The 144,179-nt window shown below is 39.7% G+C and overlaps 1 protein-coding gene and 1 long non-coding RNA gene across 8 annotated transcripts; both read right to left on the bottom strand.

Moving 5' to 3' along the window:
- Nucleotides 1-51,212: 51,212 nt before the first annotated feature.
- Nucleotides 51,213-62,494, bottom strand: LOC103137694 (uncharacterized). The gene is made up of 4 exons (XR_476183.2): nucleotides 62,297-62,494; nucleotides 51,993-52,101; nucleotides 51,708-51,883; nucleotides 51,213-51,494 (listed from the first exon to the last, which is right to left on the bottom strand). It is a non-coding gene; the product is annotated as an uncharacterized LOC103137694 (long non-coding RNA).
- A 2,505-nt stretch (nucleotides 62,495-64,999) lies between these two features.
- Nucleotides 65,000-142,361, bottom strand: septin9b (septin 9b). 7 transcript variants are annotated; one of them, XM_007551542.2, is made up of 11 exons: nucleotides 142,151-142,361; nucleotides 108,654-109,334; nucleotides 82,907-83,092; nucleotides 76,534-76,665; nucleotides 76,269-76,350; nucleotides 74,824-74,961; nucleotides 71,146-71,263; nucleotides 70,843-70,938; nucleotides 70,621-70,717; nucleotides 67,811-67,862; nucleotides 65,000-66,768 (listed from the first exon to the last, which is right to left on the bottom strand). In XM_007551542.2, the coding sequence occupies exons 1-11, from the start codon at nucleotides 142,170-142,172 to the stop codon at nucleotides 66,552-66,554; spliced, it is 1,821 nt and encodes a 606-aa protein (XP_007551604.1). In that variant the 5' UTR covers nucleotides 142,173-142,361; the 3' UTR covers nucleotides 65,000-66,551. The 7 variants fall into 7 exon arrangements, with proteins under 7 accessions (XP_007551604.1, XP_007551601.1, XP_007551603.1 ...); XM_007551539.2 differs by lacking the exon at nucleotides 142,151-142,361 and adding an exon at nucleotides 130,809-130,979; XM_007551541.2 differs by lacking the exon at nucleotides 142,151-142,361 and adding an exon at nucleotides 126,930-127,020.
- Nucleotides 142,362-144,179: the final 1,818 nt, after the last annotated feature.

Below are 144,179 nucleotides of genomic sequence, written 5' to 3'. Positions count from 1 at the left end.
TGTAAGAACCAGTATTGAACTGTAATAACTCTATTTATGACTTGGTACATGAAAGAAACACGTCCAAACACAGAAGTACTGAACAAGCAGTCCTCTACTGCCTGAAAGGAAAAGAAAAGAAAAAGAGTTCACCTAGCTAAAGACAACAATACCTCCATCAATCCCCACCTCCAGTAAAAAGACTCACTTCCTGCTGAGAGCCTGGCTGATTCTCATGACTTCTTTATTGAAACTGATAGTGCTGCGAGTTTAACAGGCAACAGTTCGAGATGGTGCTTGAACAGCTATGAGATTTTTTTTTTATCTAATTGTCTTTGTGGATTTTATTGTTGATCAGTAGCAGTAATAGCCTGATACTTTACATCAAGACAAGCCCTTTTAAACTGCTGCAAGTCTATTAAATTGGCTGTTACTTTCTTTTTTTCGATGGACCTCTTATACCTGAGAGTAAGCTTCATCATTTAGTCAGATGAAAAGATCAATCTCTGATTATTTGCAAGCTCTTGCTGTCATTTTTCCAGCTTCACTGTGAGACTGTACAGATATAAACTGTAAAGAGAAAAATGAACTCTTGCAACTCCATGTGCAGCACCCTGATTAAAATTAACCTTTGCAGTTATTACAGTTGATGCTAATTGGACCCGCAGCCAGTTAACACCCACGGCTTCTTTGTTAGAAAACTACTTGGTGACTAAACAGTCTCCCATTGCACTGAAAAGACAATTAACAATAGGTGTTAGGTGTTTTTTTTTTTTTTTAAACTACAAAAATGGCTGAATGTCACAGTAAGACCGTTAGGCGGCTGGTGCTGGACTGGGACATTTTCTTGCACAAACACTTTCAGAAAGCCCCGTCCGTTGGGTTTTATTCACCAGTTTTTGTCTAAGTGAAAATATTAAACAAAAAGCATTAATTAGGAAACTTTAACTGCATTTTAAACAGAGCTCAGGGAAACACTCGTGCTCGTTTCCTGCAGTTACCTTGACATTGAGATGTAATTAATAAGGTATTTTAGAAAAAAATGAAGGGGACATATTTAAAAATCAATGCAGAATTAATAGATGAGATTAAAGGTGTAATAATGTTTTAAGACTCATATAAAGAGATGGTTCTTTGAAAATGGAGAGTGACTTCAGTTTTCGGCTCCATCAAGGCTGATTTATTGGCTGGCCAATTCACCGATGCGCTTGTCATCCAAAAATATTTTCTACTTGTGGTATTTTTTCAAGATCTATCTCATCCAATTCAAATGAAATACTCTGAAGTTTGTGGAGCTAATGTGCCAAAATGAATACACATGACACTGCTTACATGTACAGCTGGTGTGCGTGTGTGTTTTGCTCGTGATTTGGTCACACCATCACACAAAGACGTTTAAAAAGATCAAAATATGTCATGATAGAAGAAAATGCCAAGAGGCCAAGAGACATAGACAGAGACTTCTTGTAACAAGTGAGAAAAGAAAAATAGGATGAAGCTTTTTTGGGGGTACTTTGTTCAGCTTGGAAAGAAATTGGATAAATCAGCAGGTGTCTCTCTGTGAAAACAGCCAAAGATGAATGTGAAGGTTGGCAGAGTCGCTTATTTGCCTCAGACCTGTAATCATTCCAACAGAAAGAAAAACACACAGAAATAAAATAAGAAACATTTTCTAAAATTGAAAAACCGGTGCATGTGTATTCGGCCGGTGGACTCTCAGAAAACCACACAAGACCCGTTAAAAAACAGAGACATACCCAGACACGGCCTCATTTCACTGCCCTGCGACACAAAATGGGATTTTTGTGTTTGAGCAGAGGGGGGTCCGGCGGCTGCACAGAAACACATCAAGGGGTGAGGGCTTCAAAATCGCTGGTGCCAGATTGGATGTCAGCTGCAGCATAAGTGACTATCTATCATCGGTGCAGTTCATGTGAAGAGTGCTCTTTATAGACAGCACAAACAGCCCAGAAAATCCTCCTAAATTCAGCCAACTCTGGCCCCCTGCAGGGAGGGTTTGCACACATGCTTCTGCATTCATCCACATTGCACAGACACACAGGATTCACATGGATGGTTTCAAACATTGATGCATAAGTAGTGGATCATTTCAAAAGATATGCACATCTGTATATTCACACAAAACCAGAGGTGTTGTTGGGTCTCTTTTAAGAACAAAGCTTCACACTAGTTTTTATTTATTTATTTATTTTTATTTTTATTTTTTTTTGTTTTTGTATATAAATGTGGCGCATAGCTGGCATCCATAGGACTATGGAGAACAGTCAAAGCAATTTGCCTTTAGCTATTGCTCACTTGGGTTGTGCATCAGGGCAATGATCTAAAGCACATGCACTAGCCCACATCTGAATGATGCAAAAAAGGAGAAAGATTTGGAGTAGTCAAGATGCTATGAGTTAACCTTAAATAAACTGTTTATGCGCAAAAAGCCTGGATTGAATTAAAGCAATTCCTCAAAGATGAGCGGGCCAATTAAATGATGTAAAAAAACGCATTGTTGGTTACCGTGAACACCAGATTACAGTTGTGGACAAAGTGAATTGCTGTTTCGCACAGGGCAAAGTTGCTATGGAAACCCGTTTCCCAGTAACAAATTAAATTTTCATTTAAACACTGCTCTTTATATTTATTTTGGTTATTTTTGTCTGAGGTTAAAATGTTTATAGTCTGAAACATTGAGGATGTTAATAAAAAAACAGGGGGGGGGGGAACAGAAGGAATTTGTAATGGGACATGTTTTATGACACTGTAAATATATTTTAAATTGTAAGGCGTGTCTAATCGGTGGATCTTGACGACTTCCTTAAAAGAACCAAAGAAAGAAAGAGAAGCAGAATCAATACATCCTCTCTAATTACATTTACGGTTTCTTCACTAAATCATGACAATAGTTCACTCCTAGATATTTATGTCCCTGTGTGGATGATCTTTACATGAACACCATGGAGTGTGTTTGTGTGCACTCTGCTGCAGAAGCAAAGGCAGACACTAATCTGTGCTTTGACTTATCTGCACTTCCTGGACCATTAAGCTCATGTAAAGGGATAATAAGAACAGGTGGATGAGATATGATGATAACAAGAGTTAAATATCAGGACCAGCTCTTAGCCTTAACGCCAGCTGTCCCTCAGAAACACAAACCCCAGGCACCACCAGTGAGATAACTATGAAAACCCAGAGCTTTTGTATTAATAACATTCCACTAAATTGTCTCAAATCTTTGAATTTGCTGTGGGATTTGTTGTTTTATGAGGCATTTGAATTGCGTGACTGCAAGTCTTCCCTTTTTGCCTCTGGTAATGAATAGTGTTATTTACTGATGTGCCTTAAATGCTCCTTTTTTGTTGCAAAGAAGCTAAACTCAGTGGGATCAGACTGAGATTGGACTGAGAATGTCTGATCAGGACTGTTAAAGTCTAGTCAATGATTCTTCATTTGATTTAAGTTTGAATTTTGACTGAGCTTTAAAGTGTTTGCACTGAATTTTATATATAAATCAATCAATCAAGATTATTTATATGGCACATTTCAGCAGCAAGGCAGTTCAAAGTGCTTTACATCATAAAAACACAAAAATACACTTATAGTCAGTTTATGAGTATCAGAGTAAAATTATCTGAACAGAAATGCATAATTTTTATTTTTTTGCATTAATTTAACATGTAATAAATCATGTATCCTTATTCTTTCCACAACAGGAAAAGCAAAGATGCTGCTTAGAGATGATCACCACAACCTCTAAAGTTCTCCTAGCAACAAGCAATCTCAAAATCATCTCTGTGTGAGATTTCCCTCCTTGCCAGGTGCTGAAGCAGCATGGCAGCTGTAATCTGCATGCCACCTGATCTGACCAATGAAAGGCCGTCTGGATAATCATTTCATTTAACTTAGCAACCAAGCGCACCCAGTGAGCCTTTGACTGGCAGGCAGTAAAAAAGGGAAATAAAAAAAGACAAGAATATGTCCCTGGGATATCATAAGATCAAATGCTGAAGAAATAGCTAACAAGGCACATTTTCAGGTCTTTTCTTTTATTATTTTTTTAATGACCTGCTCACTCAGCATGAGCGAGCCTTCTGCTTACTATTGATCTTACACTATTTAATACAAAGCCACAGATTCATAAACGATAACCAAACACCAACAGATTTAAATTTACATGAGGGTTAATTTTTTTTTGTCTTGTCCTATTAGACATGAACTAGACTTTATGCTCAAATACATAAAGCAGTGAAAAGTATTTTGCATTCTCAATATCCATCAAAAATAACCGGAGTAAATGCAAAAAGCAGTAATTAACCCCTAAACCTAATAACTTCATGTGTTAACCTCTGAAACAACTGTGATCAAATGTAACTAAGAATATATTTTTTATATTTTTGTGAAATAATTTTGGCCCACTGTTTGGAGAAGTCAGTCCAAGTTTTTTTCATTAACAGAGGAACTTGCTGGGAATCATTGGATCACTATCATGCTGCGCGTTCCTGATATTAAAGTAGTAAAGTGATGGTGAAACTTTTCCTTTCAGGTCTTTCTGGAAGAGATCAGATTTTGTAATTCCATTAATTCCTGCAAAACAACCACTGATGACAACGCTACCGTCTCGATTAAATGATTAAAAAGTTCTTTTTCCAAAATTGTACCGTCATAGTTTTGCTCCAGATGTAACATGAGTCTCACCTTCCAATTTTGTCTCATCAATCTAAAGAATGTTTTCTCCATACTTTTGGGGATAGTCAATATATGTTTTTTTGTAAATTCAAAATTAGCTTTTGACTTATTTGTTTGTTTAGAGGTAGGACACTACCTCTGGTCCTCAATCACCTTGTCTTCTTTCTTATTCTTGAATTGTGAAAAGGCTCGTAGCATCTTAGTTGCTGTTCTGGTTTTTTCATACCTCCTGTAGGAGTCATTGATGCACTTTTGGGGCAACTTTTGTAGGCAAGCTACTCCTGGCACGGTTCACAGTTTTTCCAAGTTTTACTTCAAGGATATGTGGACAACTCTCAATGTTTGTATTGGCACCGCTGGCCTCCATTGAACAGTACCTGGACAGGGGAAAGGGCAGAGAGAGAAGGGGAAGTCATGCAACAAATGACCTGTGAACAGAAATCGAAACAGGAAAATCTGTGTTAAGGACTGCAGCCTCTGCATGGTGCACCATCTAGACCACTGTGTCATGTGGCACTCCCTCCATCTCTCAGAGTGTTTTTCCCAAAGCCTTAGAAAACGCTTTATAACTGTTTACAGACTGAAAGAGGCCAGTGACATTCTCATCTGTTCTTGAAATTCTGCTTTTTGACATCTTTAAGCTCCCATCCTGCTGGAAGCAAGGATTTCTTGATCTAAGCACAACTTTCCAAAATAAAAAACAAAAAAAATAAAAACGTGGCTCATCACAATCAATATGGTTGTCTGATATTAAAATTACTTTGATGAGATGAAACATTTAAATTTGACAAAAATGCAAAAACAGAACAAATCTGTAAAATCAGTAAAAGCATTAAAGTTAAAGACAAGAAATCCTTCCCAACCAGCTTCGAACCACTTTGAGCGATAAAATGAAACGCTGAGAAGACAGAGCGCCCTGCCTCGGCATCGCTGCATCCCTGAGTTGAGGTTGCATTTCAAAGACAAGCCGGCCTACTGAAGTGTGGCTTCAAAAGAAGCAGAAGGATGACTGCATGTTGTTTGAAAGGGGCTTAAGACATATGGTGCACACATACACAGACACGCAGGCAGGCTCCTTTACAGTAGGATCCAGCTGAGGACCCCTGGCTACAAAGGAAGCCTGATGGAGCTGAGCAGACAAACAGAGGGGCTAAGAGAGGCGACTGAACCCAACACATGACAAAGGAGCTAAGCTTCAAGCATCTCCTAGAATAAAAGAGATAAAGGTTAATGGAACGATAGGGTAGGGTGAGGAGGAAGGAAGGAAGCCAAACTTCCTGTTTAGCATTTGGTACACCTTGATGAAGTTATTTGCAAAGTAATTGTAGAAAATGAAACGAAGCAGAAAAGGTAAGGTGGAGCCAAAAAAAAACAGAGGGCCTCTCTTAACAACGTCTGTCACCTTTTGCCCCTCCTGGATCCTCTCATCTCCATAATAAGCTGACCCCCCATGTTTCAGCCTCATTAGGAAGGCAGACAGCTGGGCGATGCGGACACACTTTTGTCACCTCTCTGCTCCCACCAGAGACCTCGGTGACACAAAGACAAAAGACAGACGAACGGAAAAGCGGTCGTCAAGGAAGAGATGGAGGACGCGGAAGGCTGGACCCCAGGTTTGATCAGCATGGGGGAGAGTAAAAAGAAAACGAGTTTGACCTGTTTCTAAGAGGTAACACAGAGAGTACAAACTAAAAGGGAAGTCGAGTGGGACTGTAAATAGTCATACCTGGAACATTGTGTCACCAGAGTGGCACACCCTGAGGTTACAACAAGAAGCTAACACTGTGGTTAAATCTGTTAGAGTGCATCACCACTGCATACTTGGTTGAAAACATAAAGATAACCTATGAGAACGCCACGACTGTCAAAACATTACTTGCTAATTATGCTAAGGTTGGTACCCGCTTCAAAGGATACTATAAACATTTGGTTCCTCTGCTAAAGGACAGTTTGAGTTTTCAATAAGACAAGACTGTGTCTGTAACACTTAAACTTCAGGAAGCTTAGAGGTGAGCTGACAGTTAGTTCTCAAAAACCAATTTCACTTCATTTAATTGAGCGGTCTAAAAGTGTACAAACACTCTGGACTATGCGGTTTAAATGTGTTGCAGAGTTGGTGCATCTTTTCTACTTTTTCTATTAACAGTTTTATATCCCATAGAGCTGCTCATATGACAGAAACACGTCAAATAAAGAATGATGACAAGCCTCAGCTGTATCTGTTGACTGGCAGGCGGCCTGGTTGCATGGAACATTTACAGCTTGTTGGAGACCCCCCCCTCCCCTCGCCCTCCGCTCCCTGGGGGACGCCTTGTTTTATTAAATGCTGCGTCTGCCATTGATTACTCCGGCGTTCCTACGCCAGACTCATGCCTTACCAGGTCCAGATGTCAAAGGTCGAACCGTTGGTGCCAAGGTCGGTGACCTCATCCTGCTCTTTCACCATCAAATTTTGATCAGTCACTTCATAGCTGACAGACTGGTGGGTTAAATCAATACTATGTCTCGCCTGCATGAAAATTTGGATTAAATCTTGTTATTCTTAAACAGTGTTTCAGACAGGAATAAATAAATGAATTGTTCTATGTGAAAGGACCATAAAAATATGACCTATTTTTCCTCTTTTCCTGCAGCCCTGCATCATCCCTCATATTCTTCTGTTTAGTCTGATTCTCTTTTCATTGCTAATTTCTGTGCTCATGCTCTCTGTGCATCTGCCAGTTGAACACAAAAACACACTTAAGAACACAAAATAGGATCTTTTTTTTTTAGCAATTTTCCAATTGCAATTGGAGTAGTTTTTAAGAGAAGAAGAGATGGCTAAATTATCATTCTGTTGGTTATGATGTCCGTTTAATCTCCGGTACAACCCCCCATGCAACCATTCATTCATAAATGCTGTGCTTTTGAAAAAAATTTACATTTTATAGCAGTGTCTTATACAAACATATAAAATCTATCAATTTAAGATTTTTATATGCCTGGACACCTTCAAAAATCATCATCTTAAATAGCAGAGAAGCAACAATAAAATGTTTATTCCACAACTCAGGTCTTCAGTTTATTAAGCTACATTTCCACATCTTGCTCACCACAGGGGTTTCAAAGGACTCAGTATTGAGAACCATTTGACAGACAGAACATTACCTTCCTGGGCCCAATCATCAAAAGATTGCTCTCTTTATCCTGGTATAACCCTGAACTGAACCTATGATTCTCTTCAGCATTTCCCTTTGACTCATAAATAGCAACTAAACTAATGAGCTAATAAGTCCAAATGAATACAACAACATAAAAATATCTTTAACTCTACTTGACACCCTCTCTAATAACAATTATAACTGTCTATCTTACTACTTTAAACATTAATACTCAAAGTAGAAAGTGTCATTGTGCCAACTTGGTGTTACCTATGACCTGGTGAGAATGGAGGCAGGTTGGCCTGGGGATAATTGGTGCGCTAATCCAGTCTTGAGGGCATCATATTCCATCCGTAAAAAGGGGGAAGCATATTTTAATATGTCTTTGAAGACATATTGAAAAATCATTTTTGTGAAAAGGTTTGGAGACTGCTGTCTCTATCCAGCGGTCCAAGCAAAGCCATACCGTACTCACGCAATTGCATACCAGGCTATTGTTTCACAAAGGTGTAGGAAGAAATAATATCATAGGAACAAACTGCAAAGTTGTCGCCTTATGATGCATTTATGACTTGTAGCAACACTGACACAATGTTTTGAGGATATGTCAAAAAATGCTGCACGTCATGGGTACTTCTCATGTGCATCACTGTTACACAACAGATGAAAATGTGACCCTGAGGCCCGATTACTTACTATTAACATCCATTTATCTCATATTGCACTATGCAGCCTCCACTGGTGAGTGGATTTACTCACCAGTGAATCCACTGGTGAGTAAATCCACCAGTGGATTTACTCACCAGTAAATCCACTGGTGATTTACTGGTAAACTGTACAGTTTACCTATACAGGTAAACTGTACATACAGGTAAGCCTGTACAGTTTACCTGTAAACTGTACAGGTAAACAGAGTGTACAGTTTACCTGTACACTCTGATAAAACTGGCTGACCCCTACATACACAAAGCATTAAAATTTTACCACCTGAAGCAGCAGAATAAAAGATAAGTGACACTACAGCGAAAGTAATGTACCCTGTCCCGATGCAGTTGAATACTATGAATTCCACACCATTGATACCAATACAGATGCACTATTCAGAGAGCGCATCAAAAGTGACACTTCAAAGACGGAACTCGGTACTCTACAAAATCCTTTCCCTTCCCTCCAATTTAGACCCAGGTATCTTTATTTAATTTCTTATCAAATCAGCTTCCATGGCAAGAGAGGAAACAGTAAGACAACAGCTTCAGGTATGGTGAGGTGCTCTGCCATCGCTACGCTGAGGCCAGTCTCAGTTCAGACTGACGTCTTTTACGCGTCCGTGATGGCTAAAAGCGCTACCAGTGACGGTTAAAGGCGCTACTAGTGACGGTAGCGCCTTTAACCAGTGATATTCCTGAATATCACTTCATTGTTTGGTGAAGTTTCCCTTCAAGGAACCGTTTAAGACTTCAGACAGAAGCATATGCTTAATAGACGAATGACAAAATGTGCAAATGAAAAAAAATAAAAAAAAGGAAAGACAACATCAAGGCTCCCCCTCTCTGAGCCCGTCCCTTCCAGTGTGCTGCTTGCTTTAATCTGGCCTACCTTGAGCCTTGAGCTCATACTTTATTTTGATGAATTGAAGGGGAAGCGCCACTAATAAATCAGGCTCCGTAATGAAGAAAAGCTCTGAATGGGATATTAAGATTTATATCAGAGATTACAGCTCTACACTGACATGTACACAATTGCCTCCTCTTCTTTCTGTCTCTCTTTTACTCGTCCTATCCCGCTGTCTCTAACGCTCTCTCTGTCTAAAGCTCAAGTCAAATTGTCCTCGCTTCCTTTATAGCGACGACAGGATGATTTCTTACCAGAGCACCGGAGAGGAGAAGCAAGGGAAGAAAATATGAGAGGGTGAAGGGAGTTGTAGAGCAAGAAGTGGAGAGAAGAAGTGGGGGGTTCTCTGCTGTAGTCTTTGCGATATTGGCTCGGTGGTCAAGTGTGAATGCAGCACACAGAGCTTCATTATGGGAGCGCAATGGCTATCTGTGTGACAGGAAGAAGGATGGTGGGAGTGAGCGCGTCGGAGAGAGCGTAGACGTGTGTGATCTACATTTGCAGCGAGATGCAAGATTGAATTTGTGTGCCTATGTTTCTTGGAAAATGCCTGTGCATATGTGCGTGTATGTACGAGTGTGTGTGTGTGTGTGTGTGTGTGTGAACGTGCAGACAAATGTGTGCCTCCCTCAGATCTGCAGTGTGAGCACACACACTCACAGTGACTTATTTACTCCAGAGGCGAGGCTATAACCCCAGGTACAGAGCCCTGCACAGAATAATTGCTTTTTTTTTCATCCCCCTGCATCATGCTGCCTCTTTGTTCCTAACCGCTCACACACAAGAAGCAAAATCTATTTGTGAGTGAAAACGTGTCCGCATGCATATGAAGAAGTAAGATTGGGTCTGTCTGAGTGGGAGTTTGCGCTTATGATGGATATGAGCCTCAGAATGCGCTTGTACACCCTAGTATTTCCGTATTCAATTGCCAACCCAGCAAGACTTTGATTTGAATATATGTTTGTGTTGTCTTTGGTGTGAATGTAGCTTTATATGAAGTCTAGATTAGAGAGAGAAAACTGAAAGCATTGAGAAAATGTTTTTATCTCTGACAGAACTGTAAAAAGCAGTTTTCAAAATGAAATTTTTATTTATTGAGAGGAATGTTATGATATCTGCGTTAAAAAAGTAATTTCCCCCTAAATCTATAAACTGGCTGAGCCATTCTTGCCTGCATCAACTTTAGCGATAAGTAACAGAGTCTTTTACATCTTTGCGGGTGAATTTTGACTCTTCTTCGCAGGATTGTTTGAATTCAGCCACATTGGACCCAAAACCTTCATTTTGATTTTCTGAGCCACTCAGAAGTGAATTTGCTGTTGTGGTTTGGACCATTTTACCTGCTTCATAACCCGATTTTGCTGCTATTTAAGATCACAAAGTGATGGGCGGACATTCCTCTGCAGGATTTTGTTTTTTTCCCCAGAGAGCAGATTTCTTACCAGTCAATTGGTTTTTCACATTTTTACACTGTGCCCAGGTGGTTTGGACAACTTTTAACCAGTCATTAATGAAATATAGTTATATAGTTTGCTACGAAAATATCATGAAACACTTATATGTGACAAAAAGGCTCTGTGGGGGAAAATATCCTCATAGCAATGCATTTCCTTCAAAATGACTCCTTCATGCAATGTGCATAGAAATGGAAGAAGAAAAAAAACCAAACGTAAACATGCAATTTAAATGTGCAAATCTGCAACAACTGCGAGTAATTATCATTCAAGCATTTGAGGATAATTTTATTCAGTTTTCAGAACAAACTGCTCTAATTTCTGGTCTATTAGACTGCTGAGTAATGCTTTTAACTCACTTTCCATAATTAAACCCAGTGTACGATTGAGCGGGCGGGTTACTTGTGTTATGTAATGATTGCAATTAAGGGTCACGCACAAAGCTGGGGCTGCTTTCGGGAGCCACTGCGCGAGACGCTGGCAATTAATTGAAAATGCAAATACACAAGCTGATGAATGAGAATTGTGCCGGGTCTGCTGTGCGTGAAGAGACTGTCTGCCTCACTGCTCGAGGCTCGGGGTGGGGGAAGGCGGGCGGGAGGAAGGGAGATGCCCCTTCCACTCCTTCAGAGGGGAAATCAAACAAATTGGATGTGATGCATTGCTGTGCCTCTGCTGAGAGTGTGTTGTTTTGCAGAGATGGATGCGGCAGACTGCAGGCCAAGTAAAAACAAAATGCTTTTAGACAACAATAGGACTACGGAAGCAATGTTCTCTGCACTGAAGGTGTAGTTGTTCTGTATAATCTGTAAAAGAAATTACTTATTTCTTTATTATTTTTCTTCTAAACTAGCCGATGACTGCCAATGGAAAACAGGAAATCATCATCAGAAGAAATTAAGAGTCTGTGCTGGAAACATGCCAGCACATTGTTTTTATTATTTACATCCATAAATAATTTTTATCGTCGGACAAAATTAAAACATAAATCGTGCGGATCTCTGCAGACATTGCACATGCATGTGACACATGTTCGCATGAGCATGGTTGTTAAAGTATGGCTATACGTTCCAAAAGCACTCGGTTGTTGCGATCCGTCCCAAAAGATACTCAAGCCTCTTTGGACGCCTGTTGCAATCCCATGCAGTGTATTAACCGCGTTATAGTCTTCCATACATCTCAGTTATAAGTCTCTTTGGGTAACAGCTTCTGCTAAATCAATGTAATGTAATAAACCGACACACAGAGAAGTTGCAACTGTGTCCCTGCAGCTTCATACACGCTGTGTGAATAAACAGCTGAGCCCTCTCTCACTGAGAGGACGCTATCGGTACTGAAAAATAAAGCAGAGGAGAAGCAAACTGAGCATAGCTGAATTGTGCTGCACTAACCCTGTTGCACAAAAGCAAAAAAAAATATGGGTGAAATTAAACATCCTGCTTTGTGAATTGTTTCCCATGTTTTTTTGGTGCAAGAAAAACTTTTTTATTATTATTATTTTTTGTTAGACTAAGATAAAGTACTGCAGAGTTGCCATGGAAAATAGTATGTGGTTTAGAAAAGTTTACAAATATTAATCTAGAAAATCTGGCATGCATTTATTTTCAGGCTTCTTTACATCAATGCCTCTAAATGAAGCTCAGTTCAACCAATTACTTTTTTTGTTTTAGTTTTGGTTTAAATCTGATTGACATGCTGCGAAGTGACAAAAAAACAAAAACAAAACAAAACATGAAGAACACCAGGCACCTTTTTCCTTTCATTTCATAGCTACAAACTACTTTGTGCTGGTCTATCACATAGAGTAACTGCTGCTTTGTTTCTGCAGAAACGTGTCTGCGCCAGGGTGTAAACTCAGCTGTGCCAAGATCCGACGAGAGAAACTTCCTACACACGACCGTCTTCTCCACAGCGTAGCCCTTTACAGCATTGCTGGACTTGGCACAGACTGCCACACCACCTGGCTGATGCCAGCAGCTATGTATAGTTCTGCCTTGGCAGGGTCTCACCGCACTGTGACATGGCCGCATCAGGAGGGCGCCCCTGGCTTCATGAAGAGAAGACACTGTGCAGGAGGGGCGGGCCCGTTTCAGTGCGATGAAACACACACACGCACAAATGCACATACGGAGCTTGTCTTTGTGTGCCAATGGTGACAGATGGGGGATGAAGCTGTCAGACCCTTACTCGGTGGTGCTGTAGGCCCTTGTCGGCTGGCTGCTGCTTGTTAATGTGTTAATTAGACTACATGCTTGCCCTGTTTGGTAATCACAGTCAGTCTGGGCCAAGCTACTCATCAGGGGCCACTGAGTGCAAGACAGGGGAAGAGTGCTGACATATGGCCAAGGTGGTGTGTGATGCATGACCTCGTGAAAAGAGTGCAGACTGTTACAGAAACTGAGCAGATACATCGTAACGAGAAGGGAAACAGTGTTGAAACACCTTGAAGGAACCTTTTGGCATGTTCATCGTTTCAGCTGCAAATTATGCATCTAAATGTTTTTGGTAACCGATTAAAAATGTCAACCTTTCATAGATTATTCAACAGCCTTGTCTGGGGGATGCGGGGGAGATGTTACCCACATTTTCATTTAGATCTGATGAACGCTGGATCGTCTGGAGCCAAAAATGATGGACGAGCCAAGACCGCTCTTCAATTTCCCCAAGCCATATTTAGCCCACTATTGCAGTGATTTAACTGTGACTCTGCTGGCTGTTGATATTCCTTCTGCAGAAAGTTTTTCATGTTCAGATGACACAAACATTGAACTATTTGACCACAGTGACAAGAAGTGTGTTTGGAAGGGGAAAGAGGAAGCTTTTAAACCTTAAAACACTGTATAATCTTTCAAGCATGGCAGTGGCAGAATCATGCTGTGGGGCTATTTCTCCACTGTGGTACTCAGGCATTGCACAAAGACAGCTGGGTCGCTATGACATATATAAAGACAGGATTGAATTATTTAAAGTTAAAATCATTACACTCTCACTGCTTATTAGGCTTGTTGGCAAGACATGGAAACTGCAAACCGGAAACAATAAAGAAATCAAAGAAAAACAATTTAAGTAGCTCAGCACAAATAATCTAATTATTGCTTTCTTCAAGCTATACACAAAATGACACTTTTAATAAAATTGTTTAACCTCTTAATGACAAGCGAGCTGCAAACATGATAGCCAAAGACGGGCCTCTGGTAGGACTCAGGAGAAATCTTAGTCCTCTCAAATCGGAATGGCATCTAATTAACATTAGCTTCTTGTCTAAGATGGTTTTATTTTTTATTATTTGTAGTCTGCTTCTGTTGATTTTGTTTGACATAAAGACTTATTTGTTTTACAAATGGAGTCCTTGGCTGGTTGCATCATTTGTACTAATTAGACTTGCTCTTGTGAAAAGATCTATTGAGGGGTTTAAAAAAATTTTTAAGCTTCATGTGTGGAGTCATAACAAAGGATTAACAAACACAGAAATTACATTCCCGTGGATGGACCTAATAAGTACAAAGCGTCGTGTCTCAGGCTGCGGAATGAGGGCCACAGGTAGAGATAATGTGCAATTAAAAAGTGTGAGGTGTGCAGAAGCAGGAGTGGATATCAGATAAGGAGAGGAGGAATGATGCTGGCGACCGTTCGTCTTTGCCGTTATCTCCCACCTCGGCTCCAGCTCTTACCTGCAGGAAGCAGCAGCTTCCTGCCTGGATGAGAGCCTGGCAGAGCCAATTAAAAGTGGTTTGTTTTATAGACGTGGGCTAATTGACTCGGCTGGATTGCTCGATCGCCCGGTTCGTGCCTTCCATATTTCCTTCTTTATATCTTGACACTGCAGCTGCCTGACCCACCTTGTTTACTGTATTGCTGCGTAAAGTGAGGAGGGACTTCGCTCCTACGTCTAATTAGACCCCTCTCCATCACTCTCCGTCTGCCTTCTTCACATCTATATCCTTGCCCTAGAGGTCTGGTTTTGCCTATTTCCTCTGTCTCTGTGACCCTCTTCTCATTATCTGTCCCTCTCTACTCTTCCTCTACTCACTTCTCCATCTTATCCCTCCTTCTTTCTCTGCTCGCCACTATACCTCCTGCCCTGTCCTTCCCAGTGAGTTAATTAGGCTCATCTCTGGCACCCTTTTGCCAAAGCCTGTGCCCACAGGGCCAGCCGCACGACTCTGCTCCTGATTGGGGAGGAGGGTCTATTTTTAGAAGACAACAGAAAGAACTGAGGAAGAGTGGAGGACAGGGATGGCTGAAGGTCATCTGGTGCCTTCAGTTGGAGCATATCTCAATGAGTGGAAACGAAAGAGGGACAGAAAAGAACATAAATCATGAAGCACCAATTATTTTGAGAGCCATAATCGAATATAATTGTGCCGTTTCTTTCGAATGGCAATATGTTTACTTTGCCTCTTATGTTGTAGCATGTCCCACCGTGTTTCTCAGAAAACTGAATTTTGTAATGAGATGAAGCTTTTTAGAGCGCTGAATGCAGACTGCAGCTGCACACACTCCACAGCTCATTCTCAGAAAACCTTCCATCATGAAGGTGCACAGGGTTTTCTGATACGGTTTGTGCCGTTGCACTGTTGTGTATTTGCTTAGGTTTTTTTCAGTGCTGAGGGAAGCCATGCTGCTTTAGGTCAATAACGTTCCAGCTGCATCTTCATATGAATCTGAAGATTTGTTTTCCTGTATAACTGGAAATGTGGGGCCACAACCTGAATGACCTGAATGCGGCAAGACCTTTTAGGCAACAATAAAGAACACAGAAACCATTATATTATATTAAGGAATAATCTGCCTCTCATGAAAAGAAACTAAACAATTTTTTTTAACTAAACTACATTTTTATTGGATAAAGATGAGGATGATGTTGAAATCTAACTTTTCATAGTTGAGAAGAATGCAACATGTTGAAAGTGGAAAATATTCTTCTCAAAGACTTTTCGAATTGGATTTCCAAAAAGCAAAATGACAAAATTTTAGTACAATGACTCATTTGACTGTGAGCTATGAGAGGAATTAGCAAGACACAATGACAGCACACAGAATTAAATGTCATCCACATTGACCAATCAGTGTTAGGTTTGTGGTTTGTCTGCATATATAGCCGCATTGAAATATGCTACAAGCTAACTATGTCCTTATTCGCAGTGAAATAAGTCCTGAAATAAGGTCTTCTTAAAAAAAAAATAAAAATGATCAAAGCACCGGCACAAAAAATACACGCAAAATAACAAAAAGACAAACAGACAGTGGGACGTAGAGGAGGCAGTGTGAGTGTAACCACCAGAAGTTTTTTTCACCCTCCGTTTATAATAAACAAAGCAATCAGGAACCGTCAGACACACAATTATGAAGTAATTACATCAAATCAGGGATTTTCTCCGTTTTTTTCATTTCTTTTTCATGTCTTACATAGGTACTACCACATGTACCAACAGACAACATGAACCCCCTCCTCCACCATGCAACTGTTATCCAAAGCCCCCCACACACCTCCCCCACCCTCCCTCCCTAAACACATACTCACATTCATCTCCACGCTACACGAGACTAAATAAATGCACAAGTATGCAAAATGCACGCAGATTTATGCGAAAGGTTATTCATGCGACTGCGCGCTCTCTCTGTCACACAGAGTCATCCCCTGCCCTCCCAGAGCTTGTCTTAATTAGCAGCCGAGTCGTCTCATGGCAACACACTCGTCAATCTCCCTCTATGCAGATATGCACTAATTAACTGATCTAAATGGGAGTGTGCAGCGAAGTGACAAGGGGTGCAGATTCTGTTGCCTTTCGTAAAAACCCCCCTAACCTCCGCCTGATTTGGCTGCAGATATATTCTTCACTCATTCCCCGACTACTTCTTGTTCATCCTACTGCACATCCTCTAGAGTATTTGATTACACTTATCAACGTGGGCAGAATCATCCTGCTGTAAACGGGTAAAGCACTGCGCCCCTGAGCCCAAACGGTGTGCTGGAAGGGGCACTGATGCTCTTTTCACAACATGATCATCAACATGAGCAGCCCCACAGGGAGGAGTCTCTCTAAATACGTGAATCAGAGCAACTCTGGAGGAGTCATGAAATATGGAGGGAAAGAAAATGTTGCACGGGAAGCTACTTAAGGTTCACAGGTGTAACTTCGGTAGCATCCTGGCTATGAAAGTGTAATTTGATGAGTCATGGGTACATCTCAGAGTCAAATTATGCCAGCAGCTATATATTGTGAGTTAATGCAAAAAAAATGAAATTTTATTTCCATAAATTGAAATGTAAGAAGCTCTCTCTAAATAGTTATTTAGAGAGAGCTGCAGGAGAATCCCTTCTGGTTTGGTGGAGTATTTATAATCTGTGTAGCTTCCCACTAACCTCTTTCCTTAAGCTAATTTTGACAAAGTGGATTGATTTAAAGAAGATAATCCCTCGATTGGATTGGATTGGATTACAGTTAAAATGTAAAAGACGTTTAACACAAAATACTTTCTTTATGGAAGAGAACTTATTTCTGTGTGGTTTGTCTGCACATATAGCCACATTGAAATATGCTACAAGCTAACTAAGTCCTTATTCACAGTGAAATAAGTGAAATAAGTCCAAATAACTTTAAACTAAAAACATCAGCCATCAGCCAGAAGGTTTAAAGTTCAGAAATAAATGGGTCTTTTAAAAAAAATAATACTAATAAAAAACAACTCTCTCAAAAGAAAACAAATGTAAACTTCTTAATTTAAAGATAGTTTGAAAAAAACATCTACAACATATTTGTTCTCCTTATTCTAGCTTATAGCAGATAGATATTTACTGTCTGATTGCCAAAAAAAAAAAATCTGGCTTAAACTGCATTTCTCTCATAATGTGAACCTGGAATTGATAACATGTCTCTCTCCGTACTTTGAGCCTAACTTTATAATCTGAACTGTCCTGTCTTAAGCATTAGCTTTAATAGTAAATCATAAATCTGTGCCCATCTCAGGTGATGCAGTCTTTGAGGAATTGTGAAGGGTCTGTGGTTGGAGAACAATCACAGTTCCTGGGACTTGTAGGTTCCCTGAAGGCATCTCTTGTGCTGCTCATTTACAGCTAGGAAGGATAAATTACATTGCAGACATCAAGAAAAAGGACTGATGGCTCCCCATTCACGCCACATTAATATTTCAACACTTTTTTGCTGTATTTTATTTTCTTGTGACAGGGAATTGACTGCAACCTCTGCCCTCCCTACCATCTATCCCAAATACAAAAGAGATGATCTCAGGTGGAGTTTCAGGGGATATTTTGGAGGAAGCACAAACTAAGTTTGAATAAAAATCTTAAAGGCTGATCTTATGAATCAGAACCTGATTCAAGAACTAATTAGGAGATAGTGTTGATATATATAGGATACTAATTAGGCATCTCATTGCATCACCTAAATTAGTCGTCAATGTTCTCTTGGAGTAATTTTGATTGGCCATTCCTGGGAATGTTTTCCATGTTTTCTTCACTTACTGGAGATCCAAAGCCTTAGAAACTGGTTTTGAGACTTTCCAGATGGATAGTCAACACCTCTGTTTGTCAGAGTTCTTAAGTAGGGTTAGGTCGTGATGTGTTTTTTTTAATTTTGCAACGTACTTCATGTTGTCAGGCAATTTCTACTTAAATGGTTTGTTGTTTCTGCCGCTCAGCAGCACTTAAAATGACAATGTGACATGAATTTAAAACTATTATTGAGGTCAAGATTTCGTGAACAGAGTTTAAAGCCCCTGCTGTTCAGTTTTCTGTTGCACTTTTCATCCTTTTTTATTGCATATTTGACGTCCATCTGACTTTCTGAAGCAAAAAATCTAAACCTGTGATGAAATGAAAACATCTAACAATCTGTAAAAATGAAAAACAAAACATTCTTTTTAAGATAAATAAACTGCATTAATTTTTTTTACATTAATGTCAACCTGTTCTCTTGCCACTTAACAGGAAAACAAGGAATCAATCAGGAGAACATTTGATATGTAATTTTATTTTAAGTAAAAGAAATTACCTTCCGCTAAAACAAGACTAAAAATGAGCACTACATTTAGCTAATGATAAAGTTTTATTTTTAACCTCTATCACCAGGATCAGGTGTGGGCTGTACGGATTTATAAAATTAATGTTTATTTCTGGGAAAGATTATGAGTTTTTAAAACGACAATAGAAAACAAATACAGCATTTATGCTGGCTGCTTAGTATTGTCTTGTCATTTACTCTTAAATTGCTCATTTTGATGACGTTTCTGACAGGAAAGCTTGTTTCTTAGAATGTTTTAAAGACACTGACAAATAAATTAGAGCTTAGAAGTTATAGGAAATAAGATTAGGGAATGGAATCAGCCATGACAGTAAATAACTGGGAGCCCAAGCCTGAACGATAATGTTCAGCCATTTATCTCACAGATATCCAATATTATTGGAACAGCCACACGCACGCACGCACGCACGCACACACACACACACACACACACACACACACACACACACACAGCACACAGCTAAGGTTTTAAGCTGCCTCCCTCCCCCTTGAAATGCCCTGGCTCTCCAAAATGGCCTGCAGAGCCCAGTTTCTCAGCATGTAGCTAATACTGGTTTTATCTCCGAGTTATATTGGCCTCTCTGCTCGCACCGCTGCCTCCATGCTGGGATGTTCTGAGCCACAGGATGGAGATGGCAACAAGGGGGTGAAGGGAGGGCGAGGTGGGTGGTGCTGGAGCATCAGCTTGGTGGAATTGATTTTCCTTTGTGACCTAAGAGTTGTGGCAAAAGCACACACACAAAACTGCTTTTACGCTTCAGAAAACAAAACTGACGTAAGCCAGCAATTTGTTTTCTACAGACTTTTTCTAACTGTAGCCATAACAACCTGACCCTTTTCATATCTTAAAAATAAATCTCATCCTCACAGCAACATTAAACCCATTGTTCAGCCTTAAAATTAATAATACCGATAATGAAATCGTGTCTTTTCCATTTTAGATTGTATGCTATGAGTAAAGGAATTGCTCATGCGGTCGTAGAACTTGTTTTTGGTACAAATAAGAAGGGAGGCAAACGTCCTCAGGTGCACAGGTCAGACAAGACAATCACTATTGTCACTGGTATTGTCTTAACATTGCATCATTCAAAATGTATTCCTATCTATGCATAGAATAGATACACAGAAAAGGCAGGTAGATAGAAAAAGTGGATTTCAAAAGTATTCATAAGCATTTTTACTTTTTTTTTTTCATTAAAACCACAATAGCAACATATTTTATTGAATGTTTGTTGGATATTTTATCTTTTTTTTTTCTGAAATATATTCATTTGCATTTTAAAGATATGTGAAGTTGGTGAGGCACACAGTCTCTCAAGCCCTGTCCGATTTCATCTGTTATCCTGTCATTTTTATTTTATTTGAACTTTCAGATCCATAATGCACCGTACCATGTCAAGTAGTATTGGCATTTAATTTAAAATTTTAATACCAATAGACTAACATTATAACTCCACGATCACCCACCTCTCCAGGTTTTTACCAAAGCAAAGCCTCTCTTGCTTTCAGCAGGATGCAGATTTTGGAACGTACCACGGCCCGGTAAAACGCCCCACTGCTCCACATCAGCCAAGCGCTTCTAATGGCTCCATCCTGTTCACACAATGAACTGAAATTGAATGTTGTGCACCACACCAGATCTAATAGGTAACACTCGAGCATTCCAGTGAAACAGGGGCCATATCCCCTGATGCCTATCTGTGCTGCGTTAATGAAGATTTATGGTGCAGGTACAGTGATGACATTTTCATGGGCAGTAGACACCTTCCATCTGCCCCGAGGTATCGGCTCGTACCACGGCTGTCTGCTCTGCGATGTGGAAAGTCAATAATTTCGGACACAGCAAGAAACAGGTGATAGAATATCTGATAGTTGTCATATGGAAACACTGCAAGCTGTGACATGACAATTTCATCATATTACTTTTAGATGTGAAACAATTGTATTATATTTACTGGTTTATGGGGGGGCAGAAAAAATCTGATAATTGTTAAGGCATTTGGGTTTGTTTAAAAGCTTATCAGAAACTCCATGGAGTGAAACAAAACATTCCTACTGTCAATAGTCTAACAGCAAAAATATTACCAGATAAAGAATGAAAATAAATTATTTTAGGCTTTAGGGGAACAGTCACAGAGGCTCACAATTAATATGATCCTTATTATGGCACTTCGACAAAAAGAAACAGTCTAAATGATATTTGCATCTGTCTCCAACCAAATATTCTTCATGTTACCTCAATTATTTCAACAATTTGGTCGATACGAAGTGCATCACTTGACTGAACCATTAGGATCTGGAATATTTTGACAAGATTCTCTTACCAGAAAAAAATAATGACAAACAGGAAGGACACTTTAATTTGAAATAAAAGTGTCACCAAAAATGAATGAAGAGAATCCTAAGTGTATCATATTTATATGTTTAAAAATGGAAAATGTCTGGCTTGGAGAAGGACTTAGGCACATAATTCTGCAATCATATGTTGTGACTTAATTACTTATTTATGTTCTCCATTTCATCTCATGATGCAACTATGACCATGCATGTAGCCAAATGACAGTAGAAGTATGTGTTCAGCCTAATACATGCCTTGATGTGTTTTGAGTAGTTTGTCAACTTTCATTCAGATCTGCAATATTTTCCAGCCATCTTTGAGCTATTTACTTTCTTTAATTTTCCTTTTTTTCTGCACCTCCACCAACACTTCCCCTGGTCTTATTTCTGTGGCTTCCCCAATATCTTTGCCCGAATGCGGTGATACCTGAGAGGACTCGCTTTGGCGTTGAATGACGGATGTAGCTGAGTGTGTCGCCATGGCGCTTCTTGATAGGTAATGCTAAGGAAAAGGTGACTAAAGCTGGCAACCTACCAATGAGCACAGGGAGCAAAATTAGATCCTGGAGTTGGCGGGGTGTGTGTTGCTGTGAGTGCGTGCTTACGCAGAACAATGTTGTCCAATTTAGTAAACACACGGGCTCAAACAAAACCTTACAGGCATGCATGCACGTAAGCATGTGCACACACTTTCTTTTATGCAGAATTAAATCTCAGCGCTTCCAGAGGTGGTTCAGTTGAATTATTTATGGCTGCCCGTCTCTGAGCGGGGCCGTAATAAAGTTACGGCCAAGACTAATTTGCAGTTTGATGAGGTGGGCTTTTAGCGGCAGATATTAGACCAACATTAAGTACATATTGTTTTTAGAGATTCGATTACCTTTTTATTGTTATTTTTATTAATGTGTCGAGTGTGTGTGTGTTGGCTGAGAGCACACACTCTGTCACTGTTTGCAGCTCAAAAGGCTCGACAAAGAAGAAAGATGAAACTGAAAGAGCGAACGTGAATGGGAACCGTTGGAAATGTACAGCATGTAATCTCGTGTTTAAAATTCAGAAAAAGTGGCAGCTCAACACTTTTTATGGATACCTAGGGGCAGTCCGCTCCTTAATATGTTAGACTTAGTCATGAATTAGGTCTGAATTGGACATGAGCCACATAGCAGCACAAAAAACACATACACACGAGAACATGCACACACATTATACACAGGACCTCCATGAAAGTAGGAAAGTTTAAGAGATGATGTTGGCACTCTCTGGCAGTGGATTAAGGCTAATGGGAAGATGGTGTTGAAAAAGCCCAATTTAGAATCTGTGATTTACCCTGGCTAAACAAAATTCAAGTCTGCATATTTTCCTAGGCTCATCACTCTGTCAGGCAAGAAACAACACCCTGTAAATCCGAGGCATAAAATGACAATGTGTTGCTGGGCTGTGAAAAAGGAAGTTTCATGAGCTATTAGAGGATTAGAGCCTGTAAAAATGTGATAGTTATTAAAACATAAAAAGAAAAGTGGGGTTTTACTGCACCTCGTGGATGCCATTACATCTCTTATTCCTTAGCAAAAGCAAGCTTGCATCGTATTTACCCTCCTCCGGACGTATGATAATCCGCTGATTAATGACGCACAGCACATTTAATGCTTAATATGTAGAACGGGAGCTGACAAGCCAAACAATTAGATCAATTACTGGGTGACAACTATGTTGTGCTGGGTTAATTACTGGAGTCCTTGATCGTGGAGGGCTGGCGATTCAGGGTCACTGGAACAAGTTCAAATGTAAATGAGCTTACTGACAGTGCAGGAGCCAGCATTAACATGTCTTATGCTAACAGGTGGCTGTGTACAGATATAATTGCTTGTGGAGCTCAACAAAACTGTGCTTTTTGTCCCCTGACAGGTGATTTAATTATATGCAATTCTCTAATACGTTATCTAACTATTAAAATAAGTCGCTACCTAAATTTAACAAAGCCGATAGCATTGAGACTAATCACAGCACGGCCAATTATCTTTCAGCTGGCAATAAGTTATTAAACCCCAGCAGATGCAATGAGCAGCTTCTTGTTTTTTTTCAAACAAACACATGGAAAGAAGCATCCTGTACCCGTGGAAAAAAAAAAGTTAGCTTGTTCAAGAAGGGTCATATAATTGTTATCAAGCAGAGAAAATATCTGAGCAGTTTGCAGAAACTACTAAAATCGGCTTGAAAACCATCTAATAAAAACTGGAAGGAAAGTGGGGAACCATCGAACTCAAGGGATTGGGACTGAGCACAAATGTAGCCTTCAGAAAACCAGTAATGAGGCTAACCAGAAAAAAAGGTTACAGTTTGCAAACGAGCATAAAGATTGGACTCTGGAGCGATGCAANGCACCTTTTTCCTTTCATTTCATAGCTACAAACTACTTTGTGCTGGTCTATCACATAGAGTAACTGCTGCTTTGTTTCTGCAGAAACGTGTCTGCGCCAGGGTGTAAACTCAGCTGTGCCAAGATCCGACGAGAGAAACTTCCTACACACGACCGTCTTCTCCACAGCGTAGCCCTTTACAGCATTGCTGGACTTGGCACAGACGGCCCCACCACCTGGCTGATGCCAGCAGCTATGTATAGTTCTGCCTTGGCAGGGTCTCACCGCACTGTGACATGGCCGCATCAGGAGGGCGCCCCTGGCTTCATGAAGAGAAGACACTGTGCAGGAGGGGCGGGCCCGTTTCAGTGCGATGAAACACACACACGCACAAATGCACATACGGAGCTTGTCTTTGTGTGCCAATGGTGACAGATGGGGGATGAAGCTGTCAGACCCTTACTCGGTGGTGCTGTAGGCCCTTGTCGGCTGGCTGCTGCTTGTTAATGTGTTAATTAGACTACATGCTTGCCCTGTTTGGTAATCACAGTCAGTCTGGGCCAAGCTACTCATCAGGGGCCACTGAGTGCAAGACAGGGGAAGAGTGCTGACATATGGCCAAGGTGGTGTGTGATGCATGACCTCGTGAAAAGAGTGCAGACTGTTACAGAAACTGAGCAGATACATCGTAACGAGAAGGGAAACAGTGTTGAAACACCTTGAAGGAACCTTTTGGCATGTTCATCGTTTCAGCTGCAAATTATGCATCTAAATGTTTTTGGTAACCGATTAAAAATGTCAACCTTTCATAGATTATTCAACAGCCTTGTCTGGGGGATGCGGGGGAGATGTTACCCACATTTTCATTTAGATCTGATGAACGCTGGATCGTCTGGAGCCAAAAATGATGGACGAGCCAAGACCGCTCTTCAATTTCCCCAAGCCATATTTAGCCCACTATTGCAGTGATTTAACTGTGACTCTGCTGGCTGTTGATATTCCTTCTGCAGAAAGTTTTTCATGTTCAGATGACACAAACATTGAACTATTTGACCACAGTGACAAGAAGTGTGTTTGGAAGGGGAAAGAGGAAGCTTTTAAACCTTAAAACACTGTATAATCTTTCAAGCATGGCAGTGGCAGAATCATGCTGTGGGGCTATTTCTCCACTGTGGTACTCAGGCATTGCACAAAGACAGCTGGGTCGCTATGAAATATATAAAGACAGGATTGAATTATTTAAAGTTAAAATCATTACACTCTCACTGCTTATTAGGCTTGTTGGCAAGACATGGAAACTGCAAACCAGAAACAATAAAGAAATCAAAGAAAAACAATTTAAGTAGCTCAGCACAAATAATCTAATTATTGCTTTCTTCAAGCTATACACAAAATGACACTTTTAATAAAATTGTTTAACCTCTTAATGACAAGCGAGCTGCAAACATGATAGCCAAAGACGGGCCTCTGGTAGGACTCAGGAGAAATCTTAGTCCTCTCAAATCGGAATGGCATCTAATTAACATTAGCTTCTTGTCTAAGATGGTTTTATTTTTTATTATTTGTAGTCTGCTTTTGTTGATTTTGTTTGACATAAAGACTTATTTGTTTTACAAATGGAGTCCTTGGCTGGTTGCATCATTTGTACTAATTAGACTTGCTCTTGTGAAAAGATCTATTGAGGGGTTTAAAAAAATTTTTAAGCTTCATGTGTGGAGTCATAACAAAGGATTAACAAACACAGAAATTACATTCCCGTGGATGGACCTAATAAGTACAAAGCGTCGTGTCTGTGTTTGAGGCTGCGGAATGAGTGCCACAGGTAGAGATAATGTGCAATTAAAAAGTGTGAGGTGTGCAGAAGCAGGAGTGGATATCAGATAAGGAGAGGAGGAATGATGCTGGCGACCGTTCGTCTTTGCCGTTATCTCCCACCTCGGCTCCAGCTCTTACCTGCAGGAAGCAGCAGCTTCCTGCCTGGATGAGAGCCTGGCAGAGCCAATTAAAAGTGGTTTGTTTTATAGACGTGGGCTAATTGACTCGGCTGGATTGCTCGATCGCCCGGTTCGTGCCTTCCATATTTCCTTCTTTATATCTTGACACTGCAGCTGCCTGACCCACCTTGTTTACTGTATTGCTGCGTAAAGTGAGGAGGGACTTCGCTCCTACGTCTAATTAGACCCCTCTCCATCACTCTCCGTCTGCCTTCTTCACATCTATATCCTTGCCCTAGAGGTCTGGTTTTGCCTATTTCCTCTGTCTCTGTGACCCTCTTCTCATTATCTGTCCCTCTCTACTCTTCCTCTACTCACTTCTCCATCTTATCCCTCCTTCTTTCTCTGCTCGCCACTATACCTCCTGCCCTGTCCTTCCCAGTGAGTTAATTAGGCTCATCTCTGGCACCCTTTTGCCAAAGCCTGTGCCCACAGGGCCAGCCGCACGACTCTGCTCCTGATTGGGGAGGAGGGTCTATTTTTAGAAGACAACAGAAAGAACTGAGGAAGAGTGGAGGACAGGGATGGCTGAAGGTCATCTGGTGCCTTCAGTTGGAGCATATCTCAATGAGTGGAAACGAAAGAGGGACAGAAAAGAACATAAATCATGAAGCACCAATTATTTTGAGAGCCATAATCGAATATAATTGTGCCGTTTCTTTCGAATGGCAATATGTTTACTTTGCCTCTTATGTTGTAGCATGTCCCACCGTGTTTCTCAGAAAACTGAATTTTGTAATGAGATGAAGCTTTTTAGAGCGCTGAATGCAGACTGCAGCTGCACACACTCCACAGCTCATTCTCAGAAAACCTTCCATCATGAAGGTGCACAGGGTTTTCTGATACGGTTTGTGCCGTTGCACTGTTGTGTATTTGCTTAGGTTTTTTTCAGTGCTGAGGGAAGCCATGCTGCTTTAGGTCAATAACGTTCCAGCTGCATCTTCATATGAATCTGAAGATTTGTTTTCCTGTATAACTGGAAATGTGGGGCCACAACCTGAATGACCTGAATGCGGCAAGACCTTTTAGGCAACAATAAAGAACACAGAAACCATTATATTATATTAAGGAATAATCTGCCTCTCATGAAAAGAAACTAAACAATTTTTTTTAACTAAACTACATTTTTATTGGATAAAGATGAGGATGATGTTGAAATCTAACTTTTCATAGTTGAGAAGAATGCAACATGTTGAAAGTGGAAAATATTCTTCTCAAAGACTTTTCGAATTGGATTTCCAAAAAGCAAAATGACAAAATTTTAGTACAATGACTCATTTGACTGTGAGCTATGAGAGGAATTAGCAAGACACAATGACAGCACACAGAATTAAATGTCATCCACATTGACCAATCAGTGTTAGGTTTGTGGTTTGTCTGCATATATAGCCGCATTGAAATATGCTACAAGCTAACTATGTCCTTATTCGCAGTGAAATAAGTCCTGAAATAAGGTCTTCTTAAAAAAAAAATAAAAATGATCAAAGCACCGGCACAAAAAATACACGCAAAATAACAAAAAGACAAACAGACAGTGGGACGTAGAGGAGGCAGTGTGAGTGTAACCACCAGAAGTTTTTTTCACCCTCCGTTTATAATAAACAAAGCAATCAGGAACCGTCAGACACACAATTATGAAGTAATTACATCAAATCAGGGATTTTCTCCGTTTTTTTCATTTCTTTTTCATGTCTTACATAGGTACTACCACATGTACCAACAGACAACATGAACCCCCTCCTCCACCATGCAACTGTTATCCAAAGCCCCCCACACACCTCCCCCACCCTCCCTCCCTAAACACATACTCACATTCATCTCCACGCTACACGAGACTAAATAAATGCACAAGTATGCAAAATGCACGCAGATTTATGCGAAAGGTTATTCATGCGACTGCGCGCTCTCTCTGTCACACAGAGTCATCCCCTGCCCTCCCAGAGCTTGTCTTAATTAGCAGCCGAGTCGTCTCATGGCAACACACTCGTCAATCTCCCTCTATGCAGATATGCACTAATTAACTGATCTAAATGGGAGTGTGCAGCGAAGTGACAAGGGGTGCAGATTCTGTTGCCTTTCGTAAAAACCCCCCTAACCTCCGCCTGATTTGGCTCCAGATATATTCTTCACTCATTCCCTGACTACTTCTTGTTCATCCTACTGCACATCCTCTAGAGTATTTGATTACACTTATCAACGTGGGCAGAATCATCCTGCTGTAAACGGGTAAAGCACTGCGCCCCTGAGCCCAAACGGTGTGCTGGAAGGGGCACTGATGCTCTTTTCACAACATGATCATCAACATGAGCAGCCCCACAGGGAGGAGTCTCTCTAAATACGTGAATCAGAGCAACTCTGGAGGAGTCATGAAATATGGAGGGAAAGAAAATGTTGCACGGGAAGCTACTTAAGGTTCACAGGTGTAACTTCGGTAGCATCCTGGCTATGAAAGTGTAATTTGATGAGTCATGGGTACATCTCAGAGTCAAATTATGCCAGCAGCTATATATTGTGAGTTAATGCAAAAAAAATGAAATTTTATTTCCATAAATTGAAATGTAAGAAGCTCTCTCTAAATAGTTATTTAGAGAGAGCTGCAGGAGAATCCCTTCTGGTTTGGTGGAGTATTTATAATCTGTGTAGCTTCCCACTAACCTCTTTCCTTAAGCTAATTTTGACAAAGTGGATTGATTTAAAGAAGATAATCCCTCGATTGGATTGGATTGGATTACAGTTAAAATGTAAAAGACGTTTAACACAAAATACTTTCTTTATGGAAGAGAACTTATTTCTGTGTGGTTTGTCTGCACATATAGCCACATTGAAATATGCTACAAGCTAACTAAGTCCTTATTCACAGTGAAATAAGTGAAATAAGTCCAAATAACTTTAAACTAAAAACATCAGCCATCAGCCAGAAGGTTTAAAGTTCAGAAATAAATGGGTCTTTTAAAAAAAATAATACTAATAAAAAACAACTCTCTCAAAAGAAAACAAATGTAAACTTCTTAATTTAAAGATAGTTTGAAAAAAACATCTACAACATATTTGTTCTCCTTATTCTAGCTTATAGCAGATAGATATTTACTGTCTGATTGCCAAAAAAAAAAAATCTGGCTTAAACTGCATTTCTCTCATAATGTGAACCTGGAATTGATAACATGTCTCTCTCCGTACTTTGAGCCTAACTTTATAATCTGAACTGTCCTGTCTTAAGCATTAGCTTTAATAGTAAATCATAAATCTGTGCCCATCTCAGGTGATGCAGTCTTTGAGGAATTGTGAAGGGTCTGTGGTTGGAGAACAATCACAGTTCCTGGGACTTGTAGGTTCCCTGAAGGCATCTCTTGTGCTGCTCATTTACAGCTAGGAAGGATAAATTACATTGCAGACATCAAGAAAAAGGACTGATGGCTCCCCATTCACGCCACATTAATATTTCAACACTTTTTTGCTGTATTTTATTTTCTTGTGACAGGGAATTGACTGCAACCTCTGCCCTCCCTACCATCTATCCCAAATACAAAAGAGATGATCTCAGGTGGAGTTTCAGGGGATATTTTGGAGGAAGCACAAACTAAGTTTGAATAAAAATCTTAAAGGCTGATCTTATGAATCAGAACCTGATTCAAGAACTAATTAGGAGATAGTGTTGATATATATAGGATACTAATTAGGCATCTCATTGCATCACCTAAATTAGTCGTCAATGTTCTCTTGGAGTAATTTTGATTGGCCATTCCTGGGAATGTTTTCCATGTTTTCTTCACTTACTGGAGATCCAAAGCCTTAGAAACTGGTTTTGAGACTTTCCAGATGGATAGTCAACACCTCTGTTTGTCAGAGTTCTTAAGTAGGGTTAGGTCGTGATGTGTTTTTTTTAATTTTGCAACGTACTTCATGTTGTCAGGCAATTTCTACTTAAATGGTTTGTTGTTTCTGCCGCTCAGCAGCACTTAAAATGACAATGTGACATGAATTTAAAACTATTATTGAGGTCAAGATTTCGTGAACAGAGTTTAAAGCCCCTGCTGTTCAGTTTTCTGTTGCACTTTTCATCCTTTTTTATTGCATATTTGACGTCCATCTGACTTTCTGAAGCAAAAAATCTAAACCTGTGATGAAATGAAAACATCTAACAATCTGTAAAAATGAAAAACAAAACATTCTTTTTAAGATAAATAAACTGCATTAATTTTTTTTACATTAATGTCAACCTGTTCTCTTGCCACTTAACAGGAAAACAAGGAATCAATCAGGAGAACATTTGATATGTAATTTTATTTTAAGTAAAAGAAATTACCTTCCGCTAAAACAAGACTAAAAATGAGCACTACATTTAGCTAATGATAAAGTTTTATTTTTAACCTCTATCACCAGGATCAGGTGTGGGCTGTACGGATTTATAAAATTAATGTTTATTTCTGGGAAAGATTATGAGTTTTTAAAACGACAATAGAAAACAAATACAGCATTTATGCTGGCTGCTTAGTATTGTCTTGTCATTTACTCTTAAATTGCTCATTTTGATGACGTTTCTGACAGGAAAGCTTGTTTCTTAGAATGTTTTAAAGACACTGACAAATAAATTAGAGCTTAGAAGTTATAGGAAATAAGATTAGGGAATGGAATCAGCCATGACAGTAAATAACTGGGAGCCCAAGCCTGAACGATAATGTTCAGCCATTTATCTCACAGATATCCAATATTATTGGAACAGCCACACGCACGCACGCACGCACGCACACACACACACACACACACACACACACACACACACACACAGCACACAGCTAAGGTTTTAAGCTGCCTCCCTCCCCCTTGAAATGCCCTGGCTCTCCAAAATGGCCTGCAGAGCCCAGTTTCTCAGCATGTAGCTAATACTGGTTTTATCTCCGAGTTATATTGGCCTCTCTGCTCGCACCGCTGCCTCCATGCTGGGATGTTCTGAGCCACAGGATGGAGATGGCAACAAGGGGGTGAAGGGAGGGCGAGGTGGGTGGTGCTGGAGCATCAGCTTGGTGGAATTGATTTTCCTTTGTGACCTAAGAGTTGTGGCAAAAGCACACACACAAAACTGCTTTTACGCTTCAGAAAACAAAACTGACGTAAGCCAGCAATTTGTTTTCTACAGACTTTTTCTAACTGTAGCCATAACAACCTGACCCTTTTCATATCTTAAAAATAAATCTCATCCTCACAGCAACATTAAACCCATTGTTCAGCCTTAAAATTAATAATACCGATAATGAAATCGTGTCTTTTCCATTTTAGATTGTATGCTATGAGTAAAGGAATTGCTCATGCGGTCGTAGAACTTGTTTTTGGTACAAATAAGAAGGGAGGCAAACGTCCTCAGGTGCACAGGTCAGACAAGACAATCACTATTGTCACTGGTATTGTCTTAACATTGCATCATTCAAAATGTATTCCTATCTATGCATAGAATAGATACACAGAAAAGGCAGGTAGATAGAAAAAGTGGATTTCAAAAGTATTCATAAGCATTTTTACTTTTTTTTTTTCATTAAAACCACAATAGCAACATATTTTATTGAATGTTTGTTGGATATTTTATCTTTTTTTTTTCTGAAATATATTCATTTGCATTTTAAAGATATGTGAAGTTGGTGAGGCACACAGTCTCTCAAGCCCTGTCCGATTTCATCTGTTATCCTGTCATTTTTATTTTATTTGAACTTTCAGATCCATAATGCACCGTACCATGTCAAGTAGTATTGGCATTTAATTTAAAATTTTAATACCAATAGACTAACATTATAACTCCACGATCACCCACCTCTCCAGGTTTTTACCAAAGCAAAGCCTCTCTTGCTTTCAGCAGGATGCAGATTTTGGAACGTACCACGGCCCGGTAAAACGCCCCACTGCTCCACATCAGCCAAGCGCTTCTAATGGCTCCATCCTGTTCACACAATGAACTGAAATTGAATGTTGTGCACCACACCAGATCTAATAGGTAACACTCGAGCATTCCAGTGAAACAGGGGCCATATCCCCTGATGCCTATCTGTGCTGCGTTAATGAAGATTTATGGTGCAGGTACAGTGATGACATTTTCATGGGCAGTAGACACCTTCCATCTGCCCCGAGGTATCGGCTCGTACCACGGCTGTCTGCTCTGCGATGTGGAAAGTCAATAATTTCGGACACAGCAAGAAACAGGTGATAGAATATCTGATAGTTGTCATATGGAAACACTGCAAGCTGTGACATGACAATTTCATCATATTACTTTTAGATGTGAAACAATTGTATTATATTTACTGGTTTATGGGGGGGCAGAAAAAATCTGATAATTGTTAAGGCATTTGGGTTTGTTTAAAAGCTTATCAGAAACTCCATGGAGTGAAACAAAACATTCCTACTGTCAATAGTCTAACAGCAAAAATATTACCAGATAAAGAATGAAAATAAATTATTTTAGGCTTTAGGGGAACAGTCACAGAGGCTCACAATTAATATGATCCTTATTATGGCACTTCGACAAAAAGAAACAGTCTAAATGATATTTGCATCTGTCTCCAACCAAATATTCTTCATGTTACCTCAATTATTTCAACAATTTGGTCGATACGAAGTGCATCACTTGACTGAACCATTAGGATCTGGAATATTTTGACAAGATTCTCTTACCAGAAAAAAATAATGACAAACAGGAAGGACACTTTAATTTGAAATAAAAGTGTCACCAAAAATGAATGAAGAGAATCCTAAGTGTATCATATTTATATGTTTAAAAATGGAAAATGTCTGGCTTGGAGAAGGACTTAGGCACATAATTCTGCAATCATATGTTGTGACTTAATTACTTATTTATGTTCTCCATTTCATCTCATGATGCAACTATGACCATGCATGTAGCCAAATGACAGTAGAAGTATGTGTTCAGCCTAATACATGCCTTGATGTGTTTTGAGTAGTTTGTCAACTTTCATTCAGATCTGCAATATTTTCCAGCCATCTTTGAGCTATTTACTTTCTTTAATTTTCCTTTTTTTCTGCACCTCCACCAACACTTCCCCTGGTCTTATTTCTGTGGCTTCCCCAATATCTTTGCCCGAATGCGGTGATACCTGAGAGGACTCGCTTTGGCGTTGAATGACGGATGTAGCTGAGTGTGTCGCCATGGCGCTTCTTGATAGGTAATGCTAAGGAAAAGGTGACTAAAGCTGGCAACCTACCAATGAGCACAGGGAGCAAAATTAGATCCTGGAGTTAGCGGGGTGTGTGTTGCTGTGAGTGCGTGCTTACGCAGAACAATGTCCAATTTAGTAAACACACGGGCTCAAACAAAACCTTACAATCATGCATGCACGTAAGCATGTGCACACACTTTCTTTTATGCAGAATTAAATCTCAGCGCTTCCAGAGGTGGTTCAGTTGAATTATTTATGGCTGCCCGTCTCTGAGCGGGGCCGTAATAAAGTTACGGCCAAGACTAATTTGCAGTTTGATGAGGTGGGCTTTTAGCGGCAGATATTAGACCAACATTAAGTACATATTGTTTTTAGAGATTCGATTACCTTTTTATTGTTATTTTTATTAATGTGTCGAGTGTGTGTGTGTTGGCTGAGAGCACACACTCTGTCACTGTTTGCAGCTCAAAAGGCTCGACAAAGAAGAAAGATGAAACTGAAAGAGCGAATGTGCATAGGAACCGTTGGAAATGTACAGCATGTAATCTCGTGTTTAAAATTCAGAAAAAGTGGCAGCTCAACACTTTTTATGGATACCTAGGGGCAGTCCGCTCCTTAATATGTTAGACTTAGTCATGAATTAGGTCTGAATTGGACATGAGCCACATAGCAGCACAAAAAACACATACACACGAGAACATGCACACACATTATACACAGGACCTCCATGAAAGTAGGAAAGTTTAAGAGATGATGTTGGCACTCTCTGGCAGTGGATTAAGGCTAATGGGAAGATGGTGTTGAAAAAGCCCAATTTAGAATCTGTGATTTACCCTGGCTAAACAAAATTCAAGTCTGCATATTTTCCTAGGCTCATCACTCTGTCAGGCAAGAAACAACACCCTGTAAATCCGAGGCATAAAATGACAATGTGTTGCTGGGCTGTGAAAAAGGAAGTTTCATGAGCTATTAGAGGATTAGAGCCTGTAAAAATGTGATAGTTATTAAAACATAAAAAGAAAAGTGGGGTTTTACTGCACCTCGTGGATGCCATTACATCTCTTATTCCTTAGCAAAAGCAAGCTTGCATCGTATTTACCCTCCTCCGGACGTATGATAATCCGCTGATTAATGACGCACAGCACATTTAATGCTTAATATGTAGAACGGGAGCTGACAAGCCAAACAATTAGATCAATTACTGGGTGACAACTATGTTGTGCTGGGTTAATTACTGGAGTCCTTGATCGTGGAGGGCTGGCGATTCAGGGTCACTGGAACAAGTTCAAATGTAAATGAGCTTACTGACAGTGCAGGAGGCAGCATTAACATGTCTTATGCTAACAGGTGGCTGTGTACAGATATAATTGCTTGTGGAGCTCAACAAAACTGTGCTTTTTGTCCCCTGACAGGTGATCTAATTATATGCAATTCTCTAATACGTTATCTAACTATTAAAATAAGTCGCTACCTAAATTTAACAAAGCCGATAGCATTGAGACTAATCACAGCACGGCCAATTATCTTTCAGCTGGCAATAAGTTATTAAACCCCAGCAGATGCAATGAGCAGCTTCTCGTGTTTTTTTAAACAAACACATGGAAAGAAGCATCCTGTACCCGTGGAAAAAAAAAAGTTAGCTTGTTCAAGAAGGGTCATATAATTGTTATCAAGCAGAGAAAATATCTGAGCAGTTTGCAGAAACTACTAAAATCGGCTTGAAAACCATCTAATAAAAACTGGAAGGAAAGTGGGGAACCATCGAACTCAAGGGATTGGGACTGAGCACAAATGTAGCCTTCAGAAAACCAGTAATGAGGCTAACCAGAAAAAAAGGTTACAGTTTGCAAACGAGCATAAAGATTGGACTCTGGAGCGATGCAAGAAGGTCATGGGATCGGATGAAATCTGTGCAGAGGTCAGACTCTCCCATCATCAATACAAGATCTTGGCGAGAAGTCAATGTGATGCTGGATGGAAATACATTTTGAGGCATTGCAGAAGCTTATTGAAATAATGCCAAAGCAAATGTGTGCTATAGTCAATGCTAAAGGCGTAGAACAAAATATTAAAGTGTGTGACCTTTTTTTTTTGTCCAGACTGTGTATCTCTGTGTCTTTAGTAGAGAGTCTTGCAGTAGTTTTCATTCCCTTTTAGCTTTGTCACACTGGTTCAGGTTAAAACCAAAATTAAAAGTTTGATGGAATTAAAGAACAAGGCCACACAGCAAGTAGGGCACAATTGTGGTGGAAAGAAAATACTACAACAGATTAACAGCTTTTACAAATAAAAATCTGAAAATTGTTTCTTACATTCCTATTTAGTTTCTGTCAGTCAATCTTTCAGGTTACAAAAAAAGATTATGCTTAGTCACATTGGATGGTATGTACCTGCGAACAGCAGTTTTTCCAGAACACCAGAATGGATTAGTTTGCAGAGAGGCTGGTAAAGCTAGAGCTTTTTCCACCAGGATAGATTAGAGCAGTGCCCACATTACTGCAGAAAATTCATCCCTTGCTTTATCTTACCAACTCTCATTAAAAAACGATACATATCTTTGCATTGATTTGCAAAGGATTTGAATTAAACTCCTCTGCTTGAGATGCACTGAGCTCTGACCTGAGAACTGTGGCCTGAGGCTCAGAGGAACTGATTCTCATTCCAGCTGGTTCAAACTCTGAGGTGAGAACTCCAGCACTCCTTGAAACATGAAGCTGCTAAAAGAACCACATCATGTGCAGAAATAACACAGAAATGACAATGACATATGTATTTTTTTAGAGTATTTACACACTGTTCTGTGACAAATAGACAAAACGCTTAAGAGAAGAAATTACTGGGGTCCTGCTGGCAACATTCTCGGTCCTTAAGAGCCGACAGTCACTGGAAATGTATTAATTAATCAAAGTCGGAACATTTGAACCGGTCACAACCGATGCACAAGGCCCATCATGTCACCATTTTCTCCCACGCACACCACTGCTCAGCGCATTAAGAGAGGTTGACACGGGAGCAGAAGAAAGTGGCGGAGGTCATTTCCATATTCACTTAACAGAGAGTTGCCTCTCTCTTTTCTGCTCTGCAGCGCTTTAATCAAAGCAGGCGGCACTGTCACCATTCCTAAATGGCCCTGGAGCACCTTTGAAACACACTGACACCAGTGTCATGCTGAAAAAGGACATGCTTTTTATCCTCCTAAAGAGCTTGTAAAAGGGTCCCATTGACTACACAAGCAGCCGACACGTCCATGCCTCCTTACCCAGGACTCCTTTGTACTTCCAAGCAAATCTATCAATGATACTCTTTGAGCACAGCCAAGCTGTTCAAGTAGGCTTTGAGCATTTGTGAATGGCAAATATTTATTTTGGTCTTCAAAGACACTTGTAGTGGAAATTGAGGAGGTTTTAATGGGAAAGAAAGAAAAAAAAAAGAAAGAAAGAAAGAAATACAGGGAGAGACGTTGATATTTCATTGGAGTTTACACACACTGACAAAAGTGATGATACCATGAAGACATACACAGTCAAACCAGAACATACACATACACTGAAGCCCCTACAGCATGGGCATCCTTCATGTATGGCAATACACTGTGAAGGCTATCATCCATCAAGAGGTATTGCCTGTCCTTATTAGAAAGTCCTAATCCACTTGTTTCTACAGTCTATTCTCCTGGTAGTCACCCCACACTAACATTGTAATGGGCCCACGGCGCTCACAAAACACACACACACGCACATAGTAACACATGGCCACACATACGTACAAACTGATTCCTTTATGCTTGTGGTTTTGTGTTGGGGAACTGCACCAAAACTGTACCTGTTTCTGACAGATTAGACAAATACTAGTTGAGTAAACAGAAACTCATGACAAAAAGTTCGCTACAGTTCATATTAAGAAATTGTGCATTGGAAACAAACAGGTAGGCTGCTTAAGATAGAGCAGCAAATCATTAGCATAATAAGAAACCAGATGATAGAGTGGATTTTTTGACTCTTTAGCAAAAAATAAAAAAAATAAACAGTACACTGACTACTGCCATCTTTTTTTTATTCTTTGCTCATGTCTTGATGTCTTCTTTTCAGAAAAGGAAAGATAAAAAAGAAAAAGTGGCCATTTGTAACATAGTTTTCACACTGTAGTGGATAGACTACAGTGTGTTATTACTGCTAGCTTAGCTACAGACTAATATAGCTAAGCTAACAAACTAGAATCTCCTTAAAGTGGCAGAGTATGCAGAAGATTCTTCTTCTACTTTTTAATTTTGTTCTTACCTTCTCTATTACTTTTAGTTATAAAAGTGTTGACCAAAGTGTTTTGTAGTGATGTAACTGTAATTTATTTATTTTACAGGAAATGACAGAACCTCGAATGCGACATGGACACACCAGGATAATTCTCACGGTGTGCGTGTGTGTAAGCACAACAGAAAGTGTACGGTACAGCCATAAGGCACCATTTGGTGGAGCCTTACACGGCTTCGTGTGTTCTGGTGTTTGCTTGTGCATCTGTTGCAGAAGTGTGTCTGTGTGTGCACTAGTGAATAGGTGTGTAATTGAGCTGGTGTAAGTTGGCCCCTATCAACTTCTCCCTCTCTGTAGTCTCTGAATTAGGTGGAGAGTGGCCCCATGGGGAGCCATTGTTTGAACAGCAGCAGAAGACAAACAAGACCGCCACCGCACACAGTGACTCCCCAGGCAACACTTAGAATGCTGCAGTCATTCATTGAACAGCTCCTGAATGTGCACGCACACATATGCACCCCCAACATTTGCATATGCTTATCAATGCATATAGGCACAAATAAAAACAATGAAACAGTGAATATTGTAATGTAGGCAAAGCAGTTCATATTTGATTAATTGAAAGGATGTGCAGGTCTACAAGCAAAACATGGACAATGTGTGCACACACATGCAATGTTACACCGCAGTGCTTCCTAGTAAATAGAGCAAAACCACAGATCCAGGGGAAAAACAAGGGCACACATGTTTACACACAAATTGCCCCCCAAGGACTTACTTAGCTCAGTTTCTGAAACAAAAAGCCTCAGCATGTTAGATTACACAGTGTGCGCGGATATTCCCTTATGCATGTTTACTGACACCTTAATAACTGCTACTGTCCTGGGGCCTCTAGCTAAATGAACCAAAAAGATTCTACAAAGCAGAGAAGTGAAGGAAAGATTTCTATCACAAACCCATGCCAGAACCAAAAAAATTAAATCAGAAGAATTATCAATTTTTTCAACATTATTTTTTTTACTATGTTTCAATTAGAGAATAAAAATGAAAAGTTGTTTCTAGACGACCCCAGTGCAGAACCAGAGAAGCTGGGAGGATGGTGAAAAGACGATTTAAAAGGAAAACAGGATGACAAAGCACAGGAAGAAGAATCCATCAGTGAGTGACAAATAGTCAGGAGGAGCTTAAATCCTGGGGAGTTGATTACTGAGAAGATGCAGGTGGGTGATTACACACAAGGTACAGCTGCAAGAGGCGACAAAAAGGCAGATAGGCTGAGGAAAACAAACATAACCAGGGCTAGAACTCATCCAAGGAAATGAACAAATGAAATATAAGAATACACTATGAACTGAATACAAAGAAGTGATCTGAAATAGTGAGATTTAGGCAGAATGTCAAGTCAAGTGATGTTTATTTATATAGCACTTTAAAAACAGGTGTAAAACTGCACCAAAGTGCTTTACAGGAACAACAATAACATCAAAAATATAAGCACAGATGAAAACTAAAACCAAAATATTCCCATATTTGTGATCATTTCAACTCTCGTATTGAAATCCACTCTTGTCTCATTCCAAGGATCCCCCCCATAAAACATATTTTTTTGTTGTTGTTTTGATAAAACAAATAATGCAGTTGACTTTTCCCCAAATGGTTTGTCATTGGTGTCAAACTCAGCCATCTTCTTATGAACTTTACAGAAAGGGAACAACAAACAACAGCAACGGGCCAAAGGCAACACACTGGACGTGATGACAGCGACAAAAGTTGGACATTTTTCAACGTTCACATGCTGAATGTCTATGTGCACTACCTCAAAATTTCATATGCATGACTTTTGCTGGTTGCTTGGCTGAAGGAGGGAAAACAATTGTCGTCTCATCTTGGAAATTAGTGGAGATGTGTGTTGGGCGCTTCAGTCTTTAACGATGAAATCAGAATCAAGAACTCAGAATATTGACTTGTTTCACATTTAAAAAGGCAGCGAGTGCCGGTCTGCTCTTCACGTTGACCCAAACTGCTTTGAAGATGATTAAATCGCTTCCCCCCCCCCCCCAAAGGTTACAAACTTTAACAACGTACATAAATTTCAGATTGGTTTACTTTTAGTTTTACTCTTTTAATCTTTTTCCTCCTCATTATCTCCTGCCATAATAAAACTTTTTCTCTGTAGAGAACTTTTTTTTTTTTAGATCATAAATGTTTTATAGGGGTCATAAAGGTTACAACATATAAAGCCAGCTCCTCCGAGCTTACACTGCGGCGCTCTACAACCATTTCAAAAGAAAGGCGTTCAGTCAGGGAGAGAATTACTGTGATCCATCCACTTGTCTCATCTTACCAACGTTATTTTCTCTAAACGTTCTTTTGAATTTCTCGTGCGTTTCATGCCGCCCTTCATGTAGAGTATTTCTGCCGATGGCTTGAAAGAAGAGAATCCTAATGACAGAACTTAAGGAGAAGAAAGCCAACTCAGACGTTGTAATATGATTCTTTATTTAGTGTCCAGCTTTAGATGGCGCAGGTATTGCTTTGAATTATAGTCTAAAGTGCATGGATGTGTTCCAAGGCTTTCAGTGCCACATTAAAGCACAAGGATATTCATTGTTATGTACCACGATGCAGATATACACCATACTTTCTTTTGTGAGTATCTCCATCTATTTTTTCCCCCGCTACAAATAAGGAAATAACTTCCACGTATTACATGGAGCTACAAATGGAAGATGACAGTCATTCAGTCGAACGGGGCGGCAGCCGACTCCTTCTCCCCAACCTATGCAGCAAGCTGTAAAATAACAAGTGAGCAAACAACAAGAGAAATAAATGACTTTCTGGACAAAGGCGGCAGGAAAGCAGAAAGCATTTCTCCTGAGGCTAAGGGGGGGGAATGAAAGCGAGATGGAGAGCTGGAGGAGGGGAGGGGATACATCACCTTGTGCAGCGCTCCATATAATTTGCATGGTTTATACTCTCCGAGGCCCCCACCATGCAAATGACTCATAAAACAGAAATAGAGAGACTTTGGAGCTGGTGTCAGGAGTGAATTTATATATGATTGCCAGGCGGGCCCTCTGTCCTAAATCATTTTCAATTAGATGACACTTTCAATATCGCGCAACTGATTTAGAGATATTAAAACTTCTTCTGCCTTATTCTCTACAGAGTTGCAGGCAGGCAAGCTTATCAGCCGCCCTGCTTACCTCCTCCCTCTCCTTTTTTCCCCCGTTTCATCCGTGTTTTCTCATCCTTCTCCGCTTAAAAGGTGCGTGTCAGAGGGATTTCTTAAAGGAAGGATTCAGCTCTTCAACGGGTTAAGGGCCCCCTCGCCACACATATGAAATGAGGGCGATTTGAAACTCATTTGAAATTCACCATGTCATTGTCTGAGCTGGCATTTGCAGAATTGAAAGAGAAAGGAATGCAATATGAACTGGGTCTTGAAAAACTATTCAAAACGCCTGATATTTTGTATTGTCACATTATAACCACAAACTTTAAAGTATTTTAGTGGGATTTTGTGTGATAGATCAATGCAAAGTACCGCATTCAGTTGTATCTCTATAAACTAGACTATAACTGAAAAGTCCATTTATTTCATTAACTCAAGTTACAAAGTGAAAGACATTATGTAGATCAATTACACTATTTTTATTTTTATTAGTTATGATGAATTTTCTGCCTAAGACTAATGAAAACGGGGGCTTTAATGAGGATAAACCTTAGAATATTACATCAGACCAATAAAAAATATCACAAGAATGTGGACTTAGTGAAAAATGTGTTCTATACCTGCTTAAAGATTATCTTCAGTAGGTAGTTTTAATCTCACCAATGAGCTTCATTGGAACACATTTTTGTACCTGTAATGTTAAGCAGAAGCAAAAACAATTAGAAATTTTGACCTAATAAAAAAACTGAAAAGGTGTAGCATCAAAATTTCTGACAGTTTCTTATTACAAAACAGCTCAAGCTCAGTCTGACTTGAGCCATTTTAACAGATTCATTGGTCTAAGACAGTTTACTGTAGGAAGTATCAGTTGGACACTAGCCCAGTAGTGGCTTGGAGGGAACCGCTTGAGTCTGTGGTCACCAAAAAGTATTTTTGACCTAGCAGGCCAAGAATGGCGCAAGTGTGAACATCGGCTCAAAGTCGCTTCTTCCACTCTCCCACCTAAAATGAGCTAGTTTGTGTCAGTCTATTGCAAAACCCCAAAAATATCTATTACTTTTTTTGGTTTATGTGAAAAATTTGAAAGGAAAACAAAACTTTTTTAAGGAACTGTATTTGGGTTATGATGACACAGAACTGGCTTAACTTCACCAAACGTAAAAGTTTCACTGCACTTATTCTGCCTCTTCGCTGTCACCTTCATCCACTCCATCTTGCTCACACAATATCAAGACAAGCCTTGATCCTGAATCTCTTTAAATTGTTCCCATTCATTCGCATTCCTCTCGTGCGCCCCTCTCGACCTTTCTCAAGGCTGCCTTTTTAAGCATTCATTGTGGCGCTCTTAACAGCTTTGCTACATCTGCCCTCGCTATTTTGTACACCCTCCGAGTTAAAAGGTAGCCATTTTAACAAAGTGCACCCCGACTTCCCGTCTTCATCCAAACCTCTCTCTTCAAGGCAGAAAGGCTGAGTGAAACTGACAGAACGGGATCCATATCAAAAAAACTTTTGTCAGTAGCGGCAACGGCGTGCGCCTTATCTCGTCAACACCGCGCAGAACACACAGTCCATTCGGAGGCAATAAAGACGGTATCTTAATGGACGCGCACTAAGAGAATGTCCCCTCTGTAATGCATCTAAATGACATCTCCACCCTGCCATCATCGCAGTCTGTTCACATTTGGTCTAAGCGATACCCACACCCACTCTCACCCCCTCCAACCTTTCAGGAACAATAAAACCGAGGCTTAGATGGACATCTCCCATACCTACACTTCCCTCTACATGCTGCCCCCCACCTCCTTTTCCTCATTTCATTCAGCCTCCCTCTTGCTCCATCTCCCCCCACATTCAACCACCCTCACATCCCCCGCCTCCCGCTTTTCCATCTCCCTCCTCATCTAAACACCGGGTGCCCTCCCCCCTTCTCTTCTCCTTGCGTCCTCGATCTTTCCCTCTATCCGTCCTCAACGTGATCGTGTGCGAGGTCGGTACTGCTGACACGCCTGGGCAGGGCTGATAACGTGGGGAGCTGAACAATGGGGGGAATATTGTAAAGCCTAATGGAAAGGAGCTAGAGGTGGTGGGATCAGGGACATAAATCAGGGCGCTTGGCACTGATGGAACTTTTCAGCAGCAATAAGAGAAGTAATACCTCTTGGAGAACCACAGCCGTGGATAGAGGAGGGGACCTATACTCCTTACCACGTCTCGGATCAGGAAGGAAAACACACATATGCAATTTTGCAGACACACACACACACACATGTACCGATTGTTAATGCCTCCAAAAGGGAGATTTAAAATGTGGAAACACAAGGACACAACCTATGTGTACTTTCTGAAGGACTATGTTAAGCAGGAGCTGTGTCAATCTCCCTAGGGACAGATGAGGTGGAGGGGGGGCTGGCACCAGTACGCCGCTGTGTTTGATAACCGGCAGGGATGGATGAGTCACATTTTACTTTTATGGTGTTCTGCTATTCACTGTGCAAAGATAATGGACGAAGCCACTTAGTAATCAGAGGTGGAATTAAAGAGCTTCTCTCATCTCCATTCTGACTCACTACAAAGCCTTTCTTATTCCATCACTCCTTCCACCCTCTCTTTTTTTTTTTACCCTCACCTGCCATCATTTCTAATTATCTGGCAATAAATGAATCGCTTTCTGCATTCGCCAAAGAAGGTGCTGCGTGCGCTGTTTTATCTGACCCAAAGCTTGAGCGAGGGTGTGAACAGTCTGCAGAGTGACAACTTGTGTTAGCGATGAAAGGCAAGGAGAGGCTGGTTTTACATGATACTGTCTGCTGCTAGCAGTGGGGCTGCTACAGGATTTGAGTCTGCTATTTAAACATTTCAGAAACAGAAAGGTGTTGTGGGGATTGTTCCTGTGCTGTCACACTCAAACTTTGTGCAGTCAGAAAGTTTCAGTTTTGTGTTCAGTGTTGGTTTATGTTGGCATTGCTAGACCAGACTTAAATTTTGCTTTTCTTTCTGAGAAGCAAACCCTGACGAGAACAACAGCGCCTTGCAAAAGAATTCAGTTGGTGCAGTTCACAAGCCTGATCATTATGGAAGAAGAAGAAAGTCAATAAGAAGTCCTGTAAGGAACAGCAAACCTGGGAAAATGACGTGTTCTGGTTAGAAGAGACCAACATTTACCAAATTTTAGGCCACACATCACTCTGAACGCAGACTGTGAAAAATGGTCCAACAGCATCATGCTGGGGAAAACACACTAGTAGCTACAGTTGTACCGTTTTTGAAAACTATGAATAATTTTCCTTCTATTTCACAACCAATTATTATGCTGATCTTTACATAAAAACCCAACAATAGCATAGAAGGTTTTGGTTGTACCAAAATGATTTTTAATCTATGGTAGCTTACATTTTGGCTATCCGAGCTGTTTGGTTATGCTTAAGCAACTAAAATTAATAAATAAAGAAAAGACGATGCTGAGTTTGTGAATCTCTTTTGTTGTTGGGTAAAAACAGTTTTTTGATTCTTGGCAACTAACTCCTCATACTCTTAACCTGATTGTAACGCAGGTTTTATGAATTAATTTTTAGATCAGCTACATTTATGTATTACCCAGAACATCACATTGCTGAATAATTTAGATTAATTTGCTAGAGACATTAGTTACTGAGCTTAATAATAAAAACATAAGGCCATTATTAAACCGTTAGCTAAATGAATAGACCAAGTGCAACAGAAGCCAATATGCAATATAAAGAACAATCACCGTGTGACAATGGGCAGTGTTGTTAGTTTCTGTTTGGATATCTGAGCACAAGGTCTGAAAATAAAATGCGGTGCAGTAAGGCATCCCTCATGGTCTGTAACGCTCAATTAATCATTCCCCTCAAGTCATATCCTCCATGCCGCCACAGATAAGAGCGTTGTATAGAAGAGAGGCTGGAAAAGAATCGAATGTGGTGGAGAAAGGGGGAGGGGTCCGGGGGCGACCACAGACCTGCTAAAATAATAAGCTGCTTCAGAGCCACGTGGAAGGAGGCCCTGGTGAGATGGGACATGCTGATTAAATTAAAGGCTCATTAATCAGCCCTTGACCATGACTTCCTCATTCCTCTTGTTCAGCCTGCACTACTGACTTCCAACATTTTTTTTCCCCCTCCTCTCCTTTCGGCTTCTCTCTTGCCAAGTGGGGGAACCCCCCCAAGGAAGGGTCAGGGTTAAGAGTCAGCAGGAGAGTGGGGATAAAGGGGCAGAAGGAACTGGCAAGCTTTTACCCCTGATTTGCCTGGAAAAACAGATATCTGGCCTCCTGCTATATTGGCTGCCTCCAGATGAAAGCCAGAACAACAGAGGGCACCTGATTGGCGGGCGCCAACCGCATACGCACGCTCTGTCTGGCTCAACCAGAATCACACAGAGCCTTGTTGCTGCGATTTGGCTAAAGATCTGGCAGCTGCTCCACTAATCTGTCAGCCCAACTGGTGCAGAAGAGGATCGAGGAGTAAATGAGCGCTGGCTGTAGGCATGAGTAGGTAACACTTTGATGATGGAGTGGTTCAGGGAGCCGAAAGCCTGTGTCATAATGGCGGTGATTATGCTGAGGTCATTAGAACATACACATTACATCATGGCTGAGCGTAAGGGGACCCCCGCCCCACAAGTTTACCTTAATGGAGAAAAATGGGCTTCTTCCCATTACAAAAGCCATCACTTAGTCAGTCCGATTATCGATCAATCAGTAAATCAAAGTTGTCCAAAAAGAAAATGATCCGCTCTTGGTGTCTTTCGACGCACTTAGTGGAGAATAACATTCTGCTTTCATTGGGGCTCAATTAATTAGTCAGTTAGCTCATTAGTACTAGAGCCAACACTGAAATATTAAATAGTAATTTATTTTTCTTTCCTCTGTCTATGGTAATGATTTATATAACTTATGCTTTAGGTAATTTGAGTTTATCACTGTTAAGAAAATAAATTTAAGATAAGCTAGTTTTAAAACTTAACATGTCTTGATTCAAATGGCCTAAATTGTGGCTTTAAATCAGTAACTTATTCTGGCCTATTGACCTTTATGTTACCTGTAGTTCCAGCAGATGGTTTGCTAGGATCGTTTGAACTGCCTTTTGTCTGTGTGGGAAAACAATACAGGAGAAGTTCCAGCTTTTCACACTCATCTGTGAAAAGCTGTAAACACGGCAGGAGTTCCTGGCTTTAGAGAGGGTCAGAGATAGCTCCTGGATTGGATGAGCAAAGATACGCCTTATTTGAATAAATTAAAGATAAGAATACGCCTTTTACTATAAAACTTTCCACACAGAAGTAACACATTAGATTTTGCTCTTGCAACTTCTCCAAAGACGTCTTTGCTTTTTGTTTGTCGTTTCCATCTTTTGTCTTTTTCTCTCTCAGGTAAATTCATGTGTTGTTTGTGCTCTGAGGTTTCTGATGTTATGTGATGTGCTTGTCTGGTGATAGTATGCATCTGTCTTGAATAAATGCTGATTATTGTGACGCTGTTATCTCTGTGTGATCTCAGTCTTTGCGCACAGCATTTTTCTGAACCCGGGCGTAAGAGAGGATTTAACGAGTCAAAAGGTTTTTAAAGTTCAAGAATTTTTCCTCTCTTAAAATCACCTTATCATGTGTTCAATAAAGTTTGAATAAATTAGGAAAAGAAGACAAATCACATTGTAGGAACTCAGTTTCATTTATGTCAGATATAATCTGATTCGAGGCAACAGTGGAGAGGAAAACTCCTAATAAGGAGGCAGGAACAGCCAGCAGAACCTCAGCTGCTGTCATATTGTGTCTTATTTAGCCATGTACGCAGTTCTTTCAGTTACACCAGACATTTATCCTGTTTAAAAAAGAACAATAAGACATAAAGAAAAAAATGTGTTTTCTAATGGAAGGAAAGGAAAACATTAGGAGATCGTACTCCCCAATGGAGCTGATTACAAATGATGTCACCTTTGCTCATTCATATTTATAAGCGGTTGCCTGCATGTTCGAACAATTAGAGCACAAACAGAACGACGACATCTGAAATGATTATAACTTTGGAAGATGACGAAGGTCCTGGGAGCTTCGCTCGCTTCAATATGTTTCAATACTGAAACATGGTGTACCGCCGCTTCAATGTTGGTTGAAACGTAGAGGACTCAAAGTGGGTGAAAAGAAAACGGTGTTGGTAGAAACCACTCACTAGTACAAAGTTATCTGGGCCTATCCAGCCAGGAAGACAGGTGTCAAACTATTGATTTATTAATGCATTGGAATAATTTTTTTCCCATTGAATATCAATTCAGAATCATTTCAGATGTTGACATTCTGTTTGTACTCTGTCCAAACATCTGGGCAACTTGCGCATTTATGAATATAAATGAGCAAATGTGACGTCATTTCTGATCAGTGCCATTCTGTCAAGGCTGCGGTCATCATCAAAATGACAAAATGCAGGATATTTACCTAAATAATAGTCGAAATATAAATTTTAACTTCAAATTGAAGTTGTTTTCATGAAAAGGGTTATTCTTTATTTTTATAATTTTTCTGATGAACCTGTTGGAACAGTTGGCAGCGTTTGTTGTCTTTACGCCACCATTTATGCACTTATCACAATAACTTACTTCTTTCCCATAATTTCATCTGAGGTTGAAGTGGAGAGTTTACACAAATGATTGCAACCAGATCTGAACAGCTGGGAAAACAAAACCACAATGCGCAGTAGATACTTTTATTTTAATCTCTCTCAAAGGTTTTAGTGGAGGGCAGGATGTAAATAGGAAAAAAAAAAAAAGTAGTACAGATCCATCCATACATTCTGCAACTTGCCCCATGTGAACCCCGTCAGTATAAGTTGATAAATTGAACAGGACTCCCCTGACATCTCTGACAGCCTCCTTTTCATTCCTCCGTCGGCCCCGTCGCTCGCCCTTCTCACGCCGCGCCGAGGAAGAGGGAGGAAGTAATAGGATCGCAGGGCTACCTGACCCCCGGCACGTGAACAGCTGTGGCACACAAAGCAAAGAGGGAGCAGCCACTTAAAAAGGAAATGGAATGAGCACGGTGGAGGAACAGACTGGGAAGGTGGGAGCATAAGAGTGAGACAGAAAAGTGAAGAATGACGATAAGGAGCGCATGGAAGAAGAAAAAAAACAAGTGCCCAGCCATGTGTGAAAGACATAATTGAAAATGTCAAAAGAAGTAAGGAATGACAGCAATGAACTGGCTGAGCGTGGCAGTGCAGGCTGTCAGTGAGCTACTACCTCCATGCTGAATAGCTTCTCCCTTTCTCTCATCTCCTGCATACATTCTCTGTTGCACACACTCACAGTTAAAACAACCAGCAATATTCTCCTGTACTCCTCCGATTTTATTCACGTGCTCTTAGTCTGTGCGGCTGTTTGCAGACCCACACATGTGCACTCAAAGCCTCTAAAAGTGTGAGGAGGAGCATACTCGTATAGACGGATTTCAAAGGGAAATGTGATGCTAGATAAGCACTTGACCCTGATGTCAGCTTTATCGCTTATCCCCCCCCTCCTGCTCCTCACTTTTCCTCTTTATGGGTTGCCCTCCATCTTCTTTTCATCTTTCAAGATGAAAACGAGATTCGCGGCCCATATTGGCCGTAGACGATGAGGCGAGTAGACGACTTATAATTCAGCATATCTGCCTGCTGTCAGGTGTGTTTTATCATGTACAGGTGCAGATTCTGGGGGAGGGACAGTGGAGGTTGTCAGATTTCAATGCAAACGCTTGAAAGCATTCTGTAGCCATGCAAACTTATTAATCACTAGAAACTGAATGTTAATGAGCAAAGAGCTTTACTTCAACTTACACATATGTAACGCACAGTACAGAAAAAAACGATGGGCAAAAGAACCAGCAGGAAATTATATTTGAAAATTGTCAGTCTTCAAATGGTTTTACAGGAAAGGCTTTGTAATCTTCCATACTTATTTGTATTGCCTTGCAAAATTTTCCATGAACTTTTACAGGATAACTGCAGCTACAAACCCGAGTGGATTACTGGGAATTTTAAGTGACTGATCACAAAGTAGAACGGAAAGCAGAAGAATTTAACATGGTCTTCAGGTTATTAAAAAATAAATAAATAAAAAAAAACGTTGACGTCCATTTGTTTGAGTCAATTTTTTTTCAGATACTACAAAATAAAATCCTGAGAAACTAATTGCAGTTACCAGCGAGAATTCATCAAACATAAAGACCCCACTTCAACAGTAAATCTAGGCATAGAAACCTTAAGTAGAGAAGCAACTAGAGACTCACTGTGATTCTGGAGAAGCTGCAGAGATCAATATCTCATGTGGGAGAATCTGTTGATAGAACAGCTATAAGTCATCCACACCACAAAATCTGACTTTTGTAGAAAAGTGGCAAGAGGAAAGCCATAAGAAGTCCTGCTGGATATTCATCAGGAAGCATTGAAGAAACACAGCAACCATGTAGAAAAAACTTACCTGGTCAGAAGAGACCAACACTGAACGTTTTAACCAACGCTCAAAATATGTGTGCATATACAGGAGAAAGAAAGAAAACTTGTTAGAGGCTGCAGCAGACTTGAGGCTAGTATGGAGGCTCATCTTCCAACAGAGGTTTCTATGTTCTTTTGACTTCACACTCACAAAATAAATAATAATAAAAAAACATTGTAATTGGTTTAGTGTGCAAGTGCTACGAATGAACTAAAAGGTGGTTCTACAGTTAAGCTCCTGCAATGACAAAAGCCACGTCCAAAATAATTTTTTATGCATTTGTAAATGCTACTTACATATCTGTAGTCACATTTACAGAACAAATTTCCCCCCCGCACTTGTTTTCACACCTTAAATGAAATCTCAATCCCACCATTGGGTATCCCTCCTCTAGCAGAGCAACAGCCCCAAACATACAGATCAATCATGTGTTAAACTGGCCTAGTCAAAGTCTAGATCTAAATCTTATGCGGAATCTGTGCTTTAGCAGAGCACTGTAAATACAGGAAAATACATGTAAGGATTGCGATAAGTATGAAATAAGACTTAAAAACGCAGCAGTTTCTCACTTGAATTCACATTAACATGTTTTAAATCTACTGCACGGTTCAGTGCAGTTTGAAGATAAAGATGCATAAGATCATTTAACGGGAAACATTTTTTCTTGATGACTTAAGGAACAGCACAAATCCTTAATAATTGCTTAACATTAATATCAGTTCTAATTCTGCCCATCTTCTTGGAACTGAAAACAGTTTCCAAGCATCATTAATTAAGAAGAAAAAGGGGGCAGTATGGTGGAACAGAGATGTGAGTAGATATAATTTGCATAGCCTGATGGGTGGAAATCACTGTGCAATGTACAGGATCTCAACACCTCCATCAATATTCATGTCTTCCATAGTCTACTAACACAGCACATCAAAAATGGATCAGCAGATCAGTGTGTGACACGGCAGCAGCATCCAACTGAACTCCTCCACCATAGAATCTGTTTGGTGGGTTTAGATTTGCAGAGTTCAGAGTGTAGCAGTGAGTCAGTTTGCACAACAATTTAAGGGTAGAACTCTACAGAAATGCCATGGATGTCTTGCATTAAAGATACCGAGGCCCCCTGCTGAAGGATTCATGAAACTTTGAAAGGCTCGCCGCAGAACGACACACTCCAAGTCGGCAGTCCTGTGATGAAGCAAATGCCACTGCGGCTCTGTGAGATAATAACAGAACGTATCCTGCGGTGACGGTGAAGGTGAACAAGGTAACCCATCCTTTAACACTAATAAGTGTTTCCTTTTTGTTGCCCAAGGAAATGTATTTCTCTTGCAGCACAATGCTGCCCTCTAAAAAGATCAGAAAGGGAAAGGAAAAGGGGGAGGAAGTTAGTGAAGGGGAAAGCGGAGGGAGGGAGAGGAGCAAATGGAGGCAGAAATGGCTGCAGGGTCGGGGGAGTTTATTTAAGACTCAAATTAAACATGCAGAGCAAAGGCGCCGACAAAAATTAAACCTTAATGACAAAATATTACCTCCATAATGGAAACTTGCACAATACACACGAGGCAACAAAGAAATTATGCATGCATGCAGGCGTGTCTGAAGAAAATATCTCATCTTGCTTTTCATCAACCTAGAATATGACCCATGAAAAAATGTCCAAGTTACGTTTTATATTAAAATTACTTGAACAAAGATTGTTTTGCTGTTCAGTGTAATTCAGCTGGTTTTCAGTGTTGCTATTGCGCCAAGTGACTCATTTGGAACGTATATTCATGTGGCATTAAGAGAGGTGCACTGGATGTGAATATTTCCTTTCATGTCGTCTTCCAAAGTGTGCCGGCAGGTGTTTCTAGACGTACCCGGCTATGTCCAGTTCTGCAGCGTCTAAACAGCCTGTGAGCTTCCCTGAAACACAACAGTGTGGGAACTGGGCTGGCAAGAGGAGAGAGTGCAGACACAGCAAACAATGCTGAGACAGGGGACAGCCAGTAATAGGATAAGTGGCAGGTTGAAAATGTGTCAACCGGAATGTGAATGCCATGTTAGCTATGCAAATGAGAGGGAGGACCCATTGGCTTGGCACACACGGCTCATCTATTCCACACAGCGGCCTGCCATGGTTATATCCATCAGTGGCAGCCTGGGCTCTGCAGAGCTTTCTACTGTAAATTATACTTTAAGGGTAATTAAATCAAATCTGGCCAAAAATATTCATTCTCGACTGGCAGGAAAAAAAAAGAGTTTTACAAAATGTTGCACATGGCTAACGCTGGCAGGCTAACATTGGATACGTGAGCAAAAAACTTTGGTAGCTTGTTTGTTTGTGACAGAAATGCAAAACACTATGAGCAGCTGTTATTTTAACATGCGATTTTTGTACTGAGGCGAATCAAATTGAGCCAGGATGACAAAATAAGAATTCATACCAAGTGTTTCTTTTCATTTTCTCACATTTCAACCACAAGTCTTGGTGTTTTAGCAGAATTTTATGTGATAGACTGACACAAAGTAGTACATAACTGTGAACCAAAACAACACGTTTTGTAAATGTTTCTTCTTTTTTTTTTTTGTTAATTATAAATCAGAAAAAGTAAAAAATTCTCAGAATGAGTGGAGTGTGTCTTTGAACAGTGATTTTCAAGTTCTCCCAGAAAATTCTCAGTTGAAATTAGGTCTTGTTTTTGACTGGTATGCTTAGGTTGTCGTCATGCTGGACGGTGAACCTCCAGCCCAGTTTCAATTCTTCTCCAGCCTCTACCAGGTTTATTTCCAGGACTGACCGTATTGACTTCATCAGTCTCCACCTCAGCAGTTTTCCTGTTCCTGATGGACAAAAAAAACAACACAAGATGATGCAACCATCACTTTGTTTCATGTTACTTCCTCTTCACATTGTGTTTTGCATTTGACGCTAAAATGTTTGAATTTGTTCTCATTTAACCACTGCACTAAAACTTTTATCCATTTATGTTAGCAACGTGAGTATTTAAGCACTCAATTTTAAGTTATTTCATACTAAGAATAAAATACCTTTACCTTCAGAATAATTGAGGAAAACATTGTTCATAACGTGAATGACAAATCACTTGACGACATTTGAAAAGCTGTCCTTGAAAAAGCTTAAAAGCATTTGTGTCCCTGGAAGTGGCTCCAAACTTGAACCCTGTTCATCTTTCCTGCAGTAGAAAATGTCACTCAGCAGAACAGGACGTCTGCGGAGAGAAGGTTCAAAATCAGTCATGCTGAGCTGGAATTTCCAAAATCAACGGTGGGTGTTGCTAGTTCAGGAAAAAATAAATCTGTAATGAACGCAACTCCGACCTGCCAGGCTGAGCTAATCCTCCAGTGCTGCTTTATAGGTCATCCATCTGAATGCCAGATTACTGTTTTTGTCTTCACACAACCTGAAGCAGGTAAGTCAATCACAGTTCTGTTAAAGGAAAAAAAAAAACTGATTTATCTCACAAACAGAATTTTGTTTTCACCCTTTTGAACCCAAGAAGGAAGTAAGGCTGGTGCCAGAGAGCGGTAACAAAAGAAACATGACCTATAGCAAAAAACTACAAAACATTGGAGCAAACCTTCAGAAGAGAAAAAAAAAAGTGTTTTCTACTCCTCTGCATATTTCTTTGTCCCTCCAGCCCTCCCTCCTCATCCTCCCCTCCCTTCAACCCCCCCACTCTTTCTAATTTTCCTGAGGACGGAGGTGCCTGCCTGCCTGGCACATGACATTGATTTCCATCAGCGCTTGGAAATAACCTTAGAGCCGTTGCCAGGACAACCCGCATCTACCTTTTCACATTTTTGCATATTGCCAGTGAGTTTTTTATTTATTTTCTTTCACCCTCCTCACAGCCTGTCTTTCTTCACTGCGTCGGCCACTGCTCACAGAGCGACGGGAAGACAAATGCTCTCAGGTAAACGGGTGGCGTTATGGGGAGGTGGAGGTGGAGGGGCGGTGTGGGGTGATTGCTGTGGTTGGGTGGGTGGCGGTTGAGGAGAGAGATGGATGGTCATGCCAGGCCAGAACAGGATGGGCTGTGGGGACTGTGGCATGAAATGTGTGTGCATCTATGCGATGTGGGGGAGGGCTAATGATGTCTCCACCCTGAGGGGGGTCGGGGGTGGGGTTGGCAAGAAGGAGGAACAATAAAACACAAGAGCACTGACACCGATGGACTTCTGCCTCCTAATTAACTAGCATGATGAACAAAAGCGGATGGAATGGAGAAGAAAGGAGAGATTAAGGATTAAATTTGGAGGTGTGAGAAGAAACAAACAAAAAAAACAAGTACCTTTTGAACTTTCTCACATTTTTATTATAAAACCATAAGCCTCAATTGTGTTTTGAACACAGAGTAATGCAAAAATCTTCAGTGTGGCAGGCAATTGGGTTCAGTCCTCCATCAATTTTTCCCATCAGACGTCCTGAAGAGAAACATTCCCACAGCATGATCCTGCCCCCACTATGTTTCACTATGAATTCCCAGGATTTTCCAGTTTTAGTTTTTCATTTCTACAGCATTTCATATGTAGGTCAAAAATTTCAGCTTTGATCCTATCTGACCCAAGTCTTCCACATGTCGCCTACATAAGTGGACACAAATCCCCTATATGTCATACATAGATTGTCCATAAATGGGTAAATGGAAACCCTTATAAACGTCAGTCTGGGACATTTTCACAGCTTGGCACACCTACTTAGATATTTATTCAGAAAGTTTTTTTGTTTTTTAATCTTCTTTCATTTTATAGTTATGCACTTACTTTGAGTTGCACTACCAGATAAACCCTCCAACAAAATCCATTGATGGATTTGCTTTAAATGTCAAAAACTGTAAAATTTAAATGTGGAATACTTTTGCAAAGCAGTTTATGTTACAGACTTGAACCAGCAGTGCTCTGCCACTCACAATGTCAGACTCTGACAGTCATCAAGTTTCTCCCCTGACAGCGCACGTTTGTTTATGTGCATATGATGTGGCATCCGTTGGGTTGGTCATTTACAGTTCAGTGGTGTGGAGAGGCTGGTTTTAGCGCTAATGTTAAAGTATCTGGAAATCTGTATGAGCACAGGAGAAACGGGGTGTGTGAATGTGTGCGGTGGTGGGGGGCCGGCTGTCAAACCGTCAGTGTGTGTCATGAGAAATGATGATGCACACACAGAGAGAGAGAGAGAGAGTGAGAGAGAGAGAGAGAGGGCCACCAAGAGACCGCCCTCCACCTGCATCGTGTGCCTTTTTATTTCTCTCCTCCATCCCAGCATCAACACCTCAGCCAAAGTGCAGCCATGGGGAAAATTAATTTCTTATTACCTGATTATACTATTTGGTTTCAGCTGGAATGTCACTTGAATATTCCACATCAGCATTTCATCAATAAGGTTGCTGGAAGGTAAAGAGAGGCAAAGTGTTGAAGCCGGGCAACAGGGCGAGCCGGCCTGAAGTTCTGCAATGGCTGTTCTAAAGAATAAAGACCGGCACTGGCAGTATGCCGACCTGGGCAGAAAGCAATTTGCTCAAGTGCTTTTCTGTCTTATCTGCCCACTACAATCACACACACACCTACACACACACGCACGCACACACAGACTTACACTCTTGTATGTGCACAAACATCAAAGAGGAGCAAGGCTCGGCCAGTCAATCCACAAGGGGGTTTAGAAGTTTTACTGGAGCTGAATGTCCACCTTCATACACATTTTATGTCTCACTGAGGTTTTTCTCATCCAGCCAGCGCTCGTATTTACCTTTTATCCCCATCTCTGCTCCGACACACAGAGGATTTAAGACTGATGGCCGAGCACACCCTGCCTCCCCCTTCCCTCTCACATCTCACAAGAAGCACAATCTGATGGATGAATTTAGAGGCCGACAGGTGAAGAAAATGAAAGATGATATTCTGAAAACACCAGATTGTAAGGCAAAAAAAAAAAAAAAAAAAGAGACATTTTGAGTCTACATCAATCTCATGTATTGTATCCCTACAGCTCAAACGTCTTAATAAGTCCCGGAAAAGAAACAAAACTGATCATCACAAAATTCATGAGGTCCAGAAAATCCGAACTTGGGTGCGTTTCCTCCTTGAGGGCATTGCTATTATTTTACTCATCCCCTTCGCAACAAACATACAAACTCAAGACTCCTGAAAAGGGCAAATTTGCATACCTTCCATAAGGAGGAAAATCTGATCATATAAATGTAAATAAGGTGAGCTTAACTTCTATTTTCTGCAGAAAACAGTGAACCGATAACACAAGGGAGCAGTGGGCAGAGCTCGATGGAGTGGAAAGGGCACCGAGATGCTCGTGAATTTGTATATACATTAATGTCAGGGATGAGGAAGAGGACAATATTTTTATTTATTTCGCACCTCCACCTTCCAATGCTATGTTGATATTTAAACAGCAGGAAGCACTGCTGCAATATCTGCAGCACACATCCAGAGACGAGCTGCTTTTGGAAAGCGCCAGACATACTTACTTTACAAAATCCCTTTTCTGTTTGGTTTCATGTTAAATATTTCCTCAGAAATCAAACGGATCTCTCAACGCAAACCACTCGTGGTCTTACTCAAGACAATAACGAGATCTGCATCTTGAAGAAGCACAAACCCAGGTTTCTTTGTGCAACGTTGATTTTTCTTTACCGCGAACAACAAGAAAAACACCTATTACAAAACAAACCAACTCATGTGAACAAGTACAATGTCACTGGATTTATTGCTTTTTACTTCCAGTTTTGTTCACTATTACTCTTAGAAATATGTCAATAAACAACACAATCACTCATAATAACCAATTATGAAATAGTCTATTCAATGCCGTACAAAAGATATTGAACATTTTTACATCTTGTTACGTTACAAACTAAACTTCGGTGCATCGTATTGGGAGTTTACAGACCAACAAGAAGGAAAAGGATAAATGTTTCTTTTTTAATTCTTCTAATTTAGATTATTGGGTCCATGTTGCAATGTTGGAGTTTCATTCATAGTGATTCTCTGGCAGAAGTGTTTATCTGAGGATCAAATTTTGGATCTTACAATGGCAATTTTAACAATACTGGAGCAATATTTTTCAGAGGAACTGGCTTTCCAATAGCAATAAAATGAAAGTCAGATTGTGTGAGGGGATGTACGAAAAAAGAAAAACCACAAAATGATTTTTTTATAGATCTGAAGCTGATTGAACACACACAGCGAGAGTATCCTGATTTATCCATTTAAAGGTTTGGACTTGGATCACACAGAAAAGCTCTCTAATCTCTTTACAAATTTACTTGAACACCTTTTGCCTTTTTTTTTTGTCTCTGTTATTATTGTTTTCTAAAGTTATCAGCATGAACCAATGTCAAAAATGTGCTTTTTTCCCCCCAAAAAACAGATGTTATCTGATAAAATATCAGTGAACATCCTTCTTCAAATAATTTATTTGAGCTAAAACCCTTTATTTAGCTTCAAGGCATGTTTCCAGACTGAATGTAATTGAGACAGAGTAAAGTTCATGGCTGAAAAGATACAAGACAAGCATTCTATTAGCTCGCTTTGGGACATGCAGCTCCACCAAGAAAGAAAATGAAAGGACAATGTCTCCGGCTGTATGCATGCTGCAGGCTCAGATCTGATTATTTCCCCCCACCTATTGTGAACCAGAATTTGATCCTCTCGTTTCTGTCCAAACAAACACTCAATCTGATTTTCCCCTAGCTTTGACGCACAACGAAAACAGCGGATGGAAAGCAGGAGCAGAAGGAAAAGAAAAGGAAAATTGGCTTAAGGGTCTGGTCTCATTCTAGCTCAGAGCAGCACAAGCCGCAGAGGAACAAAATGTAATTCATATTATCGTGACCTCGAAGGGGGTTTCATCGCAGTGTGACTGTGAGGATGCCAACTGGGTCAATGGTGCATGAAACTGCCTCCTTTTATTGGCATGGCATTCAATCAGTTCCTCCTGGGTATATGTCCTTGGCTGTGCAGTGGGGGCCACTCATTACGGCTCTCCTTGCACCTGCTAGCATCTCACTGCCTCCCCGCCCTTATTTCAATCCTTGCATAAATACAATCAGTCCTGTCAGGAAAGCAGGAGAGCTCACCATCATCCACAGTCGTCTCTGACTGATTATGCAGAGTATAATCAGTCCTCCCATTTCTTCCAGTGTCTTTGAATTCCACTGGAGCTGGCCAAGTGCCAGCATCTGCTCACCCGGTACCGTCATCCCCCACACCTCACCCCCTGTATGCATCTTTAAGCAATAGCACAAAAAGACTAGGTAAGGTCTTTTTGTGCTAAAAACAAAAAAGCACGCTATAAGACATCCTTATACACCGAATAGAGACAAGTCAGATACCTCATTTCACCACAGTGCTGTAACCAGGAGGCAAACGGCATGTATGGTGCCTTGTAAGAAAATTTGTACCCCTTTTGTGACGTTACAACCCCAAACCTCAAAGTAGTGAACAATGCTAAAGAGGGAGGAAACGGATACATGGGTTTCAACAGTTTTTGCAAACAAAACATGAAAAGTGTGCCATACATTTCTCTCCACCACTTATACTCCAATACTTGTGAACAAATATGTCACTGATTACATGTGCACCTTCAACTGGTCTGTAATTTACTCTAAGAAAACAAACATGGGCCAAGGATGAAGTTCTGCAGAACTTTAAATGGTGGAGAGCTGCAGAGATCCACATCTCAGGAGGTCGACCTTACAGCTAGTACCCCTTCAGGCAGAGTGGCAATAATTAAAGCCGCTGTTGGAAGAAAGTTATGAGAAATCTCGATTTGGACTGATGATGATTGTGGACAAACTGCTCTCACTGTGAAACAGGGTGGTGGTAGGATCATGATGTGGGGTTTGTTTATTTGAGCCAGTATGGGGCAATCTAGACAGCCTGTTAGAAACTGTGGAAGGATTAACCTTCCGTAGATCAGCTAACCTAAATATACAGCCAAAGCTACTCAAATACAGGAATGGAATGGCCCAATCAAAATCAAGAACTAAGCTGAATTGAGAATTTGAGGCAGGACTTAAAAAGGGATGCTCCCGTTCTTCTATTTCAAAGTTTTGCCCTTGGACTATCACACAAAATCCCTCTAATTTTGATTAAAGTTTGTGGCTGTTACATCTCAATAGTAAAAACGTAAAGGGTTTGCAAGGCAAACCTTAGCCTCCGAAAGTCATGCAGCTGTTTCACCTCTTGCTCTAGCGCTCATGCTGTAAACATTCACTTGTAACTTGCATCAGAGTGAGCTTTAACTAATGTACCAGTCAGTCTGTCCCATTAAAGCCCAGAGAAATCCCTGGGCAGCCCGCTGTCCAGTTTGTTCTCCTCACTGACACTAAACAGAAGCTAGGTACCACAGCATTCACACCAGCTAAACAACCTTCACCTCTCCAGGGAGATGTGCCTTTTCTTTCCCTACACATCCGCTGGTGACTTTAATGAAATATGCAGCTGTCTTTTAATCAAAGCAAGTCCTATTTGCATATGGGCAAGATACAGAGGAGGGCGCAGCAGCCCTCTGCCGCGCACACGAGTGCCCTGATTTAGAAGCAGGAGGGAGATGGAGGGAAGGTGGAGGAGGGAGGTGTGGATAAAAAGAGGTGGGGTAAGGAGGGGATGGGGGGGTTCGGAGGAGTAGGGGTGGGCATGGGTTGAAACCAACCAAACCCAAACACATAGATTGATGTGGCACATTTGCATACCTCAACAACAAACGTGGGTGCAATGCTTCATATCCAGTGGGGCTCAAGAAAAAAAGGCAAAGAATCAGAGGAATCCGACACCATGTGTGTCTCTGCGGAGACGGGACGCATCTTTACTGTAGTTTTGCCGGTGTTAATTATCACAGTGTGGCAATTATCAGAATGTGGTCTCACTAAATGCAAAGTTAATGACCAATAAATGACCCTGTGTGTTGGTGACTCAGATGGCACAGCGCTGGAAGACAGAGGAGGTGTGAGCGAGGCTACTGCGCTCTGTTTTTAGACGTCTTCATGCCTGCAGATTAATTCAAATGCGAGTAACAGACAGATACAACAACCTGTTGCGTGTGTTTAAGAAGCACGCAGATGAAAGACGGGCTTGTTTAAATGTGTGTTTGGTACAGACGGGATCTGGCTCACTTCGTTGACGTTGAACTGGAAGTGTGTCTGCTTGGCTTTCTGCCTGTCTGCCTGCAGCAGCTCTGCCAGGCTCTACAGAGCCAACAGTGATTAAAGAATAGATGATTCCATCAGATCAGAATGTTTTACTTCAAAATAGTTCTTTGTATATTTAGTATTTTCTCGCAGGAAGGCACTATTACCCTGTTGTGATGGAGAAAGCTGAACAGGAGGGTGGTTATGTTCTTGCATGCGTTTCTTGCTCATATTAACTCTTTTGCCTTTGGAAAACCCTGAGAGTTTTATGCTCTTGGTGGTTTAAACACGTGTGGTACAATTTATGCAAATGAAGCTGAACTGAGGAATAACTCACCACCACTACATTTTGATAAATCTAAGCAACCTTATAAACCCTTATTGAATTTTCGTACAATATCTCCCACATGGTCTTGTCTTTTAAAAAGTTTCTCTGTCTTTCACCTGAACTTGACCCTCACAGTTTCTGTTAATTGCCATTTCTTAATTATATTTTGAGCCCAGGAATTAGCTATCTAAAATACTTTTTTTTTTTTTCCTTTTTGTTATCAGCATTGATTATTTTAATGTTCAAAGTGGTAAGTCTGTCCAGGAGCTTATGGCTGCAGATTACTGAGACAAGGGTTTGGGGAGTTCTAATAATGATTGTTAAAAAAAATTATAGCCTTAAAATATCTAATTGAGAAATAGGTCCTTGCTAGAAGTCTTTAGAAGTTATAATTGCAAATCTTCAAGCTGCTGCACAGAAGTAAGTTCTTATTTTCATACCATGACCATGTTGGGCATGTTTTAAACATTTAAAGTTTGGGTTCTGCTGCTGTTCATGGTTCCTAATAATTTGATGAAAAGATCCAATGTTTCACATGTGAAAGCAAACTATTTTTCACATTTTTTCACCTTACAGGCACAAGAACAACACAAAATGTTATTGGTTATTTTATGTAACAGACCAAGACAAAATGTCCCACAAATGTGCAATGGAACGAAAAAGACAAATGGCTTTCAACATACTAAAAATTGATATTACATATTGCAAAAAACAAAAAGAAAATTACGGCATTGTGTATGTTCTCACCCCTATTTGTTCCGATACCCCTAAATAAAATAAAGTGTTACCAGTTACCTTAAAAGGTCACCTAAATGATAAAAAGAGTCCACCCGTGTGAAATCTAAACTGAACCCAACTTGCGGTTCTCTGTTCAGATAAAAATGTAAAGTTGGAAAATTACTATTGCATGTCATGCTAATTACAGATACAGTTAGACTTTGTAATTGGCCGTAAAATGTGAGGTGAAAATGCGGGTGGGGAGGCAGAAAGTACTAAGCCTCACTGATAGGGGGGCAGTGCTGAGCTCTATAAGCTCAATATGCAACAGGTGCAAGTGAAGCAGCCAGACTTTTAAAAATGAAGGCAAGCAACAAAGCGACTCAGGTATCAGTGGAGAAGGAGAGATGCTTAGAACTCGTATACAAATAAAGGAAATTTCCAATCTCAATAAGCACATTTAAATAAAAAAATGTGAAATTGAATATTATAGCCTATAAATATTTTATTTTTCTTGCTATATTGTTTAACAGTAAGCTTAATTAAAAGCCTTTAATACAACCAAATATTTTAGTGAAGGTCAAAATTGAAATAAAGCTCTCCATTTCAGTATATCCGGACATCTGGTTCCAGTGGAGTTGGTGCCTCATAAACGTCACTGACTGATTCAATAGAGCTGAATACAAATGTAAGTCACACTTCATATTTTTTGCCAAAGTGTGAAAACCATACAACATTTTCCTTCCACTTCACAATTATACTCTACTTTATGTCTATTACATAATATCCATAGAAAACACACAGAAGTTTCTGGCTGAAAAGGGAAAAAATGTCAAAAAGTTAGAGAGGTCTAATATAAATACCCTATGTCAGTGTAGCAATTTTGATCCAGTGGTGGGTACATGAAAGAAATAAAACATGCAATTATACTTTGTCAGCCACCAACTGCCATGTATAAATGTTTGCAGAGAGCGGCTTCACCGTTTCTTAGCCTTGGTCCTCGGTGTCTACCAGCCAGCCAGCTGCTCACCGTCAGACAGAAATCTCAACCACACTTCACTTTCCTGTCAATTCTTAATACTCATCATATCTGTGTTGCTCCAGGGTATCTAACTTAAAATTAACTCCCGCTGCTTGTCTTATTTAATGGCTAATTAATTCAGGCCTCCCACAGTTTCACATATTGCCGCTTCGCGTCGTCACATTGCCTGAGTGGAGCGGCGTCTGCTAACTGATGTTTCCTTTTGTTGTTAAGACTTCACTTCAAAGATCTCTTGGAGAACAAGGGCTTTGATGAGTACAGATGAGTAGGAGTCTGAACACTCACTGACATGCAGCATATGTACGGCTACTTCTGAATGTAATCGGTGGAATAAAACACAATATCCTCTGATTAAATCAAATGGTATGAATGAGTTTAGTTATCATGTTAAAGGTTATGTACCACATAGTGCCTGAACAAATGTTGGAATCATAGAAAAATAGTTCTTAAAGCCTTATTTTGACATGTGACAGTATGAAAGACACAGTGACATTAACAATGGAAAACTCCCATCAGTGACCAAATATCATTTTCTGCTTAGATTGGAATGCTGCCATCATTTATGCACTGCTGCATTTCCTGATGTGACATTTTAAAATGTCTTCAGCTGAAAAGGTCTACTAAATGGAACTAGTGCTAATATGTGTCCATAATAATTTTCACACTGTTGCTGCAGCTAAAATGCTAAAAGCTATCATTTTAGCAAAACACTAAACTAAACATCACAAATGAACAACTTAAAACAACAAAATGCAACAAGAAGCACGGAAACTAATATTGAGTGCAATTTGGTTCAAAATTATTCTTTCCACAGACCGAATTCTGATTAAACTAATATTTTAATTTACCAACATGTTTCTCCTCACTGGAAGTAATATGAGTGTTTTAGAGTTGCCAAACTTGAATATAATATCCAATAATAATGCTTTGCTACTAATTGTCATCACAAGTTAAAAAAAAAAGTTATATGTTGATGTGCAGCGGAATTTTACAGAAGAGGATTAGGGCCACTGGAAAAAAAAATAAATCAGTTCTGACTTTAATCTCAGAATTCAGAGAAAAAAGTCCGAATTCTGACTTTAATCTCAAAAATAATAATTCTGACTTTTTTCTCAGAATTCTGAGATTAAAGTAAGAACAGATTTTTAGTTTTGCAAAAATAAAAATCAGATGTTTACTTCATGGCACTTGGTTACCAGAAAACGCGCTAATCATTGAAGTTGCATTGCTAGATTTTCTAAGCACACGTTATTTTGAAACTTAACAGCTTAATATTTGTCATAACCACTAAAGGTTGGTTTTCTTTTGGATCTCTTGTCTCCAAGAGTCGATCTCGGAGAAGGAAAAGACAATGAAAAGTGTTTGATGAAAATAATGTGTTTGAACAACTTACCTTATTGGGCTTCTGTTCTTATAAGCTGTGTGTGTCAATTTATCCTTTTTTACTCTAAAAATCACTGGTGCTAAAATGTGTTCCGAGTGCCATTCAATGTGACTGTGTGTGCTACTTAACCTGTTGAGTTCAACACAACTTTTATATGTTGTATCCGCATTTGGCTTATCAGAGATGGGCTAATGTTGGAAGCTAACTGTCAAATGTGAACGACATGTTAGAACTAGAAAATTCCTGAAGAAATTTAACCGGGGCATGCCAAAGTGTGCCCATCGGTTTTTAATCAAGCCTTCTGATGCTAAAAAATAGCATTAATGCTAAAGAAAGCTGCAATCTAGTTAATAACCAGTGGAAAGTCAGAAGCATGTGGACTAAGCTGTACCTGTACCATTCAGTATGTTAAAATTAATGCATAAGCTAAAATTAACCAAAATGCTAATGTTAGCATGAAGACTATCAGTAGCATGTGGGGCATTGACGTACTCCATTCAGTATACTAAACATGGGAAATAAGTAAGAAAATTAACTAATAGGTTATTTTAGGTAAAAGGCTAATGTTTGTGCTAAGGCAGTTCATTATCCTGAGGAAAAAATCATGAAAAAGGCTAATATTATTGCACCACCTATGGCGGTGCACTGATGTGAGAGAAATATGCAGGCTTTTATTTTGAAAGTTTCAGTAAGCTTCATTTTAATGACCACACTAAATCAATGTTTAACAGTGGTTTCTTTAAACCAATCACATAAAGCCCAAAAGAGCAATTACCTGATGTGAAAAATGTCAAGTCTTTTATTTTGAAATTTTCAGTAAGATTCATTTTAAATGGCCACACTAATCCAATGTGTAACAGTGGTTCAATAATACCCAAAACAGCAAGTAGTTCTGAATGCCAGCTCAGCCCTCCTCTGTAATAATTGAGTGAGCCACCATGTGTATTAAAGTGTTCCACCATGCTTAGAACTACAGAGTCTTTGTAGTCCAAACCAGCAGCTCTGCCTTTCTCTGTATTCTGTTGCTATAGTGATTAAGCCTCAGCCAACTGCTGTGTGTGTGAGACAGAAAGCTGGAGAAGGATTTCTACCTTTATGAGACACCCAGTCAGTTCTGATGAAAAAAGCAGTCCGAACAACTGCTTCCCGTTCAGGAAAATCATTTGAAGCGTATGAGAGGGCTATTTGTCGTCTCCAACAGTTCCGCGATTCATATCTGTAGGTCACTCACAGAAATAGCAGCGATGAGAGAAAGATGGTGTGCGCGCTGAACTCAGAAATTTTTCAGAAAAGTCTGAAAATGAATGGATGAGAGCCTGTGGTTACCCTGTCACATGATTTCACTCTGAAGCACCTTGCCCCAATCACAGCGCCAACCAGTGGCCTGGCATGACAACTACAACGCGTCTTGACAGTGCCGTCTAAACGTAGGACTCTTCCACACTCATCTGAAAATATCGGCCTTTGGCAGACGGCGGTCTTGTGTAAATACAGCCTAGGTGACACAATGTCAACTTGAAAGCCGATTTTAAAAGCAGCCAACTAATTTACTCTGGTTCTGTTAAAACATGGGGTGTATGCCTTACCACCAAGACAGTAAAGATATCCTCTTCCAGATCTCTCTTGCAGCCAAGGGTCTGACACTGTCATAATGCTTTCAGTGCCAAACACTCTCACGCTTAGCTCTGCAGCCGGGGAAAGTCATGTTGGTGTCAGTGGAGTTTTCAGTGGCTGCTGATCTTCCTGCAAGTGTTTTTTTTTTTGCCTCTCACCTTCACATTTGCCACCAAAACACCGTTGCTCTCTTCACGGGGAGGCTTCTGAGCAGCGATTCCAACTGAGACGCAGCAACAACAGCTACAGCAGGAGCTCCAATTTGTGAACAGTAGACGACGACCTTTGAGATGCGGCTGTCAACACATTACGGTCAGCCGTGCCGTTGAGGAGGATGTGACAGGAGGTGAAAATGAGAGGCCCTGTTAGAGCAGTCCGGGGGAGTAATGATGCTGCTGCTGCTGCAAAGTCACAGTTTCTCCCAAAGGGGCTTCTGCTGTCATTGTGGGGGAGAATATCTGGATATTCTAAAATACGCTTATTATGAATAAGCTGAGCAAAATTTGGTCTGCAGTTTATCTTCTTGCCACTCATGGTTGCTTATAAGGGAACATGGTTTATAGGATGGATTTTCCCTTAAGACTAACAACCACTTTCCTGTAACCAGGACAAAATTACATGTTCCTACTGATCGGGGACCCTAAACATAGACTAAAGCAGGCTTTAGAAATAAAAGGAACAATCATGCACAGACTTAACCCCAACAGTCATGTCGTTAGACTCAGAGAACTCCAGACCAGGATTCAAACCAAGGACCTTCTCCCTGCAATGCAACAAATTGCACCACAATTCTTCAAATATGTAATATTTCATTATATTGTAATTTAGATGGTACAGATGACCCCACATCAGTATGTGATTATAACCTGGATTAAAGAGACGCTGTACTGCATTGCTAATGCGTTTCTAAAGCTAGGCAAGTTATTTTTACATTTTTGGAATAAAAGGAGGTAGCTCATTAGTGATCAGGGGCGAGAGATATTTAAATGTATAAATATCCACCACAGAGGAAATAATTGAACATACGGATGATGGGGAATTCAACATAGATTAAAGACGCAGTACGTCATTTTCATTTCTACACTTTTTACACAAATAGACAGTAAAAATATCAATCTTTATTCTTTGAGATAGCATATCAAAGATAAAACCTTAATCTGAAATAGCATGACAAATTACACAGGAACTATACAACAGTAAACAAAGAGTAATTCAGTTACTTTTCCTTAAGATACAACAGTTCTGTTTGCATTTACTATGGAAAATAGTTCTGCTCAGGCTCACAAAGTTGACTGAGAATGGCAGGTAAATTGGGCCTAGAAAACATTCCTTGAGAATACAAGTCATCAAAAATATTACATTTTAGCTGCTGCTGAAATGCATTTGCATCAAATTATTTGCACGTGTTATTTTAAAATTTCATAGGCACATTTTTTTTTACCCCCCACACACGAATGTAACAGAAATCCTGAATGAAAGTATCATGAATTGGTAGGAATGTTTCCTCTCGCTAAAATAATTTCATAATCGACATAGTGCAGTCTCTCAAATATGATAAAACATGCTGTAGGAAAAAAAACAAACAAAAAAAAAATAACATGACGACAGTTTAAACCTAAAGTTATTATTAACTATCATTTATGGCCTGTTACAAACTTCAGGAGTTAAAGATGAATTATATGTACTACATTAAACAACAATTAAATAGCTACTCATAATTCAGCTCTTATATGCTGTATGTGCTTCTCTTTAGAACAAAAACAAATGTATTTGGTTTACGGTCAGAAGAATGAACAAAACAATGGCATTGGACAAATGCACCTCATCTTATACAATTAATATTAGAACATTAACATAAGCCATAAAAATACAACAGTAAACAAGCAATGGAAAATGTAAGACAGCTGATAACACAACACTATCGGAAATGTATCGACAAAGACAGTCTGGTTTGGCAATAAAGGGATTTGGAACATCCTAACACAACATAAGGAGCTGCTCCACACCACCGTTGCATTTCGGATTTGTTTCACAGTGCAGAGGTGTCGACTATATCTTTTATCCATAACAATGTAAACCTAACCTAACCCTAGTCCTATTTAACCTCAGTAACGATACAATACTATACACCACAGCACAAAACAGACCAGGCAAGTGGCACGGAAATGTTTCTAGCTCAGAGCGCGGCCAGAATCGTCACACGTTGTACTTCATTTTAAAACGATGCTGTATCAACTGATCAGACGGCTTTCTGTCAGGGTTTGACTGAGGGCATCTGCACCCCGGAAGGAGTTTTTCCCTTTCCTTTTTTAGTTGCTCCAGGAACTGAAACTTTTAGTTTTAACTGTTTTACATTGCCGTGTATTGCAGCAAGGATTTTTACTCGGAAATGTAATTATACAGGAAAGAAAAGAAAAAAACAAAAACAAAAAAAAAAACGAAAGAAAAATTGTATCTTGTCCATCTGTGTGGTAAGAATGCTCTTCACAGCATCAGTGTGTGTGTGTGTGTGTGTGTGTGTGTGTGNGTGTGTGTGTGTGTGTGTGTGTGTGTGTGTGTTCTATATAGATTTGGGCTTGTTCGTGTAAACACAGCATGTCTGAGTGTATGGACTGTGCCTGATATCATAAACCGGTGCCACAGTTGACCTCTACATCTCATGGGACAGGGCTTCATGTTGAGCAGCCACCCCATTGGCCTGCAGGGCGCCGGGCTGCTCCTCCAGCTGACCGTTGGCCTTCGGTTGAACCGCCATATGGTCAGACGTCTGAGAGATGACCTGGCCGTTGGATTCGTTTAGCCGACGGACGCGGTACGTCTCGTAGTGGATGCTCCCTGTGATGTCCTTGATGTTCTGCATGTGAGTCCTGCGGATGAGTAGGGATTATCTTAGCAGGTGGAAAGTCTTTGTTTTGTTTTTATTGGACAAAATATTGTTCTCCAGCTACAGTTCTGATGTGTTCACACACTCAAACTGGGCATGAAGGTCATATTGGGCTTTTAAACGGCTCATTTCTTTTCCTACACAAAACGCCCGAGTGCTTCTTGGGTAAATAAAACGGCAACACTTTCAATCATTTTAACAATTTGCATAATCTGAATTGATTGGAGATAAATAATTCCAGATGTATATCAAACAACAACTGTTATGAGAATCGTTGCGCCCATTTAAACCACAGAGATCAGGTTTTTAGGCAGCTCTGTTTGAATTTAAATCATCTAGCTGTTGGTTTGAAGTGAAAATGAAGAATTTGGACGTAGCAATGCGCCTCTACCACTCTAAAATCCTTCAAACATACATGTTGTGGTCAAACATGTCGAAAGCTTGTTGGTGAAAACAAAATGCACAGTCATTATGCAACTTGAAAAGGGAACTATACAAAATATTTGTTTTTGTTTATGCATAATTTTGAGCCTGTGTGGCTTTAAGAAACCCCAAGAGAAATTCTAATTAATCCAAAAATGTGTAGATTTTTTTTTTTTTTTTACATTCATTCAAGTTGTTTGTTGCACATAAATCAACTGTAAACAAAACAAAACAAAAAAAAAACTGTTGAACTATATTATTTAAAGCCCCAAATTAAACCTAAGACTGAAACTCTACCTTCTCTTTCACTTACCTAAACGATGCAGGCAACAACTCAAGAAAACACAGTCATGAACAAATCCTGAGATGTAGCATTATATTAACGGGCATTCGAAACATTTTTAAAAATTTTATTTCTATTGATTCTTGCTGGGAAGTAAAGCTTCATCGATTCAGCGGAGCCAACAATTACCTCAGCCCAGATACACAAAACGCCTGAGTGTTTCTGACCTGGCAGGAGAGACTCAGTCCTGAACTCAATTTCATTTAAGCACTTATGCAAAGTCATGAAAAGGAAATAATTAGATGACATGGATTCCCACCTGATGAGTAGGTCTCGCAGGTAAGCAAACTCACAATGTGCAATGTTCTCAACTGCAAAGAGAGATAAAAAAAAAATAGTGATTAAAACAATTCTGAATGTTGAAAACCCCTAAAACACCACAAGATGGCAGTGTTGGCCACAAGCAAAAACAGAGGAAAAACGCTGCTGCCCCAAGATCTCCAGCAATTTTCTTAAAGCAAGATAACGCACTCCTCCTCAGTGGAGAGCGTTTAATAATTCCCATCTCTCCTCCACACTGGGAGAACTTTAAAATGAGACGTTTCAACAAACTCTCCATGACAAGTCACTAGTGCCTCCCTTCGGGGCTAACACATGTTGGAATTAGAGATTGTGTCAGAGGTTGAAAATGAAATAAAAGGAGGGCGTCATTTATGGAAAGCTTTGAAATACTGAGCAGGAAATTAAATTTGCTTTCAAAGGAGGAGAGGGGAGGAAGTGCTCGGCCTGTGAGCGCTGATTAGAGGCATCGGGGGAATGTGCAACGCTAACTTGGCTGGCATCAGCGCTGCTCTAGTCCTGCTTTAATCTCCCACATTTAAACTTCAATAATATAAACAATTTCTCCCTTTTGAACGATACGTGAAGACTTCAACCACCAAATCTTTCGGAAATCTCCAGTGGCTTCACCTCTCCCACAGGTTTCAGCAACTGCTTTATCTGCCTCCCTTCATTCAGCTTCCTTGAAGTGTTGAGAGATTCTAAAATGTAATTAATTTGTCAGAAATGACTTTACTCCAAAAAGGGAGACACTTGTTTCCAACATGAAAAATCTTAAAAGAATGTTTTTTTAAGTGAGGTTGTGTTAAAAGGTTAAAGTTGCCTAGAGTAAATGTTTAGTCTCAAACATTTTATAGCAATTACAGTGAACACTAATTTAAGGACATTAGCTGAAATTATGTTTGTATTAAACAGTTATTCACACAGGATCTAAAAGAAAATGCACCTCTGGCCATTGAGTTTCCACATTATATTATTTGCATTTGGCTTTCTAAAGAAATAAATAAGTGAAATGTAACTCTAATTAGTGTGTTTTGGCTTAAAAACACACTTTGGTGCAGTTACACTGATCTTAACACCACCATAAGCTTCTTACTGTTTATTAACAGGTTTTTGTCCCACTTCTAAAATCTGTGTTCAAACCAAACTGTGTTAATGAAAACTTCCTCATAATGAATAGACAACAATGGTCAACTTAAAAAGAATATCTTGATTCTTATTTATTACACACTACAATCAATCGGTTTTACAAGTGAAACTCTTGGAGAGTTTGTGGGAAAGGCTGAGTGTCAGACATTAAACTTCTTTTCAACAGAGCATTTCTTAAGAAGAAAAAATAAATAACATTCAGAATAAACTGATTACTCTGACCAGAAATTGTTGACATATTCAGATCTCTGTACATTTCACACAGGAAGATCACCTTCTTCCTCCACTTCCTGTGTAAGAATTAAGACATGGCAGTAGCTCAAAAGTTTTTAAAATTGCTCTAATATAAACAGCTATGTTGTTTTTGAGAGTTAATATGTTAGCTTTAGCCTTCAGCTAAACTGGATTTACACTAATGAAGACACAAATTATCCTCGTATAACTTTTTTTAACCCTCACTTCAAAATTCACAAAGTTTCCCTTTAATCCAGTATGAATGTGACAAATAGTTTCTCTTCAATTTATATACATTTCTGCCTGTATTGTAGCTTGTGTCCTATTCACAAAGCAACTTGTATTTCTAATATGCCTCAAGATCAGCATCTGCACATTTTAATGTAGTAAGCTGTATTTGAGAACCAGATGCTATGATTCTGTGGACCAAGTAATGTAAAAACCATGTGTAAATCAGACAATATTCCCCAAAACCCACAAAAAGGGCTTCATCAAAATGTGGGAAAATGCCAGCAGAGGACACACTCGCATCTCTTTGACAAAGTCAGACAAAATAAAACAAAGTAAAACAACCACACACCAAATTACAAACGCACTTGTTTGCAATAACTTTACTGCTGTTCTTTGTTCTCATTATCTTAAAAAGGAGGAAAGTCTCTTGTTTTCCTTTTCAGAGAAACCCGTGTAGTATCTGTGCAACAAATGGTTCGACCGCCCAGCCACATGTAAAAGCTGCAATATGTTATTTTCCACAGTTTAAAATACTTCAGAAAGAGTATAGACCATGGGTTTCTTTGTAGAGCAGCTTCCCCACGTTGGTGAGCGCTGTGGTAAGTGACTGAGAAGAATGCGAGTCGCTGTGCTATTTATTTCAATAAAACAGCTGTTGTGACATGTGAGTGGGGTAAACTGGTCTAATCAAACAAAAAAAAGTGTTAATTCTTTAACATGTTTATTTTTTCTGTGAGAAGCTTAGCCAAACCGTTTGGTGGGTCTGGTTGCCTTGGAGTGTCGTGTCAAATTTCTTTGACAAAGGGGAAATTAAATCAACACTTTCAGTGCGATCAACAAGGACCGGCATCCAAGGCTGTCCAAGGAAATCCCCTGTTATTTGCATTTCCACGACCACAGAAATTCACATAGAAATTAGCATGATTTTGAGTTTATTGCAAATATTTGCAAAAATGGTCAAATGCATTACTACACTACACTGCTTAATCAGACTTACTTGACGTCAAGTAGGTTTTGAGAATGTGTCAAGTAACAAAAATCAAGATGTTCTATTTGTTTCCAATCTGTGTGCTTGCTATTGTTTTTTCTCATCTTTTATGTATATATCCTGTGAGAGGTTAAAAAGTACCTTAAAGTTCCACAAACACACAAAATCCTGCGTTCAAGTTCTATTACCTTCAATGGTGCCCCATTTTGTTTTCCTTCCCAGAAGCCTCTTCCCATTCACCTGGTACTCCTGGTCACTGCCCACCACAGCAAAAGGGATCATCTCCTGATTTGGGCCAGAACACACTCCGATTCACTTTTTTATTCTGGTTAAGGTTTATATGCAGACAGACACTAAAGCCAAAGCCAACATGCTTCAGGTAAGCTTTATCTATCTGGATTTAAAGTCACCCTGATTTTGTCGTTGATCATTCTGTCCTCTGCATCTTCATCAAACTCTTTCTGCGGGTAGACGTCGATCCCGTTGGCTCGCAGTTCTTCCCTGATCTACGCGCAGCGAGAGACAAAAACACAAAGTTAGATCTGCTAAAGTTTCACATTATATGACGGACAAGCTATTAAGAGATTTTAGTCGTCAGTGAGCACGAGTTTTCCATCCGAAAGAGACTGCACACATGGTTGCATCTTTACTTTCTCATATGTGATGCAGCTGAAAAGGCAGGAAACGTCTAAGCGCATTCAAACATTTCTCACCGTCTGTTTAAAGCTGTCCCTCTCCTCCAGGGTCAGTGTGTCGGCCTTGGCGATGACCGGGACGATGTTGACCACTTTGCTGAGGCGCCTCATGAATTCCACATCCAGAGGTCTGAGACTGCAGGACGATTAAAAAGAAACTTGAGTGTGAATAATTTCCCGTTTCCCTCTGTGGTACAAAGTAAAGTTATGATTCACTTTAAATGGATTTGATGTAATGAAATAAAATAACCACCAGAGGGGAGTAAATGCATTTCCTAAAGCTATCCGCTCACTGAGGAACATCCCACACAACTTATTTGATCAGCAGCCTTTATCATTGACAATGCCAGTGTTTTATTGGATTTTGTAATTGTAAAGTGGAAGCAAAATGTGATTTTTTTAAAAACGTTTGACAAAAGTCTGAGAAGTGTCGTGTGAATATCTTAATCACTCTCAGAGGATTTACATCACACCTACAAATCTTTTGTCGATCAAATTTGTCTCGTCACAGATTTATTCTTCTATGAATCTGTGCTCCATCTCTTTGTCCAGGAACAACGGCGCAGTAAAGGTGATGTGTTTGTTATTTGACCAATTGGATGACTGAATGCAACTGAATGCATTAGGAGTAATTTATTAGTGGTTAAATACATCTGCAACACCACACTTTTCTGATCATTTGAGAAAATTTCCCTTTTTTTTTTTACTTTAAAAAAAAAAATGTCTTCGTTTATCACATAAAATTCTAGCAAAACACACTGAAGTTTGAGAGTGTTAAATGAGAAAATGTGAAAAGCTTTAAGAACTATGAATCCTTCTGCAAGGCACAGTTGATAGGAATGATATGCTCTCAGGCTTGTTAGATTTTCTATGTTTTATTTTTTTTAATTTCATCTCGGCTTTGCCTGCAGCTGAGCCTTCACACAGACTCCCTCCGTGCAGTCTGCTCTGCCCTTCAATTAGCCTCGGCCGAGCCGAGCCAGCCTGGCTCAGACTCCCAGGGGCGGATTGTGGGGCAGGCCTGACTCGCTCTCCACACAGACTGATGGGCATGTCAGCCTTGAAACATGATGAAACACTGGTGAGCATGTGTTCCACAAAGCATGGAAAGCGGAGAAAAGGAAACAGAGCAGCACAAAGTTAAAGAGAGACGAGTGACGCAGAGCATCGAAAGCCCCGGGGAAAGGGAGATACAAAAACAAAGACGGAAAAAAAAAAGGATGAAACATCTAAATCAAAAGATGAGTACAGGAGGATTCAGGTTGGTGGGAAGCAATCTGTTGCAGTCAGTTAATTCTGAATCTAATCATTGTATTGTAAAACGTGTAGAAACAAAAACATACAAGCACACACGGCTTGACTGAGCATTTCCGCATCCTTTTTATTGCACACGTCGTTTTTCCATAACATATGCCAGGGCAAGAAATGCAAACAAAACGATGTGCATGCAGGATCACATTACATGTGTCCTCTTGTATGCATGCAATAATTCAGTGGCTGCAGTGATGAAAGAAATGGCAGACGGTTTGAAAGCAGCTCAGTGATCAAATTGAGTGTAGAGAAAACAACTTGAAAGCAAACCACCTTCCTCCTTTACTGTAAGTGATCAGAAGGCAGTTCTAAGCTGACAGGAGTCACAGAGCAAACACTGAAATTGAAGTAAAAGCTGCACTGCTTGGAGGGGGGACACTGTTGAGGCCTTCATTGAAAATAGCATCCGATGCCAAGACTGCTGCATTTCTGCTTCAGTAACCCCATATCTTTCATCTGAAACCTATAAATGCAACTTTGCAGCAGATTCCTCTCTAACTTCTCTGCAAGTCAAGATTTTTTTTTCTAAATCTGAAGAAGTTTAAGATACTAAGCGCACTCCACGTCTGAAGGGGAAGGAGTTTTAAAGGAGCTCATTCTAGTTCATCTCCTGGCTCGCTATTCAAAGGCTTCACGAATCTCTTGGACCGTATCTGTGTCAGCGATTTAATACTACCAAAGGTTTTGTATTTAACGGGTCAGCTGCGCATTGAAGCATGCATGTCCTCCTCTGTGTCTCTTCTGGCCAGACTTGCTGTAATATCTAGATATGAGACAGCTGTGTCTCAGTCTTGAAATGATTCGTCGATATATTCTAAACTAGAGTGATGCATTTGACAAGATCTGGAAACTTGTTTTTATTATTTTTTTTAATCTTTAGCACTTTTAACAGTCCAAACAATTTCATTTGTCACATAGGTCATTTATATTTACTTCTGGGAGTATCACCCTGACCAGAAAATAATCTTATTACTTCCTTTTCTACTAACCCTTCACCCCTTTTCGATATTTCTGCATGATGAACGAGATTGACATCCAGCTCAACATTTGGGATGAGCTCAAAAGCAAATCGATGCAAATGTAAAAATCTTAAATGTTCAGGTGAAATTGTAGCCTGTAACAGTAGTTTGTTAGTCAGATCCTTTAAACCTGGACACAATGAATCCAAGCAAACACGGCCTCCCCAAAAGCCTTGATCTCAATCGTTCAAACTTTATGGGCGATGATCAAAAGCAGAGTCCATGCCAGAAAACTAACCGACTTGAAAGAGCTCTACCGTTTATGATAAGGAATGTCGTAAAGTAGCTGAAAAAGTCAGAACCTTGTTCACGGACACAAAAATGTGTTGTTAAAGAACATTCAACCATATATAGGTTTGGGTGTAATGCAATGTGACCCTGCAAGCATAATTTGAGTCTTTGTGGATTTTTGTGCGTTAAAATAAAAATTGTGAACCCAATTGGTGTTTCTCTTTAAAATCACTTGTTGAATCAAACAAACAGTTCAAATGCAGATTTGGATTTCTGCTCAGATCAAGTAAACTTGTCACCGTCTTTTCACCGAGTTGTGGGTTTCTTGTTAGGCATAATTTACAAACCTTTAAAGTAAAGTAACGAAAATGTGCTACCCATTTAGAAGACATTTTCATAATGCCACAATAACTTGGAAGGCAGTCCATATTCATGATAACAAATGAGTAAGGACAACCACACGATACCACGACTGTGCCCCACATGACAGCTCTACCTAAACTCCTCTTACCAAACACACACACGGACCCAGAAGCAGCAGCTGTGGCATCATGGCTCACTGCTGAGGGGTTCTGTCAAGAATACGGACATGTTTCCCCCACAGCTGCACAAAGAATCTGTTTTGTAAGCGAACAACTGTGGAGCTCTTGGTGCATAAAGGGGAAGCAGCATTGGATGGGTCTGTCTTAGTTACTGACTGAAAAGTTTACCGTTATAACAATACTTTCAGATTTTTTTTTTGGGGGGGGGGAATTCTGCTCCCATAGATGACAGAAAGAGATTTTTTTGACCACAGTCTAGTAAAACGGCATCTGCTCATGATTTTTAAACCACTCGGTTTTACATCTTTCTTTTTAATCAGAGACTTTTAAACAGAGAATTGGCCAAAAGGGTCTTGTTAACATTTAAAAAATAAAAAAAAGCTCAGGGAGGGATTATTTCCCCATGAAATCATAAGAGTTGTGGATGAAACTGAGAAACCAACAGAGCTGCGGACACACAGGCGGTCTGAGGAGATTCCAAACAGGCCTGAGTCATCTCAGAGGTCATTTGAGGGAAATGTGAACCACTTGGTGGATGTGGGATGGGGAGGGGGGTTGAAATGAGAGCTGATCTTTTTAGGAGGCAATCTTACCAGTGCCCTGTGGGGGGTATGAAGTATATGCAGCAGTGAACCCTGGAGTCTGGGATCCTTTTCTTCCGGTTGATGTTGATTTCCTCCTGCAGGTAGGCTTCGTACTGGTCATTGATGAACTTCATAATGGGCTGCCAGCTGAAATACGAGTGTAAAAAATGAGTCGTTTCGCTGGCAAACATGAAATCATCAAGCTATGATGTCTATTTACATTCTTCAAACCTCAAACGTGTTTTCCAAGTTGCATTTACTGGCTTTCTTATATTTTACTAAGATTTAGGCCAACACAGAAGTGGTGTAAAATTGTTAAGTGGAAGAAAGCAAATGCTTGTGTGTAATTTATACTGTTCTGTGTAGTTTCACAGAACAGCAGAAATTGAACAGTCCTGTGAAGGCCTCACTGGTTTGTTAAAGAACGTGAGAGAATAAACGGCGTAATGAAGATCAGGGAACACAGGACAGAAAATGGTGGAAAACTTTACAGCAAGGTGAGGTTATAAAAGAATAGCACAAGAGAACTACAAACCCACTAATACTTGACTGTCCAACTAAACTGACCAGGAAAGAAGAGCTTAAATCAGGGAAGCAGCCAACAAATCAATGGTGACTCTGGAGGAGCTGTAGAAATCCAGAGCTCATGTGGGAGAATCTGTTAAAACAACTGCGTGGTGTCTGAACCACAGATCTGACCTGGCATGGAAAAATGCTAAGTAGAAATCAGTTGTTGAGAGAAAGACACAGAAACTCCCAATTAAAATCTGACCTAAGTCCTGGATGGAAGTAGCAAACATGTGGAAGAAGAAGCTTAACTGAGATGAGACCGACAACGTGAAAAGAGCTAAGACATCTCCACTGTGAAACATGGTGATGAACTGATCATGCTGTGGGACACTTTTATTCAGCAGAGAAGATGGTCAGAATTAATGAAGAAATTAATTACAATTTTCAAAGGGTTTTAAATTTTCACCCCTTGAATAAATGTTGAAAATGGAGGCGAGTTTCACGTTCCAACAGAACGACGATTCCATGAACGGCAATGGAGATAAAAGCACAAGCATGTGGCAAAACGGCCCAGTAGCTACTGTGTGTTGGTCTGTATCATAAAATTCCAAATTAAATAACCTGAGGCTTTTTGCTGTAGCATCACAATGTGTGAAAAAAAATCCAAAAAGACGGGGATACTTTTTGCAAATCGTTGTCCAATATGTTCACAAAGAAAGGTCACATGATAAAAAAAAACACTTCTGCCAACTGGATAGAAATGAATTGTAATCAAAGATTAACCTAGGCACTTAATGTTAATGTATGTACACAAAAGATCACAACTTATCCTAAAGAAATCCCTGGTTTTTTCACATTCGTTTTTCATTTTCCTCAAAAATTTGATGGAACGTGCAGAGATGAGAAATCAATCATGGTCATGGAGGGAAACCGTCTTCACTCACCAGTTTTCATTGTTGATTTGATCTCCAAAACCAGGAGTGTCAATAACGGTCAGCTTCATCCTCACTCCCTTCTCCTCAATATCTAAACAAAAACAAAACAATTTTTTTTGTCAGGGAACAATTATGTTGCTGAAAACACAATAGGTCATCATATGGAAAAACAAAACAAAACAAAAAAAAAAAACACACACAAGCACTGCATAATTAATAGCACCATATGTGCAGTGTAAATGCCGTGCGCTGTTAAACTTGAATATAGGCCAACCGTGACTGATGGATTTAATTTCAACCGTCTTGGGGATCCTCTCCTCCGGGTTGGACTGCACCGATTTATTACGGCTCACCTTGGACTTGAACAGTGTGTTCATCAAGGTGGATTTCCCCAGGCCGCTTTGCCCTGAAAAACAAAAACACAAACACGCAAGAAAGTCAGATTCCCATCTGTTTTTTTATTTTTTATTTTCTCTTCCACAAAAGATGCAAACGCATTCACTTAAATTCAACTTTTTTGTTTGCTTAACCCAAAAAGCCCAGACAAAACATTAGGTCTGAGGTTTGGGGTATAGTGTGTGTGAGTATGAGTGTGTCTGCATATTTAGGAAGACGAGGATCGCAAGCATGAAGCTGCAAGGTCAGATGAGCGACCTGTGGGGGCTTGGAGGAGAGACGTGTTCGACAGACCACACACAAAAGAATCATCACCCACCAAGGGATGAATGTGATGAATTAAACCTGACTGTCTTTGTGGTACATTATTAACTCAACAAAAATTCCACATGTTGAAGGGAGGAAGAGAAGCGCTTAAACATAGCTCAGTTTTTCTAGCCGTTTTCACGCTGTATAAGAGGAACCACGAAGAATGAGGCTAATGGTGTAAGAAATATTTGTTTTTATACATTTATTTATTTATTTTTATCCAGGGAACTGACATTGGGGAAATTTGTCCCTGGATGCTCCTTCAGCCCAGTGCTGGTGGTTACAAGAACCCTAGCTAAAAACAACATCACTGTTGGACAACGTCTCCCATCTAATGCATGAAGCCGTTACCAAAATGGAGAGAGACTGCTGCATTGTTGTTGCACAAAGCAGCATTATTTATCGCAGATCTTTCCTGCCAGCAGCTGTTAGACTTTATAACCATCACTCAGTTTGTCTATAGAGCTTTGCTGTTATTTTCTACATTCCATTTTGCAGTTTTTTCCCCCCTCTTCTTGTGTCGATACACGTACAATAAATAAACAAAACTGGTATCTGAAAACAAGATGAGAAGATGTCTCCCTATTTGCATTTTGTAAAATATAACAAAGGTTTCATAAAACTCGAGATGCATTTTAACCAACCATGTTTACTTTGAAATAATGCAGTTCAGATTCAAACAGCCAGATGTCGTCAAAAAAAAATAAAAATAAAAATGCATTATCATAACGACAAACCCTAATTTAGCATTAAACACAGTTATGGTAACAGATCCAGTATCTGTGTCATCCTTGAAGAACTCTTGGAAAAGTAAAAGGCCTCACGCAAAACCCTGACTTTAAAAACAAAAATCTTTATCAAGAAAAAATGAAAATACAAAACATGAAGATCTGAATCTCTTATAACCGTTTCTCTTCCTTCTTTAAAACAAAACACGGCATGCACAGACAAAAACCGTATTGAGACTGGAATCTTTCTGCAGTCTCAAAACTGTCTTAGCATGTGGTTCAACAGGAAGTAAGCCTCTCAAAATAAAAAACTGAATTTCACAACAAAGTTAACATAAATTGATATTAAGCTTACTTACTGAGGATGGTTAAAAAATAAAGAAAAAAGGCACTGCACATAATATTCTCCTTGACAACTTCTTCTCATGTGTCCAGCCATACATGTCTAAAATATTCACCCTGTGCAACAGACAGTCCCAATATATGGGAGGTTGTTTTAAGTAAATAATTCCTTAATATTGATGAAAAAGTACCAGTTCCACAAGCAAATCATTTCCCTTATGGCATGGGGAAAATGTCTTGTTAAAAGTGAAAAAAGTCAGCCAGTGGAACAAGTACTTTAGCCTTATTTCATGTGCGTTAACATATATGCACTTAAGACTAGACCAAAAATACTTTGTAAGATTTTGGTGTTTTTGCAGTGTACATAGTCATATGACAAAGTACACAGGTTTTTGTGGAGTGCAAAAATCATGCGTTAGGAATGTAGCTTTGTTTAAAATGAACTTTTACGCAAACTCAGCCCTTTTCCTGCTCTTTGTCATCAGGCCCTGTGGGAGTCAACTGTCACGTGGAGCTTTGCCAAGTTAGTAGGTCTTCTGTTGCACCCAGGGAGACACTTGTCCTTTTACACCAACTCCACATTCAGGCCACTCTGTGAATTCATCCTCCAGCACATGCTCACATTTCCATTGCCTGTATCACAGACACACTCACACTAGCTGAAGTCAGCCAGCTGAATGGGGGGATGAGGGTGGGTGGGGGTCAGAAAATGCTCTGCCTGAATGCCACAAGACTCAACGGGAGCAAGATCAAGACCACAGCTGTTCTAACCTTTAAAACGACCCGACTCCGACTCCATGAAAACCTTTTGCTTCTAACCTCTGCCCATTCTTCACAGGACTCTTCATACTTTAATTAACACTCTGGTGTTATCACAACACCAAGCATCACTCTCAAGGATCTACAGGTAACGAAGCACAAGGATTGAGTCATTTTTCCCAGGATTCTTTGAACCAAACACAAATGGCAAGTCAGCACCAGCCTGACTGTGAGAAACTGGACTCCCATGATGCACTTAGGTACGTATCCGCCAACACTCGGTCCGAGGAATCCGACACTATAACTGTTGCGTTGTACGTTTTCTCACTCCGTAAGAATTCGACGTGGAATCACAAAGTTATTGTCTGTTCTTTTTCCATCTGCTGCTGCATAAAACGTATATCCAGCAGTTGCACAACATTTTATTTCACCACACGAGTTTTGAATTTTCCTTCAGGTGTCGGAGCGCTGCAAGTGCGTACATGCCAGCTGTTTACAGGATTGTGCAGTCTGCGTGCAACAAGCAAAATAAACTGAAATTATGTCAAAATTTACTTAATTACATTGATGTCACTAATAACTATTTGTGTGTGGTTAGTTAAAAAAAAACTATTTGTATCATTTTTGACCAGACCAGAACTATTATAAACTCCCTCCATGGAGTTCTGGTTCTCCTCTCTGCATCTTTAATTCCCCCTCTTTTTTTTTTTTTACCATCATCAATATTTTTCCCTTGGAAAAAACACAGTTTATGTTGCAGATCCTTGTTTGTCATGCCAAGAGATTCCTTTTGGAGCTGATGCTTCACCAACATGTGAGCACAAACTGCTGCCCTCCAGGGAAAGCTAACTGCATTCTACAGAAACTCTCAGCGTCAACAAAAATCAAAGCATAAAAGACATGATTGTGTTGCCAAGTCACCCATTCTGTGTGTGGTGAATTTTACTCCTTGAATCGTTTTCCCAATAATCAATGCATGAACTCATCCAGCATAGAGGCTGTGATCAGGATTCACTGGCAATCAGTTAACTTTGAACCGTACTGATGTCCCATCATTGCATATGGGTAATATATTTCCAGACCCAGGTTACATTAGAGGGACTCCATGCATGCAACCAAGCAGCAGGATAAGCTGCTCACGCCTCGATGGGTAAAAAGGCTGTCATAAAATTAAGACTGACTGACTGAATGATGGACACGGATGTATACAAATGAAATGTGGGGACAGGGTTACCAAAAGTGGACTAGATGCAGTTTTCTTTTCACGCTCGTCATTTTACATCTCATAAATTTCATTAATTTTATTGGGATTTTATTTGATAGACCAGCACGACAGCATATATAAATTGGTAAGTGGAAGGAAAACTATAATTTGTAATTAAAACTTGGCAAATAAAAAGCAGGACATTTGTAGCAATTTTTTTTTTTTTTTGTATTTAGCTGAAATAACACCCTGAAATAAAATCCAGTACAATAAACTGCCTTTAAAAGTCACCAAACTCCGAGTTAACGAATAAAAAACATACAGCTGCTCTGTGAAGGACTTAAGGTTTTCTAAAGAATGTAAGTGAAGAAACAGCTGCAAGAAGACCATTGGCTACAAGCACTTTTGCAGGACTCTGTATAAGAACGGACAGTTTCGAAATGCTTTTAAATGCAGTAAAGTAATTGTTAGATGACCACTGGTGTTCCTGAGGCATTTTTTAGCCATTACATTTTTTTTTCCTCCTTTTTGCCTCCAATGACAGAGAACCAGAAGGTAAACAAAATTTGTTTCAAACACAATCAATTCAGACCGGCAAAAACTGAAAACAGAACCAACATTTTTAACGTGTGCTTTTCTTGCCATTAGCAGACAGCCGTTTATGAAAACTGACACAAATAGACGCATACACAGACTTGATGGAGCGGCCCGATTCGTATTGTCTTGCCGTCACAGTCACTGTAAGAGCTGCTGCTGATGCGAACGCTTCGACTTGTCAGACTAATTGTCCCTCTCGGGCCGACAGCCTCTTTTTATCCACTCAAGCTGCTTTGTTTGTTTGGTACACCATGAATACACACACAAAAGGAAATCATGTGGATGAAGGCGCCAGGCTGGCATTTCTTCCAAGAAATGCTTAGAAGAAAACACATTAGAAAATGTTCAAAGTGAGTAATGAGAAAAATAATTATGTAAATGCTGACTATGGTTTTGAGTGTCTCTTTGCATACCATTCTGAACTGCCAGTTCTTATTGTTACTGCATAAAACAGTGAATGTTTTATATTTTATACTGATTTTTTTTTCTCAATTAGGGTAAACACCACACATTTGGGAGTAATAAAAGCTTCAAGCTCTCTTACATACATCTGTGTCAGTTTAGATTTCAGATCAGTCTCTTGTAGCATGCAGACATAATCAAATTTAGAGTCTAGTTGCTGCTCATGCTTGATAAAAATCTAAACAATCAGTCATTGCATCATTTCACAAACCAGACCAAAATCTACTTTTTTCCCCCTAAATTTAGCTTCTTCTTCTTCTTCTTCTTCTTCTTCTTCCACAGACATTCCATGTCAAAACTTTGTGGCCGATTTCTGATCGCTGGTTTTTGTCAATATTAGACTTGCCAATAACAATAAAAAAAAAAAAATCTGATTCATATTTAAGAACTAGAATAAATAGAAATGTGATTAGTATTAATATTTTATATTAGGGCCAGAGGTGATGTTAGAAAGCAAATACCAAATATTTATGGAACTGACATTTCAAATAATTGTAGCACGATTATTGGCATGTTTAGCATGAATATTAGCAATTAGCTCACTATATCCTCGAGAAAAGACATGGACCAGTTTCCAGTCTCAATGTATATCACACCTTTAAAAAAAAGAGATATGCTTTTAAAACCACACTACTTTTCATAAGACTCTTATGGTTTATGCTTGGGTTAAGGGCTGCATTGATGCCACCCATGGTCACTCTCATTTCTGCTGTTTACACAGAAGTAGGTCAGCTGTTTGCAAAGTCATGCCATGGGAAGTAAAGGGGCACCTCCCATTAGCGTTATTAAGATAAGGCTTTTCTGAAACGCAATGGACATGCAAAAAAGACAGAACTACATATTTAGTAGGCAGCAATGAAGGCTAGGCAAGTAAGCCGATAATCTGGCTAAAATAAACAAGCTAAAATACCTAATTTTAGCTTGTTAGAAGAGCAGAGCAGTAATTTGCAAATTTACTTAAAACTACCAAATTCAGTGGGTGTTTAGTCCATGTTTTACTTCAGTCTTCCATAACTGCTCATCGCTCAACCAGATGTAAGCTTACAGAGAAATTTAAATGTGCATCACTAATTGTGATGGAAGCTGAAATCGGTTGATTTTGGTAAATATATTTAGGTGAAGAGAAAACTTCCATAATTTGTTAAATCATTGTCATGAGAACATTAAGCAGACTGACAATATAATTGTGGCTTTCCTGTTGTAAATAATGGAAACCTGATCATTTTTATGCATCTTTATGTGGACTTTTTTTTTTAAGCCTTTGATACCTTGGAACTCTGGCACTCTTACAAAATGTAGGTTTACCCTGATAACTCATAAAGGTCTCTGCAAACTGGAAATGGATCCCTTAACTCAGAAATTTCTAAAATGCCGCCAACATTTCCAAACCCTCTTCCTTCCACAACAGACATAGGTTGAAAATTAAAAACGACTGACTAGGCTGGCTGCACTCTGTTCAGTTTTCCTGTTACCTGCTGAAAATGTTACTCTCTCACCGTCTCAGAGGCGACTGCTCACATGTCTTCACGTGTAAAAACACAGTTTCCTTTATAAAACAACTTGAATTCATCTAAATCCCAACACCCACAGTGAAAACGAGCAACTTTCAGTCTTCTTGCCTCTGTAACAGCAAAGAAACTGAAGAGTGTCATGTCACCACAACCTGTTAGTTTAGATATGATGCGTTTACTGATCTGACGGTTTGGTTTTTTTTTTTAGTTTCGATCACTCAGTCAGTGGCTGATGTGGATTGGCTGAACTGAAAATAATCAGGTTTTGGTGTGATTTCTTTGTGCCTCCGTTCTAGCTGGCATTTACGTTTATGCTTGTATTAAATGATTCCAACTCACCCACAACCATGAGGTTGAGCTCAAAGCCTTGTTTCATGGCCTTCCTCCTCATCTGCTCCAGGATGGCGTCGATGCCAACGTAGCTGAAGTCTCCTCCATGGCTCTTCTCCCCCTTGCCTTGAGGGCTGGGATGGTGGGGCTTGGCAGACTCGGACATGTTGCTGTGGCTCAGGCTGACCTCTGACCCTAAGGAAAGGCAAAAAAAGAAACAGGGGAATTATTATCCACAGAATTGTTCAAAAGGAACTGTTCAAGATGTGAATACATGTGAAACTGAGATGAAGGGTAAAGGCGTCTGAACTCTCAGCAGTTCATTTCCTGTGTGAAACAAAGTCCCAGACTGCAAATCATACACTACTGCACCTATCCATTATTCAAATGACAAAGCTTTTTTCTTTTTGTCCAGAACTTTTCAGTTAAACTTAAGCAAAATAAAAAGCAACAAACATAGCTGCACTGCAAAACAGTAAATGTACACGTTTTTGAAACAATGGGCGCAGAAGTTTGAATTCCAGTGGCAAAAACTCCAGCACTGCTTTGCACGAGTCTAAAAGCAGCAAGACACACCAGACACAAAGCAGCCGCTGCAAATCAGAACTTACCTCAGTTTAGAGCAGGACTGCTGAAATGAAAAATGAAGATGAAGACAGTCTGCCAAGGCAACGCTGCAACAAGCAGACTGAAACACGGCTCGGCTCTGCCAAAATGTGCTAGTGCATGCTTGTAGAAATCGAGTCACTCCTCTCGGAGGAGGAGACAACGGCTTCCTGTGCTCTAACAGAAACTTTTGGTAGTGTCTGTCTGAGGTCTGAAGTCACAAACCACAGACACATGTTTAAGGCTGAATGAAGGCTTTAAACATATTCAGTCTACAGGTACTCATCTTCAATTCTTTTGGTTGCCAAAAATCACAAAAAAAGAGAGAGTTTAGTTTAAACAGTGCATGGTTACAAGCTTTACTTTTAAGAGTGGGACGTGTTTGTAATGGCCCAGGCATCTTTGCAAAACACTTTGACTCAAGTCAAACTGGGGGAGGAGAAGCACCTCCTTAATTAAAAAAAAATCACCACAGATTCGGAACTAGATTTAAATTTGTACTTTGACTGAGCCATTCAAAAACATTATGGTTTAAACCAGTGGTTGCAAACTGCATTCCTCGAGGGCCATAGTCCTGCGACCTTTAGCTATGTCCCTTGTCCTACACACTTGAAGTAAACGGTGAAACTGCCTCACTAGCATGAAGTCAAGCTGTACAGAGCTCCACCAATGAGCTAATATTTGAGTTAGGTGTGCTGAAGCAGAGAGAAATCTACAAATTGATCAAGACCCCGCCTTTCAGGACTGGAGTTTGAGACCAGTGGACTAAACCATTTCATTGCAACTCGGGCTGTAAGCTTAGAGATGGTAATTGCTGGAAAACAAAGTCTCTAACAAGTTCCCTTCTCAAGGCAAACTTTTCATATTCTCTGTACAATTACTTTTCTCTTGCAACTCTTCCACTAAAGCTAGATTTGCAAAGTGCCCAGCTTACAGCCAGCGCTGTGAAAATCTGCAGCTCCTCCAAAGTTATATTGGAGGATCTTGGCTGCTTCTCTTATCAATGCTCTCCTTACCCGGTCAGACAGTTTAGGCGACCTACACACATCCAAGGGTTTGTAGTTGTGCTGTTCACTCTCCATTTTCAGACGATGCATTGAACAGAGCTCCTTGAGATGTTTAAAGCTTTGGATCTCGTCTTATGACCTATTCCTGCTTTAAAATTCTCCACAACTTTGTCCCCGACCTGTATTCTCCACTTTGTGTTACACATTTTTATTTCCGAGGCATCATAAAAAGCGGTGCCAGATGCAAGCTGTTCTTTTCAGACAATTGTTTCTAAAAAATACTTTCTAAATATTCATGTTTAATCTTCCCACTTCTTTAGAACCATGCATTCATTTTTTTTTTTGTAGGAAAAAAAAAATACACTGCACTGACGTTTAGGCTTTAACCAGAAGGAAAACATTTGCAAAGCACAGCACACACTATGTTTCTGAGGAACGTTTGTAATGACCAGTTGGTGCATCACTTACAGTATGTGGGTGTTTTTTAAGGTTTTTCTTACTGAAAAGACAGAGGGCTAATAATACATTTCTAACGACTACGTTCGTCTGTCTCCTCATTAAACACCATAAATCTGCGTGTGTCCTGTGATCATAGACTCTTCTGCCTCAGACTTCTACATGGATTTCAAATGAATACTTCTGAAAGTCTTCGTCTCTTCCAAGACTCACAGAATAGCTGGAGTTTAGATTAGAAGGAAGAACGCCACACCTTCAAAAGTCGCCGTCAGTCCTGCTAAATTTCAATGCTTTGACAGTTTAATGGTTAGCTGATGCACTTTAATACCACGAACTGCTCACCTAAAATGTAAGAGCCCCACTCAGTCAGTAATTAATCTCTGTAGAAGTTTTCTTTCCACTCTCTCAAGATGCAATTTCCCTCGCACGACATTAATTCAAGTAAAAAAAAAAAAAAAAAAAAAGCAAACATGACATTTCTAGAGAACTGTGTAATCTATAATGTAATGTTAGCCTTCAGTTTGCACAGCATCACAGCGAGCACAGGTTGATTTAGAGCAGCAGTGCTGTCCTTAAGAAACCCAACACGTGTCTTGGATTTTGCACAATATTCTTTGGATACGTTTATATTCAACGTTTGCTTGCAAATCCTTCCATGCAATATCACAAAGTATCGTTTGGCAAACCCTGCACATGCACTGTTTCATACTGAACCCGAAAGGCATTGGAAGCCTCTTGAACGATGAATGATGCAGATAAGCTCTAATGACATACAGGTCTGCAGCCAAGCTGCTTTTCGGGCTCCACGACCCCAGAACTTGTACAAATGGAAAACATGCTTTAGCAGAGGAAAATACACAGCAAAGGCGTGGTGACAGCTACTCTTTTGCAGCAAAATTGACTTCCCCTTCATAGGCAGGCGATAGTAGTTTCAGAGGCCGCATCTCTTCCAAGAGACGGCGATCGTCAGCTTGCCCCTACCTTTAAAAACCTCCTATGAACAAAATATTTGTTCGTAAGAGGTTTCTTCATTAAATCTGCAACTCAACATTATGCCACTGATGAGGCCAGTGAAAACTATTTATATTTTACTTCTCAGAAAACTATAATAAACTTTCAGATCATGATAGAGGTGCAGCATCAGTTAAATCCAAACCGTGCTCACGTGGGAGCAATTTCACTGACGCACCAAAAAGGAACAACGTGTCAGCCATGAGAAACTGAAACTCGGTATGGCAAACCAGCAAGAACAAACAGTACAATGGCATCAGTGTATCAATGAATCCCTTCAGGAACTGAATATGGTCTCTAAAGAGTAATCTCTTTGAAATATAATAAGAAAAGCTGGCCAGTTGACTAGTTTGGTATTTTTAGCTACCAAAATTTAATAGAAGTAACCAGTAGGCATGGGCCAGTTACATATATTAAACTATATACTTTACTAATATATGTATATATATTGCATATTTTCAGTTCTTTTAGATGAGATTTCACAGAAAGATGCTGCGTCATACATGTTCTCTCTTTTCTGTGTATTTCTGCTCAGCTGACTAAAAGGCAGCAGCTGCAATTTACTGTGACTGACAAAGATAAATTTGGTTTTAAGAAGTCGTGCTGTCTAAATAAAATGGCCTCTGACAATAAATTTTACTAAGTTTGTCCAGTTTTTCCTTCCAGATTAGGGCTGAGTCGCTGCCTCAGTTCAAGTATTCTGTAAACCGTGTGACCTCATCTCATTTGAGTCAAATTAAATGAACAGGCAGATTTTTTTAAAACCACATGCTAACCAACTGAGAGTCAGCTACACAAAAAGGGACAATACTGTACAGATAAAAGTCGGATCCTTTTCCACATTTTGTTTTAAACTTTTTGAATACCATATCTTGAAACCGTTATATTTCCACTCAAAGCTGCCAAACAGTTTGAACTTTGTACCATCCCACGCTTACTGCAAGTACATGCTACACAACACTAAGAGTATTTTATATTGTTTTACCACAACATGCAACAGGAACATTTAGAGATTAGCTGGGGTTTTTTCAGCTTTGTTTGAATGAATGAAGTGGATGAGTTTTCTTTGCACGAATGGACAAATCCCATCAAAGAGAAAACCCCAGGCTCTGGTCATTTATTTTTAAAAGCAGACACTTTGGAGGTGGGCTTCAGGATTTAATCGCTCACATCGGTGAGGATGAAGTTTGCTCACAGGATTGCATGACAAGTCTTCGTGTTTAATAAAAATGAGTTCCTGCTGTGTGTTTTATCTTGGTTTCCTGTTTGTCACTGAGGACTTGACAGCAGAAAAACCACAAACTTCACATCCGCAGTCAGGCAGCTCAGAAGTTAGCAGCTGAACACAGGAATTCGTTTATTTTCTACTTTTAGAAGCACCTAGAATAGCAGGTGCAATGTGTTCTTCAGGAGCATACTGAATGATGATACTGAAGTCTTGTTTAGCGCTTCTTAGTATGATATGTTTTATTAGTTCATTTTGGAGAGGAAGTAAAAGATCATGGTAAAATTCTGCTTTATCTCTGGCTAGTATTGTGTGTTTTTGTGGGGAGGTTTTGTCTGAATTAAATATAGATAAAAGGGGGTTTGACAACAAACTCGCCCAAGAAGACAAAATGTCTGAATCTAATTTCTCATATACTTATTAGGTATTTATTTTAAAACTACATTATTCCCAAAAAATACTCCAATAGCAATACTAATTTCTCTTTTTTTTCCCCCACACTACTTGGTCAGAACTAGCTCTTTTATACTGGAACATTGTTTTGTCAGAGGAAGGCACATCTTTGGTTGGTTGCCTAGGTGAAGACATCAACACACCATGCTGCACCCCATCCTACCAGATGTCACAGCAGGAACCATCTGGTTCACATGGACGGAAAAAAGAAAATCCACCAGTGAAGTGCTGGGATAACTAAAGACAGCTACAGTTTGACCTAGAGTGGACAGAGTTTTGGTATGATAAACCACAGACGAGATGTGGTGAGCTCAATCTTTAACTAAATATAACCCAGCCTAGTTTGAGAATCTAGACTTGAGCTGCACGCTTTGGCCAATTACCGAGAAAGACTCTGAACCATCCAACTGGTGGAGCAGATTACATCCTGCAAGACATTTTTTCTAAATCATTTCTTAAAGTTTGTTCAGTTACTTTCCCAAAAATCATTAAGCAGACTGAATGGTTCCAACATTCTCAGGTGTGTTTAGACTTTATTTTCTTTTGTTGGAAAGTGCTCAAGTTACTCCTAGTCATATGCAGTAATGGGCTGCTCTGAATCACTGTGTGAAATTAAAGTCATTTAATGACAGAGATTTCGATGTTTTTAAACACCCAGATTATCTGCAGTGAGTTTTATATTTTCCTGAAGGGCTGTCTACCAGTATCAACATATATAAAGTTTTAAAAAGTTAAATCTCGAAAGCAAAGTACTTTAAATGGGGTTGTGTGGATCACAGAGTAACTCTGCAATGCTCTACGACTACCACTTGCTGTGCAATGCTGCCCGGCTTGCTGAAGGAAGGCCTAAGAGACAAAATGAGATAACTTGCTACAACAAAATCAGAGTAACCAGTTAAGAACATTGATACCAACAGTGCCACTTTCCAGCCCAAATCAATAAAGGTATTATTTTACTTTTAAATCTTATTTTTAATGCAACTATGGTTCAAGATTATGCCAGGAGATCTCATACTAGCCCATGCCTACTTTAAAGTCAAGGGAGCAGAGTACAGTTTGAAACAAGCGCTGGATTATGATGAACGTCATAAGCATTAATGCAATCGTTTGGTCTAGCAATGCCTTATGGAGGAACAGTATTTAAGTCACTGCAACTGATCAATAATCAGTTCCACTCACAATGACAAGATCAGCAATAACAAGCTTAAAAGGATTACACAGATTTGATTACACTAAACGGCATGACGGTTAGCATTGTGGCAGAGCTTCACTGATATTTACTGCACTAGCTTTTCATGTCTTGTCCTACCTACTGCATCTGTACTTTTAAAGTCAAATAAATACTTAGGTTCACATTCCACTGTACGGCACATGAGGCCAACAATGGCTACACACGGCCCTAAAACGAAAAGAAATGTCCAAAGAGGTCTCAGGAATGCCACCAGGCACCGTCACTTGTGGTGGCCTTTGGAGAATGTAGCCCTTGGCTTAATGTGGAGCAGAGCAGATGGTCTCAAACACCCCTAAAAGACTGGAAAAAATGTGAGGAGACAAAGAGTGGGGTCATCACATGGTGGGGGGGGGATCGCTGAGATAAAGAGCACAGCCAGAGATAAGTGTTAAAATACCAGACACAAGCCGCCTGAGCGCAGCTGGGATCAATGGCTGTAAGCGGAGACTGACTAAACGAAAAAAGTGAAGTCCAACACAGCAGGGAGGACACTGTTCTGCTGTGTGCCATTGTGAGAACCCACTGACCACAGCTGTAACTCAAAGCTTGAACGCTTCTGAGAAACATGGAAGGGAAACTAGGAGGGTCCCACCGCAAGACCAGCTAGCAGCTGCAGCAGGGGACGGGGTATGGGGAAAAGGACAAACAGAGCCCATGGTGCAGTAAATCTGGAAACCACTAATCACCGAGTGGTAAAGGGGGCTGACTGGTTCAAATACTTTCATTCTGAATGTGACGAAGCAATTCATGAGGAAATTAGAAGCGTTTCACAGCTGACCTTTGACTTCTAAGACCAAAGTTCCTCTTCAGGTCATGATATTTCAATGTTATGCAAATATGTTGTGTTTTAGAAATGAAGGGTGAATTCCCTCACTTAAGAGGTTCCACAGACAGTAACTCTCCCTTTGTTAATCGATATGTTAATATAATTAAAATACATCTAGCTTTCAGGTACATTTTTCTTTAGTGGTCAGTAAGTCACTTCAAGTGAATCATTTAGAAATTCACCAAGCAGAAATTTTGTAAACCTTCAACCTGCTAATGCTAACTCAGGCTGATTCTAATTTATTGATTTTAAAATAATAATAATAAATGATGAAATAGTGCACTTTTTTTATTTTTGCAAAAATCTAAAGGCTTACTTTTCTACAGAGGAATTTTGCTGCAATACATTAACCTTCCTGTTATCTGCCGACATCTAATGCAATATAAATGAACAACAGGCATCCTCCTATGAAAATTTAATAGGTTTTCAAAAATGATTCTTATTCTTTTTCCTCTGACTTAATTTTCATATACCTTACTGAAAACAGCTGACACATCGTCTTCTCTCTGCAATAACATCCACACCAACAAGTGTTGTCAGCGCGACTGAGTACCACTAGGTATGGCATGTTGACTGATTTCTAATGTCCAAACAAATAATTACCAATCAGAACATAAAGTCATGCACAACATAATCTAATTCTCTACAAATCACTAGAAAACACAATATTATAATTCCAAAATATCAAGATTGTATAGTTGATCAGAAATAAAATGTACAGGATGTAACCTGATCATTCAAACCAAGAGACAAACTCATTTAAATGTAACCATGTTGAATTTACCCACATGCCAGAAACTGTACGTTTTATTTCCAGTCATAATTTCAAGAAGCGAATCTGACAGATGACCTATAATTACTTAATCACACTGCCACAGCGCTGAAGAAGGGACCACGATAACTATACCTCCCCCAGCGCCGACAAGCTGTCAGCCCTGAAAGAACATGACATGTCCGACTTCCTCCCAGCCACGATATACATGTAGAGCAGAAAGCATTCTCTCCTGTGGGCATTCACAGAGATAAACAGAGCAAGACATGTCTGCAGAAATGTGTCGCCCTTCACTGAATAACAAAAAAAATAAATAACCAAAAAATGACTATGCTGGAGCAGAATTACTACTTTAAAGGCGTAGAATAAATCTAACCACGTTACAGAGAGGAAGGACTTTAGAAAAAAACAGTAATGTAATAAACAGCATTTGCAGACAGTCGCGTTGTTCACAAACATGTTCACACCTCGCCTTTTTGCAGCTCGACTGCCTGCAGGCGAATTCTTTGGTCAGAAACAGCAAAAGTGTGATGATCGTCCACAACAGCAACAAAACACTAAGCATTTACAGATGTTGTATCATTCAAGATTTAAGGTTTGAAAATGGACTTGTCAACTGCACAGTTTACAGTTTCTAAAAGCAAAAGGAAAGGAGGCTGGCCCTGAACAATCATGGTGACGTTTTCAATCACTTGTGATTGAGTTGCTCTTTAACAGAAGCTTTATCTTCTAGATTAGCAATGCTTTAAAAATGACTAGGTGGATTGAAGCACTTTTTTATGCAAATAGATGCTTTAAATGACAAATATTTATATCTAATATGATGCAGTTGCAGCACTGATGCAGCTGCAGCACTGATGCAGCAGGACGTCTGCTGGGTAAAACACATGTAAGTTGATGAGCGAAGCAGCCTTTGATGGAAAATAGTAGAAAGTGTTATTAATGACCCCTTAACACTGCAAAAGTCGAGCCCCACTGAGTGGAGAGGCACCATTTCGTCACTCAAAGAGTGAGGTGTGATTTTCACACCATTTCTCAGTTGGAGCCTCCAGGTTTTCGACCATTTGACTGATGGAAACATAACAAAGCTGGCAGAGTCAAAAAACACTATCTGAAATAATACAGACAGTTAATCTGCAGAACATGATGAAGCCAGGAGCTGATCAGTGGTACTTTATACATTCCTTATCCAGGCTGCTGTAAATTGATTTAAAGGAATAGTAATTGTAGTGACCAAAGAGCTTTAACTCTGCAGGATGCAGTGAAAACAATTCTAATATTCTTTGCCTCATCATTCTGGCATTTTACAGAATTAATTATCGTCCAAACAGAATCTGGATAATTTTATGCATGGTTTTATACAGTGTGGGTAAATATATCATTTCAGCAACACAATATTTTGGATTAAAGTGTATCACACAATTTACTAGCTTTTACATAAAAGAATAAAGCTGCAGTTATTAAATTGTGATTTATACTGTAGAATTCCTGCTAAATGTATGATTATTGGGTGAAAAATATGTCTTTCCCCTCTGTTCTTTAGGAATTGGACAGGGAGTATAATAATGTGATATTTGCTAGCACCAGGCAATTAGTTGGGCTAATTAGTTGGGTAGCATTCCAGGTTAACAGAAATTAACTTGCAAATGGTTTTAAAACAAAGTTACCTAAATCAGTGTGACAAGTGGCACTGCTTTACTTTCTACATGATGGCAGTTTTTCCCAAACAAAAAGTTTCCAAAGAGGCAAATTTCCCCCTTTTTTCAAGTAAAAGGCAAATGGGTCCTTTATAGCCTTCTGAATAAGCAGTTCTTAGCAATGAGTGGGGGAGGGGCAGTGCTGCAGCCCCAGTTACTCCCAAGTTTTCTCTGGCATCTCAATAAAAGGACTTTAACCGTGTAAATAACTTAACAGTAACAGTTTTGAATCTGGTCAATGCCTCGGTGCACCGTGATACTCGCCCATGTCCAGACAGGATAAACTCTGGTTGCTGGGACGGGTCTTCTCCATCCTCCTTACACTGACAAAAACACTTTAGGAAAGAAAACTTCTTCTGACTTAAGACTTCTGGGTGTCGTACCCAACAATGCAACTATTCAGGAAACAGAGGGCAAGCCAGAGAGGTAGACCATGTGACACAGTGAACATGTGGTTGATGGATGATACTTCAAAAGTCTGAACACTTAACATAAATCAAAGGTCAGTTCCTATTTTCTGATTAATAGCAGATGTGAAAATCTCAAAAATACAAACATTGATTTGTTTTTTTCTCCTCCCCCAACAAATTATTGTTGAGACAATCAAAATTAAGCTGCATTAAAACAGCTTGACTTCACTGATCTGAGGTCAAACTGAGCCTGGAAACTGGAGGGATTGTTGTAAGAGGTGAAGCCACAGAAAAAAGACAGACTACAAGGACAGACAAATCACTAACAGAGTGAGAACAGCTGTTTCGATTGGTCAGCTCCTCATTCTGGAAGCTTGACCATCTATGCATGTTGCAGAGCAGAGGACACAATGGGTGGGAGGGAAAAAAGAAAGAAAAGACGAGGGGAGGAGGAATGGGAGTACTGACCCCCAAAACTCTCTCCAATGACTGAACAATGAGAGAGCAGGGGGAGCAGATATTCCACTAAGTACAATGCTGTCAAACAAAATTACGGTCTTTTCACACATCTCCTCGCAAAACACGCTCAAGCTTCACCTTTCTGCTCTGGAACTTCCTTCCAAGCACAACACAGCAAAGAACACCTGGCAAAATGAGAAACAAGCAGCCTCAACACATCCATTTCAACCCCTTCTCTGTTTTCCTACTTTAACTCTCCAAGCCCAACACTTTTTTTTCTCCTTTCTTCATGAAACCATCCCCAAGTTTTAGCACAAGACAGAAAGAACACAGCAAACATGAAAAGTGACAACTCACCCAACCCTTTCCTCTCCTTCTATTTCCTTCTCTCTCCAATCTCTTCCTTTCTGAATCACAGCTCCAGCTTGTGAGGCCAAAACTGCTTCTGCTGCTGCTGCTCCCTGGCCACGCCCACAGAGTGTCACGTGACCGCCATCCCAAGGCATTCGTCAGCCACACCCCTCATTCAGAGAAAGTCAGTGGAGAACTTTGGGAGAAACGGGAGAGCTTCCCGATCCACGTGGGAGCGAGAAAACCCACTTGAGAAGGAAAAAATGTGTTTATGTCACAACTGAAAATGCAAATAGACTTCAGCCTGTGTGCGTGTGTGTGTGTGTGAATGTGTTGGTATAATATCCTCTTTCCCTCCTCCTGTGTGTGTCCATGTGCTCCTTCCCTCCCACTGCTTTGTTGAACAGAGGAGGGTATTAAATTTTACAAGTGTGTGTGGACAAGCGGAGGAGATTTGGTCATCTCTCTTCTTTCCTCAGCGATCACTAGCTCTCTGTCTCTGAGAGGCACAAGCACAGCATCCCTCCGGCTCTGACTAACACATGATTAAACCCATGACTAACTCAAAACTCTTCTATATTTAGACATTTAAAGGGATCATTTGTTAAAGAGGCTATACTTTAGCTTGGATTAGTGTAAAAACTGGGGGCTAAATAAGACCGCTTAGCATGATAAGAAGTCTCATTAAACAAATGCACACACTTTTAATGTTGCAGTGTTTTAAGTTGGGAAAGGCTATTTACTTTTATTACTTTTATTTTAGCCTCTAGCATTACATTCTTCAACATCAAATGGAATCGAGATGTTTTATTAGACTAGAATATTGTGTTCTGACTAAATTCTCCAAAATGTATCTCTACCAAAAGAAAAGAATGGAGCTTTTTGTGGTTGTACCCATAGCACTGGTAAAAATTGATATTTTAATTAACCCTCAGTTTGATCTCCTCTAATCAAAAAGAAATACTTTGTTGAATAAAAAAGAAAATATGTGGTTGTGGATTTTTATACTTCAGTCACCGATTTCACCTTTGCATGCATGTGGCCACAAATTGCTTATAGTTTTATACTAAAGCACGATAGGCTCACACAATACACATGGAGATTATTTTCCACATCTATTCCTTTAAGAAAGGATATCCTAAAAGCTAAACAACACCAGCTAGACTGAGCGAAGCTGCGTCGAATTTAACATTGGCAACAAAACAGATGAAACTGTTTCCAAATGTTCCCTGGAAATCTGAATCACTCCTGCATCCTGTGACCCGCGCTGCCCCGCAACGGCAAGACTGCAGAGTCAAAAGGAAAAAGAAATATATGCTCTGGGAATAAACCTAATGATTAAAGTGCAGGACAGGCTGAGGTTTATTGATGAGTTTGAGTGACATGGACGACTCAGTGATTTACTTGTTCCTGTGTTGACATGGGTTGATACTTTTTTCCCATCAGCACACTGGCTGAAGGTCTAAGAGACGTTTATGACGTTCAGCGAAAAGGCTTCCTTCCTGCCACGGCTAGATTTCAGTAATTGTCTGTTTTGTTGTGAAAGTCAATGTAGAAACCTGTGTTTATTGGGTACTGTTGGCAAATTTAAAAGGTATATGTGTTAACTGTCCTCATAGACATTATGAAATTAATTTTTAAAAAATCTCAGAAAATGTGTTGAATCCGATCTGAAAGAACTGACAACAGGGCAAAGGTTTGTCTACTTGGAAGGTCATTTAAGAATCTTACAAAAGTTGAATCTGTGCTCTGCAGACAAAGTTATGCAACTTTCTTCAAGGACACAACTCAACATTTACAACTTGGCTACAGAGAAGATATCTGATCTGTTTTTGCATTAACTTATCAATGTTTTATGAGTAAGAGGGGATCTTTCCTCCAGCATTTCTTCTTCTTTTTTTTTGTTTAAATTGGCTTGATGTCTCTTGAGAGAAATCTTAAATGTTTTCCCCAACATGCATCAACAGAGTAGCCCTTTTGATATGACAGCATTTTGTTGCATATCTCTCCTTATCAAAGAAAATGTTCCCATAAAATTGTCTCCGCTCAGTAAGCAATGTTCTCTGGATGAAACCCATGACACACCAGTGTCTCAAGCTGCCATTTCCTCTTGTGGGAACCTAAGATCAAATGAGAAGTCTGTATGATGTGTCAGACTTTGGGGAAAAAAAGAGAAAAAGTAGCATTTACAAAAGCAAGGGAATGGATAATGTGTGGGTCTGCATGCATGCATGTGATGTTGTTCATTTCCACTCAACACAAGCAACCTAAAGTGCTAAGGTAACAAGACACGCTCCTGGCAAATACGCTTTTATATTTACCTTGTCGTTGCGTCTCAGGAGAAAAATGTGAGGATTTTTCACCTTAACCCGAGAGAGGTTATTTAGAAAAGCAACCAATCATGAAATCCTTTGGGCTAACGTATCGGGGTCTCCAATCACAGGGTCCATGTCACATCCGGCCCATACTGAGCAAAATCCTGCAGGTTCTTGATTTAGGGAGTAAGGTTCTCTGATCAGATGGCACGAGAAGAGGCGCAAAAGAGGAGTTGATGGTGAGTTGGACAGAGCTAAATACAGCAATTCTACAGGAAAACCTGTTAGAGGCTGTGAAATATTGGACCATGTTTAGGACAAATGACCTAAACATAGTGCCAGAGCTACAACTGGAACCTGTTTACATCAAAGACTATTCATGTGTAAAATGATTTTTATCCAATCTGCCTTTCGATCAAAACATTACAACTTCTTCAGTAATTGCGGAAAAAGTTGGTTCTACAAAGTGTTGACTGGAGGGGAAGGGGAGGTCGGGTGAGTACAATTACACACAGATTTCTAGAATTGGATAAATGATAAATATCCTTGCACTTCCCAACATGCACTGCCTTCGATCCATCACATAAAAATCCTAATAAAATATTTATAAAGTGTATGGTTTAAAGAAAACAAGAAGTGAAAAAGGTTCTTGGGAGTATGAACCTTTGTGGCAGACGCTGTTTGACGGGTGCGCTATTGGGTCAGTGGGGGAGATCTGCGATTGGTCCAGGTCAGGGATGATTGCTGAGGGCAGATGGTGGAGAACATGAGGAGACGATTAAAAGAGTCACTTTTGTAACTCGGCAGCTCAAGCGACTCTGGGACATCTTCTTGTGTAGCGAGGGGGAGAACAGAAAGAGAAGGAAAGGAAGGACGTTGAGGAAAAGAGGAGACAGGAAGAGAGAGATAAACGAGGAGGACGGGGGTGGGTGGAAAATTATTGCTCGAAAAGGAGAAAGGGAAAAGAGGAGGAACATCTGGCTTGGCCTGGATATCTACAGGGAAGATAGTTCTGCTACAGTCTTCCTGTTGTGTGTTTTGTGCTGCTGTTGCTCCGCTCCCCTGTGGTGCAAATGGAGACAGCATGTGTGACGAGTGAGGACTCCCCACTGTGGGCCCCCAGGACTCAGCGGCCCCCGTCCCTATCTGACATCACTCCCACATGTTACCAATACACTTAAATTAAAAGTACATATGCACATCCTGAGCTTCTTAATACCAATGTACACTTCTTTACAAAAGTATTCCCTTGAACTTCTCCTTGTTGCCTCGATACTTGATAAACTATTAAAAAGTAGTGAAATTATGTTTTTTATAGATACAAATGTAAAAGTGTGGCGTGTATTTTCCAACAGCATTATTGAAAGGTTTGTTGATTTTTTTTTCCCTTCTGAAAAGTGAACTTCTGACTGATTCTCAATTTTTGTTACTTCTAACAGGTTTTTCTTCCAGAATTGTTTCGTATTGAGCTGCATCCACCTTTCCTGTACCTACTAAAGAGTAGCATCCCCACAGCATGATGCTACCACCACCATACCACTCTTACATATCGTCCTGTCAATAGTTTCCCCAACATGAGATGTGGATCATGGGCCACTTGGCTGCTTGTGGTGTGCATTTGCAGATTCCAATTTGTGCAATATTCTGAAAACTACAAATATTAATCACAATAACGTGCTACTGTGGACATTTATATCAAATTCCAATAAGACGCATGCTATTTGGTAGCAATGTGACAAAAAATGAAAAAAGTTCAAGGCATATGAACCACTCGGTCACTCACCCTGTGTCAATCAGTAAGCTAATCAAAACTCTGTTTTCTTTTTCACTCGCTGCTTTTATGGACTTTAGATTTGGTTACCCCAAAGCAGACAGAAAATCTAAGCAGTTATTACGGATTTCATTGACAGAACAGTGTTTGCTTATGATATTTACCTGTGAGCTCTAAGCCGCCAAAGTTTTCTTCAGCTGTGTTTAGTGAAAACATCCGTCCAGGACTTGAACAGAGTCGGAGAGAAACTGCAGCCTTAACCAGCCAACTACAATAAGTTTGAATCATGTTGTTCTTTAAAATAACACCACAAAGACAGTCAATTGAGAGACTGGTTCTCCAAAAAAAATGAAAGAAACTAAGCAGCAGAGTCTCATAAGAGGGAATACTGCAACTAAATCACGACAGCGGAAAAAGGGCAAAGCATTCATTAATTTCCCTTATTCACATCTTTACAAGCATTACTGAGGATCAGACATGTTTGGCTTCAACCAGCCGGTGTCCGATTTCAGTTTAGTGAAGCAACGCATGAAAAGCCTTTGAGATAAGTGTTAACAACCAAACTTGATACTCACCAACCATGAAATTTGTGTGGTTGCTGTATATTTCACTGCAAGTAGAAGTCATCTCTCCTGCGAGCCTTTTTCTGTTTCACCTCTGGCTTGGATGGGGGATTCAAAGGTCCAACTTCACACTTTATTAGGTTAGCAGCCGTTAGTAAGTTTTCTTTGCCACTCTTCAACAAGATCTAATTGAAGAAACAACCCCTTCCAGGACTGACACACACTTAGATCTATCTCATGATCTTCTCGAGGCAAAGCCTTCCCTAATGAACAATAAACAGAGCGACTCCACGGGCTCTGCCTTCTGGGGAATCCCTGGATCTGCAGGGGCAGGGGACGACTCAAAGGCAGTAAGAGGGAAGAAAAAAAAAAAAAAAAAAAGCGGAAGCAGCTCTGTAATTAAACTATTTGTGTAGTTGCTGCATGTCTTCCAGAAACATCTAACCGAGTTATGATGCTAATTTTCTTTAATGGAAACCCCACGAAGGCAGAAGCAGCGAGGCAAATTACGGCCAAGGGAGAAGCTCTGCTTTCAGGGATCAGTGAGCATCACTTTTACTCTTTTTACCTCCAGAATTTCTGGCTGCCAGTGGTTGTTCCTTTGAAACAGCTTGCCCCCCGCTCTCCTTTCAGCGTTTTAATTCCTCATCCTTGCCTGCCTCCTGTTCTCCTGAGTGATGTCGATGTGTTCAGTCTGCTGTGTAGCATCACCGAGCTTTTCATGCCATCCAGACTGGAGGTGAAAGTTCACTAGACATTTATCTGAGCTCCACCGACACGTCTATTTTTCAAGCAGATTACGGCGTTCCCTTTTGGAAGGAGAACCTGAAAGCTTCCTTTGAATTATCCAAATCCCTAAATTGTCAGCGTAAATCTCTGTGACAACATAAGATCGCCCTTATGAGCTGTGCTTTTTAACGTTTAGGCAAGAGAAGCTTCTAAGATGTCACAAGAGGAAACACGTTTTAATGCACAGTCCTGCAGTCAGTCTGCGGAGTAGTTCACTCTTCAAAGTCTGATTTAAACTGCACATATCAATCCGTCACTGAAAGTTCATGACACGACAAAGATTTTAAAAGCTTTTTCATATAACTTTGCAATGTGCATTCAGTCTACATAGTACATTTAGATTTCTGAAGCTGCTCGCCATTTTCTTTACCTGTTTAGTTCTTGTGCATTTGTAGTGGAGGGGAGGACTGCTGTTGGATGAATAATACTTAAATATTGATTTTAAAAAAGTATTTTAAGACATTTTTCCCACGTTAGAAGTGAAATAATCTGCCAGTGGAACTGCTACTTTTCATCAATATTAAAGAGCTATTTACTTAAAACAAGCTCAATCTAAAGCTTGCTAAAAGGTTACTTGTATGCTAGTTTTGTCTCATTTCATGTGTACTAAGATATTTGCACTGGAAACGAAGCCAAAATTAATTGTTAAGATTTTGAATTGACTTTTCGACGTCAGCTGGAGCTACAATAACCATTCAAGATACAATGTGATTAAGTGTTTTTATTAGGTCATTGCTGCAATATTTTTGTAGCCCTTGGTTAAATTTCTTAGTAGCTCAGTATAATCGGTGAGTTTGAGACTTTCAAATTTTATTTATCTGTGAAAACTGATGATCAAATTGTGTGTCTTGAGTATAAGATGTGCAGTAAAAGTGCAAACCTTCCAACTAAGTTATAACGCAAAGCAGTTACAGCGTCTCCATTGTATTCAGTGAAGAAGGTTTTAAACTGTTGGTTCCATTCATATTTTTTCCAATGACTAGAGTTAGATACAGAAATTAATAAACAAAAGCAGATGAATCTCTGCTCTCATATTCATCTCAGCAGACGGCAGGAATGTGACATGTTTGACCATCTGTCCACGCAGACATCGTACGCCTGCTCTCTTTGAAGCATGTCGTCTGTATAAAACTTCGTTAGCAAAGATTGATAAGGCTGATTATTACAGAATCATATAATCTATTCATATTTCCTTGTTCCTCTAAATCATAACTGCTTGCTCGAGTCAAAAGATTCACACATTCATCATTTGAAGTCAGAAGGAAACCTAACAAAATGTTTTCTTTAAATACTAAAAATGGCAGACAACAAAGCACAGCTATGCAATGTTTGTTTTTGTTTTGATAGCTGACAGAAGTCGAGTTCAATCTCATCAATCTGATTGTGAATATAAAAGACATGATTTTGCCATTAGTTTCTTGGACAAAAGAACCTCTAATCTTTGAATAAACAAAGAGGATCCAAATGGAGCCGGATCACTTAATTGAAGATAAACGCTGAGTGTAAGCTTTATCTTAGCCTGCTCTATGCAGCCCGAAGCCCATATCTACTATCTGCCTTTCATCTTATGACAAGATTGGAGTTTTGTTATGTGTGTAATTGCCGAAAACAAGCCTTTAAGCAAAACCTCCTGTGGAGTTCAGCGTTAGGCCAAAAGAAACATATTCATACAAAAAATTGAGAGGGAAGAGAAATTGAATCTGCTAAAGAAGAAATCGATATCTGCATCGGGATGCTCAGCATACGCAGGAAGCTGAAAGGTAAGGGGGTGTTTGCAGCAGCTGTGGGACATGGCATGATGACTGAACAGGACAAAGGTCTTTCTGCAGTGGTGGGAAACTTCTTTAACCCTTGACTTCCCCCAGATGCTCAAAGTAAACTTCAACTTCCGAAAGCCTTATCTGGGAGTGCGGAACTGTGTGTGTATGCGTGCATGTGCGTTTGTGGATGTGTGTGTGTGTGTGTGGGTGTGGGTGTGTGTGTGTATGGTCTCCCTCCCAGTGCTCAGTTACATTCCCTCTCCCTTTAAGATAAAGACATTTATTAAAAATATTCTCAAGCTTTGTTAGTTTCGACTTAAAGCAGTGTTAAAAATAAGTATATAGAGGAAATGATACGCAAGAGTGTTTTAAAAAAAAATCTCATTCCATGAGAAAGGCATGTAATCTCTGTTCTGATACATTTCTATTGACGTTACACTCCTGTGGTCCATGTTTCAGTTCCAGGAGCTTCATCAGGCTGCAGCCATAAGGCAGACTACTGTGATACGAGACGTAACATGTCATTTTAAATTAAGGTGTAAAACGAAAGGAAACGAGGTTTTGTCCCATTTATCCTGTAATTGGATGTTATCTATCAAACACTGCCTCCTGGTGGAGGAGAAACACAAGACCAAAATTCAGTTCTGGATATTTGAAAGGGACCGTCGCTGCTCTCACTGCAGGGCATTTTTGAACAAGACTGATGTAAGAGACTGACTTCCAGAGTGCTCATTATTTGGCTCAACCAGACACACTGTCTTTAACAATCTGTTATTCCCTGCAAAAGCAGATCTATGGCCTTTATAAGGTACACTTTACTAGTACTGGGTTGGACCATCTTTTGCTTTCATAATTGCCTTAATAAGATTAACAAAGTTATCATGCCTGTGAGATTTTGGTCCTAATTGACATGACAGCATCATACATTTCCTTCAGATCTGTCAGTGATAGATTCATGATGATAATCTCCTGCTCCACCTCATCCTAAAGGTGCTACCATGAACTGAGATGTGGAGACTCTGGAGTTGCACAGGAACTCAGAGTCACGTTCAAAGAACCAGTTTAAGGCGATCTGAGCTTTTTTGATATGGTGCTCATCATTCTGGAAATAGTAATCAGAAAATGGCTACTCTATGGGAAGGACGTGGTCAGGAATCTAAAATCCATTTGGCACCACAAACCATGCCACAGCCAAAGATAGTTAAGGACCATTCATCTCCCATTCTGGTGCTCGGTTTGAAGCTCACCAAGTCGCCTTTACCATATCAACGAGTATAAATGAATTGATTTTTCTACTTGCATTGGTGGACAATTGAACAAATCTACCCAATGAAGTGACCGACATTAATAAACTATGGTCAGACAACATGGGATGCCTACAGATGTCTAGTGAGGCACTTTTTTGTTGGCATGGGGGGGGATAATACACAACATTGCTTTTGTGGTTTTATTATATCCAGCGATCTAAAGTCATTGAAAAAGTAAATGTATACTTCTGTAGCCTAGTCCAATATGTCAAAATGGGTGATTATTACAGTCATATTCATTCAAATCATCCTTTTAAACCTAGATGCTGACTTCATTCTCTCTCTGCAGCAGTTCTCCCTCATAACCACCTACACAAAAATCTCTGCTTCCTCTACTTTGCCTCTAACGTCTTTCTTTCCAGGGTAATTAGCCGACAGGTCACGCTGAGTAATGGTCTGGGATCAGTCCAGAGTAATTGCACTGGGAGAGGATTGACCTCAGATATGCCTCTGCCTGAGGGTGCATGTATGGCTGAATGCATGTGTGCGTGTGTGTGTGTGTGTGTGTGTGGGAGGGCTTGTTAATGAGAGACAATGAAAATCAGACAAAAAAAAATCCAAAGATAACGAAAGTGTGTTTGCATACTCTTTTTTGACTTGCGGACAAGCAGAGACAAATCACCCTCTGCGGATCCCTCCCCCTCGGTCTCAGAAGGTCAGTCCAAATTAAAGACAAATGATTTCACTTGCTCCTTTGACCAGAGCAGTTACACCTTAATTGTAAGACAAATGTAGCTGAAGACAGTGTGTTTATTTGGACAGTTTGAAGCCATTTTCCAGCTCTAATTAAAGCATCTGCTGGTCTGACGTGACGGTATCTCTTTTGTTCTTGATCAGAACAACAGGAAGGCGTGACACAATAGCACTACCACTCTGTGAATACACATCTTCCCAAAAAATAGCCTTGGCTTCAGTCTTGTTATTTTTACCCTTGGGCCACTGCTATAAAAAGTGGTTGTTTCCCTAGAGTCATGACTAAAGACGAAACTCAATGAGGTATCTGGATGTGATCCCAACGATAACCCACCAGTCCTCAGATAAGGATGTAGTTTATGGTCGAATGCTGGCCCTGCTGACCTCACTCACCGCTCTCTAGTAGCTGTAAAAATGGAGGAAGTTCATCTTTAGTGTTAGCATGAAAGCAACTCTCTGTTCCTAAGTCTCGGTCAGTCAGTCTCAACACAGACTTGAGTGTAATTACCTTGTCTTTTGTTTGTTTGTTTGTTTGTTTGTTTGTTTGTGGATTCCTGAACCTACAAATTCAAGGCTTCATGAAGGATGATAGCTGGAAAAAGTCAAAACAAAGTGTCCTTAATGGAATAGTATCTATGTCAAACTACTACTACCACTACTACAACTCTGTTCCATGTTTGCTGACAGCATGCTTTCTTATAAAGAGATCTGCTTGTTTTAATGCAGATTATCTTTCTCTACTTCTGATAACATTCGTCGATTTCTGCAACATCGTTACAATTTCTGTCGAGTATCAGCTCTGTTTTGATAGAATAGACACAGCTGACCTTCATTATCTGTAGTCAGGATATTGGCAGTCGCTGAGTTGCATAGCGTGGATGGGGCTTGTTCCTACGCATCCCTAAGATGCTCCATCCAACTGCAATTTGGGGAATTTGTTGGACAGATCAACATCTTAGGGCCTAAGGTGTTGACCTGGTGTTGAGACTAAGGCTTAGGCTCTCCATCAGGTTGCTTGAGCTGATCCTGAGCAGGCGATGAGTCTCATTGGTCTAACTTTTTGCGTGGGACACAAATCATATCTGGACTAATAATAATATTAATAATACTTTACAGTTACTTCACTAGATGCAGTCAAGGTAATTACAATTGGATCTTGTTTGACAAGACACACTGCACTTTGACAAGACGTGTGATTATTTTAATACTTGTGAGTTTATATGGAATGGGGTCTCATCATTAGCCGCGCTATAAAAATAGATCCTTCTGGATGTCAGCAATGGATGCAAGGATTACTGGAACGACTATTCCTCCCCGCCGTGGTGAACAGGAACAAGCAGGTACAGAACACAGATGGAGGGATTTCTTGCCATTGCTTTAAAACGTGTCTCTACGATTCTTCTAAGTAAATATCCCTTCCCATTTTGAGGTGGGACTTTTCTAAGGCTTCGACTCGCGTCAGCTCTGCGTTCTGCTCAGAAATTACTATAATTCTTGCCTCACTCTTGTTAAGTACCACAACCCATTAGAAGAGAGATTTTGGTCTCATTCCCTAGAAGATAAATAACTACATCTCACTTTCTGTAACTGAAGTTGAGGATGTGGTTTCAGAAGATGATCAATTGCTTTTTGGTGGAAAGAAATCAGACTAAATTCTTGAACCTAAATGACCTATTTGCCCAGCAGTAAGCAGCCATCAGTAACAGTTCATGCAAAATGGTTGCCTACCCATAACATTTATAAGGATCACCTTTTGTATAAACATACTGATGTCTTGCTTTGCAATGTTCCAAACAGTGCAGAGCACCAGGACCTGGGAAGCTGATGGACTAATATCATAATATCACAAGACACAAGAGAGAGGAAATACCCTGCAGTGAGGTCACTGTGACAGCTGACGCCGTTTCTTTAGTTTAATTTGACCATTTCTTTAATGTTTCTTCTATTTGGTAGTTTCATTTTTATGTTTATTTAATTTAAAGATTTGGTATTGTATTCACTAGTATTTGTTTAAGTTCCTGTATGTTTAATTACCCCTCATGTGTCAGCAGTGGTCTGATCAGTCACTATTTAAGTTCCCCTCATGTCTTGTTTGTTAGGTCAGTTTTGTGCTTGAGTTCTTTGTGTTACCACCTGAGTTGTAGTTTGTTATGTTGACCTCAGTTTTGGGCCCAGTTCTTCATTGTTTAATTACTTTTGAACTTTTTTGTAATAAATTAAGATTATTTTTGGATTGCATTCAGCGTCTCTCTGGCTGGTCTATGCAAGAACCCTCACAGTCGCACTGCGGGGGAAACAATCCCAGTTGAGAGAACAAGGAAGGAAGCAGAGTGGACTCTGTGTGCACTTGCTTGTGATGTCATTTCGCCGTGGAAAAACCGAATGGGCAGGAAGGTAGCTTATGGAGCAGCCAAGAAATCACAATTGATGTTCACATAAAAAAATAACAAGATTAACCCAACACATTAATTGTATGACGAAAAAGTTGTGGAGGGATAGATTTCTCACGATCCTCTGCAAAACTATACCACCTTTACTGAAGCACCACCTAAAAGTCACCTTATAAGTAAATAGAGTCAGTATAAATCGAGCTGATCCGTGAAGGTCCTGGAGGTTTGTTAGAGATCTTTAGTGAACAAAGAGCATCAAGACAACAGCAGACAGGTCAGCACTAAAGCTCCAGTTCTCACCTGTCCGCTGTTGTCCAGACATATGATGTCAAAGAAAAACCCAAGCTTTGGACATCTCTCAAAACCCAACAAGACACAGCAGTCTAAGTTCAGAGTCGAAGCACTGAGATCATTAATAAGAGAAGCCGCCAAGTGACACATGGTAACTCTGGAGGAGCTGCAGAGATCCACAGCTCAAGAGTGAAATTCTGAGGGAAGTGCTGAACTTCAAAAACTGCTGCCTTTATTAAGAGAGAAAGGCGAAAAGAAGCAATAAGAGGTCTGCTCGTTTTACCACAAGCCGTACAGGAAATGACAAGTGTGGGAAACATTGAAACCACAACAGTTTGTTTTGTTGTTTCTTTTTGGTCAGTGTTCAGGCCGCTGTCTTTGACTGCAAAAACTAATTCGCATCATCCCCAAGTGAAACATGGTGATGGTTGCATCATCAAACAGGTTAAATGTCGCAGAAGACTCAAGATTCTGCACAATAAGCCAACAGCCAGCTACAAAGCAACGGTTCAGATGAAACTGAACATAAACATTTCAGTCACAAGCTGAAAGCTAAAATATACATAACCTAAGGTTACTACCATGACTGCAATGAAAGGGGATTCTTCAAAATGGATGAATACAATTACATGCCACACTTTCCATTATATCTTTTTAAAATTGAAAAGGAAGGTAATTGTTTCATGCCTGAAAAATGCTTGGGTTAGAGTTTTTAGCCATTGGGACTCCCAGTCAGGTCACTACTCATTTCGACTCCTGACTGGGCCCCTCCCTGTGGATCAGTAAGTAGCTAGCTCCCTACATAATCTCTAAGAGTGCCGTGTCAAACTCTCAGCAAAGACACAGATAAGAGATTTATAGTTGCTTGCAAAAGACAACAAACAGGCAGAACACAACATGACATCCTGCAGCACCGGCGAACACGGACAGATTCAGACATTGGCGCATTGTTCACAGTCTGAAGACAAAACATCTAAAGCTAAATGATAAAGTGGGCTATTTCATCTGGAAACACGTAATACTGTGACCCAGCCAAGAGTACAAAACGTTAAATGGCCTAAAATCAGAAAGAGATTATATCTAATCATAAAGTAAGTACAAAAATACCTGAGTAATGCATTTAATAGCAATGCATCTCAAAAAGACCTAGTTTTCCTCTAGTAGCTACAGCCATTTATTTCACATGTTACTTTTGGCAGTGATTAACATGATCAAACAATATTGGAATGGTCTGGTGGATATTTTTTGTATTTCATATAGTAGAAAGGACAAAGAAATAAAAAGCATAAATCAGTGTGACGATATAACAGTCATCACTCCAGATGAGCCTCTCTGGTTTACAGGACTCTTCAACAGGATGATGCTATCACTCCATACGCAGATTAAATGAAATGTGTTCCCCTGCATGACAAAGATATATAAAAAGATTTTTAAAGTGGGAGTGTTACTAAAATCTGTTTTTTTTTTTAACTCTTTTTTTGTACAATGTTATTCCCTCATCCAAAACAGGGAATAATATTCCCTGTGTTGCTTTGATTATTGCTGCATGAGTTTCCAGTGTTGAGTTTATCATACAAACTCCTATAAACTGTTTTAATTAAACAGCATAAAGGAGGAGCATTGTTGTGATAAGATACTGAAGGGGGAGTGTTTGAAAGAGTAGGAGTTTCTTAACTCCTAGTCTAACTAAAGAAGCAGGACAATTTCATGGTGTCAATTATAATAGAAATGAAATTATATAGGCAACAATTTCATTATTGGTCTGGGTTTGATTTATTTATTCATTTTTCAAATCAAATTTCAGATTGCTCAGATCTTTACCAGGACGATCAACACAAGTGTCCACATCTGTCAACTGTGTATCTTACACACTCGACCCAATAAGTCTGTGAACTTAATTAACTTTTATTACCAAAATAATTCCACAAAATATGTTTAAGTGTCACAAAACTATATATGGGTTACATAAACTTGGCTATGTGTTACTAAAACGTGGCACACATATCTGTAAGCCATGTAATTGCACTCGAAAGTATTCCACACTGGAATACATGCAGTTGTGTGGTTTTGAAAAGGAATTGTACTCTGCATGTAATTGGATCATGTTGTCATACAGAATCAAACAGAACAAATCCAACCGGGAGGGGAAAACGTCTTCGTCCTCACTTACATACATGTATAATTTCACTTCTATCATAACTCTAATTAAGAGCTCAACTGCCACGCCAAACTGGTTTTTGCCATGTGAGGTTTTCCTCACATCGCAAAAATCCCCCAAGCTTTAATATGCCATGAACAAAAGAAATGAATAACCACAGATACAGACAGTCAGTCTGCCTTCTCTTACTGCTGACAGATGGTTCTCCAAGGACACGGCTTCATGTATTACTGGCAGACAGGCAGACATCCGATTAATCAGACAAGCTGCTCCTGTTGTTGGCTCGTTTCTTGGTGCGATATCTAATACTGGTTCAGTCAGTTACAGTATAGTGTGAATGGATGTGCACCAACAGCTATGGACTTAAGGGGAAAGTTCAAAGAAACTCTACTCTGGAAAAAGCAATATTGTTAAACCAGCAGGATGCTTGTTCTTCCACCAAAGGAGAATGTGTGACTTGGGTTTATGTGATTAGAAGACAGTCACTTTCACTCAGTTTAAATGGTTTTCCTCTGCAGACGTCGCCACACCATAGCGGTAGGCTAGTGTCGATCTTCTAAGAGAGGTTACTGAACTAACTTATGGGACAAAAATGGAAGGAAAAGTAAAAACTGCTTTCAGATGGCATGTTCTAGTCACGATCTAAGAAATTTAAGATCATACGAGTTAAGTAGGGGATGATATTGATTGTAGGGCAGGACTAGTTGTAAAGGTTTTCAAGAACAATTCATTGAAAAGGTACTCGTGCCCTCAAAGGTTTTCTTAATTTTTCAGTGTGACATACCAGCAGAAAGTAGAGGACAACAGCATGTAGTCGCATTTACACTCATACAGGTCCAAGTATGGGTCTTCTGCATTAGTGCTTCGTTTAAACAATGGTGTTTCTGTCACAGATACATAATTGACCGGATGTAAATACTGACAATGATGTTTTTCCAAAAGCTTCTAGGTTTAGGACATACTTCAAATGTTTAAAATGTTTCTAAGTTTCTTTTCATTTGAACTTACTCTTGGCTTCTGCTTACTTAGAAAGAAAATTTTGCTAAAAAAAAAGAACAGTTTTACAGTCATCTGCAAAGCAATTAAAGAAAATGACTTCTTGTTAACACAGAAATCCTGCTTGGAGTTGCATTTGGTAAGACAGAATTGGACAGTAAAAGAGAATATAACTAAAGCAAGCATGTGTTGCACTGAGACACAACTACGCAGACTTACTGTCAGGGTTAGGAGACTTGCGTCCAGCGTGGTTGGGAGAGGAGCAGCGGAAGGTGGTGACGATGGTGTTGTGGTGCGGGTTGGGGTGGTGAGGGTGATGCACAGCTGGATGGTGGCCATTGTTCTCTGGGGGAGCTTTCGTGATGTTGATTTCAGGTTTACGCACATCACCAAGACTCAGCGACTCAAACTTGCGAGCATGGTTCTGCTCCGGAGCTCGGATGATACCGTTGTTGTTGTTGTTGCCCTCGCTGCGGCGGATCACCGGGGAATCGGTGAGGGTCTTGGCAAATGTGACCTCCCTCCTGTGGCCCATCTCTGGGGTCCTGGAGTGTCCCAAGACTTCGGGGCGCTTCAGCGCGCTGTTGCTCAGAAAGCGCGAGGAGGCAGGGCTGGTGATGTTGTCCACCTGCTTGCTGGGGGAGGAGATGTCAATGGAGAGCTCAGAACGGCGTGAAACGGGTTCAGGGGTCCTGGAGCCACCGCCGCCCATGATGGACCGCGGTTGGGAGTAGTTGAGGTTGTTGTTGTTGGTTGCGGGGGCGGCACTGCCAAGGTCACGGTAGTAGATACTGGTGGGAGACATGGCGTTACGGAGAGGGGAATTGGTGGCTCGGCGAGAGCCGGGCGAAGAATGGGACGGAGTGTCAACATCCTCAACCTCGAAGGATCTCTTCAGGGCTGCATGGGGAGGACAAAGAAAAAACTGTATAGCAATCGGGATGTGTTTTCCTTTTTTTTTAACATGATCAAATATGCCTGTGACACCTTGTTCAGCATTCAACTCTCCAGCTCTCAGTCACTGGATTGAACTCACTTTTATTTTGTGTGTACAGTGTCTTAAGATGCCATTTGTTTTTAACTGACACTATATAAATAAACTGAACTGAACTTAAATTGGAACTGAACTATTTTTTATCATTTCATTTTCCCTTTTTAAGTGAAATTCCTGTTCCTGTTCCTTCCTTAGTGGCATTTTACAGTGTAGTCAGACAGTCATTATTAAGCTGTCTGTTAAGTTATAATCAGTAACTCTTCCTTTAGCTGCATTTGACAGACACGGTATGATAGCAGTGAGTTTAAAAGTAAATAAAGAGCTGGGAGGCTATCAGCCTGGAAGGAATTCAAGGCTAGCCAGGTGTGACTGTCAAAGAAAGCATACCCTGAAATTAGAGCACAAGATGTTCATATACGTTTTTTTGTTGTTTTTTTAAAGCTAAAATGTCACCATGAAATCTACAGCAGAGACTTGTTACTGTGAATATGAAGGCTCACACCTCTACAATTAGACAGAGACAGACACTTCTTTGGGTGATGTGGAAGGAAGAAACATTTGCTCCCTTAAAAAAAATGCAATTCTAGACTAAAGAGTCACAAAGAGAACATAAACAAAGACCAGGGCTTCTGCGGTTTTTTGCACATATGAGTCCAACATGGAGAACAGAGGACATGTTTTGCTTAAATCAAATATAGCTTTCCAGGAAAATAATCTCATAGCAAATGTAAAGCATGGCGGTGAGGATGCCATGGTTTGGGGATGCTTTGCTGCAGCAGGACCAACGTAGAATCTACCATAATTTTTATTGTTCATCAGAGGGGGGGTTCTAGGAAAATGTAGGACAATCTCAAGAATTGGAATGTGCAAAATGACATTGATGCAAAATTTCTAATGTTATCCTCCAAAGAGTGGATGAAAATTATGAAATAGAAACCCTGGGCTTAGTCAAGACCTTGGTGCATTTCCTTTGAGAAGCTGGGGTGACTTGAAATAGACTGCACATACAAAAAAAAGAGAAAAAGAACAATACCAGGAACTAAATAAAATATATATATTAGGCATCAAAATTTTAACATTTCTTCATCAAGAACTGAGTGGCTTCCCATTTTTTTCCACTTGATACCATTTTTCCCATTAGATTTTAGTCAAAATGTCAAAGAATTAATACTTGAGATTTGAAGCTGGAAAGAAACAATGAGCAGAAATAATTAAATCATGCTCTGATTTCATTTCACCCATAAACACATCCAGGCTTTCGTTACATTTTACAGTTTATTCTATGCATTGTTGTGACATGACTTGGTTGCTACATGTGTGGCGCAATATAATATTTACTTCCGCACTTTTACATGGAACAGCTTAAAGTGTTTCCCTCCATGTTGTAATGGAGACCGTCATCCAAATGTCATCCACCTCCAGTCGTAGGAACAAAGAATTTCTATGATTCCCTGTTTCTACTTTTATGCATCTTCCCTGCTCTTGGTTTATGCCAGGAAATAGCTGCACTGTCCAAGACGCAAACACAGAGGGATGGAATTACCCCCTGGGAAGATTTCATCGGGCTGAAAGTCAGCTTGAATCTGACTTCCATTGAAAAGCAGAGGAGCGCAGCCAGTGGCCAAGAGCTGGCATCGTAATTATACACAAGTTAGACCACTCACACACACACACGCACGCACACACACACACACACACACACCCTAAGAAAGTTTCCTTCAGTTCAAAACACAGTGCTGATTATTTGATCTGTTTCTGGCCTGCGGTGCGCCTGCAACACATGTGCTCATGTTTACTTGTAGAGTTGCGTTCAAAATCCTTGTGAAAACTATGTATGTATAACGAGAACATGTTTATTTTTAAACATTTCTACACCCGCAGGGGAGGGAGGTTTTCCCCAGCCTCTCAGTTTTAAACCAAAATGTCTTTATTGGTTAAGAACTAGACACAATAACATTTCAGCTGTCTCCCCGCAAATTAATAGAGGAAACTAATCTGATTTTCAGATATGAGAGACAGTTTTTCCTTTAGTTTGTTTTTTTTATTTTATTAATTTACAGTCTACTGCAAGCAATAAAATAATCTAGCTCTCTTTAAACCAGAATGCAAACAGCTGCATGAAAAGCAGTCAACAAAAAAAACAAACACAAATAGTAACAAGTATATATATATATTTTTTTTTACAAATATAACTTTATTACATGCACTAATTTGAAAATATATTAAAGAGAGAGGAGGTTGACCCTGTTGTCTCAGTTAACTCTAAATTGTTGCAGGTTTGGATCTCAGCAGGAGACTCTGCATGGAGTTTATATGCACTTGTTAAGTCTCTGTGGGTTTTCTCAGAGTTCTCCAATTACCTCCCGTGCTCCAAAAACTGATCTGCTGACTTTAAATTTCCCTTAGTTGTGAGGATGTGGATACATTTTTTCATTTGTAAAGCAAAGGTTTACCCCACGTTTTGCCCACTGAACACATGAACAATGTCCTGGTCTCAGGATCGATCAATAATCAAGTGAGATAAGAAAGGCAAAAGAGCAAATCTAATTGCTTTTATTCAGTTACACTAATTAATAGTTTTGGAAAAAAATAAATAAGAATAGTTCCAGAGGAGTGAGAGATTCCTTTAAAACAACAAAAACAAAAATCTAAATTGAAAGCAGGAAAAAGCTATAAAAAGAGACCAGTTGAAAATAAAACAAAAATATTTTCTGCCAGTGTGAAATTTAGGATTAGAAATTTGAAGATGAACAAGCCCAAAAGGACTTTTAATGCAAGTCCTTGAAAATAAGAAACACACTTTCACAAAGACTAATATTTCTGTTTCATCCTGTGTTTGAAGCTCAAAAGATTGAAATGAAGTAAAGAGCAGAGAAGAAATGAGCAGTTAAATTTTTTAATTTCTTCTAGAAAGCAAGTCATTTTGCATCCAGATTTTACGATAAACCCTATTGTGTTTCTATCTCTAATAGCCATTATAGCCATTTTTAACTGCAGGACTGTTTATGTATAAAGAATGAGATTAATATCTGCTCCGTTTGAGTTAAGCAAAATCTAAATCATTTTAATCATTTTCTGTTTTGAATGAGTTTAGACTGTATGTGACTTGCTTTCTTTGTTTGATTATACTTTTGTTCTTTGGTTTCTGTAATTTATACTCATGTTTGAAATAAACTGGAATTGAAAAAGAAGAATGTTTCTGATTAAGGAATGCCACAAAAAGAGACTTTCACCATATTAAGCATGCAGCAGCTGCTAATACTCACGCAGCAGCGGCTAATACTCACGCAGAGCTGCCATTGAACTGAATGCCAAGCAGGTTTTGAAGTCTATTTTTTTAAAACATGTCTTCATTTCACTGCTTTTGCACTCTTACTTTTTTGAAAAGGTCACAACATGAAATGAGAAAGTGAAACATGTCCTTTTACACAGTGGTTTTACTGGCATTGCAGGTAAAACCACTAAAGCATTACTTGTAGGGCGCTGAGTGGCTCAGTTGTTACTGCACTGTGTTCAACCCTCAACCTGGTTGTTCTGGGTTCAATTCCTGGTCTCCTCCCCATCTCTCTGCACCATATTTCCTATAAATTGAGTGTTCAATGAAGGCCGCAAGTTCCAGGAACATATTTTAGAAAAAAAAGAAGTCATTCATGAATGCAGCAACACTCATTTTGTCACGCTTTAGTTTTTTTATTAAATTGAGGGGAATCTGTTCCTTGTCCAAGAACTTTATAATCCTACCATTTCATTTTTATGAAAATGTTGCCAGTTAAGCCTAATAATAAATGTGCAGCTTGTATTTAAGCCCACTCTGCCACTGGACTGTGTCCGTCTAACTCGTTGCTTTCCATTTTGTTACATGATTGCTATGGGGGAATCCAAGGTTGTGGCTACGTTTAGCTCTCACCAGACAATAAGCTTTTCTGCCAAACTTGGTCAGAAAATTATATAAGATGGCTAAGACACTGTAACACATGCATTAGGCAAAACTTGTGCAATCTGTGGCCAGACTGAGGTTAGCAAAAACATGCTTTTCCTTAGTTGACCAAAAATTAAATATATAAACTGGGACTATGTCCTGTTAGAATAATGCAGCATTTCTAATGTAAATATCTAAAGCGATGGCAGAGCAATGTTTGAAAAGTAAATAAAAATAATAATAATATTCATACTAATACATACAAATTGTATTAAAAATGTTTAATATCTCATTGATTTTAAATAAAACATGGAAACAATAATTATTCCTACTGCTGTTAAAGGACATTGCACATTGGATATAATGTATAACATATTAAAGTTATGATAAAGTTATATTTTCCATTTTAATATTTTTATACTAATATCATCAACCTTCAGTGGAAATGAAAATCTGTCTCTACAGCTAAATCTTACATGACAGAAATAAACAAATTTAATGTGTATTGTTCCTTTTTTAAAATAAATGATGATATAGACTTTTAGACATTTCAAATAAACACCTATTAAATTTTGTAATTTATCAGCAAAAACACAACATTATAATGTTTCATAATGTAAAACAGAGTATAATTTAACTAATATTATACAGTTTCTAGCCTGAGGTTAGCCGCTTGACAGCCAGCAAGTTCCTGTCATTTCATAAACAATACCATATCATAACAACTATACAAATAGTTTGTCTCTGCATTGTTGAGACATCAAGATTTTAGTCTGGACCGCGTGAGTCAAGTGCTGAGTATGCATTTAAAACAGGAAGCGATTAGGAAACCAGTGATTTTTACAAGAAAATTACAAAATAGGGAAGAAAAGCAACGAAGGTCTAAGTGAGAATAAAACCCACAGCTATATCATTAGCTGGAGAAAACATGGGGTCAAACCACTAATAAACCATGTGAACAACTTACACTATGTGACAGCGCTATTAAACAATTTAACAAAATAACCCTCAGAAAGCCAATTCAGTAGATTATTTAATAAAGAATGTGCATAACAAGCAGCCAATTCAATTTTCTTAAATGGCCGGGTATACTTCACTGCCTAAATCCTTGAGAAAATTTGGTTTTGTAGCCACATGCAATAAGTCAACTGATTAGGACAGTAACTCTGTGTCAGACACCGGTTATATAAAACCGTTTCATGCATAGTGGGGCTTTAGACGCTGTCAGTCCTCACAGAGTAGAAAAATCTGTGGTCACGCACAGAAAAACACAACCGACCCTCGCCACTGACAGGACAAGGCCAAACAGTAAGCGATGAAGTTTCAAGCTATGGTATTTTTCTGGGTATGAAAAGCCTTAATGGTGCACTGTCAAAAACACCTCCCTCCACTGACGGTGATGGGTGTGAGTGCTGCCCAGGAGCAGCGCAGTAAACCTCACTCTGTCAGGTGTACTGCATGATTCCCCACAGCTCTGGGCAATATGGAAGAGTAATAGACATGGGTGTTTAGTGAAGTAAAAAAAAACAACAACACACAAACAAGAAGCTTGATCAGAATATGCCCAACATCTGAGGAACCTGACAACTAAAAGAAAAACACACATGCTCTCATGCTAACTTATTCAGGCAGATGTGTTTATTTACTGGGTTGCAGCTTTTCATGCAGCAGCAGCTGGTAGGAGGTTCTTAAAGAGACAGGCGGTGATGATATTTTTGGTATCAGAAGAACTGAAATGAACATACATGCTATAAAATGAGACAATGTGCCTTTAAAGTACATTATACCATCCCCCCTTTAAGTTTCAGGAAATCTTCAGTCTCTCATTAACATCCAGACATCAGATAAACTTCATTAGTTCCCCTAGATGAAACATTTTCCCAACTACTTTTCTGCAACATCATCATCTTATATGGTGAATATATATTGTAATCTAATTAGGGTTACACCGATTTATCGGTGCCGATTTCCTTAATTTGGGGAGATTGATGATCGACCGATTTTTACATGGGAAGCTGATCAGCCTCTGCAAAAGTCTAAAAGTCAACCACTGCGCTTTTCTTTCCTCCCGTGAGAGAGGTTTGACTGACAAACCGGCTGACCAGGTCATGTCTGCACATTTACAATATTCACCCCACTATTACCAATTCAGCAACTTTCTTGATATATTAAGTAACATTTCAGTCCAACAAATGGTATCGCCTAAAATCGGAATCTGTAAGTTAGGCTTTGTAAAAGATTGGTAATCGGCGATCGGCCAGAAATCTGCAATCAGTGCACCCCTAAATCTAATCATAAAATGTATCATGTTATTCTAAAAATAATTTTTGTGTTTGTATATTATTGTGTTATTGCTATTGTAAGAGGGTGAACTTTTTTGTTATAGTTTGATAAATATGTGTATTCTAGAAACACGATGAATATATAATTAGAGTTCATTTACACATTATAATGTGATAAAGCTGTTTTTCTTTTGCCTGAGTAGCATCTCTGCTCATATCACTTGGAAAAAGTGGAAGTGATAGAGCATCACACATTTGCAACAGGAAGAATGCAGAGAACCAGACAGAGTAAAAGGACAAAGAGCTACAGCAGGTTACCTCGAGTTAGTAAATTATTACTGCATACAGTGTTTTATCTGAACTAAACAAATCAGATCCTAAGTCACGTTATCAAACACTGAATGTAACAGACACTGCTTAGCTTCAACTAAATGGAAATTAGGTTACCTTCTAAAAAATATCCAAAATTGAGAACACTTAAAACGATCAGTTTCTCTGATTTTGCTTATTATAGGCAAATGTTTGAGTAAAATGAACATTGTGACAACATGCCTCTGGAAGTCCAAGCAAAAATTTTATTTTTATTTACAGAAAATGAAAAATGGTTAAAGTAATGAAAAAGATGCAGTGCTTTCTGTCCTCAACTAACGTAAAGAAAACAAGTTCATATTAATTTAGAAACAACAATACTAACGTTTTAAAGGAGCACATAGGTTGGTCCATTGCTGAAAAATGTACACGTATTACTTCTCTGTCAATTCATGTCGACGCTCCGCTTCGTCATGTCATATTTTGTTTTGTGTCAATACGTGTAGGAGTTGAAGAGGCACAAATACTTTTGCAAGGCACTGAACCAGAGCTCTTCTCATCGTTGAGCCCTAACCAGCTTTGTGAGTATGGTCGGCGTCACCAGGCCGTGACGTCAAACGCAGCAGGCCGGGCAGCAGCTGGAGGTACTGACAGCAGCAGAAACAGGAAAGGAAGGCTGAGAGAAGGAAGGATGACAGAATACAAGAGGAAAATAGGACAAAGGGAACAGATGCACCAGACAAACAAAGCAGGGAAAAGAGTGGGACAAATGTCTTATGTGCTACATGCAGGTGTTTTAACGCGCTGAAGTGAAGGCAATGCTGTGTCTGTTTCTGTTATTGACGTTACTCTCTAGGATAATCAACAACAGATGACAGGCTGATTTGGCTAGCGTTTACCCACCGCCCTATTTTTGACAGGCTAACAACCACTCTTGTAAAAACACAAGTAAGCCACCATACAGACTTGAACCCAGCGAGTTCAAGTCTGTATGGTGGAAAGACTGTGGACAGTATCTGACAGATGCTGGCGCTCACTATAAAACGGCCAGGATAAACACTGGGACTGAGAAAAATAGAGACAATAAATGACAAACCTTCAAAATCCGAAATAATTCCCTCCAAGTGCGGGTTTACTCCAGCATCAGACATGTTTGGGTTTTTTTTTCCTGGCTTAAACTTTCACAAAAATCGTTTTTTCCCCTTGAAGTGGTTCCCTCTTGATTCTGTAGAAACTCAAAAATAGACCCGATACAAAACACGACTTAGCCCACAGCTCTCAGTGAAGGGAGCAGCGATCCCACTAAGTTTGCTCTGTTGCTGCACACGAGCGTCAGAGTGAGGGGAAAAGGCGAGCCTCCTCCCTTGTCCTCCTCCCTGTAGCAACACACACACACACACACACACAAGCACACACTCCCCTCCTCTAGTGTCCCATGTATGAGTGTGTTCCCTGCCCCCCCGTGCACACACAGGCGTTCATGCAGACAGACGCCCTGATAACCTGAGACTCTTTTCAACTTAACAGGCTTTCAGTTCTGATTTCTTTGTCAAGCTTTCAGACAGTGAAAGAGCAACTGAAATGAATTATGATCAGAAAAGATACCAGGCTACATGTGTTGATTTTCAGCCGACCGTCGTAGAGAATCGAGCTAAACTGATGGAGGAAGAGAATAACTTCCGTCGAACAGTCAGAGGTGCATTTCCCTTTTCAGCAGCTGCACAAGTCGAATAAAAACAAAGGGGCAGTAAAGACTGCAAGCAAAGCAATCAGAATCAACTCAAAGAAGCAAAGCATCGTGGGAAATTTTTTGTTATTAAACCCTGTGGACCCCGAAGCATTTTCACCTATGACCGATATTTTACCTGCAGCGTGCAAATCAGATAGAGAGTGCAAGGAAGGTCAGATAGAGGGAAGAGTTCATCATCACACGTTTGAGTCAGAAAATAACCATGATAAAACCAATAACCATGATGTCCTCTTCTTCACCAAACGCCTTCATGTGTTTTTTTTTTTGTTACCAAACCTGAAACCTACAGTCTTCTCACATCTCAGAAGAAGTGTGAACAAACATAACACTGATATAAACACTAATAGTCTTACTATTCCTACAAATTAGCCACACTGAGCAATGCTCCACTCTCTGCAATCTAGCATCTCTGGTGCTGGATTGCTTGTAATCTTGTTGAATGATGAAAACAGCAAAACAAATAAATAAACTGGCTGTGGCATTTTGCTTTTAGAGAGTGAACTGCACTCATCAGGTACTTGATTAGGTAAACCTGGCTAAATATTTGTTGATATAAGCAGTGGCTCAGTCAATCACATGACAGCAGCTCAAAGCATTTAGGTGGAAGTGACGAAGGCGACTTGATGACGATGAAACCGAACATCCCTAAAAAGAAAGAACGGTGCCAGACGGGTCAGTCTGAGTATTTCAGGAACTGCTGACAGTGTCTCATGAAGTCAATCTGTGGACAGGTTAATGGATTCTTCCATTAACCTGTCCTCTGTGATTCAATTTAAAAAATAAATAAATGGGGAGGGGGGAGATTCTGAGTTTGTCGTGGACATCAGACGATGTAACCCAAAACTGCAGCACGTTTTCGGCAGAGATGAAAAGAAGCTTGTGCTTGATGTGCCGCCATGGTTTCATGGCTCTTCCTTGAAACTGTTCCTGCAGGTTCAGTGATAGATTCTTGAAGTCAAAAATGAAAGACTGTTAAAACTGTGATGATAGAATAATTAGAGTTAGGAGATATTAAAAGTTCTCAACAAATCCCGATTTAACACATTGCTATGTTCTTTATCCACACATCTTATGAAGTAGGGATACAATCAATGAATAGCTTTCCTGTTTGCCATCAGAAGATTTGTGAAGAAAACATATTGATGCGGCGTTACATTTCAATGGTAAAAGTCTTCGAAAAGTGTTTGAAATAAGCCTAAGCCGTGTGTGTGTGTGGGGGTGTGTGTGTGTGTGTGTGTGCGCGTGTGTGTGTGTGTGTGTGTGCACCAAAAGGGAACTGATATTTTCCTTTCTATACACAACAGACATTTGTAACACAATGGATGTCATGACCCAGAACACATCCAGTTTTTCAGTGTCAAAGGCGTCAGCTAAAAGGCCCTAAACAGGGTCTGGAAAATTCACTGAGAATCCCACCTGAATGAAAAGCTGCGTTCTTAGGGGCATAAACAGAATAGTAAGCACCTCGGAGGCCCCTGACCCCAACACCTCAGAGGTCACTGAGAATGCAGAATAATGCTGTGTGTTTCTGAGCCAGTCTGCTCCCCTAATGCAGCTTCTCTGAAGGTGTGTCTGGACAAAGAACAGCGCGTGGCACACGGAGCATGCGGGTTCATTAAACCCAGCAAAAATGACTTCACCGAGGCAAATTCTTGACCCCTGGCAGACGCTGACGAAGTGTAGATGAATTTAAACACAGGAGAGCTACCAAAACACTTTGTAAAGTGTAAACAATTTTGGAAACAATGACACCACAGGAGGCAGCTTCAGTTGCTCATTGACTGATCTGCCTCCCTGTGGGATTTAACAAAGCAATTTGCACCCATACATAGCCGAGTATCGGACCGAACCTGGGATGTTAAACCAACAACCACAAAACGTCCACACTTCCCTCTGGCACGTCATGTTGTTGCGCACCATTATTTTTAATAACTTTTAACTTCTTCATTCTCTTGGCAGGTTATTGCAGCCAAGAGCTTTACTGATTGTCTATGGTCCCAGCTGCACTACAACAAAGTTATTAATTAATGGATGTCTTTCACTCTGTTTCCTCAGAAGACTAATATCATCACATTTTACAGCCAGATTACTGAAAGCTCTTGAAAGTATGTGAGCTTAGTAAATTACAATCACCCTTTCCAAAACAGACAAAAAAAAAAACACATTTCTCACAGAGAGAGCCTTAGGTTGGTTCTTTTATTCTAAAGAAAAAAAAAATTCTCTGGCTTGCAAAAATGAAAAGTAAAGTACAAAATATGGAGCTAAAATAATCTTGTCAGTATAATAATGGTTTAATGTTCCTGACCAGCAACAGCTTCAACAATATGAAACATTAGGAATAATGTAAACCCCTAAGCACAGAGCCTTTCAAGACTCTCTTTTGCTGTAAGAGCAATGCTGAAATAAAATTGTGCAAAATGGCAGTGAATCCTCTAGAAGAGGATAAAACTGAAAGACATGACGTTGTGTCATTTATTACTTTAGCTTTGGGACATCGTAAATAATCCATTTCAGACGTAAACTGCAGAGAACCATAAATCTTTGCTTGTGTGGTCTAAGTGTGCATCTCCTCCAACCAGAACACAGAGGACTCTTGTGCTCCTTATTTGTACATTTGAACATATTTTCTTATATATTTTTCATGTTTCTTCTTCTTTGAGTCTAAGTTCAGCTCTTTCTGTGTTAATTAATCTTCTCTGTCAGTTTCCTAGCTTTTCCCCAGATGCGCCACATTTCTTCTGATTAGTTCATCTTGTTCTTTTGTCACTATCCACCCTCATCTCATGTATTTAAACTCTTGATTTGTATTGTATTCGGTGCTGGATTCTTCCACTTCAGGCCTGTTTCTTATTTCACGCTCCCCGTCCTTGTTACCCAATCCAAAGACCTTTACGTATTTTACGGTTTTTGAATTACATCTTCAAAAATGAATCTTTCTAGCTGATGTCCATCCTTTTCTCCTGCCAAAGAAATAAGTCTAATGTCAGAACATCGAGTTCTTACACATACGATATTGATTTTAAAAATATATAAATTTTTAAAAGCATTTATGAAATGTATGTTGTCAGAAGGTGCAAATACAGCAAGATAGTCTGTGCCTCTTGAACCTTCAGCCAAACGAAGCAGACAGATGTTCTGATGGAGATTCATTTATCTTAAAATAGAGTTGCTACTCTCTTTTATTCAACTGGGATCGCATAAAGAGTGAAGACTCAAGAAAATATGCAGCTTTCATAAAATAAAATAAAAAGATTTTATGTGTTTCTTTGGAAATGAATTTGATTGAAATCAAATTAAACTCTGGTGTTGGATTGATGTGAATGTGGCTGATTGAATGCAACTAAATCTGAATTAGACCAGTATTATGTCAGGTGCACAGAGATGATTCGATGTTGTCATTTGATTTTAAATAAACTGATCTGAGCTCAACTGAGCCAAAACAAAAATCTGATGAACCACTAAGCACCGAAATGATCTGAGCAGTTGTTTCTGTCTGGCCAGCAGGTGTCACTGTCAAATTTCTAAGCTTTGCAAAACAAAAACTATGCAACAGATTTGTAGTTATTTTCAAATTAGAAGTTGCTTTAGTCACCCATTATATAGTGCATTGCAGGTTAGATTAATTGACCCCTCTTATTTTCATAATGTGTAATCTTTACATATATGACGGACATGCAGATTGAATCCAAATAATTTAATTTTGGTGGGTTTTTGCTGCACACTTTATACTTAAATGAACAGAACTGTTATGCCTGTGATGCCTACCATATGTTGTGCTTTGTGTTTGATTATATATGCGTATAAGAATGCACCAGAGGGGAGCGCTTTTATTTTCAAAAGGCAGTGCAACTTTCTGTAAAACATATGCTTCCATACCACAAGTCTCTGTTGTAGTGAGCTAAAACAGCCTCTGAGGCGTTTGTTCCTGTTTGTGTGTGTGTGCGCGCGCATTTACTCTGTGAGTAACTGTACTTTAATGTGAGCCTGTACACATGTGTGGTTTCTTAACTGTGACTGGAAACGGGCGTGTTTGTGTGTCTGTTCCCTTGAAATAGCCCAGTAAACAAAAAGGTCTTTGGATTCATTTAAAGGTTACTTTATTTTTTTTACCCAGAAACATTAAGAAACAAAGTGTTTTCAAAGTTTTTTTTTGTTTTTTTTTTTACCTCCAATCTACAGCAGCTCTTTCATGAAATTACTATTAAAATATTTCTGCTCAAGATTCCTATAAAAACAGGTATTGTGTAAACGCACTGGAGTATATCAGAATGAGTAACTCTCTGGGATCAATGGGAAAAAAGTAAAAAAACAGAATTTTTATTTTTATTTTTTCACTTTGTTTGCATTTTTAACGTTTCACCCATAAAATGGACTCTTTTGTTGCATTTTAGTGCTACTTTTAATAACGGCAACATATCTTATTCTGAAAAAACAGAAAACATAAGTTAGTGCTTAATGCGATTCTGACAGTTTTTAAGAGGTTCTTGCGATAATATATTGCATTCAGTCTATATTTTATTCATAATTTAAGCAAAATACAACAAAGTGGCTCAGTTTACATCCCAACATTACCTCTGTTCCCAACTAGTGGCTACCATTAAAATTTTATTTGACATATTCAACCAAGAGGTTAAGATTGAAAAGGCAGTTACATGTAACACTCAGCTAAATGTAAGTGTATCCTAAAAGATTTATTTAAACAGATATCAGTGAAATCCATTTGGACCAACAATGCTACATGACGGCTGACGTTTGACTTTGATCCAAACCATTATTTCCATTAGCATTATTACGAGCAAATACTGACTATTTAAAATTTAAAAATTAAAACCAGTTGTGACAGGAGCGTCAGTGTCCATGAAGGCTTCAACAGTTCTTTAATAAATTGTATTTTAATGTTAATTCCAATAAAAAAAAGACACATTATTTTGCTTTTGTAGCTCTTGCAGATCCAAATATTCCTTTCAGATTGCTTGTACAAGACTGCAAAACTGGTTTTGAAATGCAATCATCAATGAAGCAATAACTTCTGATAACTATTTTTCTTTTAATTTTACCTTAAAAGTAAAAAATATTACAGAATTACAGGCACTTCCATACCAAACAAGTCTAAGACCTATCCAAGGACTTTACAAGCACCTGACTGTCTTATAAAATGCTAAGAAAAACTTTGTCTCTTATTCCTTTGTTCCTTTTTATGTAAAACTGACCATAAGAGCACCTTTATGAGTTGTTTCTGCCTCCTCTGGACCAATCTTTGTTTCCAACATCACCTGTCAGTAGCTCTCCCTGGCAGGATGCCTGTAGGTGGAGCTTCCCCTGTCAGCTTCCGTCACTCGCTGCACTGGCTGTTTTACCGGTTCCCTATCAGGACTGAATAATGATCAGAGGAACAATGTGAAGAGAGATACGAGGAGGGCAGTAGGAGGAGAACTACAGGGCGTTTACTCATTGAGGATATCCTGTACACTTCATTTATGGAACATGGAGAGCTGAGTGATTTCCTTAATTTCCTCTGACTTCAGGTTCATGTGTGTTTATCAGTGTGGGTGGGGTTAGGAGGGCGAACACTTTAAGGTGTGAGGACCTGAGGCCCAGGGCGGCTACGGCGCATCAGATCTAACAGAAATGATCTCTGTGAAGTTGTATTTGGTTTTATTTTCACTTTGGGTTTTAGTCTTTCCCCCATTATGTGTTTCTGTTCAATTTACTTCCACTTTTTTCTAATCTATATTGATCTGAAAAGTCATTTTCAGTTAGCAGAACCTTAATAAGTGAAATGAGTTTTACATTTTCTTTATTTTATTATTATTATTATTATTATTTTATGTGAAGATTTTCTTTGCTTTTAATATCCCAGCATGCTGAGTGATTTTCCTCCCATCTGTCTGCAGATTTAATAAATGGTTATTTAAATCCCACCACATTCTCTTCAGGTTTCACTGCTGGCTTTGCAGAATCAGTTCCAGGCAAAGTGCTGACCCAAAAACCATCTGAGCTTCACCATAACGATCCGTAAGCCAAGAGACTGTCTCTCCAATATCTGTGCTTCAATCTTTATATCACCCTTAATGTGAATGAAAAGGCATTTGTTGCAAAAAAAATAAAATAAAATAAAATAAAATAAAATAAATCTCTGGTTGCATTTAAAAAAATATGACATGTGAAAACCCTTTAAAAATGTTACATTTTGTTACAGCACAATTAAAATCATCTGCGTAATTTATTGGGATAGACCATTGCATATTAATTGATCAAATAAAAATATTAGATGTGTTTCATATATTTTGTATTCAGATTTTTTTTTTTTTACTCTGATGCCTCCAAATATAATATAGTGCAACTAATTCCCTTCATAATTCACATAATTAGTCAATGTATGTAATTTTTAAATGTTTGGTAAAACACGGTGGAAGTATCATGCTGTGGGGAGACTTTTTATCATCAGGGATAAATAAGCTAGTCAAAGTTAAGAAGAAACAGAGGCTGGACTAATCTTGAAATCCAGTTTTTTACTCACTTTTTTGCTAAGACATTCTTATTAATTTCTTACTAAAAATATAATTTTCTGAAAATATCTTAAAAAAAAAAACACAAGCCTCGCTCACTTACAAACTTCTCTACACCAACAAAGATTAGGAGAAAACTCGAGGTTAATTCTCCTGCAAGGACAGGGTCTTCTGGCAGGAGAGGATTTTTGATTTGAGCCAACATTTTCCAATTAGAAATTGATTATATTTCCCACTGAGCCACAGCTACGCCAAACTTGATACTGAGCTGCAACCTAAGCAAACAACTGCGGCTGGAATGGTCACAAATTGCAGGGCACAAATGCCTGAAGGACGCTGGGAGATGAAAATAAGGAAAACTAAAATCCTACAAAACACGAGAGACAGAGGGAAACAGCCTGGTGGCATACAGGATGCTAACAAGTAGATCTGACTGACTGGGACATATTTATGTATGACAGTCGATTGCAGAAGATGAAGCTAGTGGTTGATTATAAACTGGGTGCAGCTGTGAGGGAAAACAAGTAACTGAAGTTGAACTAAGGAGATGGGAGAAATGGCTGTTAAACATGGGAAAACATGCAAACATCCTAAATACACTGACATAGACATATCCCCAAACCCAGACACACCAAAATCACTACATGAAGGGCTTAGATCAAAGCCTGTCCATGTGTTTTCAAATGTCCCAGTCAAAGTTCAGGCCTAAACCCCGTCGAAAATCCATGGCAGGTCTAGAAAATTGCTGGTAATAAATTATCTGTTTTTATTCTAAGTGAACTTGAGCAGAGAGTAATCAAACATTTCAGTGTCTTGGTGCAAACACCGCCTCATGCCATGTCTCCAAACAGATGTGAGCTGGTTTGGACTAACTTATTTCCTCCACTGGAATGTATTAATTTGTTTTGAAAATAATAACCAATCTAATTTTAGATCTAACACTGAATCCTGGGCTGAATCATTCCCTCACTTATGTTCAACAGACCACGCAAATACTGTAATTGCTCTCGTCAATAAGTTCCTGTTTTGTTGGCCCGACTTCAAACAACAAATATCTCTCATCTTTTTTATCTTCCGCACTGTCAATGAGCAGATTCAACAAGTCAATGTGCTGGCCACATGTGACCCCACATGTGTCAGAGCATTCGTCGTATTGAATGCATTAAATTCATCTTCAACAGATTACAAAAGGAAACTGAGACTTTGGATGGCAGAGGCACAGCCACATGCTCAATAAAGGCGTATAATAACCCATTTATACCACACGGTCTTAGTTCTTCTGTCTGGAAAACTCCAGATGAAATGGGGCTTCTTCTGCGGCTGTTGCCAAGACAACAGGCTCAAACAGAAGTCCACAGCTCAGCCCGAAAAACCAGGAAGAAACCTTGACCGAGTGTAGCTTCCGCAAATAAAAAGCAACAAGAGGCGAAACAATGCCTAACTACTGTGTTTTCTGATGGAGGAAAAAAATAAATAAATAAAGCTCCATAATTCAGTTCTCCACCTTCATCTCCTATCAGAGTGTCAGCCTACTGCATTCCTCCCCATCCCATAAACAAAAATATCTCTCTCTGTCTGCAGAATGGAAATCATGCACATGGAAATTCCATCGAACATATAGATAAGGGCCTGCGTGAGAGAGGATTACAACACTGCAACAGTGCCACCCAGTGGAAATAAAAGTGTCTGCAGAGGCTTGGGACAAAGTCACCCAGCAGTAGTCCCAGAGTTCTCACTGGCAGTCAAGTAAAAGTCAGAATGAAGCCAAGCCTCATTGTACAAACAGTCGATCTGGTTAATGCTAAATCAAATACCGAATGGGAATTCCCTAAAAGTACACATGAACACACGTGTTGTATCATTTTCTCAAACCAGAAAGGACTCCAACGGCCTCTACAAACACCAGGAACCGTTTGCCTACGGTTCGCCCTGATGCACACCATTAAGTTTCATTTAAACTCTACAGTAGCACTCAGACAGCAGGGGCAGAAAGCTGAGGAACGTCTCACCAAAGTCTGACCTCCACCCTAAACCTAAGAAAAGCAACACACGATTTGTGCTGCGAGTGACAAAAAAAATAGCAAATGCAGTTCTTCAGGTAAAGTCTGACGCTCTCTAACTCAGGAGTTTTGAGCTGGTTTAAAATCTCCACCGTATATACAAGGACACATGAGCGTCACTCCACTCCTACGTAACATAAAATAACTGAGGCTGACCAGAAGTAATCTGACAAGTGAAGTCATCGTCCCCCTCATCTTAAATGTCCAAGCTTGTGATTATGCAATAAAGATTTGATTCTGTGTATCTGTCTGTGGACTCCAGCTGTGTGTGTGTGTGTGGGGGGTCATCTGTGATTTCAAGGCTGACAATCAAAGTGCCACTTCAGCCCGGGGAGATTAGGACTTGTCATTTTGGGAAGTTAACTCTGACAGCACATCACATGAGGTTAGCTCACTGTATCTGTTCAGAAATATTCTGGGTGATTTCAAAGCTAGCCCACAGTAGCTACGGCTGCCCACTGAATCACATACAGAGAGAGAAGGAGAAACTGACACACACACACACACACACACACACACACACACGTCTCAGAACAGCTGTCTCACCACAAAATAACGAGAAAAAAAAAATCACAAAAAGGGAGGTATCTAGAGCTAAGCTTTCATATGTCTGAGAAGTTTCCTCCTCTGCTGTAAAAGAGCAAAAGAAGTATAGAAAGAGTCAAAACTTACCAGCTATTCTGTCTCGGTCCATAACTTAACGGCTACCTCAGATAGCCACATGTAACCTCTCGCTTTTTCTCTCCTTCCTCCCCTCCCTCTTTTCTTTTTGCAAGAAGACTTCCCCTTTCTCCCGACTTAGTCATTCTGTCCCCGTCTTTCCACCCTCTCCCCTCCTCCCCTTTCCTCCGTCTGTCTCTGTTGCTCTCATGTCCTCCAACTTTTAATGTTTTCAGCCTGTCAGAATAAAACAAGTGAACAGAACAGACATCCGCCACCATGTGTGAATCGTATGGAGTCACTCTCTCATTTTTTTTTTCTAGTTCCTTCTATACCCAAGCTACTCTTCTTCTCCCCTTTTGCCTCTGCTGCCGTGCTGACAGTGAAGAATTTATTTTTTTTAATAGCTCCTTTGGTCAGAGACAAAACAGACAGCACACTCCAGTGCTATGTTGTAATTGATGCAATGACTTTATTAAAAGGATCCACAAACCCACATGAAGGCTACATTTCAAACACAGCGAGTCTGCTGAAATGGACAAGAGAGAGAACTCTCTACACGCAGCGGCTATAAGCACTTCAGTCCGAGAGTCTGAAGTGCGAGAGTCTCATGCATCAAGTGCATCTCAAGAAGACTGCTTCATAGCGCTCTAATAATAGGATCACTCACTCCTATCACTCACTCTCAGCTCAGTGCTTAAAGATTCGACTTAAGTGTATAACTAAATGATGAGAGAGAGAGAGAGCTTCTTCAACCTTTGACTCAAACTCACACATTTTCAGTGCCTTGCAAAAGTAGCCCTACTTTTTCACATTTTGTCAAGTCACAATGGCACACGTCAATTTGTTTTATTGGAATTTTATGTGAAAAACCAAGACTAAATAAATGTGCATAGTTGAGATCTGAAGGGAAAAAAAAGGATGCATGGTTATATTCAGTAAATCTGAGTTGGAGTTTAAAATGACAAAAAAAAAAAAAAAAAGCCAATTCCTCTCCTTTGTGTTCGTTTGTCGCATAAAATATTGGTAATGTATACTGATATTTCTGCTTGGAACATGTTAAGTTGTGGAAAACTTCAAAGAGTGAGAACACAAACACACATCACACCCAACTCCCCTCATGCTGCTCCTACAAGGTCAAGGACCACTTGGTGAGCTTCTTGACAAGAAAGTCAAAGAGACAATGCCCAGACGCAAACAGACACACGCAGACACACAAATCTTTCTGTCGGGTCAAGCGATCGTCCAAGAAAAACAACTTGCTGACTTCCTCTTCCTCTTTCTTGCAAAGAACAGTCCCTCTCAACACCCCGACCTCAAGATTTACAATTAGCTACCAAATCACTTTGAGCAAAATAAACAGACTCACACAGTCACAGAATGGAACAGACCTCAAAATATTTATGGACATCAAATAATCTAAGTTTTTCCCCTGCCAAAGCAGAACCTTTCTGTCCATATTCTGAGCACCACGTCTAAGATAAATAAGCATAGTACGGCTGGCAGGTCCTACTGCTGAAATCAAGACTGTAGCCCAACCCTGGAACCCTCTATGCTGTATAATGTCTTACTTGTGCATTGGTTGCACAGTTTTCTGGACATTGCAAACTGTTAATTATCCTATACTGCATACTGCATTTCAACTCAAGTGGCTGTGGGCAGGCTATCATGGTACACCAAGGTTTTACGAAGGTATGCCTTCAAAGCCACAAACATATTCCCTCATACGTCTCCTATATGGTTAAAAGTGATTTAAATAAGATGCCCGAGAAAGAGCTGAGGGAACCAAATATTTGTCTGTGTGCAGCAGCAGCAGCAGCAGCAGTAGCAGTCACTCCCCCACCAGAGGCTGCACACCGTCAGCTGGCTGAAAAAACAACTGCTGCTTCCTCACTTACAAAGACTAATTTGGCTTTTTAGAAACCCTCAGAGATTAATGCAGTGTTAAATTGATAGGCATTACCGAGAGCTCTTATGCTTTAGCACTTTGATCCATCTTGTTGCTGAAATGTGCTATGCAAATAAACTTGACTATTAAGATAAGATTGTTTTAAAGCTATTAGCGCCACGTCTACTTGAAAGAAGCCCAGTTAATTCACGAGCTGATATGGTTGAATTTCGGTTGTATATTTATGCATTCTCACTATAGCTATGAAAGAAACTTCAGCAGTTTCCTATAAATTAGCTTAAGCTAAATTTAGTCTGTGATGTTGCTATGCTTATAACCAAACAACAGAAGAAAAAGTATTTTGCTGCTGAGTACGTCGCAGGAAAGCGGGAGGTTTACAGGGTGACGTGTGCGCACTTTTAAAAATAGACGCGTCTCTTTTGGCCAGTGGCTTTTTCTGCCCTGTGATAATTTTCTAGACATATAGGGCAGCAGCTAATCACTGAGTTTAAAAGAACAAACATGAAGCACACAGCATCAGTGCATGTATTAGATGACTCACTCTCATTTGCATAGCACACAGGAAGACACGCTTTCATGTGTTTTTGTGCATAAAATGAACTGCTGATTCACTCATTCATCCATTCAGTTCATAACTAATGTCATACAAACGCGTATAGTGGTACCTGCTTAGCGCAGGTCACAGTAGCACAATAATACATGGAACTATCAGGAAGTCTATTGATTTAAATAAATAAACATCTACTTGGTTTAAAAATTCGAACAATTACTTTTTACTGATAATGATAAAAGTGATTTTATTTGAATTTTTTTGGATTATGTAAATTATGCAGTTCATGTAGTGTGTGGTATACAATAAGACTTGAGGGTGACATTTGGAAATTGGACATTTGCAACTGTGTGAAAGTGGAGTAACTATAATCAATGGTTTTATGAACACAAAAGATTTGGAGTTGATATTTTAACATTTGCCCTATTTGTGTTCGCAACATCGTTTTTATTTCAGTGTATTGAAAAATAAATTTATTCTTTAAAGGTTTTTATTGGCATAAAAATTGATGCAAATTAAAATAGAAATGAGCTTCTCTGAAAGTAACTTTCCAACGCAAACGCCACAAATAACACAGTACTCTTTTTTAGATTGGAGATTCTAATTCATTGAAATCTGCTTTTCTTTCGCTCCACTTCAGCTGCAGCCTTCATGACGACTAATCTGGATTTACACGAATTACAGATGCCAAGAGAGTTACCACAAGTGAAATATTAACTTTTAATAACCTTTTAAAATAGCCTCACTTTAAAATCCTGCAGCCTCCCCAGGTGTTATAAGGTTGTGGCTCTAATAAGTAAACTGGTTACGTGTTCCTGTGGTTTCATGTCGTCTGATTCAGAAAATGTAAACTCTGCATGCCCTCCTCGCTTAAAACTTTCAACACCTTTAGTCACTGCAACCTGCAACCTACTGCCCTGTTATAGCTGAGCCTCAGAAAAACTCTCTCTCACACACACACACACACACACACACACACACACACACACACACACACACAACACAATGGCACAGAGAGGTAGATACAAGCTGAAAGGATAGAGGTATCCAAGCTGATTTCACTCATATCAGAGTTTATCCTACACACACACACACGCACACACGCACACACACGCACACACTCAGCCTCCTATTTACCCTACCTTAGATCCACAAATACCAAACACAGTTTACGTTTCCACTCGATGAGGCAGATGCTCATAAGGCGCAGACGGACACGTGTGCTTGTTCCCTCATGCGAAACAAACTCAACCCCCATGCTGAACCAAAACGGAGAAAAAAAAAAAAAATGTCTCCCACATTGACCAGGAGGGGATGGTGTGCCTTGGGGTGAGCATTAATGTAAGCTGTCACTTCAGAGCATGACCTGTGGCAGAGCACGTGACACACACTAGCTAAATTTAGTTACATAATGGTTGGACAAAGGACTCACCAGCATGCCAGCCAACGCTAAAGAGTTGCCTGCAGGGGAGCGCTGCACAATGATGGAGAACGAACAGCGTGAGGAAGGATAAGAGACAAAACGAGAACAGCGGGAATGCATGGTGGAGTGGCAGAAAGAGATGCATGATGGGAAAGAACAGAGGATAAGGTGACGGCTTGAAGCATCCATGCCAGCAGATGTGAAAATACGCCTAGTGGCCTTATGTCAAAGAAAACTTTGAAACATCGATTCAAAACCATTCTACAGGATTGTCCATTGATTTAGTTGGGACTTTTCAAATCAAAATCAAATCAAATCAAATTTTATTTGTATAGCACATTTCAGCAGCAAGGCATTTCAGAGTGCTTTACGTCAATAAACACAAAAACAGAGTCATGCAACATTGAATCAAAACCATTACATTTTCTGCCACGTCAAAGTTCTGACCTTCGAATCGGCAGAAAAAGAATAAAAAAACAGCGGGGGGTACTCCAACCCGCACCCCTTTTAAAACAACATTTGTGTGCAGCTACATTTAAAAAAGAAGAAGAAGAAAGAACTCATAGTTAAATTTTATTGAAATATCCCTGCTGGTAACTTCATGAAAGCCACCTGCAACTATTTCTCAAGCAAGTTTGAGGATAGCTCAAAGTTTTGACACAAGCAATTATCAAAAGACAGACATTCACACCGCGCTGCAAACACTCACTTGGTCTATGCATACATCTGTATAAATACTACTCAACAGCATTCCTAACTAAGCACACACAGACGCAGAGTTTCCCTTAAGTCTTTCATCCAAACATAGCAGCAGATATTTAAAAATCCTTGCTGCACGCACAAGACAGTAGGAGGGGACAACAGGGTGACGTGCTGCAGCAAACCACAGAAAGATGACTTCATCAGCGAGACACGCAGCACTCATCTTCCTCCGGGTTCCTCGCAATCACACTCACAGAGGATGAGAGGAAGATGCTGTCCGTAACACGGGAGTCCCTTCCTGCAGCTTCAGCACTCGGCACACACAACCTGAGGCATGTGCAGAGAAAACGCAGCTCTTCACATCACCCATCACTGAAAGGCAGGTTTAAAAGTGGACCACACACACTAATGCTAATACTCCCTTCTCCCTTTCTCGTGTAGCAACGGTGTATGAAGATGCGATGATTTTGTAAATTGCATTCCAGCATCAATTTTCTATGGACAGACAGCAAAAGTGTTTCAAAAACAACAACCCTGAAGATTTTACATTTAATTTTCATGTTTCGCTCTTTTCTACCAAGATGATTTCTTATCCGGTATTCCAATGAAAGCAGGATCATTCTAATCCTCGCAGACTGAAAGGTTTATGGATTTAAAGCTGCGGGGTAACAGTGAAAGTTTTCACTTTTGTAATATCCTTTTGAATTGCTGTTTAATGGCTCAGGGATCCAGTTGGAAAAGGGTTAATATAAGTCCAAGCCACACAACTTCAGCATTACCTCCTGTTTTTACATCTCTTACATCTCAACGTCCTTGTGACCAGGACTTTCATAAAGTACAGTACGAGTCGTAATGAAGCTTTACTGGCCAACCAAGAAAGATTTAATTTATGCAAAGCTCAGAGCATGAAGGTGTGAAACTATGTTTGGAACAATCCTTGATTTCTGCTCTGCTTGCCTGTCAGAAAGCAGGCAAGCTGAAAGTGACATTTCTGCTCAGATAGCGATTAGGAGAAGCTTGTGCTATTACCTGCTGTTACAAATGGAAGATGAATGACTGAAAGCCCTTTTGCTTTGAGCTTCATAGAAATCAGTTAGTTAGAGATCTTTCACACAAGGTGGGAATCAAATTATTCCCAAGTGGCTATTTGAGCTCTACAAAGTTAAAAACTGCAAAGCTGTACAGCTCCATTGTAAAGCACATTTTAAAAACTCAATTAGTTTAACCAAAGCGCAGCAAAGCACTAAATCAGTGCCAACAGACAAAAATAAAATAGAAAGGAAAAACAATAAAAATCAGGAATAAAACAATAAAACAAAGACTGGAATAAGTACAATAAAAAACAAAACCAATCCAACTCACACTATCAAGAGCCACGGGCAGGTGTTAAGCCACACTGTTTATCCAAGATTACAGATATCAGCTCTTAAGATTTTATCAGTGGAAAGACTTTTTTTTGTAATACTTATTTGACCTGTTAGGTTGTTTATAGAGCTTTGAACTTTCAGCCCAAGGCGTTCAAGGAACTATGGGAACAAGAGAACAGACAGTGACACAGCAAATTAACGTCTTAAACGTGTGTTCACCTTGTTTTATTTGTTTTTCCTAAGGAGTTACAACCTATCAACCTCTAAAACGGACATGCTACACTATTGTCAGACGGCGTTATGTGGTAAAAGTGGAATAATTCTGTCTTCTCCCTTTGTTGCAATTAACAAAAATAAAGGACAATATGGAGAAGTTCTTAAACAAGAGTAGTGAAACCACAATGGCCTCCAAATTGCAACTTTGCAATTTGTAGGTCACAAACTATGCTTTATGTGGAATAGGTCATGGTAAACCATTCAAACCAGTCTTTTTGACTATAAAAAACCAAACTGGGTCTACAGTCTTTACAAAAGGAGACCTAAATATTCTGAGTTTCAATTTGGGTCACAAATAATTGAGACAAACTGGCCATCTGGCATACTGGACATTTTTCCCGATGGGCAGACGTGCTATTTGGGCCGACAGTCCCAACATTTTATTTCTTTGTACGTATTGGTCTGGCTGACCAATGAAGTTAGACACCAACTCCTTGTGCTTTGGTCCTGCCTGCAAGATGGATCTTGCAAAACAAAGAAAGTCAGCGCAAGCCTGTTTTCTAGCCACCGTCTCTGGGCTATTTTCTTCGCTGACATAAAATAACCTGTCAGCATGACACCACCTGTTCTCGTCTTCGCTACTGACTTCTGTTAGCGTCGGTGGTTACGGTTAGCTGTGACAGATGTTGCTGAGCTAACGGATCCCTCACCAATAACGTTCTCTCAGCGTAGCAGAATAATAGATAACTTTATACGAGACGCAGTGTTGGTGGTGGATTTAGAAGAGGATTTGTTAGAGAATAAAGGATTTATTTAGGAAAAAGTAACAAGGTGCAAACAAAGTGAACTAGCTAGGCTGAGGCTTGCTATGCTAGCCTATGAATGCTATGAATAAGTACCTTTGAATAAGTTTAAAGCAGACCAAAAAATAAATAGCAAACCTACAATTAAAGAATGACCTTTATAGAGGCTCGCAAAATGATCATAAATTCTATAATAGATGTCTCAATGACGATAATAGTTTAAGTCAAAACTTCAGACAGAAGTTATTACAAAGTGATCGATGCGTGTTCAAACAAAATCTGTCCACAATTGGAAAAACAAATCGTGGGGATTCGTAGGACTGGCAGCACGTGACACAGTGCTTACACAGTGCCTGCGCGCAGGAAACAACGTGCTTTTCCAGCTTACAAAAAACCTCATTCATTCAAGCAATAACTCACACAGGCTCCTCTCTTATTTAAATCCCATTCTCGGGTCATTTAGGCTGTCAGAGGCAGTAAAAGTGCTGGTAGTGCAGTCTGTGTGTCTGTCTTTTCCTGCCTCACTGTGGTAACACTGCTGGCTATTTCCTTCTCAGCATAAGGTAACCATTAGACGTGAAAGACGACTGGCAGCAGCCTCAATAAGATGGGATATCCTAAAAAGGTTTTAGATGTCTTTCAGGAAATAAGAGGTTTCTTGTTGCAGCTGATAAATAAGTGGATTCTGTGGATATTGCATAAGAAATTCATCATGCAGAGTTACTGTTCAGAATCATTTTAGCAGCCCTGAGAGCAGTAACGGGAATGGCCTCTAAGATCGTCTACACAAAGACATGCAAGATGTGTTGATGTAACAATAATCAGGTTTGTGTAATACGCCTAACGATCTCTACAAATTATGCACCGACAAGAGATTTGTGTCCAATTTCGGATCTCCAATTTTTGAACAGCGACGACAATAATTTAGCCAATTACAATTTCTTTTTAAGAACTACAACCGGCAAATGTTAAGAGCAGTGATCAATACATATATTAGCAACATCCAGTCATGTGAGAGAGTAGTTGCTGTGAAAAGGGTTTTAATAATTTAAAGCAAGGACAAAACCTTTGAGAAGTTCACATTATAATCTGTCTTCACTGTCTTATATTAGCAATTGGCACAGTTAGCATTAAAAACCGTAATCATTCTCCCTGTGTGTTCATGGGAGAATGTTATTTATTTTACGTTAAAAGGCTGTTTCATTACCTTATTAAAGAGTTTTTAAAATTGTACATGAGAATACTGCAGTTTTATTTGCTAGTATCACTAAATCAGTTCTGAAATGGAGGTTCGTGTACTTTAGGATTTACAAAAGTCCTTTAGGTCACCTGCAGGTTCAAGTTACTTCTCCTTCCATGTGTCTATTTTATGAAATTTTATACTTCAACTTCCACTGTATTTTGCTAAAAAGGCAAAGTATTTTGTATTTTTTTTCTGCAGCAGTTCAACCTGAAATTCAACCTGCCACAGTTCTTGATGTTTCAGCTCTAAACGGCAATCATCCAGTACTGCCTCACATCATCAATAACTGTCTGGTTTGAATCCTCCACCTCAAAGAACCGTGCCAAGCTGCAGCGGGTAGAGCGAACAGCAGAGTGGATTACTGGCTCCGCTCTTCCACTGCTTCTCAGCACTTCCAGCTGCAGGGCCACGAAGCATTATGGCAAACTCATAATCATTGACTCTCACCCTGGGCAGCATTACCCTTTAACTTTTTCCATCCGCCTGAAGGAAAACTGAAGACTGTGACAAACAGTGGTCTATCGCAAACGTCTGCACCGCGCTGCATTACGTGGACGTTAACATTTTCAGGTAAAGTTGTTTAAAATATCTAAAACTGCCTGTTAGGTTTTCACTGCTCTTAAAGTTTCTCTACGTTTCCTCACCACTACATTATATCGTTTTACAACAGGTAAGGGAACTATTTGCTGGAAGTAATTTCACAGAACCTCACTTCAGCAAATCTAAGCTATTCATTTCTGTTAATGGGGGATTAATGTGTTAATCCCCCATTAACACATTAACACATCATTGTGAGGACCGAGGGCGAAGTGGATCCAGCGTCTTACCAAGGACGGGCCATGCGGAGGTTTAGAGTTATTTCCCTTCCTTCTGGGCTAAAGCCAAAGCCAACCCAAACTAAAACCAAAATCCTGCCCATCTAATTGAGGGGGAAGGATTACAAAGCATAATGGTGTGATTACTTACTGACAATGGTGACTCGAGGAGTGTTTACACTGAAAGAGAAAAAGCATTGACCTTAGAAAAACCTACAACTCAAAACTCGATCGTTTTAGCCGGTACAGTGTAAAAATGAATGATAATATTACTAGACGAGCATTTAAACTTTGAATTCTTCTACCAAAGCTAAATGTGAATTATAGAGCTAGATTTCTACAACACAAGCAGCCCCACCTGTTGTAAAATCTTGAAACGAGTTTGAACTTTTGACCAACAAGAGTTGCCACAATGAAGCAGAGTCGGCTCCTTTCACGCTCTGGTCTCCACCGCTCTCTCTTCTTCCCACTCCACCTCATTTATCCGTGACTGCATGTGTTCTTCTCATCTACAAAGTTACTTTTTATTGCAAAAACAAATTTAATCTCATTTCTTAGTGGTCTCGCAAGTACCCACTGTTACTCCAATGGCACGTCCCACAAAAGAACTCCTCAGTCTCCTCACAATTCAGTGACAAAGCACTCTGTGCGGATCGGCTCCAGTCTTGTTTTGTGCAGCAGTAAAACATTACTTGTTTTTAAATAAACTGTTCCGTCTCGCATTACTAGCGAGATCTCTCTATTCCAGTGGAACTGAAAGACAAGGGACCTAATAAGCACTCAGAAAAAGCTCTCACCACTGAGGCCAAAGCTGTAATTTCCAGGACAGTGATGCCAAACCACATGAAAATTTATTGCGTCTCTCTTTTGTCTACATTTCATCCGTTTGAGTTTAATATAAAAATCTTAGTTGTGTTTTTAATTTCTCTCACAAAAAGCGTGACATCCCACTACGTGCACGCTCAGTGTGAGGGATTGCTGCAAAGTGAACGAACGCGATGCACGTGACTGTCCGCTGTCGCTACACGCTCATGCAGGAGGAGAGACTAGGATTTTTCTCCAAATTTTTTCAGAATTATAATTTTCAGCATCATCATTTACATCCAAATTTACAGTATCTGGTTCTTCTGGTCGCAAAGTCTTGATGCATGTGTCACTTCGATGACTTAAAAGTCGGATAAAGTGCGACACGACTGTTCAGACTGCAGATACTTCGAAAACAAAATACATCGCTGGTGGGTTTTGTGTATTTTCTGGGGTGAAACCATCGCAAATGGGCCATTCAGGCTGCCATTTAAAAGTCAGATATGGGTTGTATTCTTCTGCTGTGGGAAAGTGTTGAACCCTTTCATAAAAATGATATACACTGATGCCTGAGGCCTCTTTCAGAAGGATGAAGCTGCTTGCCACAGACATAAAATGGTTCAACAACCATTTCAGGAGCACATCGGGCGAACATTTTGGACAAACTAATCCCATCCGTGGTGGCCCACCTTGCGACTTACAAGACTTCCTGAACCATCTCCGATTTTCTTGATACAAATGTATCAAACACCTCAAAGGTTTCATTTGCAGCAGCACCAAATAAGATAAGAACACAAACGCTACTGCTTGCCCTACATTTGATATCAAGCTTGTTATCGCAGTGACGCTCTAATTACAGTGACCTTATGCGTTTCCGATGGCATCTGCTCCAACATCAGGTGTTTCCTAAACGAACATGAGGCCAAATCATTCACAGCCGACTTGCTGCTCATCACGATAAGCAGCAGTGGCATGGCTCGTGTTCGCCCCTGTTGTTCACAGGGGACTTTGTTGAGCTTAAAACGTCATCAACGGCCGCCTCTATTTATAACCGAACTCTTACACAGTGGCAGGATGATGTCATGCTCACATGCGTGGATGTGCACACACAAATGCAGGGGGGGTATATGAGACAGCTCATCAGCGGGGAGAGAGGTCTCCTTTGTTGGAGCGTGCTTTACAGAGGTATGGGTCAGCGTTTCAGAGCCCTGAGCCACGCTTACTCAGAACGCAATCACAGCTGTGAGGACAGATAACCGGGAGACACAACCCCGAGAGACAGAACAGAAACCATATGTCGTTTCACCCAGTGATGGGAGGGAGCGCATTAGGCTATTAGCTTATCTCAGAGCAGAAAGTCAACTGAGAGAAAAACTTTAGCTAAGTAGTTGGGTTCTAATGCAGCTCCGCGGGGCCAACAGTCAGCTTTTCTTCTTAGCACCTAAGACTGATAAAAAGTGGTTTCATACTTAAGCACGGAGTCTTTGGGGAGATAAGGGTCATATTATGCAGCGAGCCGGGCCGCTCGGCACTAAGGTGATAAAAAAAAAAAAAATAGTCAATGAACGACAGTTTCATTATCACAGGGGGTTGTAGAGAATGCACTGGCAGGCCGGGCCAGAGTGTGACTCAGACATAAGGGAATCCAGCTTAGCTATCACTGAAGAGGCATTGTTAAGCAGAAATAAAGAGCAGTATTGACTCCCCTCATCTGCTCGTTCTCTTGAGGACGCGATGGTGAGGTTTAGTGGGAGGATGAATGATGAGCCTCAGACTGCGGTTACAAGGTTTGATGCATTTATACAAAGTTTTTGATACTGTCCCAAGACGTTCTTCAAAGTAAGTTGGAGTATATTGGTCATCGTAGCACTTAATGCCAAATGACTCAGAAACAGACCTTTCAAACAGAATGCTATTAACAATATTTCATGTCGCTGTGCAAATAGAGCTACATCAGATTTAAAATATGAGGTTTTCTGCTGGTTTGTTTTGCAAAACTGCAATGAAAAAAAAATTTCTTTCATATCCCGAGTCTCACAATCAACAACAACCGAATGTTGCCACTGGCGCAAACCACGAAGAGGAAAACAGGAAGTAGGTGAAGGACCACTGTGTGGCATATTTCTCGATGACATCGTGTGAACACTCATGTATGATTTTAATTGTGTTTGTTAATTAGCACCACAATTATGAAATTGTGTTTTTTCGACATTAGCAGAATATTGACGAAGTTTTGCACACATTTGTAATGCAAATGCAGCTACTGTGAGGCTGGGCTGAACACTGAACACTTTTGCAAGACACTGTATATAAGCAGGCTCAGTCGTGGCTGTTATTCTTTCACCACTCTAAAATGTTTAGTCCAAACTAAAATAAGGAATTATAGGATCTTAAAAAAAAAAAACAATGCTAAATTGAGAAAAAATAAATTTAAGCTCAGACTAATAAGAACAAGCAGCACCAGAGAACCCTGTTCCAGCTGAGGACAAGCCTGCTTCAGAAAAAAAAAAGAAGAAAATCCATCCAAGAAAATATACAGCACAGCTCACTGAAATCTTTCATGCGTAGGAAGAAAAAAGGGAATAAAGGCAGGAAAGTAAGAGTGCATTTACTCCCCTGGGTCTGCCTGCTCATGCTCTTTACTCAAGGGTCACACATGAAGCTGCACGAGAACATGGGCGCATCCAGTTCATTAAGTCCAACAGGCTCCGGGTCCCTGTGGACTTTGCTGCATAAAAACAGCAAATAATTATTAGAGGTAAAAGGTAAAAATGAGACTTCCTCCACTTTGAGATGGTCCTGGTAGTTTTTGGACAGATTTATGACATTTCAAACAGAGATTAACCCGTATTTTCAGGATGCCACTGAAACAACGTGTTGTCTCATTGCCAGTTTTGGGCGAGTTACCCAAACTTTTACCGTTTGGTGAATAAATGAACGTTGATTGTTTTGCTTTTGTTTGTTTGTTTTTCTTTTTTTCAAATTCAGAACTGATTTACCGTTGCTTTTATTTCAAATTCAATCCAACTTTTTACATCTGTAAACTCCACACTGATCAAATCTTTTTCTCGGGGTAAGCCAGTTCAATCATTAAAAAAAAGCAACAACTTCAAATTGAGTTCTTTCTCAGTTCAGCCATGAAATTCACCAGCTTGACCTATAACGTGACACCTTGAGGTCATAATGCTGCATGGACAATGTTTCTGAAATGCAGCCTGTGGTTGCCAGGTCTTATGCTTTCTCCTCCACAAAGGATAGATCAAAAAGCAAAGCGGCCTCTCAGTTCAAACGCTTGCTTTATCCAGTGAGACAAGATTCCCATCCTGCTGGAAACGTGTGTAGATGTGGGCAGTTTTCTGGGGGAAACTCATGCCAAACATCAAGACAGAAACCTGCTCTCATCATGCATCAGATGTGACGTGGCAGTCAGACCACCCGCATAGCTAACAACTCAAGAGTGAGAAAAAAATAAATCTCAGAGTCAGACTCTGTGAGAGTGTTTGTATGGTGATGCTGTGTCATGGCAGTGAAACACCCCGGAGACAGAAACTGCAAGTTATTGACCAGCATGCCACCTTTACTACCAAACTTATTTTCCCAAAAATGGGAAAATATCCAAGCTCTAACATTAGGGAAATGATTTGAGAAATATGAAATTGCATCATCATCAGGTTCATTTACTCACCAGAACTGCATTGCTTTAGGACAATGGACACCCTTTCTGTTGGTTTGAACTTACCTCATTTGGAAATTAAAATTAGTCTTTTGTTGCTTTGTTATTAGCGGTGGAAGGGTTTTAATACTGGAAATGTGTCTTTTTATCCAGAGCAGCATTCAACAAACAAACAAGTTGTGGGATTTTAATCTTCTTAATGTTTACGAATATACCAAAAACATAGATTTTTGTGTTTTCAAATGGCCTGTCGAGGGTTGGAACTCCTGCTGTAAAATCCAAAGTTTGTCATGAGAAGACAGTTTTTGGGGGGGATAATCTTGACTACATGCTGAAGCCTATTTTAGCTTATTGCTAGGATTAGTGTGTAGAATTAGAAAGCCTAAGTGCAACATTTTGTCTGTGTGACCCACATTTATGTGTTTGCATGTCCCCAGAACCAGAAATAGAGCTGCTGGGTGAAAAGGTCTGTTGAGCCTGCAAGGATTTATTCTCACATCACGTGAATATTTTTGTGCTTTCCAAACAAACACATTTATTTCATTTGATTTATTTATTCTGTCTGATTCCTGGTCTGCTGAAGAGATCCAGCACTGTTATAATACTTAAAAAGCTGAATTAGATTCAGTTTCCTTATATTTCCTCTCTGTGGCTGAATCCTGTCTGCCTGGTGAAATTACGTCACGATGAACAGAGTTTTATTTCCAAAGCCATAAGAATGAGACCAACTCAAAAGTAAAGGACGGTGGGACGATAGTCTAAGTTAGCATTTATTTTAGATTGATTTGTTTGTTAAATAAATTGAATAAGAAACAATAAAGACTTGGTCATTTTTCTCACATTATGACTTTTTTTTGGGTGAAAATTGGAGCAGCATTTTTCTCGGAAAAATGAAAACCATGAATCCTTTTGTCACACTACACATGATGCAACAACATATGGACGCCTCCGGTTGTAATGTGTCAAAATGAGGAAATCTTTATGGCTCATGAATGCTTTTCCAAGGCACTTCCGACTCCTGAACTCTTACAATGCCTCTCAAATAATATCCATGCAACCTGATATTATGAGAAATCAGACATTTAAAAAGCGAAGCCAAACGGACACACAGGCACGCATCATGACTCAAGACAGAGAGCGCAGCCCGGAGGAGTCGATGCGTTCAAACAGAAGGTCAGGAAGAAAAGGATGGATGATGATGATGATGGTGATGATGGTGATGATGACACTCAGGATGGCACATAAGACCGCAGAAGCCAAGAGACCAAGAAGGGGTTTCCTGAGGGACATACACTCATCTGTATAACAAATTAGCCCAAAACAACAGAGGTGATTACGTCTAAAAGAGTGTGACAAGTTGGAGCCAAAAAAACAGAACAGCTCAAGAGAAGAAAAAAATAAAGGTTAAGAAGAGCATCAGCAGTAATTTGTACATATACATTGCACATTATGAGTTCTCATCATGATTTTACTTATTTAATTTAGATTAAAAACACATTTAAATTGGAGTATTATTTACAATGCATTTTATCCAATCTTATATCAGATCTGCTCTATATGACCAGAAGATTAAAAACAAATTGAGACATAATCATTCCTGTACCAATATACACCAATTAACAATCAACATAAATACATGAAGGCACGTAATTAATGACTTTCTGCATGACATCCATATATGTTATCACTAAGTCCCGAGATGAAATTTGTTTCTGATAATATTTGTACCTGGATTGGCGGTCTTCTTCATGCTTCCGGTGAGTTAACTTCTCGTAGTCGTCTGAGGAAAAAGCAGCGTCTTTGTCTCCAGAGGAAAACTTTGGACTGTCCCTTTCCTCCGGTTCCTTCAACCCAAAAGCCAGGAGGACTTCACTGTTATACTTCTCTGTTCTGGCTCAGCTGATCCGAGTGCGTAATGACGTCCTTCCACTGCAGGCAAACGCAGATGTAAATATGACGCGTACTTCAGAGTGAAGCTGACCGTTTTGGGGCCGCGATGAAAGGAAATCAGAGCGCATGACGGGGAGGAGAGGGAGAGAGGGGGGGGGGCACAGCGCAGCTGACGCGCTTTTACGCACGGATCGCAGTCGGACACAGCTCTGGTGCGGAGCTGCTTCCATGGTCACCCCTGTACATACATGCTGAATTATAAACCTGCTATAGTGTGTGTCACATTTATTGACACGTTTGGTAAAATACATTCATCTCTCATTACGGATGAACTCTGAACATTGTAGAAAAGTCTAACTTTTCAAAAAATATATATCAATTTTTGTGGTGGAATATATCTTCTCTTTGGCAATAACGTGTTTTATTAGAATAACTGACTCTCCAGATATTCTACCACTTTTAATGCTTTGAACACCAACATTTTCCCTACTAGACAGTTCAGAAGATACACAGAGAGAATGATCTTTGATTATTCCTTTTTATTGTCTTCTCTTTTGCAGTCTTTCTTTGAATCTGACTTTATTGACATAGGACTATGTACACTGATCTCACAAAAGGTAGCATCGACATCTGCACCAGATTTAGCAATTGGTACATTTCCATTTTCAATTATTAAGGCAAACACAACAAAAAATAATGTATACGGCATACATATAATATAAAACCATAAAAATCACAAACTCGTAACTCACACATTGCAAAAATATATGCATTTTGTTTTATTTTTCATAGATATTGTGATTTTTTAATGCAGAACATGAAGTACAGTCGAGAGTTGCTTACATTGGTCAATCAAACTTCATAAACAGAGAAGGTATGGGGCTTTACAAAAGCTTTAAACCTAACTGGAGAGTTTTTCCTTCCTTACTGGTCCTGAAAGAGCTCGTCCCATGGTGTTCCCACATGATTTAGATCTATGGGGTGAGATGGCCACGGAAGAGGATTACTTTTATGCCTAATTAATCATTTCTGTGCTGATTTGGTTTGACAATCTGGATTTAAAAAAAAAAAACAATAACAAAAAAATATTTCCAGTTTTTAGAGAAGCATTCTTTAATTTATTCTAAAACCTGGTATTTCAAATAGTTCATGATGCTATGTAATCTGACAAAGTGTGCAGAACAAACAGGCCCACAGCACCACACATCCTCCATTATTCCCAACAGGCATGAGGGGCTTTTCCACATATTTTGCCTAATTTCAAACCAAACTTACTTGGAGTGTTTTATTGTAAAGCTTAATCTGTGTCCCATGATATGATAGCACATGGTTCCAGTTGTTCCTGGTTGGGTTGAGAAAACTTCCCACTTACACTTTTAATTTGGGTACATTTTTACATTTCCTAAGGAAGGTGGAATCTACTGCTAAATCAAAATTAAGATGGTTAGTTTAAAGAATGTGTTGTTTGTTTGTTTGTTTGTTTGTTTGTTTTAAACATATATTTCTTCTCTCCCTTACTGAATCCTCCTAGGGCAGATTATTTACAATTTCCAGTGAGTTTATGCTGCTGAATTAAAGATGGATTCATTTTAAGACATTTTTCACATTTTTGCCATGTGGGATCCACAATTTTCAAAGTGAAATCTCACATTTATAGACATGTCGATTGTGCAGCGCGTTCCACAGTGTCTGATTTTATGAATGAATGTGTTGCTGTGAAATAACTGTGAAATGCTGCCCTCTTCTGGTTGAAATTGAAATTTGTTTAAACTGTATTTTGACGGACTCTTTTTTACTACTCTTGTTTTCAAAAAATTTTGAATCACACAGTATATATGGTTCTTCTTTACAAGAGCTGTTAAGGTGA

Source organism: Poecilia formosa, unplaced genomic scaffold (assembly GCF_000485575.1).
Source record: "Poecilia formosa unplaced genomic scaffold, Poecilia_formosa-5.1.2 Scaffold43, whole genome shotgun sequence".
NCBI classification, from domain to species: domain Eukaryota; kingdom Metazoa; phylum Chordata; class Actinopteri; order Cyprinodontiformes; family Poeciliidae; genus Poecilia; species Poecilia formosa.
This window is presented reverse-complemented; position numbering and strand designations above follow the sequence as displayed.

Coding starts and splice junctions, on each gene's coding strand:
- septin9b (XM_007551539.2), bottom strand. CDS start 130,944: ATGCATCTCTTTCTGCCACTCCACCATGCATTCCCGCTGTTCTCGTTT. Junction 76,351..76,533: donor AATTAAATCCATCAGTCACG/GTTGGCCTATAT, acceptor GTTTTTGTTTAG/ATATTGAGGAGAAGGGAGTG. Junction 74,962..76,268: donor CAAATCAACAATGAAAACTG/GTGAGTGAAGAC, acceptor CTCGTATTTCAG/CTGGCAGCCCATTATGAAGT.